This window comes from Monocercomonoides exilis (assembly GCF_001643675.1).
Source record: "Monocercomonoides exilis strain PA203 chromosome Unknown scaffold7-2047599, whole genome shotgun sequence".
Lineage (NCBI taxonomy): Eukaryota > Preaxostyla > Oxymonadida > Polymastigidae > Monocercomonoides > Monocercomonoides exilis.
In genome coordinates, this window is record NW_027150552.1 from 249090 (window position 1) to 371373 (window position 122284).

Consider the following 122284-nt stretch of genomic DNA (forward strand, 5'->3'; position numbering starts at 1 on the left):
CCTATTTATTTTCGTTATGGATATGTATTGGCAATGAAGAAAAGATAGAATTGTGTGCTATTGAATGTGTTTATAAAAATTTAGTTATTGTTTTTCTTGATCATGATATGTATTAAAATTTTTGTTTTATTTTATCTTTAATTTTTCGGGAGCTTATAAACATATATGAGTCTGAAAACAGATGCCTTAGTTCCAATTGCATCTCGTATATGTTTTCGGAAATTTTCTTTTCTAACTACACCTGGTATTTTACTTTATGTGAAAAAATGCCTTTCAGGGCTAATACTTACAGTTGGGATGAATACAGAAATATCTTTTTTGGGAAAGAAAAGAACCATTCATATTTATTCAGCTAATGTTGGAGATGAAGTTATAGAAAGAGGGCAGAAATTTAAGATAAATGAAACAACAGAAATATTGTTTTCTCAAGCGCAAGAGGAGAAACAAAAGCCTCAATCATCCCCAAAATCAGAAAATACTAAATTAAGTTCTATTTCTGGGCAAGAAAGGGTTATAAGTGTTATTAAGGAAACAATTTTGGCTTCTCTTACTGATCCACTATTTTTTGTAAAGTTTGGCTTAAAACCTCCCCGATCAATTCTTCTTTTTGGACCTCCAGGAACAGGGAAAACAATGATTGCTAGGGCAACAGCACTCGAAGCTGGAGCAAATTTAATATCTATATCAGGAACTGATTTTAGTTATGGAAGAGATGCGAAGGATGTTCTTCAAACTGCTTTTTTAACAGCATTATCAACGCAACCATCTCTAATATTTTTTGATGAATTGGATTTAATCTGTCCATCAACTGGTACATCTTTTGGATCCCAAAGTGGAGGAAGTGGAACGCAGGGTTTATCGCAAAAAATCGTCAACGAGCTTTGCTCTCAACTTGATTCTCTTTCGCCAACAGCTCGAGTAGCAATATTGGGGGCAACAAACAACGTGGATCGCATAGATTCTGCTCTTTTGCGTGGAGGAAGATTTGATCGTCAATTAGAGGTTGGTGTACCAACAGAGGCTGAAAGAAAAGAGATATTGTTTTCCTTAATGAAAGGAGAGGTAAAGCATGATACGCTAGAAAACAAACAGTGCAAAAACGAACCTGGATCCAAATCAGACGCTTGTTTACAGGTATCTCAAAGTGATCAGAGGTCGCCGTTTTCATTGAGTGATGAGCAGATTGCAATGGTGGCGGAACGGGCGCATGGCTTTGTCGCTGCAGATCTTTGCGCATTGTGTCAGGCAGCGTCGGTTTATGCCATTCACAGATTTCGAAGAGAGGAAAAAGCAAAGAAAGAGAAAGATTCCTGCTTATTTCATTCAACAGAAAGCAGCTCATCGTCATCAGCTCCCTTGACAATTCCTCGAGATACATCCTCTTTAGACGAAAATTCTTCAACTAATACTTCTTCATTAACACAGAAAATGGCTCATCTTACATTATCTCCGACTTCAGAAGATGTTTTCCCTTCTGTCACGTTGGACGATGTGTCACATGCATTTCAGAGCATTCGCCCATCGGCTATGAGAGACATCGCTGTGTCTGTTGAGCCTGTTCGTTGGAGTGACATCGGAGGCGAAGAAGACGTGAAAAAAAAAGTCAGAGAAGTTGTCGAATGGCCATTGCTGCATCCTGAAGCTTTTCAAAGGATGGGAATTAGAGCGCCTAGAGGAATCCTTTTGTTTGGGTGTGTTTTTTTTAATTAGAAAAATAATTGATAATGATATGTTTAAACACGGAATTAGTCCTCCTGGCTGCAGCAAGACAATGATGGCCAGAGCTGTTGCCACTGAAAGTGGAATGAACTTTCTGTCGGTGAAAGGACCAGAGCTGTTCTCAAAGTGGGTGGGAGAATCTGAGAAAGCTATCCACACACTGTTTAGTCGGGCTCGTACGCTGTCTCCTGCAGTGGTGTTCTTCGACGAGGTGGATGCCATTGCAGGAAAGCGGAAAGAAGGAGGAGGAGGGGTGACAGATAGAGTATTATCACAGCTTTTGATGGAAATGGATGGAGTGACGCCTCTTACTCGTGTTGTGGTTATGGCAGCCACAAACAGGCCAGATGTGCTGGATGCTGCGTTTCTTAGGCCTGGCCGAATTGATCGCATGGTGTTTGTTCCTCCGCCAGACGAGGAAGGGAGAGCAGCAATTTTCAAAAGCAGAACAAAAAGAATTATTAATGCTGATACAGAAGATGAAAAAGATGGAATTGAATCAAAAAATGTGGAATCGAATGAAAAGAAAGACGAAAATCATGGCAAATTTGACTGGGCAACAAAAGGCATCAAGAAAAAAGATAACAAAATTCCAATTGATGATGATGTAGATATAGAACAGCTGTCAAAGATGGTTTGTGCTTTATTTTTTTAGATTATGAATCACTTTTTTTAAAACATGCACATTTTAAACAAACAAAACATATATCCAAATGCTTTTCTCTTTCATACGTCTTAATGGAATAATCAACAAACATATCATTTTCATCCATATCACCATGTGGAAATTGCTAATTCAGACTGATTCTTTCTCCGGAGCAGAAGTGGTTGCACTTTGTAGAGAAGCATCGTTGTGTGCAATTCGCGAAGAGATGAATTCGCTAGAGACGCCCAGCAGTAATTGCGAACAGATTTCTGATTTACATCAACTTTCATCAGCTCAGGCTTTAATGCCTTTAGGTGCTACTAAAAAACAAGAAATGCGTGTTTGCATGAGACATTTTATTGGAGCACTGAAAACAATAGCACCACAAATCACAAAAGAGATGATGTCTTTTTATTATCGATTTATTGAAGATAACAAAGACAGAGCAAAATAAAAATAGGGAGGATATTTAATCCATGCATTTTATTTTATCTGTGCATCGATTTTTTTTGAAAAATTATGGCTTTTCAAATTGGAATAAAAAGCGGAAAAGCAAAATTTGTCAGGCTGAAAAACCTTTTCTTATCTAAACGAATATTCATATTTTTGATTTTTACTCGTCTGACATTGTTCCTTATGGTGGAAAATCCAACAGTTGATAACGTGAAATAGCATATGGCTGATCCTTTTCAAAATTTTCTTTTTTTCTTCTGATTCCTTTTTTTTCAAGTTTTTCTTCCTTTTCTTTCTCTTCAAATTCTTTTTTTTTTTTTTTTTTTTTTTTTTTTTAATTTCTTTCTTTTCATTTCTTTTTTCCACATCTTTTTCAAATTCTTTCTTTATTTCATCTGAAAACAATTTATCTTCATCAGCTTTCTATTCTTCTCCTTCTCTCCTTCTCTCCTTCTCTCCTTTCTCTCCTTTTTCTTCTTCTCCTTTTTTTTTTTTTTTTTTTTTTTTTTTGTTGTTGTTGTTGTTGTTGTATGTTCTCGAATGAATCCAATTTTGAACAAAACTTGAATGATTGGAAGCTTTTTGAAGGATTTTCAACTGTCTTTATGTTCATTAAGTGAGAGAAAACGAACCACATTTGGATGAAAACCTTTAATGACAATATGAAAATGAATCGTTAATAAATTTCCTCTGGAATTGTCACAACCGAAAAATTGATATGATTGAATCATTGAAGACCAAAAATTGAAATGTGTTTTTTTCGGTTCTGACAATATGCATGCTTTTGGATAATTAACCTCTTATATGCACAGAGATTCAGGTACGACGCAATAAAAATCATTTGTTAGTTGCAAAACACAACTCTTGTCTTATATTGGAATCAGTCGTTATTTTTCCACAACTATTTACAGCAGAATGTCCAATAAGCTTGTCAAACCGTTTTATTTGTATTCAAAACATATCGTTGCATTCAAATGAGGCTAGAAAGTCATTTCCAACAATTATTGAATATTGTTCAGCAGCTGAACCTTTGTTTCAAAACTGCGATGCATTTATGAAAAATAGTTATTTTTCATCATTCGATGTTAAATCTCCTTTTCCTCTTTTTGTGTCATCTTCAAGTGTAAAAAGCAGCATTGACCAATCCATTTTTAAAAACATATCTAATTCAAAAGAATTGTCAAACACCACATACGAAACTTCCAGTGTATCTTCAATAAGCTCTTGTGAATTCGCAAACGTTATTTCTCCATATGATGGGGGAATAATACATGGACTGAGAGGTCACAATTCCCAATGCATTTGCAACACTTCATTTTATTCAAATTTCCGATTGTCAAATGAGAATTTCAACAATAATCATTCAATGGCTAGTCAAAAAATCACTACAGGGGATATGATATGCAATGATTGTTGGTTTATAAATATCACAAATAGAGCTATTTATTTCTTATCTGAAGGAACGCTAAAGCTTTCAAGATGTGTTGGAAAGAATTGCTTTGTTCCAGAAGCTTCAGGCTCAATGGGTTTTACAAATGGAAAAGGTTCAGTAATAATTGAAGAATCAAATTTTTTCAATTGTTCCTGTCCTCATTCCGGTGGAGCATTCTGGACTCAGTGCAATTCTTTTTCCTGTTCTCAATCGAATTTCAGTGATGGGGAAGCTGGGCATCAGGCATTTGCACTCCATTTTGATAACACTAAAAATCCTGTTCAAATCAGTTGTTGCATATTCACAAATGGAAAACCGTTTTCTGAAACAAATACAGGAGGAGGTGCAGTAACTTTTATCACAAATTCAAGCTGTTTTATACGAGAAAGTTCTTTTTCGAGCATTATATCTCGTTCAATTTCATCAGCAGTTGCAATAAGAGGTTCAACAAAGTTTCAAAGCAAACTCTTTTTCTGCTTTTTTGAGAAAAATGTTGGTGATATTTCATCTGATGTTTGTGCAGATGCTGCAAGCAAAAATTATATCCCAAAAGCAAACGTCGTTTTTTGCTTGTCATTTTCAACTGGTCCAAAACCACGTGTGATGATCGGAACATCTGACTGCAGTACATGGATTCCTCAAGGATTCAACATTTTGAAAGTTGATGTTGTGCATGGAGAAAATAATAGAATGTGCGGTCATGGATCAAGTGATGGCCCTTATTCCACATGCAAAACAATCGAGTACACAATTCAGGTGGCTGATCACATCTCAGGATTAACCACTCGCGTGGATATCGCTGCTGGAGCGTACACTGAAGAAGGAATGAACGTTAATAATCTCACAATGAACTTTTGTGGAGCCAGCAAGGAGTCAACAAGCATCTCTTCATCGATAATTACTTTATTTCAGATATCAACTGGTTCTGCTTCGTTGAACAAATTGAAAATTGTCCGGAATTCTTCAGCATCAATCTCCACACAACTATTTTCAATAACACAGTCAAGCGGACGATTGAATGTCAGTGATTGCATAATTACTGCAGAAGCAACAAATCATAATCCATTCGCAACTTCTTTATTTTCATTTTCTTGTGGAGCAATGACATTTTCAGATGTAAAATTCAAATCGATGAAATTCATCTCTGTTTCTGCGATTGCCATTGATGCAAAATCTTCTGAGAATCTGGTATTCCGCTCAGTTGATTTCGTTTCAATTGTTCGAAATGAAGGAAATGGAGCTGTTTTTGAAAAAATAGTTCAAAGAAATGAAGTTGTGACATTTTATGGAATGAATGCGAGCAATTGCCAATGTTTAAAGGGAAGCGGTGGCTGTTCCTGGCTAAGTGTTGAAAGTGGAGGAGAGGTAATTATCGGGAAGAATAGTGAAATTACAATGTTTTCTGGATGCACAGCAACAGTCAATAACTCAATTGGAGGATTCGGAGGTGCGTTGTTTTTTGATACAAAAAGAGGAGGAACAAATTTTGTTATACAGAATTTAACTTTTGGTACAGGAGGAAATGAAAACAAAGCAGATTTGGGAGGAAAAAACATTTTCATTGATGCACAAAAAATGAGCTCAGTTGTCACATCAACAACATTTCATATTGTTTTGTCATCAGATAGCACAAAAAACACTGAGGCAATGGGGTTTGAAGAAGGATTCAGAGACATTCCGATTCCTTTAGCTCCATATTTGATGAGACCAAACGAGAAAGCACGCGTTGGCGGTTCTCAACAAAGAGATTTCAGTGCATGAGGCTTTTCATCATATCCATGTGAAACAATTAGCTATGCTGCCTCACTCAGATATTCTGGTGATCCGAAGACAATAATTTTGAACAGCGGATTTGTCTTCAAAGAATCAATGGAACTCAATGAAAATAATTGGACGATTGAATGTGGGATTATGGGGACTGAGATTAATATTCAAGGAAATGATCAAGTCCCTTCTGTTGGCATGATTCATGTGACAAAAACCACAAAGATGAGCAACATTTCGTTCTGTCTCCCTGCATCCTTGCCTTCCACCTCGACATTGATTGCATGCTCAGCAGAATCCCTCGAACTGAAAAACTGCGGAGCAAAGTTGAGCAACAGTGGAAACAGCGAATTGGAATATTGCTTTGTGAGAGCTTCTCATTCAACGTTGGTTCTGAATACATTCACCGTTAACACGCAACTGTCATTTGCCTCGAATAGCATGATAGTGTCGAGAAATGGCTGCAGTGTGAATCTGAATAACTGCTCCATTTCTGAAGTTGAAAAGTCAAATGGAAACGGAGGATTCTTTGAATCAGCAGGAAGAAATGAAGGAAACTATTCATGCAACATTATTGTTGATAACTGCACCATTTCCAGTTGCAAAGCTAGCGGCAACAATGCTTGTGGCGGAGGATTGTTTGTTGAGCTGAAAGAAAATGAGAAGCTCATTGTTAACGGTTCGACAACATTCGATGGATGCCTCACAGCTTGTGTGGAACACGATACAGGAAAGGGAGGAGCAGTGATGATATCAGTTAACGATGCATCTGCTTCATTCTCATTTGGAGAAAGAGTGCTCTTCTCTCAGAGCAAAGCAAACAATGCAACTTTCGGAAAAGATTTGTTCATTTCCTGCGGAACTGGAATTTTTCTAAAAGAGAAGACTAACTTCGAATCACTTCTGTTTTTTGACAGTTCCATGGAACCTGATGATCTGAATCAAATGAGTGGAACGGAAAATGGAGAAGATGAACCAAAAATTCCAATATTTGTATATTTTTGTTCATTGGTATCTTCTATTCAAACAGATGGAAATGGTGGAATAGATCATCCATTTTGTGGTTTTAAGGGATTTATGTGTAAATCAATTGATTACAGCTTTAAACACAGAATTAGTCCTTCAGTAAATGAAGTTGATGTTGATTCAACAAGCTTTATTAACAACGAGCTCATTGCGATGAATTGTCATTTCTGTTTAACATCGCAAACTTCAGGAGCATCTGTTTCATTTGATGATAAGGGTGACAATAACTGTGAAGCGCTCATTGTCTGCGAATTAAATTCAACAGTGGAGATATCAAATCTTGAGCTTTCATTGCCAGACATACTTCAGCAAAAGCACATTTCTATTCTCGAGAGCTCATCAATACTATCATTGCTTTCCATTTCGTTTGTTTCAATAAATGAGTCAATATCTCGACAATTTGGAATCTTTCGAGTGTTGGGCGGAAATTTTTCAATGTTAGACGCATTATTCAAAGGAATATTCTTATTTTTTGGAAGATCTGCGATTGAGATCTGCAACGAACAAGTCAGTAATCTCAACAATTGTTCGCTTATTGGAGTGAAGCAGTACAACGGGGATGGAGGTTGCATTTCTGTGAATTTGCAAATTCCAACACCAACATCAGTTTTTTTTGATAATTGTACTGTTTCAGGCGAATGTGCGGAAGGAAAAAATCTGAAAGGAGGAGGCATTTTTGCTTCACTGCAAAGCGGAGTTATAAGCATTCAGAATACGATGTTTGACGAGTGCAAGGTGCCTTCATCAGGAAGCGAAGCAAATGTAAAAGGTATTGGAGGAGGGTTATATTTTTATGCAATGGATGATGAAACAGAACTTTCTTTGAATAAAGTTATGTTTCATGGTTGTTCGGGGTGGAAAGGCGATTGCATGTTTGTGGACGGAAACAATTTGAGCTTCTTGATCAAAAAGGAAAGATTTTCATTTGAATGGGCAGAATTAGGTGAAAAGGATCTGATGGGCTTTGAACGAAGCACAACAAGCAGCAGTGTTGAACTTCTTCTTGGCGCATTTCTGACTCCGTTTGAAGGCAAAGGATTTGTGAGTGGGGATGGTGAAGGTCTTGATCATTCAGGCTGCGGGTTGAGAGCTTATCCATGCAGAACAGTGCCACATTTGCTGAAAAGGCGCTTCCAAGCAATCTCTTCAACAACAGCAGAAATTACTTTTTCAAGTTCTTATTCAATCAAAGATGCATTTGCAATTCAATCATATTCAGCTTGCTTTGAAAGTGAAATGGAAGGAATGGAAACTGTTATTGAAGAAGATGAAACTGGAGTTGCTGATGGACTGATTGAAACAAGAAATACAGTTTCATTCAGTTGCATAAAATTTTCCTTGCCTTCTCAATTCACTGTTGAGCGCAGTTGCTTGTTCCTATGTTATTCATCATAATAACACTTCAAAAGTGCTCTGCGCAGCTTAAAGGCGGAGTCGGAAAAGTTGAGTATAACTTCGTTAAAGTTATGAATGGAGAAGTGTTCGAGAAAACAATCTCCAACGCAAACAATTGAATTGAACTGTTTTGAAATTTCTAATTGAGAATATCAGAATATAATGAATTTGTATCAACTTTTCATCCTAATTCAATGAAACAGCTTCACTTCAGATCAAAAATGATTGAAATACTCAAAAAAAAAAAAAAAAAAAAAAAAAAAAAAAAAAAAAAAGAGAGAGAGAGAGATAAAGAAAAAGAGAATGAAAAAGAGAGAAGAATAGTTGATGTTTGTTTTGTTTTCCACTGAATAAAGATGTGAAGTTAAAATTAGAGATCCTAAATATTGGAATGATTTTTTAAAAATAATTGATCAAACATTTGAAGTGTTTTTTAAATAATAATTATGTTGAGAGCAAATAAATAATGTGATGCTACGAATTATATATTGAACAAAAAAAAAAAAAGGAAGAGAGAGAGAGAGAGAGAGAGAGAGAGAGAGAGAGAGAGAGAGAGAGAGAGAGAGAGAGATTAATGTTTGAAAAAGATAAAAAATATACCCATATTAAATTAGATTAATTGAAAAAATACTTATTACGGATTGAGAAAAGAATTAGATCTGAATAATATATAAAAGTGTTTTTGAATTTCTTCATATTTTCTTAAATAAAAAATGGTACGCCTTTGTGAAATAATTATCAAGTAACAACAATTTCATTTGTTTTATTATCATCAAAGGTTCAAGCTCAAAAAGCGCCGGCAAATCCAACAGTTGTGAAAAGCGACAAACCAAAAAAAGCTATTAAATCAAGATCATTAAGAGCTGGTCTTCAATTTCCTGTAGGTCGTATCCATCGTTTTTTGAAAGACAGCTTGTCTCACAGAGGAAGAGTTGGAGCAACTGCTGCTGTTTACTCTGCTGCTATACTCGTATGTTATTAAAAATTCTTGTTGGAATTCTATAAATCTTTATTGTTATTTTCAATTTTAGGAATACTTAACTGCAGAAGTTTTAGAATTAGCAGGAAATGCTTCAAAAGGACTTAAGGTGAAAAGAATCACACCAAGACATCTTTTGTTGGCCATCAGAGGAGATGAAGAGCTGGATCAATTAATAAAGGCGACAATCGCTGGTGGTGGTGTGATGCCTCACATCCACAAGGCTTTGATTGGGCCAAAGGCTACCAAAGAAGATGAACTTCATCAAGCCTAAATAAAAAATACATTTCATTGGCTTTGTTTTATTTATTTGTTTTTTTAATAAAATCGTTTTTTCAAAACGAAAAGTTAATTTGTGTTGAATATTAATTAAAAGAATAAAGCTTTCAATTTTTATTATTATTATTACAAAAACGTTTCTTTTCACACAAGAGAATGAAGAAAAATTGATGAGAATAAAAAAATTATCACCCCTTTATATATTTTTCGCATTAAAGAAAAAATGAGTGTTCTTCCTGGTGACTGGGATTGCCCTGTATGAACCACATTTGTCAAATAATACTTTGAAGGACTAGAAATGTGGGATTAATTTAAAATTTAACAAATGAACAATTTTTAGAAATGCAAGGCTCATAACTTTGCACGAAGAACCACGTGCTACAGCTGCGGGAAAGGAAAATCGGTTCAGGAGGTGGCAAGATCACACAATTCTTTATCACTTTCAGATAAAAGTGTTCAAGAAAGGCGAGGCATGCTATGTTTATACAGTGTTCATTTTTATTTGACAAACATCTTTTGAAAAAATTTTTTCAGGAGATTGGTATTGCAAAAGTTTGTTTCAATGAATATTCCAATATTGAAGAATAATACATCAAATCGAAACTTATAGGCTGTGGCTATTTAAATTTTGCTTCTCGAACAAATTGCCAAAATTGTTCTGATCCAATCGACAAAAATCAAGAACGCATTAAAGGAGACTCGCCAAGTGATTCGAAACGCATTCCTGTGGTAGAAATAAAAGAAGGTGATTGGATATGCACTAATTGTTCCACGCACAATTTTGCCAGAAGAAAAGAATGCTTCAAGTGTTCTGCTCCAAGATCATGAAAAGCTAATTATTAAGATCATAGAAAATGCAAATGAAAAAACGAATTTGATATTTTTTTGTAAAAAAAATAGAAAATAATGCATATTTCAATCTTTTTATTTGAACTTTTTTCTTAATTGGTACCAAAATTTTTTGAAATGAAAAAAAGTTTAAAACACGTCAATAAAAATAAAAATAAAAAATAAAAAATAAAAAATAAAAAATAAAAAATAAAAAATAAAAAATTAAAAATTAAAAATGAAAAATACTAAAAACAGACATTCTGATTCATACTAAAAATTAATGCTTCATTATAATTATTAAATAATTCTAATGAAATTAGTTTTTTATTGAATCTTTAATAAATTTCTCTTGATATGTGAGAAAATTTGGCTGACACTTTATGAAATCACACTTTTGTTCGAGTTTTGATCAAAAATTTGGTTTCAATGGGATTTAAATTAAAATGAGTTGAAATTGGGAACACTTTTTGCTTGATATTGCTATCGCAAAAAAAAAATTTTTTTTTCCAATTCTATTGAGATTAATTCTTTTATCAAAACTCGAACGAAAGCATGATTTCTAAAAGGATCGGCCATATGGACTTTCAAGATTTTTTTGCATAAAGCATGATAAAAATTGTTTCACTTATATCATTTTCAAACTGAAGCAGATTTCAAAATAAATTTGATTTTCATATCTGTAAACAAACATCATTGATATAATATCATTATGTTTTGAGACCTCAAACGTATTTCAAAAAATAATCCATTTATTTCAAATTTTTTGATCACAAAAAGTTCATCTATGATGCATAATTTTTAAATGAAAATGCCTGAAGTTGAAAATTTTGTCACATATGAATTTTTCAAAGTCAACATTTTTGTTGTTGTATTCAAGTTGAAAGTTTGTTGTTGGCATGCATTTCCAATCATTGAACAAACCATTTTCAACTTCCTGTTGATCAAAACACCCATATTTATGAAAAACAAAAGTGCAGGAAAAATCAAAATTTATTCCTGCATGCTGCCAATCATTCATCTTGTTGCAATTCTGAGCTTTTTCTTGAATGTCAATGCTTTTGAAGACAATTCTTTGAGAAATACAAATGATGAATCATCCTTTTTTGGATTCTCCAAAAACGATGAATATTCATTATCCAGTCAAAAATCGAATATTTCACAAAACAACAACAGCGAAGATCGATCCACTCATTTTCAAGAAGATGGAATATTGGAGTTTTCATGTTTGAAAACTTCGTTTTCATTGATGAACACTTCCATAACTTTCTCAAAGTTGCAGTTCCAAACAAGAGGAGATATAAATGTTGTTGATGGAACTTTATCCAACGTGATTGTTCTTGGGTGCATGATATTGTGCAACGATGAGAAAACAAATGGTCTATTCAGAATTGTTTATGGAAGAGCACTATTCAATAACATATCAATGAACACAAAATGCAAAAGCAATCAAATTCCACAATTATTGGTCTCTGAGCATTCAGCCAAAAAGAGATGGATTGGGAATGATTTTGTAGCAATCATGTTGTCATCTTCGATATTTAATGATCTTGTATTTGAAAAGGCTCCGATTATTGATTCCTCACATTCATCTTTTTTATCTATTGCCAAATGTGTCTTCTCGAACATTTCTTCCACTCAAAAGAAGAATCCATTTTGTTCAGAAACATCGGAGCTTCAGAATGGAAATAGGGTATTCGTCATTTCTGGATGTGAATTGCATGGTGTTGAAAACGTGTTTTATGGAGGAATAGGAGACAGAAATCAAGCATTGCATGTTTTCAACACAAGTGTGATGCATTGTGCCAGAACCATGAATTCAAGTTCAAGAGTGGAACTCAAAGAGGATTGGAGCTTTGAATACACCGAATTTGTCAATCAGCATGTTACTGATTATTCAGCAACAAATGATGGATTTAATACATGTGGAGGAGCAATTTTGTTCAATGGCCAGTCATCTTCGTTGAATGTTATGAGTTGCATTTTCATGGTTTGATTTGTTTTTTGTTTTTAATCAAAAAATATAAAAGTTCTTGAATTAAAATTTTTTTGTTTGTTTTTTCTCTTAAAAATTTTTTTATTTGAGTTCAGAATTGTTCCTGCAGCAGATGGGGAGGAGGAATTTGTGTTTTTAATTCTTTGAGTACAAGAATAGGGAACTGTTCATTCGATCATTGTATTGGAATAAGAAACAATGAAAATTCAGGCTCTCATGGAGGGACAATTTTCATCGATAAATCACAATGTTATGATATCGTCCATTCAATTGTTAAAAACGGATATACAACTGAGTTTGGAGGTGGTATTTTCTTAAATTATAGGAGTACATCCATATCAACTGAGTGCAATTTTGATACTCTTGAAAATGGATTTCCAGTCCTTTTATTCAACGTCACTTGTACAAATGAAACTTCAAAAACAAGTTATGGAGGAGCATTACACATTAGGAATTATCTTCCAACTTTTTTTATCATGAGTGAATGTGTCTTTCAGAATTGTTCTGTGAACTCTTCACGTGGAGGAGGTTTTTTCATTGATGTTAGTCCTCTTGAATTAAATTCAAAGTTTTGTTTCTATTGCTTCTTCTTCAATAATTCTGCCTCACAGGCATCAGATGCGTATTTTTATGATACTGATGGAAAGATAAAAGAAAGTCCATTTGTCGAATGTTATTCATTGACAAGTGGAGAGAGCAGATGTGTGAGCTCCTCACAAGGCACAAAGAATGATTGGCTGCCAAATGGATTTCTTGTGAGATATGTCATTCCAGATGGAGGAAACAACAATGCGCTCTGTGGGTTGATTGTTGAGGATGGTTGCAGCTCATTGAAATTCACATTGGAAGACACATTAACAAAGAGCAGATGCAGAATCATGCTGATCGAGGGAATATATGAGATGGCTGAATCAAATGGATTTGTTATATTTGGGAAGAGAATTTCTCTTCAAGGGAGAGGAAAGGATGAAACACAATTGAATCCAGTCCAGGTTGGAGCAGACAAAGTGTTTCTGAGTGTGGATGATGGGATATGCAAACTGTCATCTTTGAGCATTGTGTTTGACTCACATGAAAGTTCAAGATTGTTCCGACTGAGCTCCTCAAATTCTCAGTTATTTCTTCAAGAGCTTGCAATCAGCACCCCATTGAATCAGGAAGGTCATCCCTCAAAAGAATATTTGAACAGTTTGTTTGAGGTGAATTTTGCCAACTTTCGAATGACAGACTGCATTGTCGAGAATGTGTTGTCCAAGGCCAGTCTCTTTCAAGAAGCTTCTTCTGCTTCATTATTGGTATCGTCTTCATCTTCTTCTCTTCCAAACAATGATGAATCCTTTGTTGTCAATTCCAACTTTTCACATGTGACAAAAACAGAAGGAGATGGAGCAGTGATGTCAAAGACAATCAGTGAGGGAGAGTCATTTTGTCTGTGCAACACAACAATCGAGAACTGTGAGTGTTCGAGTGGGAGTGGAGGAGGGATCAGGATTGACATGGCATCATCCACCAGCACCTTCAGAATGGGATCTTCTTCGTTTCCAACCACACTCAACTCGTGTTCATGCAGCAAGTGTGGAGGAGGATTGTATCTTTGGCTGGGGGATGGAGCTGCAGACTTTGTGATTTCATCAGTGAGTTTTGTGGATTGTGAGGCAAGAGAGGGAGGGAGAAATCTCTTTGTGAACGGGAGCAACATGAATGGCGAGACAATCAATTTGGAGAAGATTTGTGTTTCACTGAATGGACTGGGATATGAAGAGTTGATGGGATTTGATAGAAGTCTGAGTGAGATGGGAATGTTTCCGTTGAATGTGTTTTTGGAGTCATTCCAACCGCCAGCACATGTTGGAGGAACTGAAGGAAACTGGGTTTTTGATTCGAATTTTTGTGGATTCAGCTTCTTCCCATGCCTGACAATAATGCATGCGACTCAGATCAGATTTGGCTCATCACAAAGGCAGATTGTTGTTGGAGAGGGATATGAGCTGGATGAGGAGATGATTATTGATGGACCAGTTTGGAACATCTCATGTGGGGAAAAGGGAATGGTTGTTGATGTGCATGCACCACAAACAGAGCTCTCCAATGAATGGCTGGTGAGTGTTTCCACTGAGTGTTCAATATACAACATCTGCTTCTCCCTTCCTTCTTCTCTCTCAGATGCCCACTCTTTCATCACACTCCCCACTTCCACTTCCTTTCTCACTCTCTCAAACTGTTCATCAATGAATTCAACATCTGATTCGGGGAGTGAGATTGGATTCTGCTTTGTGAGTGTGGTTGGAGGGGAGTTGAAGATGGAAATGTTTGAGACAAAAGGAGCAATGGTGTTTTCATCACATTCGTTGATTGAAGGGAAGGGGAGCAGTTTTGTTGTGAATTGTGTTGAGTGTGTTTTTGAGGGAATCACAAAAGAGAATGGAGATGGAGCTTGCATTTGTGTTTGTGCTGAGGATGAGACAAGTGCTCATGAATCAGAAAAGAATCAACTGATAATTGACAACTGCACATTGAATGGATGTTGGACAAAGGGGAACAGAGCCAAAGGGGGAGGAATGCATGTGTGTCTGAGAGGCAATGATGAAATGGTTGCGAATGGGTCATCGAAGTTTGAAGGGTGCTGTGCAGGAAAGAGAGATGAAGGAGAGAAGGATGGATGTGGAGGAGGAATATTTTTATCATTGGAGGATGAAGCAACTCAGTTTGTTCTCCTGGATATGAAGTTTGTGGGGTGCTGTGCCTGGAAAGGGAAGAATGTGTTTGTGAATGGGAGCTCTCTGGATGAGGTTGTGGATTCCGCGCATTTCTGCTGGGAGATGAGTGAGAAGGAGAAGTCATCGATGGATGAGTTGTGTGGGTGGGAGAGAAGCAGCACAGGAGTTGGGTTTGTGATTCCGCTTGTGGTGTATCTGTGGAGCAACTTCAGTGGGAGTGGGTTTGTCGATGGGGAGGAAGGAGGAGACTTCAGTGGATGTGGATATGCTGTTGCTCCATGCAGATCCATCTCCCATCTCATCTCCCTCAAATTCACCCCACTCCCTGGAAGTGCTTCCGATGATGAAGATGGATTGTCCATCTCAGTGTCTCACATTTCCTCGCTCACCTCATCCCTTTCGCTTTCATCTTCTGTTGAATCAGAACACATCTCAATGAAATTCATTGGGAAAGACAAAGAGTCAGGGATTTGTGTGGGCGATGATCCAGTTGGAAATGAAGAATGGATGATCCATTCGACCATCCATCTTTCATTTGAGGTTCTCTCCTTCCACATCCCAACAGCATTTGCCCATCATAGAACATTCATCAGATCCTCAACTTCCTCATCGCTTCTCGAAATGAAACACTGCTCTTTCACCCCTCAAAGTTCCAGTGAGCCTGTCTCATTCACTTTGTTGAGTGTTTCAGAGGGAAGCCTGTTGATTGACAATTGCACCTTGTCCTCGTTCTCAACCACTCACCCATTTCTCCTTGTTTCACTTCCTTCTCAGTCAATCACCCTTTCCAATATGACAGTCTCGAATGTCTCGACATCTTCGTGCTCTCTTGTGACATTCGAAAGAACACCATCTCATCTGCCTGTGAATTCATCTGCTCACAATGAAGTGTCAGACAAGCCTTGTTGCTCCCTCCAAATCCAGTCATCCTCATTTGCCAACAACACATGCTCCGGTGACAGTGCAACCATTCTTTGCCTTGGTCTGTTCGATGCTGTGGAGAGTGTTGTTGAGAAGTGCACATTTAGCCGGTGTGTGAGCGAGGCGAGTGAAAGGGGAGGGGCACTGATGATGTGTGCGAAGAGCGAGGAGTCATCGGTGGAGGTGAGGCAATGCTCATTCACACTCTGCAGGTGCTCGACTGTGGTTGGGAGAGGAGGCGGAATGATGTTTGATTGTGTGGATCCCTCATCACCAACACCTTCACCAACACCAGCACCAGATGGCCCATCTTTTCTCCCACTGAAGATTTCAGAGATCCGATTCACAATGAATGATGCACTGGTGGGGAAGGATATATTCATCAACTGCCAGTCGATCGAGCAGCAGATCAACGAAACACTCTTTGCCCTCGACTTCACCCAGGAGTCGCTCCAGTCGAACAAGTCCATCTGTGCGAGTGATGCTGACGAGCAGGATGTGGACTTGATCCCCTTGATTACCTTCTTGTATGCACCCCAGATCTTTGTGTCTCTCGATTCGGCAGACACTCGCCAGTGTGGATTGCCAACAAACCCCTGCCAGAGCATCTCATCTGCTGTTCACCACATCCAGCCTGGACTTGTTAACATCATTTTCATCAACACCTCGTCCACCTTCCTCGCAGAGACAACTGTGCATGGGCTGTCCATCCTGCCTTCAACAAAGCAGCAGGCAACAGTCCAGCTGAGCACAACCATTCCACACACAGGAGATGCCCAGAGTGTGGTTCTGTTTGAGGAGGATTGCACAGTTCGCAACTGCCTGATATCATTTGCCTCTTCGTTTGAGGCAGCACACTCAGCAGTATTCGCTGAAATGTCTGGATCGTTGGAAGTGTCTCAGTGCACATTCACAGCAGCCGATGCCTCGTTGGAGCTGGATTCACATGTGATGGCTGTTTGGGGAGGAGTTCTGAAGATGAGCGAGACATCATTCAGATGTCTGTCTTTTGCAAAACCCTTGCTTTTGTTTTCAGATGGATCAGAAATTGTGCTTTCCCAAATGACTCTGGACTTTCTCGCATCGACAGCTGATGTTGTGGCAGTTGGATTGAGTCCAAGAGTCTCGATTGAAAAAATGAACTGTTCCAACATCTCATTGAACAATGGCTGTCTGATCTCAACGAACAAAGAAGAGCTGAATGTGGGTGGAAATGGAAGAAGAAATGATGAAGATAAGGGAAGTTTCAAAATATCTGCAGCAGTTTTTGAGAACATTTCATCAAATGAGAATGATAACAACAACAGGAGCATCGTGAGAATTGAGAGGGGCAAGACAAATGCGAATCTGATCAACTGCTCATTTTCTAATTGTTTGCTTTCAACTGAGAAAGGAAGCCAGTTGTCTGTTTCAGACAGTTCAGATGTGTCTGTTGTGTCGTGTCTGTTTGATGGCAAAACAACAGATGATCCAGTCAGCCATCAGAAGAATAACACTTTTGGAGGAGATGAAGAAGAAAATGACAAAGAACTTAACCCATTGTGTGGTTGGAATGGATCAGTTGTGGATGTGAAGTCAAGCAATGTGACAATGAAAGATTCCACAATCTGCAACTCGAAGAAAGGAGGGATTTCATTATCAGGTGGAAGTGTGAAGATTGAGAAAGGAGAGTTCATGGACAACAATCCATCGATTCAGAATTATCCATCATCAAGAAGAAACATGTTGTGTGAAGGCTCTTCGCAACTGAATGTTGTGAGTTTGAAGGGAGGTGATGGAGTGAAAGATAATTCCTCGTTGTGGATATTGGATGGAGGATGTTCATTGGAAGGGATTGCCGGAGAAAGGGCATCTCCCTTTTTCATTCCGAAGGTGGAGAGTGTTTCATCGGAAAAGTCAGGGGAGAAGGTGAATCTTGTGTTCAGAGGATCACTTCTCCTCCCTTGCAATCTTTCATTCGAAACAGTTGCAGCAGAAGGAGACGAAGAGGTGGTTGAGAAGCATTTGTTTGATGAAAGAGACTTCATATCAGAAGAGGAGGTTCATATGTCTGTTCCTGTGGAAACAATTGAAGGGGTGGCAAGTGGAGCAGAAGTGAGAGTGTGCATTCTATTTGGAAAAGCTGATTCTCCATCCGCAACAGAATCATTCATTCTGAAAAACAAGAGTGTTTCAGAATTAAAAGGAGAAGAAAAAATTGTTGAAGGAGGAAAAGAAGGGAAATCTTCATGGGTGTTGATTGTAATTATTTCACTCATTGTTATTTTGTTGATTGTTCTCATCGGTTTTATTCTGTTTGTTGTTCGATGGAGAAAGGCAAAGAATGAAAACAAAGATTTGAGAGAGATTGTGAATGACACAGTGAAGAAGGATCCGAAAGCTTTTGAGATGGTGGCGATGGAGATGTCGCCGGAGGAGCAGTGGAGGAGAGCAGAGAGAGAGGCAGAGAAGAAGAATGAAGAGAGAGCAAAGAAGAGGGTATATGAGAATAATTTGGGACATTCAGAATCTTCGGAGCATCTTCTGTCTGAGAGTGGCTCCACTGAATATATTCTTGGAAGAGATTCAGATAAGATCCCTCAATGGATGCTGGAGAAGGTTGATGAGAAAGAGGAAGAGTCCAGAAAGAGAACGCCATCGCCATCGATTTCGTCCACTTCAACCACTGATTCAGATTCAACATTTGTTCGATCGGAAAGTCTGTGTCCAACAACCTCGTCCATGTCAAATCTGGTGGATGCAATAGCCTGTTCATCTGTGTTTGAAAAGCTGATTGTGGATCTGCGAGATTCGCTGTTCATGCTGCTTCATGGGAGGAATGAGAAGAAGGAGATGGCGATAGGAACTCTGAAGGAGAGAGAACACACCGCTGCACAGGTGTTGTTCTGGGTGGCGAATGGGGCACTCCACTCACTTGAGAATGAAGAAGACGAGCTGACCTCCCTTGCCAATCTGAGTCCTCACATTGTGTTGTTCTCAGAGCACATGATCATCTGCATTGCCAAGCATTCCGACTTCTCTTCAGATGATGATTCAGATTCCTCATCCATCTCCTCCGCCTCCTCCATCATCACATCTTCCTCTGACTTCTCATCTGCCAACAGGAATGGTCGAGGTTCACCACCACCTTCATCAGCCTTTGAGGATGAGGATGACAACAGGAAGGAGTGCTTGAGGTGGAAGGCGCCTGAGCTGCAGATGAACAAGAAGATGGGAGCAACAAAGGAGTCAGTTTCATTCTCGATTGGGATGATGCTGTGGGAGTGCCTGACCCTGCAGATTCCATTTGGAGAATATGAGGCAGTGGTGGCAGGGCAGAAGATAGTGAATGGGGAGAGGCCAGACATGAAGGGGGTTTCAGGGAACACATTTGAGGCAGTTGTGAAGAGCTGCGTGTCGGAGAGAGGATGCGAGCGTGTGGAGCTGTATGTGCTGAAGAGAGAGTTCATCCAGCACTTCCCTCCAGGCACAGTGATGGTGACGATGTCAGATGCGATTGGATACAACGAGTTGTCAGAGAATGAGGAATTGAGTGTGTCAGCGGAGGCAAGAAAGCTGGCCGAAAGCATGAACAAATGAAGAAGAAGAGAAGGAGTTTGTTGTTTAATAATGAAGGGGGTGATTGATTTTTTTTCAATCTGAAAATGAAATGAAGATTTTTTTATTCAAAAATGCATCATTTGTTTTCTGTTTGTGGCGTGCTTGCTACGACTTCAATTGGTTTTTTGATGCAATCTCATGTTTATTTAATTGTTTTTTTGAGGATGTGAAGCGAATTATTGGATTTCTATTAAATTATTATTCATGTTGAATTTTGAGTTATGAACACAAAACATTGTGATTTGAAATTTGATTGTTGAGAAAAGTGAATTCAAGTTTTGAAAAAAGGAATAGACCTATTTTCTATTGGAATGATCATATTTTTTTTTCCAAATAACATCATTACAAACAAAATAGAAATTGTTAATAAGTTCAGATAATGAATGAAAAATTCTATTTCCAAATGCAACATAGTCTTAAATACAATCATTGCAACAGCAGCATTTGAAAATGATTTCAAGATAAAAGATTCGTCGAATGACAATTCGATGAAGGAAATATCAACAAATCTTCGATTTATGAAAGAACATTATCAAAAAGAATTGCAATCACAGAATATCGAGCAAACACAAGTCTCCAATATGGTAAGTTTTTTTTTTTTTTTTTTTTTTTTTTTTTTTTTTTCAATCTCGTGGCACATGAACGAGATCTTCTTGATGAGGAAAACGTTTCCTCGCTGAACAACTCTATTCAATGGAACCAGCATGTGTGAAAGGTTCAAAAGAGAAATAATTGCAATGAACCTCTCAATGTGCAGAGTTCACAGATATTATCAATATATTTATCATGATTTGAATTATCACAATAATATCTGTCCAAAATGCAAAGTGAAAAAAAGCATTCTTTAAAGAACATCTTTCTGCAAAATAAATAAAAAATTGGGCATTGCTCTTTTGATTTGTTCATATTGCTGGCTGGGAATTCAAAACAAAACTAGTTCTTTTCTTCTTTCTGTTGATAAGGACACAGTCGGATTCTGGGGAAGTGTGATTCTGTAAGCTTGTTCACAAATGTGGAAGGAAAGACAGCAAGTAATTGGAGGCGAGGGAACAACAGTTGAAATTGATGAAGCAGTTTGGCGAAAACGGAAGTACATGAGAGGAAGAAAGAATAAGCAAGGATGGATTTTCGGAGGTGTGGAAAGATTAGAAAGTGATGAAGCGGGGAAACGGTTTATGGTTGTCGTTCCAAATAGAAAAAAGGAAACTTTGATTTTAATAATCCAGAAATACATTAAAGCAAGAATATTAATTATTTCCGATGAATGGCGTGCTAATTCTTCACTAGAAACAGTCAGATATAAGCATCAAGCTGTGTGCCACAAAAGTCGTTTCAGAGACCCAGAAACTAGTGCGTATACAAATACAATTGAAGGGTTATGGCAACATTTGCGATGCACTTTCCCTCGATATGGAACAAGGATCAGACTTATGCATGACTATCTTTCACTGTTTTTGGTGAAATCAACATTTAATTTAACGTTCATTCAATTAATAAAATATCTGTGCTTTGAAAAGGAAATTGAACCTGTTCAAATGGATGATAAAGAAGAAGAAGAAAAAGAAATCACAGATGAAAATGAGGAAATCTCAGATATGGGACATAATATTTCACCGAAGGCATTTTCAATGAAAAATTTTGCACTTTTCATAAACTGTTTGAGATCAAATAACACAAATAAAATAGATATATTTTTTGACATCAGTGAAATGTTTCAAAACTTTATGCTTTTATTTCTAAAATGACAGTTTTCAAATATGAAAATTAAACTTATTTTGAAATCTGAGAAAGCGAAATAAAGTTTTGAGCGAAGTAATTTTTCAATGCCTTGTGCAAAAAAAGCTTGAAAGTCCGTATTTTCCCCCATATGGATAATGTTGTCAATGAAAATATCAATGTTGAATCTAATGAAGATTTCGAAGCAGGAGATGGGTCGAGAGTCTCTGAATATTTGCCTTTAATATTATTTTCTTTTGAAAAATAAAATAATAATATTTTTGTCAAATTTTCTTAGCTTTTTTTAAATAATGAATCAGTCACTTTTTTGATGTTAATTTGAAAATGGTTATTTGTCATAATAATCTTTTTTTTTCATAATTTTCTCCATAAACACATTTCCGAAATTTGTCGTACTCATATTGCTTATATGCAATATGTCTTATTTTTTTCAGCAAAGTTTCAAAAAAAATTTGAATAAACCAATATGTTTGGATTATGCCACATAATGAATTGAAACTACATGAAAATAAACTATTTCCAAAAAAATAAATATTGATAACTATCTGATCATCAAAATTAGTATGAAAATGATCGGATGTGACTGAGTCACATCCAATTTGACTGCATCTTAATGGTATCAACTTATCTTATTGGATGTTGACAGATCTAATATCACTTGATGCAGTCAAATCAATCAAGTTCTAATATCGTATAGTATTTAAATTAGAAAACGAAAAAGTTGATCTTTTGTTTTTAACTTGTTTTATTTTATATTCATGAAATTTCCAAAGAAAACTTTTAATATGAAAAAGCATGCAATATTTCATTTTTGAAAAACGATCAATCATTCTTAAAACTTTTTCCTTTGTTTATATTTTTGTTATTTAATAATAATACGATGTGAGAAAACTGTCACAAAAAAAAAAGAAAGAAAGAAAGAAAAGAAAAAAAAAAAGAAAGAAAAAAATTCCTAAATTTTGAAAAATAACCAAAAATGTTAAAAAGAAAAGTTAAGAAACAATGCCAGCAAGGAAAACACTCGGTTTCAAAAGCTCGTGAAAGCAAGAGTTGAACATTGATCAAAAAATTTAACAAAAAAATTACAGATCTTTCTTTTGAAGAATAAAATAATTAAAAAACATTGCGCGTTCAACCATATAATAAATCATAATTTGTTTGGAAATAATTCTCGTTGAATTCAAGTTTCTATTTGCAGCGATGAAAGAAGAAATAATTAGGATCAAATAAAAACTGGGCCTTAACAAAAAAAATTGGTCACATTGTTTTGAATGACCAGAAACAACACTTTCCATTTCAATAATTTTTTTTTCGTCTTTGAAAATTCCAATTATCAATAACTTTTAAATTTGTTGTTTATATGTGAAAAAAAAAATGCAATCTTTGAATATATGATTATTAATCTTTCCATATTAAAAAAAGAACACAAACATTTTGAAATTTCTGATGTTATGCAAAAAAGTGCTTTATAAGTCAAAAACAGAGTGTGAATATTTCCAAAAACTCGAAAAACCAAAGTTATCAATGTTTTATATAAAATAATGATTCGCATTCGGAAATGTTGAATAAAACCTTAAAATTAAAAAATATTATGAAAATAAAACAAAATTATCATTGATATTTGCATTTTGAAAGCATTAAATATTTTGTATCTATTTGGTTTCAATTATTTAATCAAAAAATTTAAAAAATTTCAGAATAAAACAGAAAATGTTGGAATTTGACTTTCATCCAAAAACAATTAATATTTCTGTTGCTTGTAAGCTATTTCTATATTTTCTAATGCTTTCCCCACTTCCGAACTCTTCAAAATAATCTGTTTCCTTTTCTTTTTCACCAATCGCATCAAACTTCGAACTCAATTCTTTCATTTCTTCTTTTGTGTCAGCACTTTCACAAGTCTCTCTACCATTCCTCTGATCAGCACTCCATCTCACATCTTCAATTTGTTTCTGCTCTTTCTCCTGAAAAACATTTGCAATGAACGAAAAAACAAGCAAAAGCGATAAAAAGAAGCAAAGCAACTCCGCAAAATACAACAAAACAGCAACCATCCGGTTGCCATACCACGGTTTGTTTGGGTTGGTCTCTTTCATCTTCAGAACAGACTCAAAAGAAGCGAAAAGCTGTGAAAAGAACATGGAACACTTGCTTTTTTTGTGCTTTTCCTGCTTCATCTTCTCCCACTCTGATGATGTAGGATTCTTGCTTTCTCCGTCAATAGATGAAAAGTCAGCTGATTCACCTTCTTTTCCTTCTTCTCCCCTCCTCTTTTTCGTCAAAGCAGGCAACGGAGAAATGGAAGGCAAAGGCAAAGGCAAGGGTGAAGAATAAGGAGAGGGAGAAGGAGAAGGAGAATAGTTTAAAGCAGCTGAATAGGAAGCTGCTGCAGGGCGAGGCGGAGTTGTTGTGCTGTCGAGATGCGAAGTGAACGAAGACTGATAAACGAATGATGGACTGTTCTTGGGGTGGCTGGGCTTTATGCGACTTTCTTTGTTTGCAGGGCAATATTTCATTCCAATGACAGACGAGAAAGGAAAAGAAGTGCTCTCTGAATGTGAATGGTGTCGCAGTTCCATTGGAAGAGGAGAAAGAGAAAGAGAAGAAGAAGAAGAAGAAGATGGAGAAATAAGAGGTGTCAGCACAGAAGATGGCTGGGAAGCACACAGACAAGAAGATGGTAAATGGCTGAGTTCTGAATGTGAGAGTGTTGAAGAAGAAGAAGAAGAAGACGATGATGAAACAGATGAAGAATTGTTAGCATCGAAATGGTCGATGTATTTCTCTTTGAACATTGGTGAGTCGTAGAATGACCATCCCTTGTGCTTCGTCTCGCGTTCGTGCTCAGCCTCGTTCTCCATCTCGACACAAGAGAGAAAGCTTGAGTGTGTGTGAGTGTATGATAATTCTGAAGTGCTGTTAGAAGAAGAAGAGGAGGAGGAGGATGAAGAGGAAGAAGAGGAAGATGGAATAGAAGAAGCAGAAACAGAATGAGAAAGAGAAGGAAAAGAGAATGTGGAAGAAGAAGAAGATGATGATGAAGAGGAAGAAGCAGATGAAGCAGATGAAGTGTTGCAAGTGGGCAAAGAAGGCAGCGACTTGCGTGAGTGGAAGCTGAACTCTGCTTTGTTCTTCAGAATGGGCAGAGGGGCAGATGAGTCAGCATCAGAAGCAGACACATTCACAGAAGCATCATCAGATGAAGAGCAGGTCTGCTCTTCTTCTTTTTCTTTGACTGATGATTGAGAAGATGATGAAGATGAAGATGAAGATGGAATTGAAGATGCTGAAGAAGAAGAAGAAGAAGAAGATGTTGTTGATGGAAAAGAGGGAGAACACTTCAACATGCTATTCCCAGCATACACACCCCATGCAATCTCATTCCACATTCGATTGCGAGAAAGAAGCGAATCAGACGGCAAAGACGATGAAGAAGAGGCAGAAGAAGAAGATGATGACGAAGTTGTTTTTGTTGAAGAAGAAGAAGAATATGAATCCATTCCCATTGATCGATAAACAGACAAAGGAGAAGATGAGTCAAAACCTGTAACTTCGTTTAAGCTCAGCAGGAAATCAGCAGCATCTTTTTCTTCTGCTTCAGTCGTGTCTTTCCTCTTCCATATCTCCTGATGCCTCGCTTTCCTCTCCTCTCTCTTCGCCACCTCATTCTCTTCATCCTCTCCTCCTTCTCCTCCTCTTTTGCTTCCTCTTCTCTCTTCCTCCTCCTTCTGCTCTTTCCTCCTCTGCTCAGCTGGCTCTAAGACAAGCTGTGCAAATGCTGCTGCCAGCGAAGGCGTGCCACGCGCTACACGTAGAATAGACTGAATGTCCTGCGAAGACAAATGAGGGGTGGCTGTGGAGGAGGCATATGAGGAGGCATCAGATGGAGAAGAGAAGGAAGAAGAATAAGAAGAAGAGGAGGAGGAGGATGAAGGTATACAAAGTGGATTAGAACTAATTGAATATGGTGATGATGAATCTGAACTGTTTGTGTTGACGAAAGAAGGGTGTGTGTCCAAAGGCTGTTGAACTGTTGCTTTTGTGGTTCGTTTGGGACTCAGAGGAGGTTCTTCAAAGGAAAGAGAAGAAGGAGAAGAGGAAGAGGAAGAGGAAGAGGAAGAATCTGAAGAGAAAGGAGAAGGCGAATTAGAAGGAGAAAGATATGAATACACAGCGCCATCGTCCACTGGCTGTATTGTTGTGCTTCGTGTTGCTATTTGCGGCTGCGGTGTTTTAATAATCGTCTCACAAATATCAAATGTGCTGTTATCTTCTTCTTCTCTTTCTTCTTCTTTCCCCTTTCCAAAGCTTTCTTTCTTTTCCTTTGATTCTTCTATTTTTTGTTTCTTCTCATTCTTCTCATTCCTTTTCTTCTTCTTCTTCTGCAGAAGATGTGGATTTCTCTTCAAAAACTCCTTTGTTGAGGCAGAGTTTGTTGTGATGGAGAAAGAAAGAGATGCTGCTGATGATGAAAAGGAGGGGATGAACGAGCGAAGGAGAGGAGTAAATGAAGAAGAAGATGAAGAAGAAGAAGAAGAAGAAGAAGAAGAAGAAGAAGAAGAAGAAGAAGAAGAAGAAGAAGAAGAAGAAGAAGAAGAAGAAGAAGAAGAAGAAGAAGAAGAAGAAGAAGATGATGATGATGATGATGATGTAGAAATAAATGGAGATTTTGAAGAGCTTGTTTTGGATTTAATAGAAGGAGAAGGCATTGGATAAGATTGAGATGAAAGAGAAGAAGAAGATTTTGAGTCAACATAAGGAGAAGAAGGAAGAGGACGTGAAGGAGAAGATTGAATGAGAGAGGAATAGCAGGAAGAAGAAGAAGAGGATGAAAGAGAAGGAGAAAGAGAAGAGGAAAAGGAAGGGGAAAACAAAGGCGAAGATGAGAAAGATGTTAATGGAGAAGAATGAGGAGAAAAAGAGGAAGGTGAAGAAGGTGAAGGAGGAGGCTGGTAAAGTTTGTTCAGAAACATTTCAGATTGTTTTGGCTCAGAAGACATTGGATGGACAGTGAAGATGGGAATCTCAAAGGAGAACAAAGAATTAGAGGAAGAAGAAGATGAAAGAGAAGAAGAAGAAGCAAAAGAACGAATTGCTTGGAAGTTTGAAGATTTTGTTGTTGGAACAGGAATTGTGTTGAATGCCAGCGATGTTGAAGATGTTGCTTGTTGCTTATCTTCCGTTTTGATGTTGTTTGACTTCTTATTTTCTTCCTTCAATTTCTCCTTTTTCTCTTTGTCCTCATCTTTTGCCTTCTTTTCATCATTTTCATCTCCTTCTTTTGTTTTGTCTTTGTCTTTTCCCTTTTTCCCTTCTTTCTCTTTCTCTTTCTCTTTCTTTTCATTCTTCTTTTTATCCTTTGCTGTTCTGCTCATCCATCCAATCAGCCACGTCTTCCTCCCTTTTTTGTTTTTGCCTTCTTCTCCTTCTCCTTCTCCCTCTTCTTCTCCCTCTTCCTCTTCTTCCTCCTCCTCTTTTCTCCTCTTCTCTCTTTCCCTCTCCTTCTCCTGCTCTCTCTCGTTCCTCTCTCTCTTCACCTGCTCGTCAATCGCCCTCAAAAAGGGGGTGAATGATGTTGGATTGCTCGATGCTACTTTCGAAGGAGGAGTAATAGGAGTGACAGGTGTATTAGGTGTATTAGGAGTATTAGGTGTGTCTGGTGAAGTCAAAGGAAAAGACACAGAAGAGTCCAACGGCTCTGAGACACACTCAGAATTCTCCTCTTTCATTTCACTTATCTCGCTTCTGTCTGAATGTGGAAGAGAACCTTTCGCTTTCTCTCTTCTCTTCTGCTCCTTCTGGTTTTTCTTCCATTCCTTCTTCTCTTTCTTCTCTTTTTCTTTTTCCTTCTTGTTTTTCGCTGCTCGTAAACTCTTCTCAAACTGCCTTTTCTCCTTCTGCCTTTGCATCTCCCTCCACTTCTTCTCCATCTCCTTCCTCTCCTTCTCTCTCTCCTTCTCTGTCTTCCTCTTCTCTGCATACAAAACACTGCTTCCCTCGCGGTCTGAGGCAGTTGCTGGCAAAAACATGCAGTTTTTCAGCTTCTTCTTCTTCTTCGCCTCTTCCAAAGTGAACACAAAACACGACAGGCAGATGAGAGCGATGCCCAAATAGAACGAGAGAGGAAGAGGAGAGCAAAAAGAATGAGAAGAAGACAGAAGATCGGCTACAAGTGAATCCAAATAAGATGAATCGGAATCGACTGGAAAAGCTAAAGACGATAAAGAAGTGAGTGACGATGATAAAGAAGAAGAGGAGGAAGAAGAAGAAGATAATGATGATAACGATGATGATGATGATGATGATTCCGGTTGTGGAGGCAATGAAATCAAAGGTGCTGTGAATGAATAAGACTTCAGCACAGGCACAGATGAAGCGGTTGTGTTGCCAGAGCGAGCGAAAACGCTCACATTTGCCTGTTTTTGTGTCAAAAGAGAAGAATTCTGGAAGGCCTCAGAATAAAACGAGGATGTTGAATTGGCTGGCTCGTCTTCAGAATAAACAGATATTTGAAGAGGTGGCATTGCTGTGGCTGTCTCAGAAGACAGAGGAGGAGAATGAGAAGAGCGAAGATGCGAGAGTGTTTCTATGTTGCACAGGTGTCTGTGAGAGAGGAGGAGAAGGAAGAGAAGAGTGAGGAAGCTGCGCAGGACGGTAAGTGACTGCATCTGTGTGGCTGAAGTGTGCTTGAAGACATAAAGATAGAGTGTGGATGAGACAGTGTATGAGATGGCTGAGAGAAGGAGAGCACAAAGCAGAAGAAGATTGGATGAAATGAAAAAGGGCGAAGACGAATGAAATGAGGAGGAAATTGTACTTATATTTTTTTCACTCAAAACACTGCTGTCCACAGATAGCAGACTGGAAGAGCAGGCAGGTGGAGCAGAAGACAACTGACTTTGCTCAAAGTTGAGGTGGCTTGTGTTCGAGTATGCCGATGCAGTCGATGAGTGAATTGAAGGAAGGTGAGAGTTCTGCATTGTGAGATTCCTTGAATACAAGACATACAGTCCAATGCACATAACAACTAAGCAGCGCTTGATGTATGTCATGTACAATGTTGATATCCTGTTTGGTTTTATTTGCTTGAACGTAAAACGTAATAGCTTCCAAAAATACTTTGGTATCAAAAAAACAATGTTCGAAAGTTTCATAATAAAACTTGTGACAAATGGTCCATAGGCAGCATGATTAGTGCGATGTGTTGCTGAGCTTACATGCTCTGGAAGAGGATCATTTGCTGGTGCAGAATAGAGTGGTGCATCCATATCTATAACTGTGGGAGATATAAATGGTAAAGGAATACGATCATGACGGCTATCCAAAGACGGTGATATAAATGTTGCATTATCACTCAAGTCCTTTTCGTCATTTTGCTCACAAAATAATTTAGCAGCTGTTTGTTCCTGTTCCGATAAAATTTCAACAGATGTTAAAGGTTTTGCCCGATCATTGAACAAATTGAAAAAAGAAAAGGATCTGAAAAAATCAGGAATGTTAGTATTCTTGTGGTTAATTGCCAATTCCACGATAGAGTTTCTAATGATGTTTATCAAGAGCGATGCCAAGCAGAAAAACGATCCCTTTAAGGAAAAAATAAAATTTCCAAAAAATGTAACAAAAGCTCCAATAAACAAAACGGTTAGGCAAAATATTGAAATAAATGAATATTTTTCTCCAAAAAGAATCCATGAGAACAATGCTTGATTTAAAGGTGCTAAAGAACGAATCATTTGGAAAGTTGGAAATGTAAGAGTCTCAATTGAAATGTGAAGCAAAATAAATGTTGTCACATCGATTAGCCCAACAAATAATGATGCTGTAAATGCCTTTACATAAGATGCTTTCTGAAACGGTGTATTTGGCCAAAAACGAATAAGAATAAATAATGCCACAAATGACGAGCAAATTTGAAATATAGTTACAAATATCGGTGCCTTTAAAGTTTCTATTAAAAAGTTATTTAAAACAGCCACCGCAATATCAGCAATTAACCATAGAAAGAAAAAAACAGAATGAGAATTGCTGGATTGTTGACTCATTTATTTATGATGGTTTGGATCGAATTTTTGTCGGAAACAAATAAAAATCCACTTATCTTATTCGATGATAACAAAATGATTCCAGACAAATCGGTTTTTCACGGCCGTTCATAAAACACTAATTGAAGAACTTACAAAAAAAAATGGAAAAAAAAAAGTTATTGATTTGTGATTCTTTAATTTTTTGTTTTATAAATGGATTCAATGAAAAAATCAAAAATTTTTAAAAAGAAAGAAAGAAAATTGCCTTCTTTTATTGAAAAAATGGAAAAGTGTGACATAATGGGGAAGTTCTTTTTTATCGAAAAAGCAACTTTCAAAAACAATTTTTATTTTGTATTGTTTTCATAATGATTAATTGTTATTAAATATGAGTGAAAAACGTATTTGAATTTTGTAATTAACAATTTATCGAAATACTGTATTTTTTCGGTGCAATTAGAACCGGTAGAGCCTGAACAAGCGCAAAAACTCTCTCAATCTGTTTCACTTTTTGAAGAATCTTAGTTTTTGATAATATCATCTGAATCAGCTATATCTGATGTGATTTCTTCGGTGTCATCTTCTCGAATCCTTTGTGGCTCAAATTTACAAACTATTCCGACTTAATGGGTAATTCTTTTTAAAAAGTTGCGAATGAAAAATATCCTGGTTGTTTTCAAATGTTCATTATTTGATCATTTTTTTCTATTGAATTTCCTATCTCTATAATTTTGCAAACAAGAATATGCAATCCTATTCGATATGAGTATTAGTGCATTGTATGGAAATTTGATGGATTAACAATTAAAAACGATCTTGTTAAAATAATTTTTCTTTTTCCTGGGAATTCAATATTTGCGATATTTCAAAAAGAATAATCCATTCAGTGCCATAAATTTTGACTCCTGTTACGAAGGAGCTGCCGTATATCTTTGAGATCGGGTACGTCTCACAGCTGCTTGAAAGGATGTTGTCGAGGAATATGGAATCGAACAAACCGTTTCTTCTGACAGTCAAAATGCTGCGCGAAAAATGCACTGCCTTTACACTTTCTTCTCGCACGAACCGTCTCGAAATTGTCGGCCCGTTCAACGAAGCGCTTGCTGAAAGGAATGCGTTCTTAAAAGAACATAAGGACCAACCGTGGAGAGCCCCGCAAATGCCCATATGGGAAAATATCTCGGATTTGGACAATATTATTTGCCTTCCGCCAGAATTATGCACATATGGTAATTTTGGATACTCGCAGACGCAATGCCACTCTTCTGTCAATATGGATGAAGAAATTCCAGAGATTGAGAAGGAAGACGACACTGGAACGCATCTTCTCGGTATTCTGGATGACATCATTGAGGAGTCAGGATTGCGCGATCTGGTTGAGGCCATAATGTTGCGTCAGACTCTGCCTTTGTATTTGCTGCAGTCAAGGACAACTCCAAAACTTGAAAAAGCTGGTGGAAATATGTTTGGTGCATTTAACAGTCGTAACATTTACAGCACTCCTGTCGTTTTCGCCAGACCCTCCGATGTGACAAAACCATTCGGACAGAGCTCTTGCGGATATGCACAAGCATTCGCAACACAAGGATTTGGAGTTACTGTATCATCATTTGGCGCATTTTCTCCTTTTCTGACATAGAATCAGTTGACTGAATATGTTATTGGGAATTGATATTGAAAATTGTGCAAATGAATACGATGAGAATATGAACGCACTCAAATTGGATTTGTTCGTTGTATTTATTGTTTGAAAAGTGTTATTTTATTTTTTAACCATTGAAAGATAAATTGGTTTGAATAGCTAAAAGAAATGTCATTCATTTTGAACAATATTTTTTTGAAATATATATATATATATATTTTGATTGTTATTTTTAATCAAATTCTACTGTTCATACAGAAGAGAAATTGCAATTACTCCTTTTATGGATTTTTTTAAAGAAAAATTTTCTTTAATATAAAAATGAGATTAAAAACCGCAATTCTTTCTTTCTGAATAGATTTTTGGTTGGAGGCTTTGAATTCTTTCTATCTTTTCAAAATAGATGAATAAACTGAATTCTTTTGAAAATAGCATTATTGTGCAAAAAGAAAGACAAATAATACTCGAAGAAAGAAGGTGAAACAAAGAAAATAATAATGTGATTTTTATTTCCCACTGATGGAGATAAGATTTATCGAGTGGTTCAATTTATCTGCATAGAATTATTATTTGCAAATGAATTTTCAATTGTTCAAACAGCGATCACGGTGGAACGTTGTGCTTTGGAAATTGACTGAAAATCATCATCACAAAATCCAATTTCACGAACTGTTTCTGGTCAGGCAGGGGTTACTCATTTGGATTGCAATTAACCAAATTCAATCTGAACTTTTTTTGATAGCTTTGATGATGTCTGTTCAATGACAAGTTGGAGCGTGACTGGATGGTATTTTTGGATTAGTAGCACTCCAGAAAATGCACAATCCCTGTTTTCCAACTGCAATCATATCACAAATTCTGGTGGAAAATCTGCTTATTCTTTAAAACTTGGCGATCCACCAAGTGAGTGACCATATCAATGATTTCTCAGAGATTATCAATTATTAAACAATTAATTGACAACTTCATCAACACACGGAGGAGTCGAATTTTTTTCTGAAGCGTCATTTCTCTAGATGAACGGGCTCGAATTCATCGCTTTTTCCTTCTTTTGTGGCAATTCCATCAAAACTGGCAGAATGAATGATGTGTTCTTCAATGACATCAACATCATTCAATCACCTTTTCAGCAATGCTGCTCAACAATTCCAACAAAAGCAGTCTGGAATGAAGGAACAGTTTAAGACGCTGAGTGTGAGGGCTGACTCTTCCTTTTCTCTCCTTTTTTCCCCAGTGAAATGTCTTTCTCATTTCTGTTTGTTTTTCTTTTTTTCTTTTTTTCTCTTTGCTCCTCATTTTCATTTTTCTCTCAAATTTAGTATTTTTGATTTCTTCTGCATTTCATTATCTTGCCTTGTTTGTTATTTCTTTATTCAAATTAATCCTCTTCTTTCCAAACACTTTTCTTTGTTTTGATCTCTCTTTTTTCTCTTTTCCAATTCAACTTCCAACTCAAATTTCAAATCCAAACATCTTCTTCTTTTAATTCAAAAACCCTCTTCCATCTTCTCAATTCCATTTCCTTTCCAATTCTCCTCTCAAAGCATGCTCTTTATTCTCATTCTCTTTCTCTTTCGCCTCTTCTTTCATTCTTCTTCTTCTCATTTTTATTTGAGAATATTTCCTTCAGCTGCAAATTTTCTTCTTCTTCTTCATTTCATTCATGATCTCTGATGATGAAACAGATCATTAGGAAATCCAATCAGATGATGTGAATGAAGATGCGGAAGAAGAAGCTGTGTGAAATGTTATTGATATTTGAAGAAGAAGAAGAAGAAGATGGTAATAATGATGAATGAATTGAATGAGATGATTAATTGTTTAAGATTGTGAAAATGTGTGTCAATTATTATCAACTGATAAATTCATGAAATTCTAGCTTTCCATTTTTGTATCTTTTTCTTGCAAACAATTTCTCCTTATCCATCACGAGGTTAGCTCAATCATCCTCTTTCATCAACGAAAAATAGGAAATATGCGCCAATACCTTTTCATTCCACCTCTTCTTCTTTCACTTCCCTTCATTCTCTCAAATCATCTTTCCTCCAAAAGCTATTCTTCTTCAAATTTCAATGCAAGGAATCTTCATCAAACCTGATTTTCATCAAACCTCTTTCTCATTCCTTTCTGCTTTTCTTCCTCGTCAGATCTGAATATTCACTCTATCTTTCAAGGCACAGTATTAATAATTTCCGATAAAAATAAGCAAAAAAAAGCAATTCCAACCCGAATATTTTTTGTTTTTTATCTTTTCAATGATGAACTCGATAGAGAATGATTGTTTTTGTTAAATATAACTTTGATCATCAAACACTCTCGTTTATCCCTTCCTTTTTCAACTGCTTTGTGTAACATTTTCCAGCCATTAAGTTCAACAGATTTCCCACTTTCAAATGCATTGATTTCTGACTTTTTGAAAAAAAGGATCTCAATGGAAAATTTTTAATTTAAATGGGCTTTGCTCTAAATTGGAAATGCTTCAACAAAAAAATAACCCAGAGACGACCATCGTTCAATGCTTGCGTTCTGCAAAGCTATCAAAAATCATCAGTCTTCCTTCTCTGCTTTGTTGAAGTCGCAAAGATTTATAATTTTATTCTTTTTGTTCATCTCTTCCTTTGATCCATTCAGAAAAATATTCACAAAGACCATAACTCTCAGATATTAACAAATAGCTAATCAAAAAACAATATTCAATCACCATTAAACCATTCACACACTGATATCTCTATTTGAGAGCGCAAACTCAAAACTATCCAAACCTCATCACATTGAGCTTTAACAATTATCCTCTTCTTATTCCGCTTCAAAAAAGTTAAAAATATCATTTTATCCCTAACAATTGAACGGAAAAAAAATTGACAAATAATTTATCAAAGGATTACTCGATTATAACCTGAAAAATTGCGTTTATTATTTCCTCATCGATTTAAAAGATATCGTTTTCATTATTCACCTTCAAGGCAAAAAAGGATTTCATTTATCAACTTAGCTTTGTCAAATTTATCGCACAAATGTGAGAAGTGGATCATTATATTTGGGAATCCAAATGGGATCATCGTTTTCAAAAAAATTCTGTTTGAGCTTTAATAATGTTTAATATACAGCTTTTTGAAGATGAATTACTCAACAAGAACAAAGGGATTCGAATATCATTGAAAGGAAACGAGCAAATACAGAATTAAGGATTATCATTTTGATTCATGATTGAAATAATTGAAACAAAAAACAATCAAATAAGACAAAAGATATTTTTTGTAATTGAATAGAAACAATTGTCGAATTAATATAAAAAAGTCAACATTTTATTGTTATTTCTTTCAAATGAAAGTTTGTTGTTCACATGCGTGACCAATCAAAGCAACAAATCATTTTCAAAATCGTTCTGGTTATTAACACCCATATTTAAGAAAAACAAAAGTGCAGGAAAAATTGAAATTCATTCACGCATGCTGCCAATCATTCATCTTGTTGCAATTCTGAGCTTTTTCTTGAATATCAATGCTTTTGAAGACAACTCTTTATCTAATGCAAATGTTGAACCATTCCTTTTCAGATTATCAAAAAATGATGAATATTCATTATCCAGTCCAAAAGCGAATTATTCACAAAGCAACAACAGTGAAGATCGATCCACTCATTTTCGAGATGATAAAGTGTCAGAGTTTTCATGTTTGAAAACTTCATTTTCATTGATGAACACATCAATAACTTTCTCAAAGTTGCAGTTGCAAACAAGAGGAGACACAAATATTGTTGATGACACTTTATCCAATGTTGAAGTTCTCGGCTGTTTGATATTGTGTAACGATGAAAAGACAAATGGTCTGTTCAGAATTGTCCATGGAAGAGCACTGTTCAACAACATGTCATTGAACGCAAAAAGTCAAAACAACCAAATTCCACAATTAGTGGCTTCTGAACAATCGGCCAAAAAGAGATGGATTGGGGATGATTTTGAAGCAGTCATGCTGTCATCTTCAACATTTTCTGATTTGGTGTTTGAAAAGGCTCCGATTATTGAGTCCTCACATTCATCTTCTTTGTCCATTGACAAATGTGTCTTCTCGAACATTTCATCCACTCAAAAGAAGGATCCATTTTGTTCAGAAATTTCATCTCTTCAAAAAGGAAACGGAGCATTCATCATTTCTGGATGTGAATTACATGATGTTGAAAATGTGTTTTATGGAGGAATTGGAGACAGCAATCATGCTTTGAATGTTTTCAACACAAGTGTGATGCATTGTGCCAGAACAATGAATTCAAGTTCAAGAGTGGAACTGAATGACGATCGAAGCTTTGAATACACCGAATTTGTTGATCAGCATGTCACTGATTATTCATCAATAGACATAGGATTTCACACTTGTGGAGGAGCAATTTTGTTCAATGGCCCGTCATCTTCTTTGAAAGTTATGAGTTGCATTTTCACGGTTTGAATTGTTTTTGAATTATTATTATTGTTGTTGATAACTTTTCCTTTCTCTCTTTTTCAACCTTGAATTTAGAATTGTTCCTGCAGCAGATGGGGAGGGGGAATTTGCGTTGTTGATTCTTCAACCACAAGAATAGGGAATTGCACATTTGATCATTGCATTGGAAAAAGAAATAATAGAAATGCAGGTTCACATGGAGGAGCAATCTTTCATGGCCAATCACAATGTTTCGACATCACTCATTCAATTGCAAAAAACGGACATACAACTGGATATGGAGGTGCTGTTTTATTAGCTTTAGGAAGTCCTTCCATATCAACTGAATGCAATTTTAATACTCTTGAAAATGGATCACCTATCCTTTTATTTAATATCACTTACGAAAACGAAACGCTTGATAGCACATATGGAAGTGCTCTGTTGGTAGAAATCAATCCACCAACTTTTTTTATCATGAGTGAATGTGTCTTTCAGAATTGCTCTGCAAAGAATTCAAATGGAGGAGGAATTTGGATTAATGTCAGCCCACTTGAAATGAATACAAAGTTTTGTTTCTATTGCTTCTTCTTCAATAATTCTGCTTCACAGGCATCAGATGTTTATTTGAACGATCTTGATGAAAAGATAAAAGAAAGTCCGTTTGTTGAATGTTATTCATTGACAAGTGGAGAGAGCAGATGTGTGAGCTCCTCACAAGGAACAAAAAATGAGTGGCTTCCAAATGGATTTCTTGTGAGATATGTCATTCCAGATGGAGGAAACAACAATGCGCTCTGTGGGCTGACAGTTGAGGATGGCTGCAGCTCATTGAAATTCACATTGGAAGACACATTGACAAAGAGCAGATGCAGAATCATGCTGATCGAGGGAATTTATGAGACGGCTGAATCAAATGGATATGTTGTGTTTGGGAAGAGAATTTCTATTCAAGGGAGAGGAAAGGATCTGACTCAACTGAATCCAGTCCAGGTTGAAGCAGATCAAGTGTTTCTGAGTGTTGATGATGGAATATGCAAACTGTCATCTTTGAACATTGTGTTTGACTCACATGAAAGTTCAAGACTGTTCCGACTGAGCTCCTCAAATTCTCAATTATTTCTTCAAAAGCTTGTTATCAGCACCCCATTGAATCAGGAAGGCCTCCCCTCAAAAGAATATTTGAACAGTTTGTTTGAGGTGAATTTTGCCAACTTTCGAATGACTGATTGCATTGTCGAGAATGTGTTGTCCAAGGCCAGTCTCTTTCAAGAAACCTCTTCTGCTTCGTTATTGGTATCGTCTTCATCTTCTTCTCTTCCAAACAGTGATGAATCCTTTGTTGCCAATTCCAACTTTTCACATGTGACAAAAACAGAGGGAGATGGAGCAGTGTTGTCAAAGACAATCAGTGAGGGAGAGTCATTTTGTCTGTGGAACACAACAATCGAGAACTGTGAGTGTTCGAGTGGGAGTGGAGGAGGGATCAGGATTGAGATGACATCATCCACAAGCACCTTCAGAATGGGATCCTCCTCGCTTCCAACCACACTCGATTCATGTTCATGCAGCAAGTGTGGAGGAGGATTGTATCTTTGGCTGGAGGATGGAACAACAGACTTTGTGATTTCATCAGTGAGTTTTGTGAATTGTGAGGCAGGGGAGGGAGGGAGAAATCTCTTTGTGAATGGGAGCAACATGAATGGTGAAACAATCAATTTGGAGAAGATTCGTATTTCACTGAATGGGCTGGGATTTGAAGAGTTGATGGGTTTTGATAGAAGTCTGAACGAAATCGGATTGTTTCCGTTGAATGTGTTTTGGGAGCCATTCCAACCACCAGCACATGTTGGGGGAGCTGAAGTAAACTGGGTTTTTGATTCTTGTTTTTGTGGATTCAGCTTCTTCCCATGCCTGACAATAATGCATGCTGCTCAGCTCAGATATGGTTCATCACAAAGGAAGATTGTTGTTGGAGAGGGATATGAGCTGGATGAGGAGATGATGATGGATGAACCAGTTTGGAACATCTCATGTGAGCAAAAGGGAATGGCTGTTGATGTGCATGCACCACAAGCAGAGATCTCCAACCAATGGCTGGTGAGTGTTTCCACAGAATGCTCAATATACAACATCTGTTTCTCTCTTCCTTCTTCTCTCTCAAATGCCCACTCTTTCATCACACTCCCCACTTCCACTTCCTCTCTTACTCTCTCAAACTGCTCATCAATGAATTCAGCATCTGAGTCAGGGAGTGAGATTGGATTCTGCTTTGCGAGTGTGGTTGGAGGGGAGTTGAAGATGGAAATGTTTGAGACAAAAGGAGCAATGGTGTTTTCGTCACATTCGTTGATTGAAGGGAAGGGGAGCAGTTTTGTTGTGAATTGTGTTGAGAGTGTTTTTGAGGGAATCACAAAAGAGAATGGAGATGGAGCTTGTATTTGTGTTTGTGTTGAGGATGAGTCAAGTGCTCATGAGTCAGAAAAGAAACAACTGATAATTGACAACTGCACATTGAATGGATGCTGGGCAAAGGGAAGCAGAGCAAAAGGAGGAGGGTTGCATGTGTGTCTGAGAGGCAATGATGAAATGGTTGTGAATGGATCATCGAAATTTGATGGGTGCTGCGCAGGAAAGAGGGAAGAAGGAGAAGAGGATGGATGTGGAGGAGGAGTGTTTGTTCAAGTGGGAGATGCAGAGTGTTTGTTGAGCATTGAACAAGGAGTGCAGTTTTCGAATGAGAAGGCGAACATTGCGAGAGATGGGAAAGATGTGTTTGTCTGGTGTGGGAATGGAGTTCAGTTGGAATTCTTGATCAACACATCTTCATTCGGGTTCTTTGATCATTCAATTCTCCCATCAGATGGAACAAGGCTGAATGGATGTGAAAATGGAGAGGATGATCCTGTCATTCCTCTGCATGTGTATTTGTGCTCCATGCCAAGTCCAGTGATGGTTGATGGAAGAGAAGGAGTGGATCACACGAAGTGTGGATTTTCTTTGTTCTGTTGCCGATCGATTGATTTCTGTGCCAACAAGAGGGTTTCACAAGCAATCAATGAGATTGAAGTTGCATCATCTTCCTCAATCAACACACAAATCTCAGTGTCTTTGTTCCCTCTTCTTCTCTCATCATCTTCTTCCTCTTCAAAAGAAAGTGAAATAACTGTGAATGTGAGTGACACTGGAGAAGCAACACAAGATGGCTTGATTCGGTGCAGCAACAGTCTGTCCATTTCAGGACTCAGCTTTGTTCTTCCAAGAGCATTCCAGCAGAGCAGAAAGGCGTTTCTTCAATCTTCATCTGCACTCAGCCTTTCTATCTGTTCCATCTCCTTTGCTGAAGAACCAGATTCTGAGGGAATTACCATTTCTGTAATATTGGTGGAAAGGGGGGATCTGACGCTCAATGAATTCTCAATGAATTCAGAAGTTGAGTTTTCAGCATCATCTCCAATCTCAATAACCAATGGGGGAAACATCACAATCAAGAAATCGGAGATCCTTGGGATCAAACACTCAGGTGGTGATGGAGGATGGCTGAGTGTGACTGGGATGGATGAAGGAGCCAGGTGGATAACAGTTGATAATTGCACAGTGAATTCATCGTGTGTCCAGGGAAACAACCTCAAGGGAGGAGGAATGCTGATTGAGCTGGCAAAGGAATGTGAGTTGAAGTGCAACAACACAGAAATGACTGGTTGTGGAGTTCCTGAAGAAGAAACAGAAACAGAAAGAGAAAGAGAAAGAGAGGTCGGTGGGAGAGGACTTGGTGGGGGTGTGTTTCTATCATTGGAGGATGAAGCAACTCAGTTTGTTCTCCTGGATATGAAGTTTGTGGGGTGCTGTGCCTGGAAAGGGAAGAATGTGTTTGTGAATGGGAGCTCTCTGGATGAGGTTGTGGATTCCACGCATTTCTGCTGGGAGATGAGTGAGAAGGAGAAGTCATCGATGGATGAGATGTGTGGGTGGGAGAGAGGCAGCGCTGGAGTTGGGTTTGTGATTCCGCTTGTGGTGTATCTGTGGAGCAACTTCAGTGGGAGTGGGTTTGTCGATGGGGAGGAAGGAGGAGACTTCAGTGGATGTGGATATGCTGCTGCTCCATGCAGATCCATCTCCCATCTCATCTCCCTCAAATTCACCCCACTCCCTGGAAGTTCTTCTTCTTCTGATGATGATGATGGATTGTCCATCTCAGTGTCTCACATTTCCTCACTCACCTCATCCCTTTTCCTTTCATCTTCTGTTGAATCAGAACAAATCTCAATGAAATTCATTGGGAAAGACAATGAGCCAGGGATTGGTGTGGGTGATGATCCAGTTGGAAATGAAGAATGGACGATCCATTCGACCATCCATCTTTCATTTGAGGTTCTCTCCTTCCACATCCCAACAGCATTTGCCCACCACAGAACATTCATCAGATCTTCAACTTCCTCATCGCTTCTCCAAATGAAGCACTGCTCTTTCACCCCTCAAAGTTCAAGTGAGCCTGTCTCATTCACTTTGTTGAGTGTTTCAGAGGGAAGTCTGCTGATTGACAACTGTTCACTGTCCTCGTTCTCAACCACTTACCCATTTCTCCTTGTTTCACTTCCTTCTCAGTCAATCACCCTTTCCAACATGACAGTCTCGAATGTCTCGATATCTTCGTGCTCTCTAGTGACATTCGAAAGAACACCATCTCATCTGCCTGTGAATTCATCTGCTCACAATGAAGTGTCAGACAAGCCTTGTTGCTCCCTCCAAATCCTGTCATCCTCATTTGCCAACATCACATGCTCTGGTGACAGTGCAACCATTCTTTGCCTCGGAGTGTTCGATGCTGTGGAGAGTGTTGTTGAGAAGTGCACATTCAGCCGGTGTGTGAGCGAGGCGAGTGAAAGGGGAGGAGCACTGATGATGTGTGTGAAGAGCGAGGAGTCATTGGTGGAGGTGAGGCAATGCTCATTCACACTCTGCAAGTGCTCGACAGTGGTTGGGAGAGGAGGAGGAATGATGTTTGATTGTGTGGATCCCTCATTACCAGCACCAGCACAGGATGGCTCATTGTTTCTCCCACTGAAGATTTCAGAGATCCGATTCACAATGAATGATGCACTGGTGGGGAAGGATATATTCATCAACTGTCAGTCGATCGAGCAGCAGATCAACGAAACACTCTTTGCTCTCGACTTCACCCAGGAGTCGCTCCAGTCGAACAAGTCCATCTGTGCGAGTGATGCTGATGAGCAGGATGTGGACTTGATCCCCTTGATCACCTTCTTGTATGCACCCCAGATCTTTGTGTGTCTCGATTCGGCAGACACTCGCCAGTGTGGATTGCCAACAAACCCCTGCCAGAGCATCTCATCTGCTGTTCACCACATTCAGCAAGGATTGCTCAACACCATTTTCATCAACACCTCATCCACCTTCCTCTCAGAGACAACTGTGCATGGGCTGTCCATCCTGCCTTCAACAAAGCAGCAGGCAACAATCCAGCTGAGCATAACCATTCCACACACTGGAGATGCCCCAAGTGTGGTTCTGTTTGAGGAGGATTGCACAGTTCGCAACTGTTTAATATCATTTGCCTCTTCGTTTGAGTCAACACACTCAGCAGTATTCGCTGAATCATGTGGATCGTTGGAAGTGTCTCAATGCACATTCACAGCAGCCGATGCCTTGTTGGAGCTGGATTCACTTGTGATGGCTGTTTGGGGAGGAGTTCTGAAGATGAGCGAGACATCATTCAGCTGGCTGTCTTTTGCAAAACCCTTGCTTTTGTTTTCTGATGAATCAGAAATTGTGTTTTCACAATTGACTCTGGACTCTCTCGCATTGACAGCTGATGTTGTTGCAATTGGACAGAGTGCAACTGTCTCAATTGAAAAAATGAACTGTTCCAACATCTCATTGAACAAAGGCTGTCTGATATCAACGAACAAAGAAGAGCTGAACATGAATGGAAATGGAAGAAATAATGATGAAGGAAATGGAAGTCTCAGAATCTCTATTTCATCATTTGTGAATATTTCATCAAATGAGAACAACAATAACAATGAGAGTGTTGTGAGGATTGAGAGTGACAAATCAAATGTGAATCTGATTAATTGCTCATTTTCTTATTGTCTGCTTTCAACTGAGAAAGGAAGCCAGTTGTCTGTTTCAGAAAGTTCGAATGTGATTGTTGTTTCGTGTCTGTTTGATGGCAAAGCAACAGATGAGCCAATTAGCCATCAGAAGAATAACGATATGGGAGAAGATGAAGAAGAAAATGACAAAGAGCATAATCCGTTATGTGGTTGGAATGGATCAGTTGTGGATGTGAAGTCAAGCAATGTGACAATGAAGGACACCACAATCAGCACCTCGAAGAAAGGAGGGCTTTCATTGTTTGGTGGAAGTGTGGAGATTGAGAAAGGAGAATTCACGAACAACAATCCATCGATTCAGAATTATCCATCAGCAAGAAGGAACATCCTGTGTGAAGGCTCTTCAGAATTGAGTGTTGTGAGTTTGAAGGGAGGTGATGGAACATTGCCAAATATCTCGTTGTGGATATTGGATGGAGGATGTTCATTGGAAGGGATTGCAGGAGAAAGGGCATCTCCCTTTTTCATCCCGAAGGTGGAGAGTGTGTCATCTGAAAAGTCAGGGGAGAAGGTGAATCTTGTGTTCAGAGGATCACTTCTCCTCCCTTGCAATCTCTCATTCGAAACAGTTGCAGCAGAAGGAGATGAGGAAGTGGTTGAAAAGCATTTGTTTGATGAAAGAGGTTTCATTTCAGAAGAAGAGGTTCATGGATCTGTTCCTGTGGAAACAATTGAAGGGGTGGCAAGTGGAGCAGAAGTGAGAGTGTGCATTCTGTTTGGAAATCCTTCTTCACCATCATCAACTGAATCCTTCATTCTGAAGAACAAGAGTACCTCAGAATCAAAAGGAGATGAAAGAATTGTTGAAGGAGGAAAAGATGGAAAGTTGTCATGGATATTGATTGTTTGCATAGCAATTGTTGTTGCATTGTTAATTGTGTCAATTGTATTCATTGTTCGATGGAGAAAGCAAAAGAGAAGAACAAGGGAATTAGAAGAGATTGTGAATGACACAGTGAGGAAGGATCCGAAGGTATTTGAGATGGTGACAATGGAGATGTCACCTGAGGAGCAATGGAGGAGAGCAGAAAGGGAGGCAGAGAAGAAGAATGAAGAAAGGATCAAGAAGAGGGTGTATGAGAATAGCTTGGGGCATTCCGAGTCATCAGAGCATTTGTTGAGTGAGAGTGGTTCGACTGAATACATCTTGGGAAGAGATTCAGATAAGATTCCAGAATGGGCATTGGAAAAAGTTGATGAGAAGGAAGTCGAGGAAGAGACAAGAAAGAGATCGCCATCGCCATCCATCTCATCCACTTCAACAACTGATTCAGATTCAACATTTGTTCGAGGAGAGGATCTGTGTCCAACCACCTCATCCATGTCGAATTTGGTGGATGCAATTGCCTGTTCATCAGTGTTTGAAAAGCTGATTGTGGATCTGCGAGATTCGCTGTTCATGCTGCTTCATGGGAGGAATGAGAAGAAAGAGATGGCGATTGGCACTCTGAAGGAGAGAGAACACACAGCTGCCCAGGTGTTGTTCTGGGTGGCGAATGGGGCACTCCACTCATTTGAGAATGAAGAAGACGAGCTCTCCTCCCTTGCCAATCTGAGTCCTCACATTGTGTTGTTCTCGGAGCACATGATCATCTGCATTGCCAAGCATTCCGACTTCTCTTCAGATGATTCAGATTCCTCATCCATCTCCTCCGCCTCCACCATCATCACATCTTCCTCTGACTTCTCATCTGCCAACAGGAATGGTCGAGGCTCACCACCACCTTCATCAGCCTTTGAGGATGAGGATGACAACAGGAAGGAGTGCTTGAGGTGGAAGGCGCCTGAGCTGCAGATGAACAAGAAGATGGGAGCAACAGAAAAGTCGGTGGTGTTCTCGATTGGGATGATGCTGTGGGAGTGCCTGACCCTGCAGATCCCATTTGGGGAGTATGGGGCAGTGGTGGCAGGGCAGAAGATTGTGAATGGGGAGAGGCCAGACATGAAGGGGGTTTCAGGGAACACATTTGAGGCAGTTGTGAAGAGCTGCGTGTCGGAGAGAGGGTGCGAGCGTGTGGAGCTGAATGTGCTGAAGAGAGAGTTTATCCAGCGCTTTCCTCCCGGCACAGTGATGGTGACGATGTCCGATGCGATTGGATATAACGAGTTGTCAGAGGAAGAGGAGCTGAGTGTGTCAGCAGAGGCGAGAAAGCTGATTGAAAGCATGAACAAATGAGGAAGAAGAGATGGAGGAATTTCAAATTAAATATTGTGTGAAATGTACTTTTTTTTATCTGTGGATGAAATGTGGGTTTTTTTTCAAAAATGCATTATCTATGGTTTTCTGTTTGTGGCGTGCTTGCTACGATTTTATTTGGCTTTTTGATGCTATTTCATTTATATTTTATTGAATTTTTGTGGACAAGAATGTTGACTCTTAGATCTCTATTTTATTATTATTCATGTTGAATTTTTCGTTATGAGCGGAATTCATTGAGATTTGAAATTTGATTGTTGAGAAAAGTGAATTCAAGTTTTGGAAAAATGAATAAACCTATTTTCTATTGGAATGATCATTTTTTTTTTCCCAAATAACATCATCACAAACAAAATAGAAATTGTTAATAAGGTCAGAATATGAAAGAGAAATTCTATTTCCAAATACAACATTGCATTGAATGCAATCATTTCAACTGAAGCATTTGAAAATGGTTTCAAGATAAAAGATTTGTCGAATGACAATTCGATGAAGGAAATATCAACAAATCTTCGAATTAATGAAAGAATATTATCAAAAAGAATTGCAATCACAGAATATCGAGCAAATACAAGTCTCCAATAGGGTATGTTTTTTTTTTTTTTTTTTTTTTTTTTTTTTTTTTTTTTTTTTTTTTTTTTTTTTTTTTTTTTTTTATATTGTTTGGAGAATGAAAATACTTTATTCTTTAATAAGTGTTCCAATTTTAACATATAATCTATTTTCATTCTTTTTCTTTTTCTCGATTAATATCAACAAAACATATTTTTTTTCGTTTGTTCTGTTATAAAAAATTACGTTTTCCATTTGAATAATAAAGAAGTATTCTCATTTTTAAAATTTATCATCACAAATTTGAAAATTCAGTCTTTTGATTTATTTATTTAATTGCAATCAAATAGAAAATTTGACACTTTTGAAAAATTGACAAATTATCATAAAAACACTTTTTTCGAAGAAATGGAACGATACAAGCACTTTCAAGTTTTTTTTACACACAAATCATGAAAACATTGTTTTTCTTAAAACTAATGAAAGCTTTCTCAGAATTAAAAATGAAGGAAATTCTCAAATTTTATAATCAAATATCAATTGGATCATTAAATGCTGATTTTTGACTTTATTTGTTTTGGTCAAAATGAAACCATTTTGTTCATATTTTTTTATCACAAAAAGTTCTTCCATTGTGTGAAATTCTTTAATGAAAAAGTCTGAAGTGCCTCATTTTTCCTCACATGATCTTTATTCACTTTTAAATAAATGTTTGCTCATTTTTCTAAAAAAAAATAAAAGAAAATCAACTTTGTTAATTTCCTTCTTTTGCCAAATGAAGAGATAAAAATTTAATAAAAAATTATCTTAACAATTTTTGAGATTGTCGTTCGCATCGACCATTACATTTCATGTTATATTTGGGAGATTACTTTTGAAATCATATTTTTTCCTTCAAATAATTCGGTTGTATATTTTTAATATCACTAATAGAACACTGAAAGGAGAAAAGGATTATAAAAGACATCGTCGTTTTTAATTCAGAAAAAACAAATGTCAAAAAAAAATAGTTCTGATTATTTTTTGCATTTAAATACAAAATCTCTTCCCAGTGACAAGCAATCTTCGAAAAATCAACACTCCGAAAAAAGTTATGAATCAAAAATAATTATCTATTTATCTTCTTTTTGTTAATATTTTCAATCTTGAATAAAAGTCTTTTGACACCAAATAATTTTAGAAATAATTTCCAAAGTCGAATAATACACCAAAAATTATTCAAAGTCGGAAAATTTTCATTCAAAGTTGAAATAGTTCCAAACGAAATTGAAAAACTTTCAAGCAAAGTCGAAAGTTCGAAAAACTTCAAATTAAAAGAATAAAATAAAGCAAAGCAAAGTCAAAAATTCATTGTCATTGTTTAAATATCAATGATATTTGTTATTTAACGATTTTTCATCTTTTTTCCGATTTTTTTCTTTGGTTTCTTATGTCCAATCACAAAATTTTAAAAGAAGAGAGAAATACAGACACATTTTTATATTATTTCAATTGAAAGAATACTGCTTTTCAAAAGATTTGCCAAAATTTTATATTTGTATTTTTTCACAATTAATGAAAAATGATGTTTGCAATATTGGCTCTCTTAATTCGCGTTTTTAATATCAAAAAACTCATCTCTTATTGAAGGAAACAAATGTTCAAAGTAATGTTAAGATTTTATTTTTGAGTTTATTATGGTTTGAAATCATCAAAATTTGCAGAAAACAACAGCACAAACATTGCTGATAATAATCACAAAAACAAAGTTATAATAATTTTCTTTAATTGAATTCTCTTTATATAATATTTATTTTTCTATTTTAAAATTTCGATTTCGATTAAAAGTTTTTCGATTTCGTTTGGAACTTTTTCGATTTCGAATGAAAATTTTCGACTTTATTTAAAAGTTTTCCGTCTTTGTATAATTTTTGGTGCAAATGGTGAAAATCATCACAGACAAAATAAATCTCTCTCTCTCTCCCTCTTAATTTTATTTTTTTATTTATTAATTTGTATGCTTTTTTCCAATGAAAAATCAACATTTTGATCAAAAATATCGTTAACCTAGATGATGTGAGGAAAAAAAATATCCCTCACTTGTTTTCTAAAATCCTTCTATAAACAATTCATCAAACATTCTTCAAAGAATTTATAAATAATGAAATTGAAATTAACATTCAAACTCAATCACAAGAAACAAAAAGAAAATAACTTCAAATTCAAAAATTCAGTGAAAATTAAAGTACATCATCAGTGAACGAAATAAAGATTATATATCAATGAATCATTTGGATTTGAAGTCAGTTATAAGAAACATTTATAACTGGAAAAAAAAGCCCAAGTGCTTGACAAAGTTCTCATATTTTCCATCCAATCACATGAACTGTAAAGCAAACTGTTCGATTTTTCTTCGAAATCTTCTTCCTCAAACCATTCGTAAACCAACTTTGCGTACAATTGCTCAAGTCCCAAATTATTCTCCATCAACCAACAAAACTGATGTATCACCTGTCTTGAAATTTCATCATATTCAATGCAATTCCCCATAACTTGATGCAAAATCCATTTTAGTCTTCGAGATTCTATTTCAAGTTTAATCACTTCGAGACCTCTGAAAGCAAGAAATTTTAGCTCGGCCTTCATAATATGCAATTTTGCCCTGTTCGCTCCCTTTAAGGAGAACAGCTTTCGGATGGATGCGAATAAATTGCTTGAGCTTAAATACCATTTTCCCCAATGGCTTTGTGATGCTAAGTTCAACAAAAAATAAAAAAAATCGTTGAATAATGCGTTATTAAATTTCATCTCGAAACTACGCTTTTTAGCTGATTCATAAATTGGATAAAAATTTGTCGCTACTTCAACAATCTCCTCCAGTGTTTGCTTTAATCGTAAGCTATCTTCAACATCCACAGTATAGTTTGTATTGCATTTGTAAAGAAGAAGATATAAAAAAGTCGCTCTCCACTGTGTTTCCTTCAAAAGTGCTGAAATAGGCGCTTCTTTCGCTTTTTCTTGTGAAGGAAATGGGATTTTAAATGGGCAATCTGGATCAACTTTGACATTTACTCCAATTAGCTTCTCATTGCAAGCAATTAATAGAGGTTCTAATGCAGTTTTTATATTAATTGAACAAAGAACATCTTGAGGTACTAAAAGAATTAAAAAAAAAAAATCCAATATTTAAAAAATGGAAAGCTATCCAAAACAAACCATGAAGTGTCGTGATGCAATAATAAAAATGTAAGATATCTCGAATGTTGAATGGTTCATCCAATTTTCGTGAAAAAATTATAAGTTTGTCCATTAGAACTTCAGATAAAACTCTACAGTAATAATCGTCAAATTGCCTCCAAGAAAAGAGGCAGCCGATTGAAAGCGATAGCCAGTGTATAAACTCAAAGTTGTACTTTGAAGGTTCCTTTTTGTAGTCAAATACGCTTTTGAATAAACTCTCTAAAGCAGGCGTATCCATAAATAAAGAAGTTAGTTTATTTTGTGGAGTAGGCATGTCGTAATCAAGCATGTTTGCTACAATAACGTAAAAGCACTTGAGCAAATGGTTTTTTTTCTCCAAACATTTTTCTTTATCTTGAAGATACTCCAAAATAGGTTGAAAGTCCAGAATAGAAAAAGAAGATTTCTCGAGTAAAATGTCTTCCTGCATAATCTGCTTGAAGAATAATTCGATATCTTCATTATTTAACTGACATTTTCCATTTATAAATTCTTGTAGCGTTTCTTTTTTCCAAAAATTATTCAATTATTAAAAAATGCAGAACTCCATCAAAGCAAACTTATGATTTCCATTTCATTAACTAAATATCACTTTTGTAAATAAAATATCAAAACAGGCGAAAGATATACAAAGAGAAAGCCTACAGAATATAAAATTAAATTTCTAAGATAATTCACATTTACCATAACTTAAATATTTTCATAAAAAATTAGTTTTATTTTAGCTATTTGCAAAGCTAACAAATAATAATAAGGTTGCTGCAGTTATGGCTGCGCAAGGTAATATGTCAAAAGATCTATTTCAAACAGTTCGTGACATTTCGTTTGAAAAGGTGCTTGAACATATAAAAGCTGGCAACATACTCTCAATACGTGATGTAAAGCTAATAGTGCAAAATGCTACAAGTATTTTTTCTTCTGAAGAAAATTGCGTGAATGTAAAAGATGAAAATATTCGTATTATTGGAGATACACATGGTTTTTCCATTTTTGTTCATTTGTTTGTGGAAACGTTTCGTAATTTATTTTCTTTAATTTAAAAGGAACACTGAAAAACATTGATGACATTTTTTCAACTGAAATATTAAATCAATATTCTCAAGTATTTCTTGGGAATTATGTCAATCGTGGCGAAAATTCATGTGAATGGCTTTTACTTCTTTATACAGCAAAAATATGCTATTCTTCAAAGACTTATCTTCTTCGCGGAAATCACGAATGTGAATTGATGTGCAGACGTTTTGAATTTTATAAGGAGTGCACTCAGAAATACAATGAAGAGATTTTTCAACTTTTCTTGAGTTCTTTTCATGCACTTCCTCTTGCTGCTGTCGCAAGTGATGGGAGATTCTTTTGCGTTCATGGCGGATTATCTCCACGTATTGGAACGGTTTATTTTTTGAATTGAGAATATTATATCATATATTAATTTTTTATTTTGTTTACTTGCTACTTTCAATTTAGTTGGAAGAACTGTCAAAAATAAACAGACACACAGAAATTGAAAAAGATGATGCCATTGCTGATCTTCTTTGGAGTGATCCACTTCCTTTGAGCTCTCCAATGACAGCTGAAGAGAAAAATGTTTATTTTCTGCCAAATACAAAGCGTGGGATTGGCTTTTTCTTTGGGTTTGTTCTGCTTTTATTTTCTTCAATTGTATCTATTTGCTGGATTATATTCTCTATTTCTATTTGGGTATTTTAATTTGAATTCTACCTTTTTATTTAAAAAAAAATATCCAATCTGAATGCTCATTTTTAGGCCTAAAGCGATTGATGCCTTTCTCGGAAACAACCATTTCATCGCTCTTATCCGCTCTAACCAATACTCTCAGCGTGGTCTGCTGTTGGCACACACAAAAAGCGCAGGGTTTCCGTCTGTGGTGACAATTTTCTCATCGCCGAATTTTCTGGGGCTGATGAAGAACAGAGGATACATTGCAATTGTGAAGGACCAAGTGTTGAGCTTCACGAAAATGGTGAGTGCACAAGCAAATTCAAATACTTCCGCTCAAACACCATCAACTCAACAGTCTGCAACAGCAACAACAACAACAGCAGCAACAACAGCAGCAACAACAGCAGCAACAACAGCAGCAACAACAACAACATCATCATCATCATCATCTCAATCTTCATCTCAGATGCCTCCATCTAATTCCAATTTAGTGAGTGAAAGGACTCTTCCTCAGTCAAATGAGCAAGGCATTGCATCATTCATCGAAGCCAATTCACTCCACCGCCTTTTCCCTTTCGCAAAATCGCCTGTTGAATCTCTGCTCCGGCTGTATCTCCAAAACGTGCCTCAAAATGCACTTTCGTCTGGACAGCCTTCAGAAAACACACAACAAACAACGAAATCTTCGGAAGGGCAACAAAACACGTCTTCTGAAGCATCGCAGCAGACATACACAAATCCAAATGCACAAATAAGCCAGCCGAATGCTGCTAATGTTAACAATACTCCTTTTTCTCTGCCTCCACCGCCGCCTCCTCCACCTTCTTCTGTATCTGCTGCAAGTGCTGCTACTTCTAATGCTTCTTCTTCTGTTCCTTCTTCTTCTTCTGTTCCTTCTTCTTCTTCTTTATCTTCTTCTTCTTCTTTGGTTGATTCTCTTCCACCGTATTTGAAGTGGTTTCTGCAGATGGCAAGCACGTTTGAAGGAGTTGCAGCACTCGATGCAATCAATCAGAGATGGCCAGAAGGAATCAAAGAGGAAATGAAAAGCGAAGAGAAAGAAGAGAAAGAGAAAGAGAAAGAGAAGGAGAAGGAGAAGGAGAAAGAGAAAGAGAAAGAGAAAGAGAAGGAGAAGGAGAAGGAGAAAGATAAGGTGAAAGAAAAAGAAAAAGAAAAAGATGAGAAAGATAAAGAAGTGAAAGAAAAAGAGATAGAGAAAGAAAAGATGAAAGAAAATGAGAAAGAAAAGGAGAAGGAGAAAGAGAAGGAGAAAGAAGAAAAAGAAAGAAAAAGAAGGGAGGACGAGGAAGGAGAAATGAGAAGAAAAGAAAAGAAAGAAAGAAAAGAAAAGAAAAGAAAAGAAGAAAACGAAGACAAAGAAAAAGAAAAAGACAAAGACAAAGAAAAAGAAAAAGAAAAAGAAAAAGAAAAAGAAAAAGAAAAAAAGATCCAAAAAGAAGACGAAGAAGCGAATATTGAGAAAGAAGAAAAGCAATCAGAAGCACGCAACACAGAAAAGGATGTTGCAATCCCTCAAACAGAAGAAAGGGACAAGAAAGCTGAAGAATCGAATGAAACAAGTGAAAATGCGAAGAAGGACGATAAAGAGAACAAAGAAACACAAAGTCAGAAAACAATTCTGACAACTGTGGAAAACATGCCTGAAGCAGCGAATGATAAAAATGAGAATGAAAAAAAAGAGAAAGAAGAGAAAGAAGAACAAAAGGAAGCAGAAGAAAATTCGAATAATCAAAACAAAACGAATGAAACAGCAGAACATTCAAATGAAATGGCAAAAGAACCAGAAAATTTGAAGAAAGAATCAAACGAAAAGGACAGCAATGCTTCTTCAGCAGACGCAACATCAGAAATTGCACAGGAAGAAACAGAGAACAACAACACTTCCATTCCATCGACATCACCTGAGATTCATTCAGAGAATGAAACAGCTGAGCAAAAGGATTCCAATCAACAATCAACAGATGAAAGAGAACAAACATCAATGACAGCAACAGCCTCAGAAACGTCAATTACAACAACTGCAACATCTTCTTCTTCTCCTTCTCCTTCTTCTTCTTCTGAGCCATTTTCAAGTGACACTAAAGAAATTCCACAATCTTCAGATACTTTGAATCCAACAGAGCCATCAAATGTATCAGAGCCACAAGAATCCCTCTCTTCTTCAGAGTCATCCAGCAATGCTCCTTCAACTTCTCCTTCAACGCCATCAACTTCATCTTCCTCTCCATCAACTCCTCCTTCAACGCCATCAAGACAGCAGCCCACAACACCCACAACACCCTCTTCTCTCTCCTCCTCTCCTTTTCTGTCTCCCAAATTCTCCACTCCAAAATCTCTTCCTCAGCCACACAGAAGAAGCCGGCTGCTGCCAAGCAGAGAGACTGAGCCGTCGCCAGTGAGAGAGGCAGCGATGCAGATGAGGAAGCACAACTTGGCGATGAAAGTGCTGATTGCACAGAAGGAGAGAGAGAGGGAGATGGAGAAGAAGAAGGACGAGAAGGAGAAGGAGAAGGAGAAGGAGAAGGAGAAGGAGAAGACGAAGAAGAAGAGAAAGGAGGAGAAGGAGGAGAAAGAGAAAGAGGAGAAAGAGAGAAAAGAAGAGAAAGAAAAGGAAAAGGAAAAGGAAGAAGATGAAGGTGAAAGTGATTCCAAGGATGTTAAGGAGGAGAAAGAGGAAAAAGAAGAAAATAAAAAAGAAGAGGAACAAGATGACAACGATGAGAATGAAAGAAAAGAGGAAGAAAAAGATAAAAATGCTGCAGCTGAAGCACAAAATGAAGTTAACAAGACAAAAATATCTGAAAATTCGAAGGATTCTTCAACAAATAAAGAAAAAGAGCAAAGCTCATCTCTTTCTGAGAAAGAAAAAGAAGGCACAGCATCAACAGAAGTTACAAAAAGCAGAACCGAATCAGCAGAAAAACCAAATGAAAGTGAAGGCAAAGAAAAAAGAGAAGAAAAAGAAAAAGAAAAAGGAGAAGAAAAAGAAGGAGAAAAAGAAGAAGACCTGGATTCTGATGTGATTGTTGTTGGCAGCTTCTTTTCATCTGCCAAATATCTCCGAAAAAGCTCTCTGCAGAAACAAGGCGATTTGACACGTGGAAAAAGAAATCATTCAAAAGAGAAAGGAAAAACAGAATTGAAATCAAAGAAAAACGAGAAAAGAAGCAAAAATAGTGTTCCAATTGAAGAAGTTATTGAGGTTGTCAGTGATGATGAAGCAGCATCAGAACAGTCAGAAAATAAAGTGGAGAAGACAAAGGAACAAGAAACATTGAATAACAATGACATTTCTGTTGGATCTGAGAAGAGCGTGAATGAAGATGGAATGAAAGAAAAAGAAGAAGAGAATGAAAAAACAAAGCAAGCAATTGAAGAGAAAGATAAAATGGAAGTTATAGAGAAAGAAAAGAAGGAGAAGGAGAAAGAGAAAGAGAAAGAGAAAGAAAAGACTGAAGAAAAAGAAAGTGAAAAAGGAGAAGTTCAATCAAAAGCAAATGAATCTGAATCAAAAATAGAAGAGAGCAAAAAAGAAATAGAAAAAGAGGAAGAAAAAGAAAAGGGAAAAGGGAAAGAAAATGAAAAAGAAAAAGATGAAAATATAGCGAAGACTTCAGCAGAAACGAAAAATGAAAAGAAAGAACAAGACAAAAATGAAAGAGAAAAGGAAAAAGTTAAAAAAGAGAGAAAGAAAGAGAAAGAAAATGGAAAGAATAAGAAGAAGAGTGAGAGTAAAAGAAAGACAAAGAAAGAAGAAAAAGTTGAGAATAATGAAGATGATAGGAAAAAGGAAAAGGAAACGAAAAATGAACAAGAAAAGAAGGAAGGAAAAGAAGAAGCTGAAAAGAAAGAAGGAGAAAAGAAAGGTGATGTTGAAATGAAAGAAAGAAAGGAGCAGAAAAAGGAAGAGGAAGTTGAAAAGAAAGACGAGAAAATGGAAGAAGAGATGGAAGAGAAAGAAGAAGAAATAGAGAAGGAGAAGAATGAAAAAGAAGAAAAAGAAGTAAAAGAAAAGGAAGAAAAAGAAGAGAAGAAGAAAGAGGGAGATATGAAACCATCTGTAGAATCAAAGAAAAGCAAAAATGAAGTCAAAAGAAAAAGACCATCAACAAGAAAAAGTAAGAAGAAAGAAGAGAAAAATGAAAAGAAAGAGAAAGAGGAGGAAGTGAAGAATAATGAAATGAACAAAGAAGAAGAAGAAAGAGATGTTGAGGAGATGAAAGAGAAAGAGAAAGAGAAAGAGAAGGAAGAAAATGAAGAGAAAAAGAATAACGAAATAAATGAAAAAGAAAAGAATGCTGAGAAAGAGGAGGAACCGAAAGTGGAAGAAAAGGAAGAAGAAAAAAGAACTATTATGAAAGAAGTCGAAAAGAAAGACGAAACAATTCAAACTGAAACAAAATTTGTTCGTTTTCCTCTTCCTCTGCCAATTCCATCTTCATTTCTGGCTGACTCATTTTTGGATGATTTGTTCTCATTCGCTCATCCAACATCATTTGCTTCTTGTGCAAATGCAAAACATACCACTCATCAATTGAACAATGAAAACAAACAAAAAGGTTCTGCTATTAATCATTCTAAAGAAGAAGCAGCAGCAAAAGAAGCAGAAGAAAAAGAAGAAGAGAAAGAGAAAGAAAAAGAGAAAATCCCTGAAAAAACAGAAGAACCAAAGAAATCCAAAACTCATCCACTGTTTTCACCAACTTCGCCTCTTCTTCCGACACCTGCAGATGCCAAATCGAAGAGCACAAAGCAAAAAGATCCATTTGCCCCACCAGTGAGAGAAGTGAGACAGACACACTCAACTCACAAGAGAGAAACAGCATCGTCTGCAGACATTCACGATGCACCTCAGCCACTTGCTGTAATTTCATCATCATCATCATCATCTTCTTCTTCTTCTTCTTCTTCTCTCTCATCACCCTCTCCTTTCATTCCTCTCTCCTTCTGCTCTCCTTCCTCCTCTCGTTTGGTGTCTGTGCTGGCTGTCGTCACCGAATGCACCCTTCCAAAGCCAACACGCACAAAAGACGGACACTTCATGCAAATTGGCGAAGTCTCATCTTCCTCCAAGTCAAATTCTGACTTCCATAAATTGCTTTCATCTTCTTCATCTTCATCATCTTTCTCCTCTTCTTCAGCTTCTTCATCTTCTTCAATGCGATTCAACCTCCATCAGGATACCCAACAGTCGTGGAATCAGCTGTTCACTGAGCAGAAAAGAAACGATGACTGGTTTGTGACGCTCAGCATAACTGATCCATCCATCTGCCCTTCGCTTCTCCCTCAGCCTTCTGCTTCTGCTTCTGCTTCTGCTTCCTCTTCATCCCCCTCTTCTTCTCAAGTCTTCTCCTCTCAAAATCTCCAATTCTCCCAATCAATCACTCCAGGCCTTTCACAAGATCTTACTTCCACACAGCCATCCACAAATGTCTCTTCTCTTCCTCTTCTGTCGTCTCGCCGCCTTGTCGTGAACATGTTCTTCCAAAAGCACGAAATCCAGTTGATGAAGCAGCTGTCACCAGGAAGTGTTGTGTGCATACAGGACATGCGAATACAGAAGCACCGGAATGAAGTGCAAGGTGTCATCAACACGAAATGGAAGACATCAAAAGTGGCTGTGATTGACAAGGAGAAGATGGAGGATGAGTGGAGGAAGATGAGTCAGATGAAGCAAAAGACAGCCAATGAGGGAAAAGGCGATAAAAAGGATGAAAAGGGAGAAAGTGCATCTTCTTCTTCTTCCTTCTCCTCTTTTTCTTCTTCTTTGAATACTGCATCATCTCTCTTGCATTCACTATCAAATCCATCTCCTCTTCTGTTTGCATCACAAGCTGACTTGGAAGCAGTGCTTCGTGTTGTCCATCCACAATTCCCATCTTCTGCTGTTCCTCTGCTGCTGTCTCTGATCGCATTCGCTTCTTCTCTCCTTCCGCTTTGTTGTGTCAGACACGCTGCTTATTTGCATTCTGTCGAAGACACAAAGAAACTTGCATTGTATCTCTCACAAAACTTTTTGGAAGGCAAAAGAACAGAAAATGATTCGAAGGGAATGATGGCAATTGACAACAGGGAAGAAGAGAAAGCAAACGAAAAGACAACAAATGAAAATGAAGCCATTTCAACAGAAACAGTAAATGCAGAAGTTTCTTCAGAATCCAATCTCTTTTGGCGCAATGAAGGAACGTCCATTCAATCCATCAGAACTTCATCTGATCATTCATCTTCATTGCCATTTGCTGCTCCCTTTTCTTCTGCGTCGTATGCCTCTCTCTTCCCTTCACTCCCTCCTCCGCCTGTGTGTGTCGATGCAGCTGGCATTGTGGTTCGTGTGAGCTTCCCTTTCATCTGCCTCTTCGATCCAACCTCTCCCTTTGGACACGAACTGGCTGTTGTCGAACTTCCAACTTCTTCTCCTGTCGAAAGAGATTTCTCGTCTGCTGTTGCATCCTGTGCTGTCGAAGGAACATGCTTGAGACTTGTCAATCTTGAAGTGTCGCTGTCAAAGAAGTATCTTAACTCTTCTGTGAATGTGGAAGGTAAAAATAACAAAGAAACAAGAAAGTCAAATGAAGGAATGAAAATTGTGAATGAAAATCAAAGAAAAGCATTGTCACACACTTCAAAGAGCACGCGATTTGCAGCTTCTTCATCGTCTCTTCTCTTCTCTTCATCGTTATCTTCTTCTTCTTCTTCTTCTTCTTCTTCGCTTTCAAGTATTTCTCCAATGAGCCAAACTGAATTGGAGTCATCTTACAGAGAAGCCGTTTCTATTGCTCGACAGCGTATTATTGCATTGAGAATAAAATGTGCTCATCTTCAAAGAGAAAAAATAAAACAGACAAGAAAAAAAGGAAATGCACAAGAAATGGAAATTGAAGATGCAGATGAAATGAATAATTCGAAAAAAGAGAAGATTGAAAATAAATCCAAAGAAATGGAATCTGAAGAAAATATTGTTGAAACATCCAATCAACAGCAAGTGGAGCCAAATAAAGTTAAAGAATTATCCAATAAAAATAATGCAATCGTTAATTCGGTTGAAAAGGATTCATCATCATCAGTTCAAAATGACTCGATGGAAAAAGAAGAAAAGTCTGAAAGAAACGCCATTTGTCAGCAGACACAAACATCTGCAAGAGACATTCCATTCACAAAACTTGATCCAATTCAATTTCCTTCTTTGGAAGGCGCATCAAACAACCAGTTTGTCGATTCACTTCCGATTTTGCCAAAAGAAATCTCACAACAAATTGAATGTGATCCATTGTGTTATGATGTCATTGATCTTTCTTCTGTTTCTGCCTCTGCTTCTGCATCCTCATCATCATCATCTTCTTCTTCTTCCATTCTTCCACCAGTTCTTTACACTTTCTCTTTAACTGACTCGTCTGCTTCATTGATCAACCTCCGTACTCTTCTTCTCATTCTCTCTCATTCCCCTTCTGCTTCATCTGAGTTTCCAGTCAAAAAAGAAGAAGAAGCACAAGTATTTTCTGAGAAGCCATCTGAAGAACTCCAAAAAGAATTGTTTACACCTTTTTCTGCATCTTCCCTTTGGACAGAATCTGAAAGTGTTTCTCTTCCATCGTGTGAATATTCCCTTATGAATGTGTTTGAAGGAGAAGACGATGAGCTGTTTTCTGAGATTGAAGAAGAACATAAATCTTCTCCTGCTTCTTCGGAGCTTTTATCTTCTTGCAATGAAAAAGAAGGTAAAGCAGAAGAAGAAACAGTATCAGGTCCTGCTTCATCTTCCTCTTCCTCTGAATCCAATGAGAATGCTGATAAAAGTGCATCATCACAATCATCAACAACTTCCTCTGCTCTTCACGAAGAATCCCAAAACAATGAGCTGACACAACTTCCAGCTGACTATTTGACTGAGACTCAGATGGAAACACAGCTTCCGCCAAAGATTCCTTCTCCTCGGCCTTCTTTGAATGCGAAGTGGGAAGCAGCGATTCTTTCTGTGAAGAAGAGCATCCAACAAGAGCTGCCATACACATTCATTGAGCTCAATGATAAGGAGAAGGACAAAGAAAACACACAAGAGAATGAAGCATCTGAGGAGACGAAGAGCCAAGAGCAAGACAATGGAGCAATTGACAACAAAGAAATACACAAGAGATTGGAGTTGGCGATTGTGAAACACAATTTTGAGAGTATTTTTGATGGCAGCTTTGAGGAATTTGTGAACAATCTGAGATCGAAAAAAGACAACGACAAAAAGGAAGATCCTGAAAATGAATCGCAACAAGCTCAAACAAAGAAAAAGAAAAAGTTGAAGACTGGAGATGAAGCAGAGCAGAGCCAACATTCATCAGAAGACAAAGAAAAATCCTCATCTGACTCAACTTCCTTTGATTACAATGTTTTATCTCTTTCTTCCATCATTGAGACGCCTCAATTAAAGCGTGTATATCTCTCTCTTCTTCGATACTATCTATTCCCAATCACTTCAATTGTGCTTCCTGACACACTTCACTCTTCTGCTTCTGCCTCTTCATCAACAGAGCCTTCATCATCTTCATCTTCTCCTTCTTCTCCTTCTTCTCCTTCTTCTCCTTCTTCCTCTCCTTCTTCACAAGACTCCACAGCTTCTGCTGCTGAGATACTCACATTTCACATACCACTCACAAAACTGATGCCTTTCTCGCAATCGTTGCTGAGCCAGCCTGAAAGTGCCAGCATTTCTCAGACAAGCACAAAAGAGCAGGCAGCTGAACCAGCAGCGTTTGACAAGGAATCAACGATTGTCACCTCCCAGTCATCTGAGCCATATGTCCTCACACCCTCTGCTAATTCTGCCTTCAGCCTTCTTCCTCCTCTCCAGCGCTTGTCTTCACCTGCAGCCCCGCCTCTGTCTATGATTATGTCGCAGCCTCTTTCATACTCTCAGTCATCTCCTCCGTTTTCTGCTTTTTCTCCTCCAACTCCAGCCATTTCTCAGACACTTTCACAGCTGAATTCTGCATCTACGCTGTGCTTTGTGGTCAAAGCAGCCATTCAAGAAGTTCGACTCCATCATCTTCCCTCTGCTTCTGATCAGCCAATTAACAATTCGACTATTCCTTTTTGCTGTCTGCCGTTCTGCCTAAAATGCAATCAGCTCTGCCAATGGATAGATGCAGATGATGAAGTTGGGAAAGAAAACAATGAAAAGAATGAACACGAAAGAGAATCGGGTGAATCAAACGTGATCGTAAAAGCAAGTGCTGAACCACAAGTTCGAAGGAAAAGAGGAAGGCCACGAAAAACTGACAATAATTTAAGCGAAGCTTCAAAAGCGGATAAAAGAGATAATTCTTCTGATGCCTCGATGAAGCCAACAAAGAGAAGGAGGAGCCAAGTTATTGATTCATCAATAAAAACGACTTCATCATCTTCTTCATCTTCTTCATCATCTTTATCAACATCTGAAGAAGAGCTTTCTACAAAGAGAATGATGAATACCAATTCCTCTCCCCCAAACAGTCAAAACACAAAGAAATACAAACAATGCTTCAAATGTCCTTCTTGTAATTTGCAGTTCCATCCAACGTCGATGTCAGAAGAAGAGGAAAAGAATGTTAAATGGGAATGGAACGTATCATTTCTGTTGTATGATCCATATTCTATTGATCTGTTTCCTACGTCTGTGCAAAGTCATTCTTCGACTGTATCTTCTCAGGCAGAACCTGAAGCAAACTCATCACTAAATAATGAATTTTCGACTCTTCATTCATTGAAATGTTCTCTTTCTTCTGATTCTGCATCTCTTTTCTTTGGCGCACAGCCAACAAACCTCTTCACTTCAACAAGCACCGCCAATCGTGTTGCATTTTGCTTCCAGAAATTCCATGTCTTTGATTTTGGAGACGCTCTTCATTCTTCTTTGGACAGAGACAGCCGCAAAGCATCAGCACATTCTGGTGGCTGCAGCTGCAGGGCTTGTTTGGCCAGGCGCCCCAGGTCGCTCTTCGGCATCTGCCACTCAGACTCCTCTTATTCCATTATAAGCACCTCGGTTTCTATGAAATGAGGTTCCAATTTGTAAAAAAAAAAAATAAAGTTGTTTCGTTGTTTTCTGTTTATATTCCACAAATAGTATGAATCGTGAAGTCTTTCAGATTTTTTTTAATTTTTGGAGCAAAAACGACAGATATTTGAAACTTTATGGGATCTTTTTTCAATTTCTTTTTCTGATTGAAGTGAATCCCTAAACAAAAATGTTTTTATTTAAACATAGTAAAAATAATTAAAAATTTAAAATTCCACACAAAAATAGAAACGATGATACGAAGAAAAACAAATAATTTGTTCTCCGCAGAATGAAATAGCTCTCATAAAGAGAGAAAAAAGAAAAAGAAAAAGAAAAATCATCTTCGGTCATTTGTTCTCCTAATTACACTCTAAAGCTCAGCAATACGCATTGTTCTCGCAAATCTTATGTGCAAGTTTAATAATCTTTGATAATTGGTTTTTGGGAATGGTATGCTTAGCATCCTTTTCGGAGTCAAAAAATGCTCCCTAAGCAAACGAAGCAGCCCCTTACCAAAAGCCATTTATCAAAAAATATCAACACTTGATAAAATACATCGATAACTATTTCCTGCATTGAAGAAATCAATCTTTCTTTCAATCTATCGGAAGAAAAGATCTAACAATTGGTGAAATGTGTAGATTTCAGAGAGATGGAGTTAGCTTATGCAGGAAAACAGGCGTTTCGCAGAGCAAGTGATGAGACTGCGATGGCATCGACCTAGATGACGTTATAATCATGCAGGACTGTATTCAATTGGGTAATTTGATCCTGGTCCTGAAGTTATACTGCTTCCGAGTTAAATGGGAAGAATTGTATGAAGAATACTCGCGGAGCGAGTCTTGAGAAGAATGTGAAGTGTGACATGGAGAATATGTGATAAAACAATTGGTAAAAGTTGAGGGAGAGTTTGATGAATTTGAGAGATGTGAAGTTGGTGATAAAGTCATGCATCCTGATGAAGAAGGTATACACGAATATGCTACCTCTTTTCCAACTTCATCATCGTCCTCTGTCAGAACTTGTTCCAATGGCAACGGTGATTCCTCATTAAAAATGTCACTTCCATCAATGCTGGAACTACTTCCTTGATCATCCATTGATTCGTGCATGGAATCTGCTCCAAAAGCGCTTAAATCGCCAGGCGCACAACTTCCACTTTCGTCGCAATGAAGATTATATGATGGAATATCGCAGAAGTTTCCAGATTTCTGAGATGATTGTGATGAACCGCAATCCTCTTTTCTCAAAAACAGGCAGCTTCCTCGTTCAGAAGAATCATCAATCAATGATTGAGAAACATAGTCAGATTTCTCATCTTCTAAATTTTGCCCTTCTGATGAATCGCTTTTTTCGTCTTCGCATTCAGCCTCTTCTAAATAATCATCGTTGCTTATATTTTCTTCGTCCATACACTGCAGTTGGAACATATATAAGTGAATATAACACATATAAAAAATAATAGAATCGTTCCAATTCATGAACGAAAGTTGAAACCCAAATAAACAAAAATAAACTATTAATTTTGAACAGAATGCAAAAACACACTCCAGGAGAGGTTGTATAATTGGGTGTTGGAGGAGTATGATTAAGTTCAACCTGACCAGAAAGAGGTGAAGTTTCTGTGACTAACGATGAAAATTGAGGAGGCGAAGGATTTCGAAATTGAGGATGATCATCTGATGGCGAAGAAGGTGAAATCCTTGGTGGAGTCATTGCATTTTCAGGAGGATAGTATGAAACCAGAGGTGACAAAGGTGATGATAAAAGAATATCTTTGCAACTTTCACAATAAGATTGAATAGTTTGATCATCAGCTTTTCGATCTCTTGAAAAAGATAAGCAAAGAAATCCTTCTCTTGGAAAAATACTTGTAAGCGGCATAATATCTTCTTCAGAGAAGAAGAGTGTAAAATTTAATGCTGTCAAAATCTGAATTTCGTTATGATATATTCTAGCGGGCTCAAGATTCAATACTCGGGCAATATTTCCAGATTTTATTTGATCATCATGCAGAGCTTTACAAGAAATTAAAATGCATAGTATCATTAAATAAAATAGTTCCGAATCTTGAGTAATTGAAAGAACTGGTCCTGCAATCCTCATGTATCGATGAAGAATAATTAATGAAGTCAAAAATAATTCCTCATCCAATTTGAAGAAAGAAATCATATTTCCAAGGTGCGAATACATAACCGTTGGATCATATGATGGAAGAAGTGTTATCAGCAACATTGACGCACGTTGTGCAAGGACAGACATTGTTAATTGCGGAGAAAATAAATCACCTTGTTGTGGTTGGATAAAACGCTCATAAAAAAAATTGCGCGGAATCATCATCAAATTATCTCTTGGGACAGATACGGCTGGATTGGGCAAAATCAAATTTGGGGAATTAGTGGGCTCAAAGCGGACAAGGTCAGTTTGAGGGCTCTGATTGTGCCAGTGGAGCATCTTCGAAGAAAATGATTTCGTTGGATATGTTTGCACATATGTATTCGAAGCGAAAACAGTTTTTGAAGATGGATTACTGGTGATCATAAACAGCCTCAAAAATGTACCCTTCGCGCAAGAAGAACAATATAATGGTTTAAAATCCCACTATTTGATAAAATCTTAACTTTGTTAAGTCCGTTATTATTGATGAATGTTAACGTATGACTGGTGATGGATGAAATGCAATATTGGTTTTACAGATACTGCTAAAAAAATTTTTTTCGTTTATGTTTTTTATGGTTAAATGCCATAATTTAATTGTCAATAACTATTTGTATTTGATATGGCTTCATTAACATTCCTTGGAAATCCAGTAAAAACTAATGCCCAATTCCCAGCTGTTGGAACAGAGGCTCCAGAATTCACTCTCACAAGAAGCCATGACAATTCTCCTTTCAAAAGCACAGATCTTCTTGGACACGGGAAATTGACAGTCATTTCTGTTTTCCCTTCTGTTGACACACCAGTTTGCAGCAAGCAGACAAAAGAATTCGTAACAAGCAAATTTATCAAAGAACATGGAGTTCAGCTTATGAATATTTCAATGGATCTTCCATTTGCCCAGAACAGACATTCTGAATCATGCGGATTTACTGATCCAACAACAATGTACAGCGACCATATCAAAGCTGAATTCGGAACAAAATACGGAATGCTTTTGCCTGACATGCGTCTTCTGGCTCGTGGCGTGTTTGTTGTTGACAAAGCCGGAAAAATTGCATATGTTCAGGTGCCAACAGAAATTAGCCATGAAGTTGATTTCGCTGCATTATACGCAAAGTTGGAGGAGTTGGAAAAGCAATAAAAAGATCATTTGTAACATTTATCAGATTGACGTGGTTCGTTTGAAGTTAATACGTATCCAAAATCTTTTTTGTTGTTTGCAGCTTTGATACGTTGATTTTTTTTTTTTTTTTTTTTTTTTTTTCGAAGTGATTTCGTTACATATTTTTTGTTAAACAATAATCAACAATATAATCTGTAGTTATCTCATAATTATTTCTTTTTGATTTCTCGATCATTTAGCATATGTTGTAAAGTTGATAAAACAAAAAATACATAAAAAATTTTCAAATGAAAATCAAATTTACGAAATGAAATTAAGAGAAATAATTATAACAATAATCACCAGCCGTCTATTATATCTTCGTTCATATAATAATTCGTTCTAAGTTGTTTTTTTGAATGAGTTTTGCTCCTATTTGAAGCTGAATAAATATTACGTCCTGTTTGCTTATGTGTTTTGGATCTTTGCTCAAATGATTGCTCTTTGCTCGTGTATTTTTGACTTTCGGTTCTCGGCCCTTGTTCAGCACTCCTGTAATCTTCTGTGCCTTTCATCACTCTTCTCTCCATTTCCATCCTTCTTTCACTTTCCATTTCCTTTTCGATATCTCGCTCGCTTGTCATTTCCTCTTCATTCATCACTTCAGTCTCCCTCTCCCTCTGACTCTCTCTCTGTCTCTGTCTCTGTCTCCTCGCCATCCTCTGCTCCTCGTATTCCCTCTGCCTCTCCTTCTCCGCCTTCTTCCTTTCCCTCCTCTTGATCTCCATCATGTCAAGCACACGCTGTCCTTCCACTCCTCTCTGCGACCGAACTGTCACAACAAGCTCCTGCAGCCTCTTCGCCAGTTTGGAATCACTCTCCTTTCGCAGCTTCTTCGCAGGCGTTATTTTGTGCAGCGCACGTGTCGTGAGTGGAGACGCTTGTTTCGCCCTTCCTCTTTTGGTTCCTGTGGAAGAAGAAGAAGATGATGATGATGAAGGTCGTGTTCTCCTCCTCACTGAAGAGCGAGAAAATGCTGTCTTTGGCCTCTGTGAATTGGCATATCTCAGTCCTTCTTCTCTGTCGGCGTCTTGTTCAATCAGAAAGTGCCGCTGTGCCACTTCCAGTGCTTCTCCACCATCCACTCCATCACTTTCGCCTTCGCCAGGCAAAAGCAGTTTCCCACAGCTGACGCAATGCTGCGATGCTTCTCTGCTGCTGAATGGAGGGCTTTGAACAGAAGAGGATGCAAAGTTCAGGTCAGAAATGACAGCTGACGAGGAAGTGGAGAAAGAGGATGATGCGGAAGAAGAGGACGATGAGTCGACAGAAGTTCGTGAATTGATTGAAGAGAGTGAATGATGAGCAGACAGTTGGAGTTCTCCTGCTTTTTCGCTCTGAGGCATCATCGGGGCATAGCTGAGAAGGAGCATTGGAGGAGAAGAAGTGCGGCGATCTATTGAAGGCGTGTGATGATGAGAATGAGAATGATGATGATGACAGCAGGAATGATGCGAATGGCAATGATGTGGAGAATGGAAGTGATTATGATGCTTGTGATGATGATGATGATGATGTGGACAAAGCGAACGATGCTCATGCCTGAAGCTGTCAGATGATGAGCTGTCAGATGTTCTGTGCTTCTTTCTGTGGCGGGTTTTGGCTGACGTGACAGATGAAGATTGCGAAGAGCGTGTTGAAGTGGAAGAAGAAGAATTTGAAGAAGAATTTGAAGAAGAATTTGAAGAAGAGGTGGAAGAGGTAGAGGCAGAGGAAGAAGAAGAAGTGGAAGAAGAAGATGAAGATGAAGAATCATCATTTGATGATTCATCAGAACTTTTATCAGAACTGTCTTCTGTGCTCAAATCAGATGAATCTGATGGATTATCTTCGCTTTTAGTTGAAGATGTGCTCTTTGAAATGACACTTGAAGAATCTTCATCAGAATATTTTCTGGATTCCTCTTCTTTTTTGTGATCTTTCTTTTTCGTCTGTTTGCTTTCTTTTTCTTTCATTCCTTTTCTCTTCTCTCCTTCTGATTCTGACGAAGATTTTGCAGATTCTGTCTCGTGATGGATTGAGCTCTTCTCCTCAGAATCAACAGAATGAGAATTATTCTTTGAACTCGGGCTGAATTCTCTATTCTTAACTATTTCATTTGGCTCTTCATAGCTTTCTTTCATTTCTTTGAATGCATCTTTTGGGTTGTTATCCTTGTTTTTCATGAAATCTCCTTTTTTCATCGAGTAATTTGACCTGATGCGTTGTGCGCTGCGGCATGACGTTGAAGGGCGAATTCCGTAGCTGCTTTCCGGCCTTTGTGTTTTTCTCCCACTTGTTGTAGGACGACGCCTTTGGTTTATCTTTTGTAATTCATCCCAAGTTGTTGCTGTCACTGGCCTTTGTTTCATTGAGGAATAAGGCCTTGGGGCAGAATGCGGACGAGGAGGCAAAGTGCGCGATGTTGACGAACGTTGAGAAAAAGAGACAGAACGAGAAAGAATAATAGAATGCGCTTGAGGCTGAGAATCAGAATGCTGACGTGCAGAAGCCAATGGTGACGATGGTAAAGAAGATATTGAATGAGATTGAGGGTTGGAAATAGAAACTTGTGATATGTTGGAATCGGGAGGAATAGGTTCATTGTTGCTCACATCTCTAATGTTATCTTGAATGATTTGAGTGACTTTTTGCTCGAACGCATCAGGGGCATTATCATCTTGTTCGTCATCTGTTTGAATTAACGAATCAAGTTCATTATCGCTGTCCTCTGTTAAAAATTCATTTGCATCTGATTGTTCATCCTCAAAATTATCATCATCTGAAATTTTAAAATCTTCATTTGAATCATCTCCCTCATAAAAAGCACTCATATTATTGCTTAAAAGAAAAAACTTCTGCAATAAAAAAAAAGAAAATATGGAAACAGTTTTTTAAAATGCTTGAAATTATATCTCAATCGACAAATAGATAAAACAAACTTATTATATTCAAAGCCAAAAATTCGTTCAACCCCTAATACACTTTTCAATCATTGATCAAAAAGAAAAAAATGTCAATGGAAGAAGAGCCAGGGAAAGTAATGGAATTTCTTTTAAAGGTATGCTCTGTAACTTTTATGTTATAATTTTGAAATTGTTTCAAAAGGTTCTCGTTGTTGGAGACCAAGGAGTCGGAAAGACAAGTTTAGTCCAAAGATATGTGAATGGAATATTTGCTAGAGAGTATAAAGCAACTGTTGGCGTTGATTTTGCATATAGGCTGATTCAGGTCAGTCCAGATACCATTGTAAGATTACAACTGTGGGACATTGCAGGTCAAGAAAAATATGGACAACTTACTCGCGTTTGATGAAATTAAAAATGATAAGTGTTTTGTTATAAGCTTCTATTTATTTCTTTTTTAACATAGGTTTATTATAAAGAAGCTTTTGGAGCAATTATTGTTTATGACGTCTCGAGGCCAAGTACACTTGATAATGTTGTTGAATGGAAAAAAGACATCGATTCGAAAGTCAGACTTCCAGATCCGTATGAATCTCCAATACCTGTTATTCTTCTTGCAAATAAGGTTTGAGAAAGTTATTATATGAAAAGTTAAAATTTTGTTTGTTTTCTCATTCAAAAGTGTGATCTTGTCAAAAAGAAGCCTGACGCAACTAAAATGGACAAATTTTGCAGAGATAATACGATAGTGAAGTGGTTTGAGACGTCTGCACAGGATAATATTAATGTTGAAGAAGCAATTCACTTTTTGGTGAGGCTCATTTTGGAAACAGAGTGGCAGTCAGATACATCGAGTTCTGAAACCGATGGGCGTGTTGTTCAAATCACTGAAAATGATACTCCTCCTTCTAACTGTTCCTGCTAAGTACTTTACAATCTTTATGTTCTTTCTATAATATTATTTATTTAGCACTATTCTTCACTTCGAATTGCCAACTTTTTGAGAGATATGCGAATTTTTTTTTTCATTTGTGAAGTTGTAGTATTATGTTGTAAGTGAGAATCCATAATTTGCCATTTAATGCTACAATTTGTTCGTTTTTTTGCTTGTTTCTGTACTTTGTCCACACCGTCATCTGATTGCCATTTGAATTTACTATTTAAAGCTCAATCAACTTTGTATGTTTCATCATTGAAGATATTCACTCTCAAAAGCTTTCTAGTTTTCCTCTCTTTTAACAACTTTGATATGCTTTTAATATCTTTCATTAGTTAGAGAGTTCTTGCACAACAATCTCTTCATATAAATATTTTTTTTTTTTTTTCATGCGCTCTTTCCATTTCAAGAAGTTGTGGATGAAGAGTATTCATCCAAATATTTCTGTGTTTGAGTTATTCATTTTGTCTTCGTTTGTTGTGTTCTTTCATTTTATTTGATTTTTAAGCAGCACAGCTAAATGCAGAATGAGTGAAATTTTCTTTTTTAAACATCAATTCTCATCAAAAATAAAGAGAGAAAGAAAGAAAGAAAAATGAGAGCATGATTAAATATGATTTATGCATATTAAAAAGAGATTGTGTTTCATATTTATGAAGAAAATCAAAAGCAAAATGGCTGCAAAACAAAAAAAAACATGAGGAAGAAACTATTCATGTCACAGTGATAATGATAGCTGAGATAAAAGTTTGAATGGGGAATACATGAATCAAGATAACACTAATAAATGGAGAACAAAAGAATATTATTTGAATTATCTCAGAAAAAATAACATTAAATTTACATAAATAAAATAAAATAAAAATAAGGAAGAAAGTTGGATGGAATATGAATCATTCGAACAACGCAAAGGGAAAATTAGATAGAAAAAAGGTTTGATAAATTCGTTAAAAGCCGTCTGTTTTTGGTGAAAAGGTTGTTTACAAGTGAAAAAATGAATAATTGTAATGTCGTGTTAACTGAATAATATGTGTGCAAGTTGGTGAGCATATGTTGATAGTAGAATGTGATTGCAAAGAAGCATCTACATTAAGAAGTAATGAGAATAAGCAACAAAAAAGAATGTGGAAAATCTATATGGAAAATCCATAAAAACAGACTGTTCAATAGTGAAAGAAAATAAGATGCAAAAGGAGAAGTGAAAAACGAAGCAATGAACAAAAGAATTAATTGGGATTCGAAAAGGAAAGATTTGATAAGCAACATGCATAATTCAACTATTATGAATACAAGAACAGAAAGAAAGATGAAAAAGAAGATAAAAAAAGAAATACTGCAGAATTAAACTGGATGAGTTTAACTTATTGAGAAAGATGCGTTGGTGTAGTAGTACAACATCTGCTTTAACAGCAATCCATGCAACGTGACAATAAAAAGTGCATCTTGGATAAGTGTTTGGGTGTTATCAAATATCCACTAAATGATGAGGTTTCAAATAAGAAGAAAAAAGGAAATAAATAGAAAAGAATTGAAGAAAGAACAAAAACATACCCAATAAACGTAAAATAACTACTTATGCAAAATATAGTGGAGAAAAGAGAAGAAATGAAAAAAAGCAATAAAAGCTTCAAATATATCCATCATCAAAAGAACAGATTATCATCATTCAATTTGTAAATACTCAATTCCTCTGTCACAAATAATATTTGCCAAGCTTCAAGTATGTATTTCCTTTCTTTTTAATGAAATTTCAAAAAAGAATAGAAAATAATTCATAAAGCTCAGAAGAATCAAACAACAATGCAATTTATATGATTCAAAAAAATGTGCACCAATAGCAAGTATTATTATGATATATACAAAGCATTTCAAATTAGGTTTAAATAAATTAGGGGAAAAAAAAAACAAAATTTCACAATCAACATGTCAAAAAAATAAAATGTGTAAAATGAATAAGCAATAACATGTGAAGAAGAGAAGATGATGCATATTGAATCTTCGAAAGAATACATATTAAGCAATGAAAAGATGTGAAGAAACAAGTCCTTTGTTCGGTTATAGCAATCGTTAAACAATTGCCAAAGGATATCGAAAGGATCAATGAACAAACGCACAAAGAAATTGAAAAAGCAGCAAAAATCGATTCAAAGAAAAATAAAAACTGTCTGCACAAAATGACTCCAAGAAATAGAGCAATGTGCAAAACAAGTGTGAAATAAATGAAGCATAGTCAATGAATGTTCAATAACAATAATATTTGTTATAGAATTTGTAAGTACATGGATATAATCATTGTAAGCTTACATACAGACATTATGAAAGTTAATAGAAATTTTGGGGGGAAAAAAAATAAAATAATGGAATTCCAATATGAAAGTCACCTTCAACACCAAGCAAACAGCCATTTCCCTTCCATTGTCATTCCTGTTATACCACTACAAATGTGTCTGTCTGTGCTTTCCCAAAAGAGGAGAGCTGATCGGAGGCTTCATCGGAGATATTGGGGACTTTCTTCGTGTCGACTGAAATGTCCCCGAAGGTGAAGTTGGGGAGATATCAAAGACAGAAGAAGAGGAGGATGAGGAAGAGGAAGAAGAGGAGGAGGAGGAGGATGGAGCACCAACAGAAGAAAGAGAAGGAGAACTTCCAGGAAGCACAGGCAGTTTGACTTCTGCTGCTTGGTGTGGGCTGGTTATTCTGTTTGTGACTGTGCTTGTGATTGAAGAGGAACGCCCACGAGCATTCTGACTCTGTGTCTTCAGCTTAACACCAGAAGAAGAAGCAGAAGAGGAAGAGGAGGAGGAGGAGGAGGAGGAGGAGGAGGAAGAGGATGATGATGATGAATGAGGTGCAGCTGACGCATTTGATGTGCCTGTTGGAACGAGAGTGCTGAACTGTGATGTCAGAGGGACACAGTGAGTGATCGGGGCAATGCTGTTCAATGAGCTTCCTGTGTGTGCAACATTTGTATATCCAACTGTTGGTGAGGGAAAAGAGACAGACGATGATGAAGAAATAGAGGAAGATGATGATGATGAAGAAGAAGAAGAAGATGCAACGATTCCAGAGACAGAAGTGGCTGAGATGCTTTTCCTTGCAGCAGATTGAGCAGAGCGAACAGGTGCAAGAATTGTTGACTCCTTCCCCATTGTGGGTGAGTGTGGATGCAACACACCACTCCCACCACCACCAGCAGCAGTAGAAGAAGAAGCATTGATAGTTGATGAAGAAGAGGAGGAAGAAGAAGAAGATGATGATGATGATGATGATGATGACAAAGAGATCAATGGATTCACATAAGACGAGGCAAGAGATGTTGAGCTGTCAACCAGTGGGGGCAGATGAGCAGTCTTTTGAGGAATGTCCTTTGCGAGCGACGAAGACAGAGCAGACGAGCGAGGCGAGCTGGCAACGGCATTCCCGCCGAAGGAGACAGCACGTGAATGGGCAGCTGATCGGTCAGGCGAAGGGGAAGGGAAGTAATCAACAGCATTTGCAGCAAGAAGAGATGAGCCGGCTTCAGAGTTGGATCGTTCGTTTGGGAGAGCATTGGAGACAGCAGTCACTGGGGGTGCAAGTGGATACTCAACAGAGCTGCCGTGGTGGGTGTGGGAGATGAGAGAAGAAGAGGAAGAAGAAGAAGAAGAAGCAGGAGGATTGAGACAGCTGTTAGCGTTGTTGTGGAGAGAGGAGGAGGACAAGGGAGGTTTGTTTGGGGTGATGGGATGGAAGGGCGAATGAGGAGTGATCTTGTTCTCTGTTGTGTGTGTGTGTGTCTGATTGGAATGGGATGCTGATGATGTTGATGTTGATGTGTGTGGCTGGGCATTAGATGATGAAGAAGAGGATGAAGAAGAGGATGATGATGCTCCAACAGCAGATGTTGAACGGGCTGCACAAGAAGATCCAGAAGCAGCAGCAGCATTTGACGTTGATGTTAAAGAAGATGATGTTGTTGCAGGCGAATGAAGACGAGCAGAAGTCCCGTTGGATGAAGCAGAGCCGGGTGTGGTTGAGGAAGCAGCAGAAGTTGCATTGCTCGTGTGAGAAGACAGCGGATGAGCCGACTTCTGCTTGGGAGTGTGGAGTTCTTTGATCTTTCTGTAGTGCTCTGGGTGGAGTGCATACTCATTCGGAGTGAAGTTGAAGAGAGGGGGCATCGGCGTTCCGTCAGGCATCGTGTCGTTCTTCCCGTCGCGGAGGTCGGCAAAGAAAGGGTGGAGCATTGCTTCTCTCGCTGTGATGCGCTTCTGAGGGGAGAAACAGAGCATTTTGGAGACTAAGTCTATCGCCAGCTGGTCGGTGGCTGGATGAAAGAGCTGTTTTTGTTTTTTTTTTAATAAGAGGAAAATGAGTATGTTTGATTGAGGAGTGGAGAATAGGGACGAATGAAAAGGGTAAATAAATAAGCAAATAAATAATTAATTAATTATGAATTAGATGATCAATTGAAAAAAAAAAGTTAAATCAACAGAATAGTAATTTTTGAGTCAAACTTCATTTTGAATAAATATATTTGCAAAAAATTAAAACACTCAACTTTTTTCTTCTTTTTTTTTCTTTTTCTTTTTCTTCTTCTTCTTCAAACAAACCTTGGAGAATATCTTTGGCTTGACAGACGGGAGAGAGATGTCCATTGAAGAGGGCACCTTCATGTTGATCATCTGCTGAGGAGTGGGTGAGCCGAGGACTTTGATGATTTCGATCAGCTGGTCAACGTTGGTGTCGCCAGGAAAGATCGGAAAGCCCAACATCATCTCAGCCACCACACACCCAAACGACCAGATATCTGCAAAGGAACATTCGAGGATGATGATTAATATTGATTGCATTTTATTTTATTTTGTTGTTATTGTTATTGTATTCGTATGTTTAAATGTCAAAGAAGCGATAAACAGTTGGTGAGAGCAAAGAAGAATATATCAATACAAATGTATTTAAATATATAAGATGAGTAATATAATTAAATTACTGCAAATTTTGATAAAACAAGGCAAAAAGCAAACCAACTGCAGTATCATAATGAGTTGAGCCTAGCACGAGTTCAGGTGCCCTGTAATATCTGCTGCATATGTAAGACACAGACGCCTCTTCTGGCTTCAGAACTTTGGCGCTGAATAAAGACATGTGCACATCACAAACACATTTCTTGAATTGCTGGCATTTCTATACAAATCTTATTCAAACCTTCCGAAATCGCAAACTTTCACAACTCCTGTAGACGGATTAACAAGTATGTTTTCTTATTAAAAAATAATTTTTAAAAGCAATATTAAAATTATGTTCAAAGAAATGTAGCTTATGCAAAATCACACGAGGTTTGATGTCTCTGTGGCAAATTCCAAGTGAATGATAATATGCAGCTGCTCTCATTAATTGGTATGTGTATAACTGAAAATATAAGCATTAAATTGCAAATAATTATTTGTTCTTTTAAAATTCTAAACCTTGACAAAAAACGTAGGCATTGACTTTCGCTGTTTCACAAAAAACTGGCAAACACTATAAACAGTTTGTGGAATGTATTCCATAACAATATTCAGGTACGTCTTATCTGTCTAAAAAATTATTTTGAAATTTTATTTATTCAAATGATTTTCCGGAAATATTTTCTAGTAAAGTGCAAACTCTAGGATCTGCTTCGAAATAAAATGATTTCATTTTACAACAATTTGGATGGTCTAATAATCTTAAAACAGATAATTCCCGATTCTACTCGAAAAGCAATTAAATTAACATAAAATGTACATGTTTATTAGCACATTAAACCTTAAAATGTCTGTCTTGATGCACTCTTTTTACAGCAACAAGTTCGTTGGTTTCTTTCATAATTGCCTGCGTAACAACCCCAAAACTTCCGCTTCCAATACTTTTTTCTTGTATGAATCGCAACTGTGAGGGATTAAATTTTGATTCGGGTTCTTCATCATCTTATATTCACAAATTATTAACGAAAAATGTTGTAAAAGTTTCTCACAATTATTAAAAAGAGGCATACATCGATCAAGATTAGATAAAGCCTTTATGATTTGTTCAACATTATTTTTTGCGACCGGATCAATTTCTTGCTCGATATCAACTTCAAACGGTTCATTTGGAACAACAATGGCTAATGACATGATTGAAGGTGGCATTTTTGCTTTTAACGATGAAACTGATTGAACTTGTTGTTGAACTTGCTCGCTCATTCTGGATTACACTATTGTCACTTTTGGAACCAATTAAAAATGTTTGACAATCTGGAAATATTAACAAATATGGTTCATGGATCAAGAAATCTTTGCGAAATATAAATGTCGAAACCAAGCTGGTACGAGGATATAGAGGAACGATTGACTGTTCGAAATTATTTGCAGGCCGAGTTTATGGGTGAGCTTGCGGATTCCGGTTTGAATATCTTATATTTTTGCATATGTGATAAATTAAATATATAAAAGATTCTGCAACTGAAAATGCGTGGAAATATGCCGAAATGATCAAAAAATTGGAAAGGTTAGAGGAAGCATATGATGTTGCAGAAAGAGAACGGAGATCTTTAGCAGCTCGTGTAGATCTTTTGGAAAATGGACCGTTTGATATTATAGATTTTGATTTATTTTCACTTTTTTTGAAGTGATAATATTTATGATGCTCGCAAAGAAAGGGATGAATATAAAGAAAAAATATCTCATCTTGAGAAAGAACTCGGAACGGCAACAACAAAGCATTACATTGCACAGACATCTTTGAACAAACTCAAAGCTGATTATGATGCACTTCTGCTACAGTTTGTTAATAGTGTTGTTATTTTTTTTTTAATTCCTATTCCTCCAATTCTGTTTTTTTTAATTTTTTCAGATTCAATTTGCCCCAATTAACTTCAAAATCCTCCTTAACTTGATAAATTATTCAATAATTCCATGTTGCTCTTTCATTTTTCAATTTAGCATTTTTTAATGAAATTTATTGCGTGTTGTGAAATCAACTTATTCAATAAATATCATAAGTTACCGTTTACGGAAGCTCAGACCAAGTTTTACTGAATGTTTGTTTACAGTTTTTTGAGAGATCTGATTTTGTTTATCAATTCGTTTTTTGATCAATTTTTTTTTTCAAAGTTGCGCATTATGATTTTTTTTATTTTTTTTATTTTCAATTTTTGAGTTTTCGTTGGAATCAATGTTCTTTTTTGTTTAGGTTTTTTGTTGTTGTTGTTTTGTTTGTCTCTTTCTATCTGTCTGTCTGTCTGATTGATTGAAAAATCTACATGAATTAATCTGTGAAAAGACAATTTTCAATGGAAAATAAATTGTTTCATAAAGGCAATTATTTGAATGACAATTTTCTAGAAAACCACAATTCAAGTCGTGTGAATAAAAAACTTGTTTTTGAATTATAATTCAAAATTTTTTGTGAGCTCAAGTCAAAGAAATATAAAATACAAATTAAATTCACGAATTATCAAAAATTCATTTGAGTGTTTAATTATTTCTAAACGAACTTTCATCACTTTTGTAATCAAAATTTTTGTTGTAATTTTTATTTTTTGTTTAGTTTTATTTGTTTGAAATTATTTGTTTGAAAATATTTAATTGCAAGCTTTTATTTTTGATTATTCAGTGTGATTGATAAACACAAACATTTTCATAAACCCGGTTATTTTTTTTGTTCGTTGAAACAGAATAAATTCAACATTTAAATACAAAAAACAAACTTTAATATGTTTATTTTACAATTTTATGATAGTACAAGTATTTTTTGTTTTAATTTTTGTTTTTGATGAAGATCAAAGGAATTTCTAATTTATCTTCGATCATTTGTTTTGCTTATTTTTAACCAACTCTCTTTCTTTGTTTATTTTCAATTATAAGTTCAAGAAACATATCTAATGTTGTTTTTGTATTCGAAATGTTTCATGTTTTTATCTTTTTTACTGTTGTTTATTTCATTTCATCATTTTTAGAAAAAAAATATGAATACAATGAGTAAAAAATCCGGGACATGGAAAAAAACCCGGACTTTAAAAAAAAAAAAAAAAAAAAAGAACTATTAACTTCCATTAAAACATTAGCTTGTTCAAACAAAATATAGACCAATGAAACATTTGAAGTTGGAAGGTTTAAACTATTCAAAATATACAATATATTTCTTCTCTACAAGTGTTGTTCACTTGATAGAATGATTGGATAATAGTCTTTTTTTATTGTTGAAAATTCAAGATAAAATTTAGCAAATATATAGAAAAAAAATTATCATTCCATCACTTGAACTGCCTTTTGTTTGTTTGATTGAATAGCCTTTCAAACAATATTTTTTCCATTTTGATCATATTGATCATTCCCTTTTTTGAAATGGAAAAGAAATCAATTTCTTCGGAAGAGCTTCTTCGGATTGCTGCTCCAAGAGAATACCGCACAATCCATTCCAGATCGAGGAAAATTTTTGAAATCAAGAAAATATATCTATTGACAGTGAACGTTGCAGTCAAAGCAAAAGCAATAAAAAGGCAGGCTTGGTGCAGAGGCAAAACAGCTGAAAAGAAAAACAGAGATGTTGGAAAAGAAGGAAGACCATCTTTAATAAATTTTGAAAAACTGGAAAAAATAGAGAATCAGGTTTTGTCTTTGTTATCAGAAGGAGTTGTAGTTCGAATGAAGCACATACAGGAAATGGTTATCGTTTTGATTATATGAAAATTTTTTAATCTTTGTTTTTTTAGGCAATTAACATTTTTAATACGGAATCAACAAATGAAGAAGAAAACGAAAAACTCCATCCGATATTATCTCATTATTTAGTTCAAAGAAGCTCCATATTAAAGGAATCACTGGCAAGACTACTTGAAATTGACAAAATTCGGTCACAGAGCCCTGAAAGTGTGACTAATTGGTTTGAAGAAGTGAAAGAAATCGTAGAAGGAAACAATATCGAAGTTTCTTATATTTTTGATTTCGATGAATCTTTTGTTAAAATCGGAGAAAGTTCTGCGAAGTTGTTCACCTGTTTGAAGTACCACATCCCTTCTTCTCCTCCTGAGCCTCGAAAATCTTCAAACGCGACTTTATGAATTTGCATGTGCTCCGATGGTTCTCATCTTCCTCATTTATTGCATTTTTCAAAAAAGAAAATACCAGAAGAATTTTCTAATTTAAAATTTTTTGATGTTAACAATATTCCTGTACCTTCAGGATGGATAACCACTGAAATTTATGAAATCATCATGCTTCAAAATTGGATTACTCTCATTCATAAAAAAAAACCAATCGACATCTTCGAAAAAGGCTCTCCATCTTCTTGATTACCATACGAACCATACATGCTCAGATGTCATTCGTGAAGCAGAAAAAAGTGGAATCTTCATTAAAAAATTCCCTCCAAACATGACACATATCCAACAACCATGCGATAACGTAATTTTCTCCAGATTGAAAAGAACATTATTCAATAATTTCAATGTTCCAATCGATGATTCATCTTCTTCATATGGAAAGGCACTTGCTGAGGTCTTCCCAGAGGCAATCGCTGCAGCGACAGCTCCATCGGTTATCAAAACTGCTTTTCTGAATACAGGAATCTGGACACTATTAGCTTCTCAAGTTCCATCAAAAATAAGTGGATCACCGTCAAAATCTTCTTCCATAACTTCTTCAGATGAAGCAAAAAAGGAACTATTTGATTCTTTTACACTAAAACGGAAAATAAAAACATCAAGAAAGTATGAAATGGATATTATAAACGATGAAAAACATAGCATTGATGGATGCACACAAATAGAAGATAATTAATTCAATGACGAAGATCACCACACAAATTCTGACAGTAGAAATTCTACCAAAAGAATCATCAGAACAAGAAAGAAAAAAATTGACAGCAACTTTACATATGAAGATGACGAAGATTACGAAAAAGATGAATGGAAAAGAAAGCAAAAGGAAAGCGCAGAAGAGGCGACTCAACCTGAAAGCAAAAAATTTTTAATACAGCATGATGATAACGAATAGATGGAAATATTAATAAGTATATTTCATAATTCTTTTTGTTGAAAATCACATCCAATTTTTTGCCCAACTTTTTTGTATATAAAGCTGGAATTTAATTGTTTGTCTTGTATTGAATGTTTGATGTAATAATTTCTTTTATTCTTTATCACTGAATTCAGAAAAGACAAAGGATGGAAAAAACTGAGCATCTGATTGGAAGAAACTTCTGTTGCGTCTGTATCAACTTTCATTTTTTCAAAAAAAATATCACATCAACAATTTTGACAATTTGAGTAATACCATTACACATTAACGTCTATGAATTCGTTGAAAAAATACAAAAATTGTTTTTTAATACAATTCTCAATTCTAAAAAATCTCCAAATGTTCATTAATTTCTGAATAAAACATAAAACATATCGGTCAATTGAACATATTTGAATGAAACAAAATGCAGTTGCAATATTCAAACAGTCTGAGTTTTTTACCATGTCCCGGGTTTTTAACTCATAGTAAATGAATATTTTTGAATAAACATTGGTGACAAAATTTATAATTGTAAAACTTCAAAAAAAATTTTCTGTTTGAAATTGTCATTTTTTGTTTTCTTTTATATACGCCAAATTGTTGTATCTCCTTTCTGCACAATCCCAATAGGTGGACATAACCATAAATAGTAATTTTTTCGGCAATTATTTTCTTAAAAAAACCCCTAAAAATCAAAATAAGCCAAATGAAACAGCTTTATATTAACATGAACAAATATTCTTGTTCTTAAATTGCACTTTTATCAACTCAAACTCCAAGATATTTTCATTATAAAGATCACTTAATTGAAAAGCATCAAAAAATACTTAACAAAATAATTATAAGAGCTACATGCAACATGTAAAGCAGTTTATAAACAAATTATTAATACATCATTTTTTTGATTTTCATAGAAAAATATATTTATTGAGGGTTCTGTCCACCTATTGGGAAAGAACCCTCCTTTCAATGTGAGTTTTTCATGAATTTAATTACAAATTTCTTTTTTTTATCTATTATCATGATTATTTGCTTTTTATTATAAATAAATCAACAAAGAAACATTTCCTTTGAAGAAAAGACACACCGAATAAGTTATGATTTCATAAGCACTCGCCCATGTTTGAAATGCAAAACAATATGATACATGCAATGGAAATTGTTTAACAATTCATCGGTATTCTTAATTATTTGTCAATAATATTAAATTCAAACAAAACTGAGCTTATTTGTCACTTTCAAAAAAAAGATGCGTGCTTTTAAAGCAACAACATTTCTCAAAGTTTCAACAGGCGCAATCTTAACATTTTCATTTTTAATTAATTGTGGATTTCCATAAAAATTGAATAAAGATTTGGTTAAATTAAATTTTAAAAATTTTCTAATTTTTTGTCAAAAATGATAAAATGCAAAAAGCACATGAAAATTTTTGAAAAAATGAAAAACATTTAGATTTTTAAAAGGTCAATATGTATGTTTCATGTCATTGCACCTAAAAACTGACAGAAAAAGAGAGTTAGTTAAAAAGGTGTAAAACAAATAATCAAAAATAAATTAGTTCGCAATGGAGCGAATCAACAAACGCAAGGAGCAGGTTTGCTCCTCGATAATGAGTATTAATAAAATTTATGGGTGGTTTTAGATCAAACTTCGCCTACAATTTAACTTCTCTTCATACCATTGTCCGCAATTTAAATGACGCAAGATACTGCTTGAGTACCAAATAGCGACGGCGAAGACAGAAGAAATGATTTGATTTACAGGCTTTCAAGGGTAGAAGATATGATTGAAGAAATTACAAGAAGCCAAACACCAGCAATGCAGTCGGGAGCTATGGAGTTGCTGCCAACGAGGAAAGTGAAGAGGGAACGAGCTAGGAGAAGAAGCAGATCGAGATCGAGCGAGTCGGAGTCGGATGTTAACTTCTGTGATCTGATCGCGAAGCGGAAACAAGGAAAGCGGGAGAGATTGCGTCGTTTAGTTAGCCGCACGAGGAGACGGGAATATGAAGAGGATAGCGACTGGGATTCTGAACAGCTGGGAGCGCTGGAAGAGAAAGAAGGAACAGAAGATTTTACAAGATTTTTTCCCAGGGAGTGGTTGACACCCCGGAGGCAAGCGAGCGAGTTGAGGAAATTCATGGAGTTCCGTAAGGTCTGATCAATCAGAATAAATAAGGACATCTTAAACACATTTATTCCAGTTAGCGAAAAGGGTATATTTTTCGGACAAACAGACTTTGGTTTGAACGCGCTGGCAGGCACAGCCATAACAGCGAAGTGTAGAAGAGACTCACCAGAAGCGAGCTAAGAAATTGAACTCCTCCTGCCGGACCTGGATTTGGGCTTTGAAGCAGCAAAAGCAATTGCATCACATTCAGTGAAGGAATTGGAGAAGGCGCACCTCACGGAAGAGGAGAAGGAACGACCGAGAGGATTGTTTTGCGCCCATGCGTTGATCACCGACTGTGTCAGTCGTATAAACCTTTTGAAGGTTGAACCCCAGGCGAACTGGGTGAGCGCGAAAGGGTTTCTCGAAGTTGGACTGACCAAGGACGTGCCAGAGAATCTGAGAAAGTTAGTTGAGAGCTCCAGTTTTTTTTAAACAGAGGGAAATGCAACAGGATACTGTGCATCTCCCGATTCCTCAGCAGTGTTCAGACTCATCTCGACCAGGAGTGTGTTCCTAATAAGGAACAGTACGGGCAGGAATTCCCAGGGCTTTGCATACAGACAGCTCCAAAAACGTGGCTTCGATGGGAGTTTCACAGATTTCAGTGGAAAGAAGAGAACGCGCCAGTTTCAGGCACAGTTTGTTCCAACCATCACAGGAAGGCCAGACCTTATCACTGGACCATTTCCCCCAGCTCCCTCAAGGATACCAGAGGGACAGCTGTGTAATCAACAATCGGAGCCAACAAGAAGTTGTGAGAGTGGAGAGAGAAGAGAGAGACATGCTTTGCTGCGAGACAAAGATAAACAGAAGATTAACGAGTTTCGAAGAACCAGCGATTCGACAAGAAGAATCTCACAATCGAGAGATGGATAAAAAAATAAAGTCCGCGTGATATCTTGAGAATATCGGAAATGCGATTGCCACACTAGATCGCGAGAAGACAATAGGATAAGAAACCTCGGAAGATCGCGATATAAAAATTCGGAAAGAGAGAACAGAAGAATACTCCGTATATCTCCACAAGACAGGACAAAAGAGCGATCGAAGATTCGAGAAGGAAGAAATGAAGGGAGCCTTGAGAGCATCTGGGACTTTTACCGGGTTCCCAGTTGGGAGCGCCCTGGAGGTGAGCTCGAAGACAGCTATTGCAGAAACTCTCAAAGGGGAAGAGGATACACAGATGCAGCCTGGCAACAAGAAGCTAGGAGTGAACAGGAGTACAGCGAGTGGATCACTGAAGGAGCCATTTCCGAGGAGACTGGTGAACAGGCTGAGCTAGTGGAAGAAAATTGGGGGAGACAAGTTAGTGAGCCGTGAAATAAGAGCTCGATGGAAAAGTTCCCAGTCCCTAATTTCACTCGAGAAGAGAAGAAACAGACAAGAGTTTTGGTTAACAACAGAGATGATGAACAATTATTTATCCCTCTTGGAGGAGGAATTGAAGGACGGAGGAGTGAAGCCCATACTGGAGTCGGAGGTGAAGTGGCTCAACCCGACATTCATGGTGATAAAGTAAGACGGTAATTGGAGAAAGATACTTGATTGCAGGACGCGAAACGAAGAAGGATTGGGAAAACACTTCAAGATGGATTCCCAGGAGATAGTGGTGGAACTCCTGGAGGAGAACGATTGGATGACCACTCTGGACATATCGAGTGCTTATCAACATGTCAAAGTGGACGAGCAATTCAGTCCCTATCTGTGCTTCAGCTTTCAAAGTCAATGCTACGCTTACGTTGGGATGCCCTTTGGAGCAAAAGACGCGCCCAGAGTTTTTACGAAGATAATGAGACGGGCGGAGTCATATATCAGGAAACAGTGGAAGGAAAAGCTTGTAATATATCTGGACTACATTCTCCTCATGCACCTAGACAGTGATGTGTTAAGATTGATCTCACAGAAGATAGCCCAGTTCCTGAGGAATCTGGGCTGGATACTGTCGGAGGAAAAACTGAAGTTGGAACCCGCAAGGAGCGTGGAGTTTCTGGGATGGTTGTGGAACTCAGAGGAGATGGAAGTAACGCTCCAAGAAAGGAAGAGAGTGCTGCTCCTGGAGGATGTGCGAACCTGGATAATACTGGCAAAGAAGAGAAAGAGACAGAAGATGAGAGACCTGGCAGCACTCCTCGGGAGGCTGAATTTTGTGAGGTTACAACACCCACCAGCGAGCTTGTGGATGAAACGCATGCAACATGTGCTGAGGCAGGCGATAGGCCGCGGTGGCTGGAAGGGAACTGTGATAGCCAACGCAATGATTCTGGGAGAATGATCACACTGGAGAAAGAAACAACAAGAAAACAGGCCAAGGAGTCTGAAGAGAAGGAACAGACCGGCGGTACTAACGACGGACGCTTCAGAGCTAGGATGGGGTGCAGTATTAACAATACTGAGGGAGAACGATGAGGAGAAGATATATGTCCACGGGAATTGGACCCTCCAGGAGAGTGCGTTAGCGATAAACGAAAAGGAGTCCAGAGCAGTGTTGAGGACACCAGAAAGAAAGGGAGCATGGCTGGAACAACAAAAGATAGACCATATTCGTCTGAGGACAGACAACATGTCCACGAGATGGACAATACAGAAGAAGAGGGGAGCGCCATCGCTCATTCCAACACTGAGAGCATTGGAGAAGAAACTGAACAGCCAGGGCATAACAATATAGACGGAACATCTCCCTGTAGAACAGAACACGGAAGCAGATGCACTCAGCCGGATGGCGAAAAAGCCGGATTATGCACTGAAGGGTAAGAAAGTCGCAGAGATAGTACAAACAATCGCACCGAGAATACCAGATACAATTTTAGAACAGATTGCGCTGGTGCCCTGCGGAAGTACTTGAGACTATCCTCTCTGAGAAGGAGGAGAGAGAGAGAAACACTAGAAGACGACATAGTGCTAGTCCATCCGTTCCTGAGAAATATTGGACGGGTGTTAAAAGTGAAGATGAAGGAAGCCCAGAGGGAACTAACGATTCTGATTCTGCCAGCCTGGCAGGGGCAGACCTGGACCCCGTGACTGCAGCCTGGGCATACAACAAAGACCCTGGGGACCTTTCAGGAGTGCATGACACTAGGAGCGAAGATGAGAAGGGAAGGCTGGATGTTACCCCTAGGAGAGGTGATATGCGTCACACTGGAGAGGAAAATATCCCAGGAAGGGATTTCTTCCTCACATGGGGAGAATACGTTGGAGCAAGAGATATAGCAGCAGCAATACTAAGAAACCAAAAGGGCGAAAGAGACACATGGAGATCGCTGCGAAGATTTAAGCAATTTCTTGATAGAGAGAGCATGGATGATACTGACCCCCTCACGACTAAAGATGCCAAATGGATCATGGCAGAGTTAGCCGAAAAGCTTTCAAATACTAACCTGTCTGGTAAAGTGATTTATCAGACGGTAAGAAAAGAACTCAATTTTATTAATTTTTTTGTGAGACGAAAATTGATGTGAAGGATATTGATATATTTTAAAACTTACGTGGGAGAGAAGCCGAGAAAGGGAAAGTGATACAAATCAATGTGGGACTTAACAATCATCACGAAATGAGCTGAAAGCACCTTCAACGTAAAAGATATACGGACACTCCAGAGGAGAGCCCTCATCTTCACTATGATTTTCGGTGCTTAAAGTCCAGCAGAGCTGGAGAGAATGAGAAGCGATACAACTTTATTTACGGACGAGTTTGTCCAGACACAAGTGCAAACACAAATATCAGGGGGAGAGGCTGTTAAGGTTGTCATAAATATACATCCAAACCCACGAATAGATGCTATTGCAGTGCTCCAACGTTGGATGGACTATACTAAGACGACTTTTAAAGATGAACATGCGTTGTACGATATAGAAGGGAATAGAGCCGCCAACCTTCAGAAGATTAAAGAAGAACTAACGGCTATTTTGAGAGAGAACGAAACACCTGAAACTTTCACTGCGTGCTCTATAAGACACGCAGTGATTACACATTTAGCAAGACAAGAAAAAGCAGACTGGAAGGTGATCAATGCAAATGCGAGATGTGCGCCGGGTTCGAGAGTGGCTCAGGAGTATTACACCGTGCTACCAGTTCAAGACACGAGATGGATCCTGGAGACAATCGGTGGATCAGTACTCCAGAGGGGAGAAGATTCAAGTCAGATAAGAGTGGAGATACGAAGGAAGGGATGCTGGAGAAAGTAGATGCAGAGATGAAATATCACACCGATGAATTACCCTAATCGGGATCTGAAGAAGGGAAGAAACTTACGAGAAAGCGATCAAGAGGAAGAAAGAAGCTGCCGAATGGAGAAGTGAGAAGAGGTGAAATGGCTCAGTCACGAAACTCAGCATCCCGACAACCGAGTCGCCAGAAGACACCCTCCATAATCCCCAAAAGCATTTGTGAGCTGACTGGAGTGAGGGACGCAATTCCGCTGAAGAGGAGGGGAAAAGATCGGAAGAGGCGTAGCGGAAGAAGTTTTGGACAGATAGGTAATGACACTGAAGAGGCAAGGGCCAAATCTATGTCGCCTCAAAGATATCCCAAGAGGGAGCGGCTTTAGAGCAGGAGGTCCGCACCACTGCACGCACGCTCTCAACTCATCCGCCGCACTCGAGCGTGTTAGAAAAGGGGTTTTAGATCACACATACAGAGATAAAAGGGGTTTAGAGACTCATTATCGAGGAGCAAACCTGCTCCTTGCGTTTGTTGATTCGCTCTATTGCGAATTAATAAAAACGCAGTGAGACAGGTTTGCTCCGAGATAATAAGAATGCGGATGGAGAGACGATAGGCGGAGTGGTGCGAGGTGGAGCCAGAAGTGTGGAGGGAGATGGCTAGAAAAAAGGGCGAGATATTGAAAGAGAGAAAAGGAGATCAAACGCCCGAAGTGATTAGTGTACGCCGAGAGCCTGGAAAGATACAAATAGAACGAACAAACAAGTTTAATCAAAAAGCTTTCTCCTCAACATGATTACGATAGTGTTTAACACAGAAGAGTCAGGTCGGTCCATACAGTGCACGATGATAGGGTTTGCTCTGCTGGATCAACATAAGAGCGGGAGGCAAAGCATATCACACGCAGTTTTCTTTTCCACGCCTCGCGAAAGCGAGAGTGATTTTTCTTTCTGCTCCAAGAATACTCGCCTCACCGGATCCCTGCACGGCCTGCAGGTGAGAGCTCCGAGGGGCAATGTCCCCTGCCCTCTGGTCTTCGTGACCAAGGCGAAAAGGTGCAGTCGGTGGTGAAGTGAAGCGGACAATGCATTATTTTATTTCTTAATTTTAATGTTATTGTTTTGTATTTTTATCTCGCCCTTTTTTCCACGTTATTTGGGATAGAACGAAGTTTTTCACTCAAACCACCCATAAATTATATTAATACTCATTATCTCGGAGCAAACCTGTCTCACTGCGTTTTTATAAAAAAATTTTTTGAGATTTTCATCAAAAATAAAAATTGAAACAAAAAATTTTTTGTTTGAACGCAAAATTGGACAATAATCCTGGCTCAATTTGCTTTTTCTGGACTTTAAAAACAACCCTGGATCATTTTTCAAAAAATGGGATTATTCGCAATTTTGACACAAGAAAGGAGATCAGAACCGAGTTTAACTGAAATTGATATTTTGCATTTGTCACGGAAATGATAACTCAAAACTTCTTTTAATCAATATATTTTTTCACCACAATTTTCATCAAACTTGCCAATTCTTTTCTCATCAAGAAAGACACTTTTTGTTCATTTTTTATAAAAAAACTTTAATATAATTTTTCTACAAAAAAAATCATTTCGAACTCCATATTTTTTGTTTTCAATTCATTGAAACGCGTTCAAAACGAAAAACACAACACGAGCAATAATTTAATAGAAATCGATGAGTTCGCATTCTCATCCACAAAAAAACAATTCAGTGAACAAGAAATTGCATCAAAAAGCCAATTGAAGTCGTAGCAAGCACGCCACAAACAGAAAACACCAAATGATGCATTTTTGGATCATAAAAATACTCAATTAATTCACAGAATAACGAAAAAACCAATCCCTCTCTCTTTCATTTTCAAATTTCTCCTTCTCTTCTTCTTCATTTGTTCATGCTTTCAATCAGCTTTCTTGCCTCAGCTGACACACTCAACTCCTCATCCTCTGACAACTCGTTGTATCCAATCGCATCGGACATCGTAACGATCACTGTGCCTGGAGGGAAGTGCTGGATGAACTCTCTTTTCAGCACATTCAGCTCCACACGCTCGCACCCTCTCTCCGACACGCAGCTCTTCACAACTGCCTCAAATGTGTTCCCTGAAACCCCCTTCATGTCTGGCCTCTCCCCATTCACTATCTTCTGTCCAGCCACCACTGCCTCGTATTCTCCAAATGGGATCTGCAGGGTCAGGCACTCCCACAGCATCATCCCAATCGAGAATGAAACTGACTCCTTTGTTGCCCCCATCTTCTTGTTCATCTGCAGCTCGGGTGCCTTCCACCTCAGACACTCCTTCCTGTTGTCATCCTCATCCTCAAAGGCTGATGAAGGTGGTGGTGAACCTCGACCATTCCTGTTGGCAGTTGAGAAGTCAGAGGAAGATGTGATGATGGTGGAGGCGGAGGAGATGGATGAGGAATCTGAATCATCTGAAGAGAAGTCGGAATGCTTGGCAATGCAGATCACCATGTGCTCTGAGAACAGCACAATGTGCGGACTCAGATTGGCAAGGGAGGTCAGCTCGTCTTCTTCATTCTCAAGTGAGTGAAGTGCCCCATTCGCCACCCAGAACAAGACCTGGGCAGCTGTGTGTTCTCTCTCCTGCAGAGTGCCAATCGCCATTTCTTTCTTCTCATTCCTTCCGTGCAACAGCATGAACAGCGAATCCCTCAAGTCCACAATCAGCTTTTCAAACACTGATGAACAGGCTATTGCATCCACCAGATTCGACATCGATGAGGTGGTTGGACACAGACTCTCTGGTCGAACAAATGTTGAATCTGAATCAGTGGTTGAAGTGGATGAAATCGATGGCGATGGCGTTCTCTTTCTGGACTCTTCCTCTTTCTCATCAACCTTCTCCAGCATCCATTCTGGGATCTTGTCTGAATCCCTTCCAAGGATGTATTCAGTTGAGCCACTCTCAGAAAGAAGATGCTCTGATGACTCTGAATGTCCCAAGCTATTCTCATACACCCTCTTCTTTATCCTCTCTTCATTTTTCTTCTCAGCCTCCCTCTCTGCTCTCCTCCACTGCTCCTCAGGTGACATCTCCATCGTTACCATCTCAAATGCTTTTGGATCCTTCTTCACTGTGTCATTCACAATCTCCTCCAATTCCCTTGATCTTCTCTTTTGCTTTCTCCATCGAACAACAAATAGAATAAATCCTATGAGAACTATCAAAAACAAAGCAGCCAGAACAACAACAATGATTGGCCATATTGATTTCCCTTCTTTTCCTCCTTCAACAATTCTTTCATCCCCTTTTGATTCTGGGACACTCCTGTTCTTCAGAATGAATGATTCAGTTGCTGAATGTGAAGTTAGATTACCAAACAGAATGCACACTCTCACTTCTGCTCCACTTGCCGCTCCTTCAATTGTTTCCGCAGGAACAGACCCATGAACCTCATCTTCTGAAATGAAACCTCTTTCATCAAACAAATGCTTCTCAACCACCTCTTCATCTCCTTCTGCTGCAACTGTTTCGAATGAGAGATTGCAAGGGAGGAGCAGTGATCCTCTGAACACAAGATTCACCTTCTCCCCTGACTTTTCAGCTGACACACTCTCCACCTTCGGGATGAAAAAGGGAGATGCCCTTTCTCCTGCAATCCCTTCCAATGAGCATCCTCCATCCAATATCCAAAGTGAGGAATTATCTTTCACTCCATCACCCCCCTTCAAACTCACAACATTCATTTGTGAAGAGCCTTCACACAGGATGTTCCTTCTTGCTGATGGATAATTCTGAATCGATGGATTGTTTCCCTCAAATTTTCCTTCAGATATCTCAACACTTCCACCTGACAATGAAAGTCCTCCTTTCTTCGAGTTGCTGATTGTGGTGTCTTTCATTGTCACATTGCTTGATTTCACACCCACAACCGATCCATTCCAACCACACAATGGGTTATTCCCTTTGTCATTTTCTTCTTTATCTTCTCCCAAATCGTTATTCTTCTGATGGATGACTGGCTCATCCATTGCTTTGCCATCAAACAAACAGGAAACAACAGACACATCTGAACTGTCTAAAACAGACAACTGGCTTCCTTTCTCAGCTGAAAGCATACAATAAGAAAATGAGCAGTTGATCAGATTCACATTTGTCTTGCTCCTCTCAATTCTCACAATGCTCCTGTTGTTATTGTTGTTCTCATTTGATGAAATATTCTCAAAAACTGCTGCAGATATTCTGAGACTCCCCATTTCTTCATCATTATTTCTTCCATTTCCATTCATATTCAGCTCTTCCTTGTTCGTTGAGATCAGACAGCCATTGCTCAATGAGATGTTGGAACAGTTCATTTTTTCAATTGAGGCAGTTACACTCACTCCAATTGCAACAACATCTGCTGTCGATGTGAGAGACTCCAGAGTCATTTGGGAAAGCACAATTTCAGATTCATCTGAAAACAAAAGCAAGGGTTTTGCAAAAGACAGCCAGCTGAATGATGTCTCACTCATCTTCAGAACTCCTCCCCAAACAGCCATCACATGCGAATCCAGCTCCAACAAGGCATCGGCTGCTGTGAATGTGCACTGAAACACTTCCAACGATCCATGAGATTCAGCGAATACTGCTGAGTGTGCTGCCTCAAACGAAGAGGCAAATGATATCAGGCAGTTGCGAAGTGTGCAATCCTCCTCAAACAGAACCACACTCTGGGCACCTCCAGTGTGGGGAATGGTTGTGCTCAGCTGGATTGTTGCCTGCTGCTTTGTTGAAGGCAGGATGGACAGCCCATGCACAGTTGTCTCTGAGAGGAAGGTGGATGAGGTGTTGATGAAAATGATGTTGAGCAGTCCTGGCTGGATGTGGTGAACAGCAGATGAGATGCTCTGGCAGGGGTTTGTTGGCAATCCACACTGGCGAGTGTCTGCCGAATCGAGACACACAAAGATCTGGGGTGCATACAAGAATGTGATCAAGGGGATCAAGTCCACATCCTGCTCATCAGCATCACTCGCACAGATGGACTGGTTCGACTGGAGCGACTCCTGGGTGAAGTCGAGGGCAAAGAGTGTTTCGTTGATCTGCTGCTCGATCGACTGGCAGTTGATGAATATATCCTTCCCCACCAGCGCATCATTCATTGTGAATCGGATCTCTGAAATCTTCAGTGGGAGAAGCAATGAGCCATCTGGTGCTGGTGTTTGTGCTTGTGATAAGGGATCCACACAATCAAACATCATTCCGCCTCCTCTCCCAACCACTGTCGAGCACCTGCAGAGTGTGAATGAGCATTGCCTCACCTCCACCGATGATTCCTCGATCTTCATACACATCATCAGTGCCCCTCCCCTTTCACTCGCCTCGCTCACACACCGGCTGAATGTGCACTTCTCAACAACACTCTCCACAGCATCGAACACTCCGAGGCAAAGAATGGTTGCACTGTCACCAGAGCATGTGTTGTTGGCAAATGAGGATGACAGGATTTGGAGGGAGCAACAAGACTTGTCTGGCACTTCATTGTGAGCAGATGAATTCACAGGTGGATGAGATGGTGTTCTTTCGAATGACACAAGAGAGCACGAAGATGTCGAGACATTCGAGACTGTCATGTTGGAAAGGGTGATTGACTGAGAAGGAAGTGAAACAAGGAGAAATGGGTGAGTGGATGAGAACGAGGACAAGGTGCAATTGTCGATCAACAAGCTTCCCTCTGAAACACTCAACAGTGTGAATGAAACAAGCTCACTGGAACTTTGAGAAGCGAAGGAGCAGTGCTTCATTTGGAGAAGCGATGAGGAAGTTGAGGATCTGATGAATGTTCTGTGATGGGCAAATGCTGTTGGGATGTGGAAGGAGAGAACCTCAAATGAAAGATGGATAGTCGAATGGATCATCCATTCTTCATTTCCAACCGAATCATCGCCCACACCAATCCCTGACTCATTGTCTTTTCCAACGAATTTCATTGAGATGTGTTCTGATTCAACAGAAGATGAAAGGGAAAGGGATGAGGAGAGTGAGGAAATGTGAGACACCGAGATGGACAATCCATCTTCATCATCATCAGAAGAACTTCCAGGGAGTGGGGTGAATCTGAGGGAGATGAGATGGGAGATAGATCTGTATGGAGAAACAGCATATCCACATCCACTGAAGTCTCCTCCTTCCTCCCCATCAACAAACCCACTCCCACTGAAGTTGCTCCACAGATACACCACAAGCGGAATCACAAACCCAACCCCTGTGCTGCCCCTCTCCCACCCACACAGCTCATCCATCGATGACTTTTCCTTCTCACTCATCTCCCAGCAGAAATGCGTGGAATCCACAACCTCATCCAGAGAGCTCCCATTCACAAACACATTCTTCCCTTTCCAGGCACAGCACCCCACAAACTTCATATCCAGGAGAACAAACTGAGTTGCATCATTCTCCAATGATAGAAACATTCCTCCTCCACATCCATCCTCTTCTCCTTCTTCCCTCTTTCCTGCACAGCACCCTTCAAACTTCGATGATCCATTCACAACCATTTCATCATTGCCTCTCAGACACACATGCAACCCTCCCCCTTTTGCTCTGCTTCCCTTTGCCCAACATCCATTCAATGTGCAGTTGTCAATTATCAGCTTTTTCTTTTCTGATTCATGGGCATTTGACTCATCCCCAGCACAAACACAAACACAAGCTCCATCTCCATTTTCTTTTGTGATTCCCTCAAAAACACACTCAACACAATTCAATACAAAACTGCTCCCCTTCCCTTCAATCAACGAATGGGCTGAAAACATCATTGCTCCTTTTGTCTCAAACATTTCCATCTTCAACTCCCCTCCAACCACACTCACAAAGCAGAATCCAATCTCACTCCCTGACTCAGATGATGAATTCATTGATGAGCAGTTCGAAAGAGTGAGAGAGGAAGTGGAAGCGGGGAGTATGATGAAAGAGTGGGCATCTGAGAGAGAAGAAGGAAGGGAGAAGCAGATGTTGTATATTGAGCATTCTGTGGAAACACTCACCAGCCATTGGTTGGAGATCTCTGCTTGTGGTGCATGCACATCAACAGCCATTCCCTTTTCCTCACATGAGATGTTCCAAACTGGTCCGTCCATCATCATCTCCTCATCCAGCTCATATCCCTCTCCAACAACAATCTGCCTTTGTGATGAGCCAAATCTGAGCTGAGCTGCATGCATTATTGTCTGACATGGGAAATCGCTGAATCCACAAAAACAAGAATCAAAAACCCAGTTTCCTTCAGTTCCTCCAACATGTGCTGGTGGTTGGAATGACTCCAAAAATACATTCAACGGAAACATTCCCATTTCACTCCGAATTCTATCAAAGCCCATCAACTCTTCAAATCCCAGCCTATTCAGTGAAACACAAATCTTCTCCAAATTGATTGTCTCGCCATTCATGTTGCTCCCATTCACAAAGATATCTCTTCCTCCCTCTCCTGCCTCACAATCCACAAAACTCACTGATGAAATCACAAATTCTGCTGCCCTATCCCCCAGCCAAAGATACAATCCTCCTCCACACTTGCTGCACGAACACGAGTTGAGTGTGGTTGGAAGCGAGGAAGATCCCATTCTGAAGGTGCTGGTTGATGATTTCATGTCAACTCTGATCCCTCCTCCACTCCCACTCGAACACTCACAGTTCTCGATTGTTGTGTTCCACAGACAAAATGACTCTCCCTCACTGATTGTCTTTGACACCACTGCTCCATCTCCTTCTGTTTTTGTCACATGTGAAAAGTTGGAATTGGCAACAAAGGATTCATCACTGTTTAGAAGAGAAGAAGATGAAGACAGCAACAACAATGAAGCAGAAGAGGTTTCTTGAAAGAGACTGGCCTTGGACAACACATTCTCGACAATACAATCAGTCATTCGAAAGTTGGCAAAATTCACCTCAAACAAACTGTTCAAACATTCTTTTGAGGGGAGGCCTTCCTGATTCAATGGGGTGCTGATGACAAGCTCTTGGAGAAATAATTGAGAATTTGAGGAGCTCAGTCGGATCAATCTTGAACTTTCATGTGAGTCAAACACAATGCTCAAAGATGACAGTTTGCATATTCCATCATCCACACTCAGAAACACTTTGTCTGCTCCAACCTGGACTGGACTCAGTTGAGTCAGATCCTTTCCTCTCCCTTGAATAGAAATTCTCTTCCCAAACACAACATATCCATTTAATTCGACCATTTCATATATTCCCTCGATCAGCATGATTCTGCATCTGCTCTTTGTTAATTCATTTTCAAGTGTGAATTTCAACGAATTGCAACCATCCTCAACTGTCAACCCACAGAGCGCATTGTTGTTTCCTCCATCTGGAATGACATATCTCACAAGAAATCCATTTGGCATCCACTCATTCTTTGTTCCTTGTGAGGAACTCACACATCGACTCTCACCATTTGATAATGAATAACATTCAACAAATGGGCTTTCTTTTATCTTTTCATCAGGATCGTGAAAATAGACATCTGATGCCCGTGGCGCAGAATTGTTGAAGAAGAAGCAATAGTAACAAAATTTGGGATTCATTTCAAAAGAGCTTGTGTTCATCCAAATTCCTCCTCCATATGAAGTATTTGCAGAACAATTTTGAAATATGCATTCACTCATAATGAAAAAGTTTGGAGCATTTTTATCAATACCTAGTCCACCTCCAAAATTGTTTTCAGCAGTTTCATTGACAAAAGAAATATTCATTAAAAGGATTGGTGATCCATTTTCAAGAGAATTAAAATTGCATTCAGTTGATGTTGAAGTTCCTCTGAAATTTAAGTAAAATGCACCTCCATACCATGATGTGTGTCCATTTTTTGCAATCGAATGGACAATATCATAACATTGTGATTTATCGACAAAGATTGAACCTCCATGAGAGCCTGAATTTTCATTGTTTCTTTTTCCAATGCAATGATCGAATGTGCAGTTCCCAATTCTTGTGCTCAAAGAATCAAAAACGCAAATTCCTCCTCCCCATCTGCTGCAGGAACAATTCTGAATTTTAAAAAAAAAACAAAAATAAAAGAGAAAAAATAAAAATAAAAAATAAAAAATATCAATAACATTATTATTTTATGATTGAAAACAAAAAAGGAATCAAACCAAGAAAATGCAACTCATGACATTCAACGAAGACAAAGGTCCATTGAACAAGATGGCTCCTCCACAAGTGTGAAATCCCTCATCTATTGCGGAATAATCAGTGACATGCTGATCAACAAATTCTGTGTATTCAAAGCTCCAATCCTCTTTGAGTTCCACTCTCGAGCCATTGTTCATTGTTCTGGCACAATGCATCACACTTGTGTTGAAAATATTCAAAGCATGATTGCTGTCTCCAATTCCTCCATAAAACACGTTTTCAACACCATGCAATTCACATCCAGAAATGATGAATGCTCCGTTTCCTTTTTGAAGCTCTGATGTTTCTGAACATAATGGATCCTTCTTTTGAGTGGAAGAAATGTTCGAGAAGGCACATTTGGCAATGTTCAAAGAAGATGAATGTGAGGATTCAATAATCGGAGCCTTTTCAAATACAAGATCATTAAATGCTGAAGATGACAATGAGATTGCTTCAAAATCATTCCCAATCCATCTCTTTTTGGATAAATGCTCAGAAACAACCAATTGTGGCATTCGATTGCTTTGACATTTTGTGTTCAATGATATGTTGTTGAACAGTACACTTCCATGGGCAATTCTGAACAGACCATTTGTTTTCTCATCATTGCACAATATCTCACATCCAAGAACAATCACATTGGATAAAGTGCCATCAACAATACTTGTTTCTCCTCTTGTTTGGAACTGCAACTTTGAGAATGTTATGGAAGTGTTCATCAATGAAAACGAAGTTTTCAAACAAGAAAAGTCCAATATTCTATCATCTCGATAATAAGTGTATCGATCTTCAATGTTGTTGTTATGTGAAATACTCGATTTTTGATTGGAAAATGAATATTCATTATTTTTGGAGAATCCGAAAAGAAATGATTCTCCATTTGTATTTCTCAAAGAATTGTCTTCAAAAGCATTGATATTCAAGTGAAAACTCAGAATTGCAACAAGATGAATGATTGGCAGCATGCAGGAATAAATTTTGATTTTTCCTGCGCTTTTGTTTTTCATAAATATGGGTGTCAATGATCGTCACGAAATTGAAAATGATTTGTTCAATGATTGGCTAATGATGTTTATTACACACTTTCAACTGAAAGATAACGGAAAGATTGCACATATGCGGACCCTTTTGATCATAGAACCATAATAATATTCATAGGGTTTAAATGAATTCTTTTTCTGTTTTTGTAGTTGTTTTAGGGTTAGGGTTATCATAAAAATCTTCTTTAAAAAGTTGTTTTAGGTTGTAGGGTTGCGTCTCGAATCTTCTTTTTAGGGTTTTGATGAGAAAAGTGAGTTTTTTAATAGAACAAATTTTTAGGGTTAGGGATATAGATAAAAGAATAAGTGAAAATAGAACCCTTTGGGGTGCAGAAATAGCACAACAGGTTAGGGTGTTGGAACGGGAAGAGAAGGATGCGGGTTCGATTCCTTCCGCATTCTTCTTTTTTTTGCAAAAATTTTCAAAAATTATGAGGTCCGCATATGTGCATTCTTGCCAAGATAACAACAAAAAATGTTGATATTGATATACTAATTCGAAAATTATTTCGATTCAGTTACAAACGAATTTCATTAGAATTATTTGATTGTTTTTTGTTGCAATTATTTCAATCATGAATCAAAATGAATACTCACAAGGTTTTTTTTTGAGTGTTTCTCTTCAGTGATATTTGAATCTCCTTGTTCTTGTTGAGTAATTCATCTTCAAAAAGCTGCATATTAAATATTATTAAAGCTCAAACAGTATTTTTTTGAAAACGATGATCCCATTTGGATTCCCAAATATAATGATCCACTTCTCACATTCGTGCGATAAATTTGACAGAGATGATTCAATGAATGTCATCCTTTTAGGAATTGAAGATGAAAAATGAAAACGATATCTTTCAAATCGATGAGGAAATAATAAATGCAATTTTTCAGGTCATAATAGAGTAATTCCTTTGATAATTCATTTGCCAATTTTTTCCAGTTCAATTGTCATGCAAGTGTGAATTTGTTATTTTTTTATCAAGTGGAATAAGAAGAAGATAATTGTTAAAGCTCAAAATGATGACGTCTGGATTGTTTTGAGTTTGAACTCTAAAATAGAGATATAGGTGTGTGAATGGTTGAATGATGATTGAATATTGTTTGTTTGATTTGCAATTTTTGAATTTCTGAAGACTGATAACCTTTGTGAATATTGTTCTGAATGGATCGAATGCAGCAATGAACAAAACAAATTAAATTGATATTCTTTTCAACTTTGGGAAAATGGTGAGAGAAGACAGATGATCTTTGAAGATCAGAAAGAATGGAAGAATTGGAAAAGAGAGGTTTGACGACTTCGCAAAATTTGATAACTGATCAAAGAGATCATTTTTTCCAAAAACTCTGAAATTAACGCATTTAGATGCGAGAAGCGCGTCCGAAGGAATGACCTTAGAATCCACTGCAAAACTGTTGAAAACGGAAAGAATTAAGAAAGAATCACGGAAATTAAAAAACTGAAATTAGAACAGTTAACAAATACTTTGATCATTCAAGCCACGCTCAACTTTTCCTGCTCCAGATTTCTTCACTTCTAAATATGTTATTTTGATATGCATGCATTTCATAACATCTACGATTAGAATATATGTGAAATCCACTCTCATGTGATTTCTGATTTAAACGAGTCTCAGAAAACGAACCGATGAAGGAAAGTGATTTAGAGGAAATTCTTATTTGAAGGAAAATTCTATGAAGCAGCAGAATTAACAGCAGATATGTGATTATTGATCCATCAAAAGTGTTTTTGAAGCAATTTTTTCTATTTTGTGTTTGTGCTTTCTCTTCAAATATCTTCGACTTTGCCTTCATTTGCACATAAATTCGCTATTTCTCTGCACATTCAATATTATTTGCCAATGTTCTTCACCTTCTTCAGAAGCCTCATCGCATTGTGTGTGCTCTTTCAGGGCATCTTTGATGGCTAACAATTCACTTCCTTGAAGCCAAGAATGCTTTCCACATATTCATTGTCAGCTGTATGCCTATCGATAAACATGAATAAATCGACATTCCAATCGCCGAATGCTTCTGTTCTATCATGTCCAACAGCCGAGTTGTCTTTCTGAGTGATGCTTCTCATGAAGGCGAACAAGTGTTCTTTCACAGAAGCGACAAATGAATCGCAGATGAAATACACATCTCTTCCGACACTGGCCTTGTTGGCTGAAAACACAATATTGGTGATAAAAAAGGAGGATTCTGACACTTGTGAGCCATGATTGTACTCAATCATGAGAGCACCGCCTCTTCCTCCAGAATTTGTATCCTCGCTCACAGAGCAGCTGGAGAAATTTGTGTTCCTCACCGAAAACGAGTTGGCAGGGGCAGATGAGGCGAATGAGATGCATCCGCCATTTGTGGCAGTCTGTTGGCTCAACTGTTCTGAGTTGATGTTTGTGATGGTGCAGTTGGTGATGGCGAGGGAGAGGGCAGGGGAGGTGGCAGAGGAGAGGAAACAACTGGCGGGTGAGGCTATGGAGGTAATATCGGTGATGCTGGAGGAGTTGAGGGCAAGGGAGCTAGCAGTGAGGAAGAAGAGGGGTGTGGAGATTGATTTTAACGCAGAACCGTAAATTGTTGTTATGTGGAGTTTAAGGGAGAAGATGAGAGGATTGATCTTTTTATTGTCAGAAAAATAATTATTGGCTTTAAGTTGCTTCAGTCATCATTTCGTCAAAACGTAATTTTCAAACAGAAAAACAAAAGACGAGCGAATACGAGCCAACATGGATATTTCTAGGCTGAAGCTTACAAGCTTGACTGCTGAGGATTTGAAGAATAATGATTTGTCATTAACTTTCACATTTCTGAATGTTTTGCAAAGCTGTCTCCTTTTTGTTCTTGGTAATTTTCGCTTTTTGTTCACATATGTAATTGACAATTAGAAACAAAAAGAATTCTTTTCTAATTAAAGATAAACAATGAATAAAATTCATTCTTCGAAAATAAATTTTATAATTAAGGTTGCCTTTGATTCTTAATTTTTTTATCACTGTTGAAAAAGAAGTGCTTTTGTTTTGAAAATGAAGTATCAAATAAAAAATAAAAAATAAATAAATAAATAAAATAAACAACATTTTAAACAATGCAGATATTTAACTTTAGCACAACATGTATAAAAGAATTGCTTTCTTATTAAAAAACACAATGCAATGAATCTTCTCAACTTAATTTTACAATTTCTTTTTTGTCAAATGTAGAATTATTACATTAACGAAGTTGAATCAAGCTTTTGTTTTCAAATGTCATTGCAACATGCTTTGCTTTTTTCTTAGAGATCAGTGACAGACAATGTATGCTTAAGAGCAATGTTTATGTGTGTTTTGATTGGGTTCAAAGAGGAAAGAACGTTGTTTCATCAGGCTTTATAGGTGCAGCAGGTTTAAGCGCGCTTTGTTTCAGAAGAGTTTCTGCTGAATTTTCCGGATTTATCAATTGAGGCTTTGAAACAGACTGACGCTGAGGTGAAAGCACAGAAGCAGATGCAGGAGAGCTTGGCCTTGCTGCAGAGCCAGAGGCATTTCCTGAAGGAAGGCTGGGCGAGTGGCAGAGCGTCTGCGAACGGGATGTCGATCCAGGCGATGACACAGCCTTGCTCGCAGTCGCATGCTGTGGCTGCTGATGCAAATAGACTGAATGTGTTTGAATTTTTGGGGCAGCACGCTTTGCCAATCCAGGCGAGGCAGCAAAAGAGGGCTGGGAAGCATCAGAAGAATTCCTTCGCGATGAAGACAGAGATGCCCTGTCTGTGTGTGCTGCTGATCCGCCGAGTGGCTGCTGGCTCTGCAGGAACGACGCCTTTGTGGACGGAGGAACAGCAGAGGAAGGTCTGCTGAGTGTTCTTGGCGAGACAAAAGTGCGAGAGGACGAAAGAGGAGAATGAGCACTGCTTTGCCTGCTGCTGCGAGGAGAGCGCGATGCAGCCAGCGACTCCACAGCTTCGATGTTGTTGAGGATGACCGTGTCTGCATTTGGGACAGCAGGATGCACCTGAGTGGAGGAAGGGGGCATTGCAGAGGAGAGGATGTACGAAGGAGAAGCATTCAGCGCAGTTTCTGTGGAAAAGGGGGAAGAGAGCGTGAATGGCGATGAAAGAGGTTCTGAAGAAGAAGAAGAAGAAGCAGGATTTGAGGAAGAAGCTGCAGCTGCTTTTGAAGAAAGCGGAGATGTTTGCTGTTTTGGAGAATTTCGAACATTCTCAGAAGCATCTGTGTCAACTTCTGTTGGATTGAATGTTCCTTGTTTGAAGTTCTCCTCTTCTTTTTCTTTTGCCTGCATTCTTGCCTTCTCTCTTTGCTTATGCTCAGAAGACGCAATGATGTGCTGGAATTTGTGCTCTGACGGAGAGAGATGGTGCATCCTGTGCTCTTCTGGTGCTTTTTCCTTCTTCAGCAGCACCGTCGGAACAGAAACAATGGAAGACTTTGGAGGCGAAGGACTTCGTGATTTGCTCTCTCCATTTCGTGAGGGAGACGGCGACATGTGGAAAGAGGGTATGTCAAACGGCTTTCGCTCTTTGACAGCAGAAAGCGAAGGAGCAGAAACAGACGATGGAGGCAAGTCAGATGGCTTCCCCTTTTGCCCATTAATTTCACTCAGCTCTCTTCTCAACGCTGCTTCTTCTTCATGCATCATTCTGCGTGTTCGTCTGATTGTGTCTACAAGTCTGGTGCCCTCTCGTCTCCTTGTTGGCACACGCTGCTCTCTTGCATTTGCTTCACCCACAGCGTTTCCCTTTGAATCTGCTGCCTGTCCAAACTGAATGCTGCTCTTTTTAGGCACAACAAGCGATGGATTTGGTGTGAGTGTCGGATGGAATCTATCGCGGAGTAGAGAAGACAAAGAAGTTGATGACGAAGAATAACTAGGCAACGATGTTCTGCTAATATCTGGAGATCGCAAAGAAGGCATCGCAGCTTCCGGGACATTCAATCTTTCTAATTCTGAGTCTGGAACCATAATTTCGTAAATCCCTGGCTCTGATGGAGGAACACGGAAATACCGCTGCAGAACGGGATCGCTGGAAGAAATGGGGCAAAAAGTAACATTAAACAGACTGGGGCTGATGAAGCTTATCTGAGAACGTGAATTACCAAATCTCACATCTTGTTGTTCACTATGTAACGACTTGCAGGAAGATCGAAGCAGAGAAATAGAAGACGGGTCAGGTGGAACACTGACATTCGGCGTGGGCGATGGCTGAATAGAAGGAGACGATTCTTGCTGCTCAGTCTGAATGGCAGATGCAACTGACTCTGCTGAAATCGAACGGAGCAAAGAATCGCTCAATGAGACAGGCAGAGTTTGTGTCTCTGTGAGTGTGATGTCAGATGCCATGATGGTCTTCGGTGTTGCTGCCAGCGAATTCCCAGCGCCTTCACCTGGATTAAAATACTCATCATCGTTTTCTTCTTTAACAGAAGCATTAACTTCTTCTTCTTCTATTTCTATTTCAATTTCTCCTTCTTCTCCTTCTCCTTTGCCTTCGCCTTCTTCTTCTTCAATTGGAGCACAATGAGGAAGTGGCGAAGACAGAAACCACAGGCCATTTGGCATTTTTAGGAGAAGGATGGTTGAACATGGTACATTCGATGCCACTTTCAGAGCAGACGATGCAAGCGGAGAACGAGAGGGAGGAGGATTAAAAGAAGGCAGTGAGGATGCTGTTGAATACAAATCAGATGTCGAAGGAGTCATGTCAAAAGTAATAACTCTCTGTGCTTTTCTCGAACTGCCTGGAATGAGCTTTGGCGGCAAAGGTGCTGCAGAAAGCGGAGCGAATGAGTCGTTTCTGGCGTCTTTGAACGAAGCAGTCTCAATTTCTGAGCGAGGCAGCGTCGAGAAAGTGGAGCAAAGCGAGGTGCTTGATGCAGACAGAGGCACAGCTGCAGATGGGAACACGGCTGTGGTGTGGATGCGTGTTGGGGAGAGCATCGGAAAGAAAGAGGGGTTCTTAGTCAGATGCGGAGAAACCGGCTGCTCTGTGTCGCGCACACGCTCTGTCAGCCAGTAGGTCGTGCTGATCTCTTTGCTCTTGTTGGCTGCTGAGCATTCGAGTGCAGCCATCGACGTTGGCGCTTTCAGTGAACGAGGCTGAAGGGAAGACAGATGAGACAGAGAAAGAGGACTGATGGAAGGTGGTGTGGCATCAAGTTGACTCTGTTTGGATTGTGCGGAGGATGAAGAATAAAGAGAAGCTGTTGATTGATCTCCAGCAGAGCCACCAAGATTGGATGCATAAGAGCCCTCAGACATTCCCTCTGCAGCCTTCAAAATGCTTCTTTCTTTGGTCATCTCACTTCCTTTCCTATTCTCTCCTCCTCCTTCTCCTTCTCCTTCGTTTTCATTGAAGGCGCCTTCCATTTTGTTCTCCCGAGTAGAAGAAAGTGGAGAAATAGAAGTTTCTTTCAGACTCAATCGGTCACAAATCTCTTTTGCTCGGAAGGTGTCTACAGATTGCTCATCAGACGCTGAGAATGAATCAAAAGGAGCATCAGAAGAACGAGAAGAAGGATGACGAACAAAAGAAGAAGAAGAAGAAGATGATGATGATGACATAGTTGGAGAAGAATTAAGACTCCTTTGAGACATGTTCTGTTTATTGATGGAAGAAGAAGACATTTGAGGCATCTCAGTTGGTGTTTGAGGAGGATGAGGAGAAGAGGACGGATCCATAAATGGAGACTGAGCAAGCGAGGGCGAAGGGGAAGAAGAAGACAATGAAGAAGAAGAAGAGGAGGAGGAGGAGGGTTGAGCAGTGTTGATGTCAGAGGCACGTGAATTGGCAGCAGATAGTTGTGAAGAGATTGATGAGGCAGAAGGTGTACGCTGAAGAATGGACGAGGAAGAAGAGCGACGCGAAAGCGGTTTGAGAATTCTGTTTCCTCTTTCGTCTCTCGAACGTGCTGAAAGTACTCTCTCGCTTCCTTTGTGCTCGTCAGAACTTCCTTTGAATTGCTGCAGCTGCTCCTTCAAAGACGATACTTTCGCCTTCAAAATTGTGATTTCCTCTTCTTTTTTCTGCCTCTCAGCAAACGGAAAAGCCGAGTTCTCGTCTCGTTCCCTCATTTCCTTCAGCTCTTTTTCTCGCATCTGCACCCACTCTTTCTCTCGCTGCTCGGCCCGCTCTGAAATCTGCTGGCATCTTTCCGTCATCGTCTTCAGCGCCTCTTCGCATTCTTCCTTTTCGTGCACCACTTTCGCTTTGTCTCTTTCCACCTCTCCTCTGAGCGACCGCTCCTTCCTTATCTCATCCTCACGCGCCTGCACAACCTTCGCCATCTCTTCTTGTTTGGCTTTTGCTCCTTTCGCTGCTGCCTCGTCCAGCTGCTGTGGTACAAGTGACAGCTGCAGTTGAAGTCTCGTGTTCTCAGCGCTTATTTCCAGCATCTTCTTGTGCCGCTCCTCCAAAATGAACATCCTCTCATTCATTTGTGTGCGCTCCACATTCCAATCACCCAGTTTTTGTGAGTGTGATTCTTCCTGCAGCTGGATGATCTGCTTCAGCTCAGCCATTTCGCTCTTCATCTCCTCCACAAGACGATGCTGCGCCATCAGCACTTTTGCAATCTCCATCGAGAAAAAGGGGTTATGCGAGGAGGACAAAGAAGAACTGCTGGCGGTGGCAGACATTGGCAAGGAAGAGAGGCCGTATGGAGAGGAAGACGGGGAAGGTGGTGCAAATGCAAGCTGGGATTGAGCATCCACAAGTGAAGAAGGGGATAAAGAGGGAAGGCTTTGTGGAGATTCGGTTGAAAGAGAGGGGGAGGCAGGCACAACTTGACTGAGTTCGGCTGCTGTGCTGTCTGTTTTGATCGTTGGGATAGTCAGCGATGGTTTTAAAAAAGATGGAAGATTCGAATTTTCTGCGCTTTTATTCGAAAATTCTCGATTTTTCACAGAAGAAGAAGAAGATGATGATGATGAAGGTGAAAATGAAGAAAGATTGAATTCGCTGCTTGCAGAATTAGAGACAGGAGAGATAGAAAGCGTCATTTCTTTCTGTGAAGATTCTAAAAATGATCTGTTTCTCTCTCCGTTTCTGTTTGATGCATTCATTCTGCTTCTTCCCAATGAACTTGAGTATTGCTTCATCGCAGTGTTGAAAAAAGAAGAAAACTCAGCTTTTTGCTGTGAATAGCCAGAAACAATGTTCGACAAGAAAGACATGCTGCTATTTGCCTCTTCGCCAAGCTCTGGATCCAATTCAATTGAAGATGCAAGTTTTGCTGAAGTGAACAGTTTTGCAGTATTTCAATTGTTTTTTTTTTTTTTTATCATGCAAACAAAAATAAAATAAATATCATCAAAAAATCTGTTTTATCACAAAATGCAAGTAACAAGCATACATCCAGACAATTGAAAAGTTCTTTCTTTTACATTGTTATCAACGATCTCATCCTTTTCATCCTCATTGCTTTCATTCTCGCTTTTTTCTTTGTCAGTCTGCTTTTCCTCTGTAATTTGTCCTTTTTCTTCTTTGTCGTCCTTTTCAGAAAGTTGAGCACCAGTTGAAAACGTTTCTGGCTTCATATTGTCTACTCGCTGATCTTGTTGAACTAACCATTCCTTCAATTCCCTTTCAACCTGAGCTCGTTTTTGTGTATCTTTATCATGCTCTCGCAAGACAGTACTAACAATGGAATATCCCAAATCAAGATCTTCTTTTTCATGCATAACATTATATATTTCTTGTTCAGTAACTTTTGACAGAGTGTTCAAGCTTCCACAAATTTTCCAATGATTTTCTATATCATCTTTATAATGCTCTCTGCAGCAATAACAACCAACATTACATCCAGGACAGATATAGACCTTAGCAATAAATTAAATGAAGAAATAATAAACGGTTAGCAATGAAATAAAAATAATTCATTGTTTTTTTTGAAATTATTGATAGAAAAATATTCATACTTTCGGTAAATATTCCAGATTTGGTACTGTTTTAGATTTATATTTGCTCCTTCCTGGGCCAGATCGAAAAGTTGATGACTGCTCTTCTAAGTTGAGTACATTTTCACAACATGACTCACAAAAGCCCTGAGGCACAAAAGAAACGCACATGCGCAAAAAATCCCACCTCATGCTATCAGTCATATCAATGTACGCCAATATTCCTTCTTGAATTGATTTAATTTGTTTTGTAATTGTTTCAGCTGCTGTTTGAGCTGCTTTGGTTGATTTACTCATGCATCTCTGTAAACGATATTTATGCGTTGCCAGCAGGGTAAATGCAAATGAAGGAGGTGTAATACCAACTATATCTGTTGGAGTTACAAGGTTTCCCCTGGTGGTCATTACGCAAAGTTTACAAAGTTCTTTGCTTTAATTAAAATTTGAAAAATAATTATCGAAATAAATTAATAATGCATTAAAGTGATCTTCAAACAACGATAATTAATTTTTTTTCCGTTCATTAGTTCTTTAATGGCGGATACAGACGAGAACCTTTTGTCAACAGTACAACTCGATGACACTATCGCAATTACACGAGAATATAAATCGCTTCTTATAAAAGCTTTTCATACAGATTTTGCTCATCTTCATCCGTTTAACCCAGTTTATATTGCCGGATTTGACAAATATGGACGAAGAATAGTTGTATTAAATGCACATAATATCAACACTAGAGCCTCTAAAGATGACTTGCTTCTTTATTTTTTATTAAAAGTCAATCGAATTGTTTGATTGCTTATTGTTTTGTTTAAAAACAATACTTTCATTAAAATATAAAATCTTTACATCAAATTTATTTTTTCAGGTAAAACGCCCTTATGTTGTTGTTCTTACTTGCTATTATCAAAGGAAAGGCTTTGATCTCTCAACTCGAACTTTTGTATCGATGTATCGTAAACTTCCTCAACCAGTTTGCTTTAGATATATTTTTTGACTTGAAATTCTTTAATAAATTGTGTTTAGTACCAAGATAATCTGAAAATGTTTCTTATAGTTGGACCATCTCGCTCAATGCGCTTTATCTTATATTTCGTAAAGCTATTTTCAGGCGATTTTGCAAAAAAGGCAAAGTACCTTACAAACATTACAGAACTAGATAAATATCTGGATCCTATACAGATTCAACTTCCTGCCGTTCTCTATCGTTCTGCAAATCCAAAGGAAGAATATCCAATTGTATCAATTAGCACACCTTTACTTGTTCTTACACAGTCAGAAGTGGTTGGACTCGGAGTTGCAGATGCGCTTCCATTTGTTGCGATGAACATGTCTGGATGGCTGATTCAGAATAGAGCGTTGAAGAATATATCTCTTTTCCTCTCAGAATTTGACTATACAGCATTCGAAAGAATCATCGAGCTTGTTGCTTTTGGTGTGATTGAATTTTTTTTTCCCCTTTCAAATTAAACATGATTATTTTCCTTTTTTAAAAATTGATTTCATTTTATTTTAAAAATGTTATCTCTTCTGTGTGAATATTTTCAATGCACATTTATTCTACCAGATCCTCTCTTCCACTTTCCAAGGGATATTCCTTCATTCATTCCTTTTGCTGTGCTGTGCTCGTTCATAAAGAACATCCCCACATCACTCGCAGGCTCAGCAGCTGCCTTCGAATGCATCGAAGTTGGGCGCCTGGCAAACAAGGCGTTGCATCTCGAAGAAGAAAAAATTAAGCAGAAATTAGTTCAAAAGAAAGAAGAAGAGCAAAGTATTGGAACTGATTCTAGTTCTGTTGGCAGTTTTGATCACGATACAGAAGCATCAGCACCAGACTCACCTTCTCTCTCTTCTCCGCCTTCAAGTCCTCGCTTTCTCAACCAATCTTCTTCTTCTCCTTCTTCTTCTCCCTCAGCTGATTGTGAATACGATCTTTTCATTGAGATGCTGCAGCGGTCGCTGTGCAATGCCATTCTGTCGATTCCACCTGCCCATCTGAACACATTTCAGCTGGTCATTCTTCTCATCAGAGCAGCCGTCAGATGGCAGTCGTGGATCATCGAGGGAAAAAGAGAAGAGAATAAAAAGAAACAGAAAAAGGAGGAAAATGGCGAAAGTGCATCAATTGTCAATAAAAGTGATGTAAAAACCAAACATTCAAGAGAAGATGCTTCTTCATCGGATTCTCATTCAACAGAAGCAGCAAACACTTCAAACGACAAGGCAAAAGCCATCAAAACCACAACACGATATGAAGGAGTGATTCTTGAGTCATACAATTCATTTCCTTCTGCTTCTTCTTCATCTTCTTCATCTTCCTCCTCTTCTTCCTCTCAGAAATTCACTTCTTTTTCCTCTTCAGGCAAATCCTCTTCCCGCCCACCTGTTGTCCTCCCTCCAACTAATTATCCTCTGCTCTTCCCACTCAAATCTGTCCATTCTTCCTTCCTTCAGATCCACACGCCAGCTTCTGTCTTGAAATGCCCTCTCCTTCCTGTCTCTTTGTCTTCTTCTCCTTCATCATCTTCCTCTTCCTCTTCCTCTTTCTCCTCCTCTGCAACATTCACTGAATCAACCCATTCAAAGCCAACAGACCCATTCGCCTATCTTTCCGAGGTTAATCTCGCCTCTTCCTCTCTTTCCTCCTCTTGTTTCTTCACTTCGCTCTATTCCTCTCTCCTCTTCGCCGTCTGCTCCTGTTTCGTGCACATCGTGTTTCCAACCTCTGTCTCCCTCCATTCTTCTCTCACTCTTCTCCAGCAGAAAGAAGAAGAGCTGCGTTCTCTCCGTCTGCGCCAGGGCATCGAAACTATCCCCAAAATGAGCTCTCTCTCAGCTGTCTCCATGTCACCCGTGATAACAGCCACTGACCCTTCCTCTTTGTCTTCTTCTGACCCATCGTTCCCTGTCTTCCTCCAGATCAAGGACTCTTCTGAATGCGAAGTCACCGCAGAAGAAGATAACGATGTTGTTGGCTCTCCTTTTGTGTTGGCACTTTTGAGAGCGTTTCTTTCGATGCCTCCGCTTTCGACGCTGAATCCAGTGCCTTCTCCGTCTTCTCTTTCGCTTTACCTTTCCTTTGCACTTGCACTAACGGCATTGTGGTGGAATGAGATCAGAGCGATGATCACAGGGGAGTCTATTGACAGCAAGGAAGAGAATGCTGTGGAGAATGAGAAGAAAAAGAAGAAGGGGAGAAGGAGAATGGAAGTGAGCGATGATGAGGATGAGGAGTCGGAAGAAGAAGAAGAGGAGGAGGAGGAGAAAGAGGAGAAGGAAGAAGAAGAAGAGCAATCAGAAAATAAATCAATTTCAACAACAAAATCATCAAAAACAAAAACCAAAACAATAAAACGAAAGAAGATAAAAACGCAGCGCATAACGGCATTAACACCACCATTTGAGGATGAAGACGATGAAGCATTCAAAAAGAACAGGAATGAAAGGAAAGAAAGAGTTAGCAGTTGGATGAAGAAGATGAGAGGGAGAGCGAATTCGCAGTCAATGAAAGAGCAAAATGGAATGATGGATAAGAAAGGGAATACAAAGGACAGCAGAAGAGGTTATTCAGAATTGGCTGAAATTGTTGGAAGTCAAACGTATTTGTGGCTGAAAAACACGAAAGTGCAGAAAAGAGAGATGGTATGCAAATGAATTGGAAATAGAAAATGAATAAATAAATAAATTAATAAATTAATAAATAAATAAATAAATATTTTTGTGAGAAAATTGATTTGATATGATTGATAATAAAAGTGTTTCATATTTAAAAATTTTTCTTTCGATGTTTTTAATTAATGTATTTATTTTATTCATCTCCTTTTATTCCTTTTCTAATTAATTAAAAACAACTCAGGGCAACCTCTTTCCCCACAGACTGCTTCTGTCTTCTCTTCCTTTCTGTTCCACACACATTTCTCTTCTTTATTCCCTCCGCCGCCCTGTTTCTTCTCTTCCGCTCCATCTTCGCTTCTCATTTGCCTTCAGCCGCACAACAGAAGAGACAGAAATGGATATACTCAATAGAAATAATATGATTTCTTCTTCTTCTGATTCTTCTGATTCTTCTGATTCTTCATCTTCTTCTTCTGATTCTTCATCATCATCAAAGGAAAATGCATCAAATGAACAACAGAAAGAACAAGAGAAGAGCGAAGAAACAAAAGATATAAGGAATTCGTCAAATGACAAAAAGACAAAATCAGAAAAACAAAACAAATCAGATGAAAAATTGAATGATGAATCAAATGAAGCTAATCAAAAGGCAAAGCAATCACAAACATCTCATTCATCTGACAAGAATCAGACAAATGATGAAACATCTGAACAACAAAGAAATGCTTCTGATAAAACACAAAGTGGAACTGATTATGATGATAACGGTGACAAATCTCTCATTTCACAAACATCTTCTGGAAACTCCAACACTTCACAGTCTGAATCCCAACCAAACACATCGAATATTCCTTCATCATCATCTTCTTCTTCTTCCTCCTCCTCCTCCTCTTCTTCCTCTTCTCTTGATACTCCTCCCTCTGACTCTTCTATTTCTCCCTTCTTTCTTCTTGCTGTTGAGCACATCTCTTTCCTCAACACGATGCCTCTTCCACTCGCACGCGACGATTCTCTCGCAAATTCTGCTTCTTCTTCCTCTTCAATTAAAGGAGCAGAAAGCACATCAGACAAACAGGAAGAAGAAGAAGAAGAAGAAAGTGATGGCAAAGAACAGAACAAGAAGAATGGAAAAGATGCTAATGATAACAGTAATGAAACAAACAAAAACAAAAACAAAAACAAAAACAAAACCACATCCAAAGCAAATGACAAAGAGAGTGAAGACAATGACAATGATCTCGACCAATCTTCAAATGCCAAGCGAGCGAGGGAGGAGGAAGAGAGTTTGGAGGAGCAATGGATTGAGTATTTCCAGCAGAAGACACAGCAGCAGAAGATGCTGCGGAATGGCTCACTCTGTGTACTGCCTCAGAAGAGCATAAGTGCAGCACAATTGAAGAAGGAGTTGTCAGGGGGAGATAAAAGGGAGGAGGAAGGAGAGAGAAAGAACAGGAAGGGGGAGGGAATGGAAGGAATGGAAGGATGTGTGAAGGAAGGGAATGAGATGAAAGAGAATGAAAAAGATGAAAATAAAAATAAAAATAAAAATATTTTAAATAATTTAAATAATGAAGAATCAATGAAAGAAAGGGGAATGCAAAGTGCTTGTTTGATGTTTGGAAGCCAAGGATTTGTGCAACAGACATGTGAAATTGAAGATGCTTCTCTGAAAGCGATGAAAAAAGAGAGTTTTGAAGAAAGTGCAAAAGATGAGGAAGAGGAGAAAAAGAAACAAGAAGAGGAAGAAAGATTAAAGAGGGAAGAAGAAGAGAGGAAGAAGAAGGAAGAGGAAGAGAGATTGAGAAAGGAAGAAGAGGAAAGGAAAAGGAAAGAAGACGAAGAAGAAAGAAAGAAAAAGGAAGAAGACGAAGAAAAGGCAAGGAAAGAAGAAGAAAGAAGAAAGAAAGAAGAAGAGGAGCGGAAGAAGAAGGAAGAAGAAGAACGGTTGAAAAAAGAGGAGGAGGAAAGAAAAAGAAAGGAGAAGGAGGAAGAAGAAGAAAGAATCAAAAAGGAAGGGGAAGAAAGAAAACGCAAGGAAGAGGAGGAACGCATCAGAAAAGAAGAAGAGGAGAGAAAACGAAAAGAGGAAGAAGAGAGGAAGAAGAGAGAAGAGGAAGAAGAACGATTAAAACGAGAAGAAGAAGAGCGTTTAAGAAGAGAAGAGGAGGAGAGGAAAAAGAAAGAGGAAGAAGAGAGAAAACGAAAAGAAGAGGAAGAAGAACGAATAAGAAAAGAAGAAGAACGAAAGAAGAAAGAGGAAGAAGAAAGGAAAAGGAAGGAAGAAGAAGAGAAAGAGAGATTGAGAAAAGAAGAGGAAGAACGAAAGAAAAAAGAGGAAGAAGAGAGAAAGAGGAAGGAAGAGGAAGAGAAGAAGAGAAGAGAAGAAGAGGAGCGATTGAAAAAGGAAGAAGAAGAAAGAAGAAGGCGAGAGGAGGAGGAAAAGAAAAGAAAAGAAGAAGAGGAGAGGAAGAGAAAAGAGGAAGAAGAAAGGTTGAAAAGGGAAGAAGAGAAGAAGAAGAGGGAAGAAGAAGAACGTTTAAGAAAAGAAGAAGAGGAAAGGAAGAGAAAGGAAGAGGAAGAGAGGAAGAGGAAGGAGGAAGAGAGAAAGAAGAAGGAAGAGGAAGAGAAGAAGAGAAGAGAAGAAGAGGAGAGGAAGAAGAAAGAGGAGGAAGAGAGAAAGAGGAAAGAAGAAGAAGAAAGAAAACGAAAGGAGGAAGAAGAGAGGAAGAAGAAAGAGGAAGAGGAAAGAATAAAGAGAGAAGAAGAAGAAGAGCGACTTAGAAAAGAGGAAGAGGAACGAAAGAGAAAAGAGGAAGAAGAAAGGAAAAGAAAGGAAGAAGAAGAAAGGTTGAGAAAGGAAGAGGAAGAGAGGAAGAGAAAAGAAGAGGAGGAAAGAAAGCGCAAAGAAGAAGAAGAGCGTTTAAGAAGAGAAGAGGAGGAGAGAAAAAGAAAGGAAGAAGAAGAGAAGAAGAGAAAAGAAGAAGAAGAAAGATTGAAAAAGGAGGAAGAAGAAAGGATCAGACGAGAAGAGGAGGAAAGATTGAGAAGAGAGGAAGAAGAGAGGAAGAAGAAAGAAGAAGAAGAAAGAAGAAGGAAAGAAGAGGAAGAAAGGAAACGGAAAGAGGAAGAAGAGAGAAAGAGGAAAGAAGAAGAAGAGAGAAAACGAAAAGAAGAGGAAGAAGAAAGAAAACGCAAAGAAGAAGAGGAAAGGTTGAAAAGAGAAGAGGAAGAAAGGAAAAGGAAGGAGGAAGAAGAGAGGAAACGAAAGGAAGAAGAAGAACGGTTGAGAAAAGAGGAAGAAGAGAGAAAAAGGAAGGAGGAAGAAGAGAAAGAGAGAAAGAGGAAAGAAGAGGAGGAGAGGAAAAGGAAAGAAGAGGAAGAAAAATTAAAGCGGGAAGAGGAGGAAAGGAAGAAGAAAGAAGAAGAAGAAAGAATCAAAAAGGAAGAGGAAGAGAGGAAAAGGAAGGAGGAAGAAGAACGAAAGAAGAAAGAGGAGGAAGAAAGAAAGAGAAAGGAGGAAGAGGAAAGGAAACAGAAAGAGGAGGAAGAAAGGAAGAGAAAGGAAGAAGAAGAGAAAGAGAGAAAGAGGAAAGAAGAAGAGGAGCGAAAGAGAAAAGAAGAGGAAGAGAGGAAAAGGAAGGAGGAAGAGGAACGTATCAGAAAAGAAGAAGAGGAGAGAAAACGAAAAGAGGAAGAAGAGAGGAAGAAGAAAGAGGAAGAAGAGAGGAAGAGAAAAGAAGAGGAGGAAAGAAAGCGCAAAGAAGAAGAAGAGCGTTTAAGAAGAGAAGAGGAGGAGAGGAAAAAGAAAGAGGAAGAAGAAAGGAAGAGAAAGGAGGAAGAAGAGAGAAAACGAAAAGAAGAGGAAAGGAAGAAAAAGGAAGAAGAGGAGAGGAAGAGGAAGGAAGAGGAAGAGAGAAAGCGTAAAGAGGAGGAAGAAAGATTGAGAAAAGAGGAAGAAGAGAGGAAACGAAAGGAGGAAGAGGAAAGAAAAAGAAAAGAAGAGGAAGAGAGGAGGAAGAGAGAGGAAGAAGAGAGACTTAGAAAAGAAGAGGAAGAGATAAAGAAGAAGGAAGAGGAAGAGAGAAAGAGGAAAGAAGAAGAGGAGAGAAAACGAAAGGAAGAGGAAAGGAAAAAGAAAGAGGAAGAAGAGAAGAAGAAGAGGGAGGAAGAACGAAAGAAGAAAGAGGAAGAAGAAAGAAAGCGCAAAGAAGAAGAGGAAAAGAAAAGAAAAGAGGAAGAAGAACGATTGAGGATTTTTGAAGAAGAAAAGAAGAGGAAAGAGGAAGAAGAAAGGAAGAAGAAAGAGGAAGAAGAAAGAAAGAGAAGAGAGGAAGAGAAGAGGAAGAAGAAAGAGGAAGAAGAAAGAAAAAGGAAAGAAGAAGAAGAAAATAAAAAGAAAGAAGAAGCCGAAAGGAAGAAGAAAGAAGAAGAAGAGCGAATAAAAAAAGAAAAAGAGGAAGAAGAGCAAAAGCTTGCCGAAAGCAAACAAGCAGCCGAAGCAATGGAAGAGGCAAAGAAGAAGGCTGCGATGTTTATAGCGAAGCAGATGCGGATGAGGAGGTTCCAGAAGATAGCGAAAGGAGTGGTGGAGTTTACAGAGCAGCAGAAGAAGGAGTTTGCAGAGCACGAGCTGAAGATGCGGATAGAGGCGAATAAGATGGAGATGGCGGTGGAGCAGACGACGGTGCTGTCGCAGTTTGAGAAGGAGGAAGAGTATTCGTTTGATTAAAAGGAAGGAGGGGAGGGGAGGAAAGAGAAGGGAAGAGAAAGAGAAGGAGAAAGAGAGTGAAAAAAACAAAGTCAAAACAATCTTTAATAATTTGAAAGAATGTTAGCTGATTGTTCTTTGTTCGCTGTTATTTTGCTGCCATTTTGAATGATCTGCTTGTAACGATATAATTTGAATAGTTAGTAATTAATATGAAATTTGTATTAACTTAAGCATTAAATGGCACTTTCATTGAAACTTTGCAATCAAACCTAAAAGCTCAAACATACTTTTGAAACTAGCAAAAGCACTTTGGCATCCGCTGGAGCAATCTTTTCAGTTATTTTGTATCAATTTCATTATTTTCAGTTATTTTATTGCAGAACTATATCCAAATTTGTTGTGTCATTCCTTTTTTCTTTGGCCTTCTTTTTTTTGACTTTATTTTTGAGCTCTTCTGTTATATTTGTTTTTAAAGCATCGTTTATAATTTTTTCTTTTCTTCTAATTCTTTATTCATCTGTCCGATTTTCTTTAATCTTCGACAATAGTGTTGCAAGTATTTTATTTATTAATGACTGTATTTTTGTTTTTGCAGATTCATTTGTTTTGGAGTTAAGCGTACATGCCACACTTTATTCTCATTTGAATCATCTAACAGCTTTACAATATTTTTTCTTGTCGAATATTCATTTGTCTTCTGAATTTTTTAATTTTTAATGTTGCTTTGTAATTTCATTAATCTTTCTCTTCTGTGTTAATCTTCAAAAGATTCTTTGTTAATGTTCTCAATCTATCCTCTTTTTCTCTTGTATTTAATTTTTTTCCATGAAAAGTGTAAATGTTTTTAGTTTGTTTAACGAGTGCATCCTTTCTTGTTTCTTTTTCAACTGACCATTTCAAGAAGAAAAATAATGTTTTTGCAAATTCAATTTTTTTGAAAAAAAAACTTCAAAAGAAATTACAAGATTAAAATAATTAATTCTTCACAAAAGCTGAATGCATTTGAATTCAATGAGAGTATTTATTCTTATTTTTTCTTCAGCACATCCATCAAAAAGTCAAAGAATGATGTGATTGAGGTGACAGAAGGATTCGACAAATCAGTCCCGAGCATCTCGAAATGTGAGTGGAATGTGTAGATGAAGTGGAGAATGTTCTTTGCTGGCTGCGATGTTGGCGCGGCAGGTGCTGCCTGGCGAGACGCAGACACAGAAAGTGGGAGGAGGCACACAGGAGTGGCGAGAGAGGAGAGAATGGACATGACATGTGAATAGAATGAGAGCGAAAAGGGAGGCTCGACACACTCCAGAAGTGTCTCCAGATAGCACGCAGCAACACCATCCATCTCTTGCACATTCACCAAAGAGAAGCTCTCCTTCATCTTCTGCTTCTCCATCGCAGACGTCGAGAACGCCGACTTGTTCCTCGACGAGTACGAAAAGGCCAGCAACGACGACAGCCCTGCTGGCTGCTGCGACATGTACACAGGAATCGACGCAAGCCAAGCGCTTTTCTGTGAATCTTCTCTGTGAAAGATCTCCTCCATCAGCTCCATCCCTTCGACAGCACAGCCATTCATCATCACATACACAACTGTTTCTATTGCATTCCTCACTCGCGCTGATGGCTGTTTCAGAACTTGTCTTATTTTGTACGAGGTATTAGATGATGGTGAGGAGGAGGAAGAGGATGGATCTGTTGTAGATAATGAAGATGACGATGACGAAGACGATGATGAAGAAGACGAAGATAAACCTGCTCCTTTCACACTTTGTTCTTTCAGCCTTTCCTTCTCATCTTCTGTCCAGATGTTGAAGAGGAGGCAATGCAATGATGCTCTGAGCATGGCAAGTGCATACAGACGTTGAGTGGGATGTCTTGCAGCGATGAGTGAAATGATACCCAGCAGCCCATCCCAATCAACAGACTGGTCAAGCCAAAGGCGAAAATACGACGGTGGAGTCTGCAGCGAAGAGGCAGGAAGACGGAAGAAGCGAATGGGTGAAGTGGGGTGTGGGCTGAAAAAGCACAGAGACGAAGGAAACGGCGAGGCAGCGGCAGAAGAAGAGGCGAAAGTGGACTGTGAATTCAGATAAGAAGTAGATGCAGAGTTACTTCCTGAATCGCTGAACAGCAGAAAAGCGATCCATTGGAGCAAACAGGCAGAGGCAGTAGATGACTCCATGGCGTGTGTCATGACTGCGTGTTTTCCTGTTGTTGAGAGGGCATTCATAATGTTCGTGCCTCGTGAGTGCTTCAGCACAAACTCATACACTGCCTCAATGTGGCACGCTTCCTCTTCAACTTGGCTGATGGTTATATCTTGGCATTCTTTTGCTTCTCCTTTTGCTTCTCCTTTTTCTTCAATGTCCATCTTGTTTTCATCTTTGGCACGAGTCCCAAGTGTACAATATGCAATAAGGAAAAACGGAGATCGTGCTTCAATTTTGCCTTCGTTTGTTTTGGGTTTAATTCCTTTCATGTCAATTTCTGTATTGCGCTCATTCGATATCTTTTCATTAAGATTCCCACTTTTTTCGCTGCTGCCTTCTGATTTACGTGTGCCTTCATCAGAAAATGCAGCAAGTGAAATCGGTTTGGTGCTGGAGGAAAATAAATCATTGACAAGAAGTTCGAATATTCCGAGTTTGTGGAACAGAGAAGGAGGTGGAATGAGTTTTTCTGTCTTTTCGGGTGCTGCTGCAGCTGTGGTATTTTGAAGTGAAGCTGAAGAATATGAAGCGAAGAAGGAAGGTAGAGATTGTTCTGAAGTGAGTTTTCCTGTTTGTGCATCGTTTTCTGTTTCTCCATTCAACTTATCACGGATAAGAGAAGCAATCTGGTGGATTTCTTTAGCCCTGGGTACTCCTGATTTTAAAATCGAGAGCACTGGATCAACAAAGTCTTTGAACTTTCCAATTCCAGAAAGCAACACATTGAAAGCGATTCTGCTACTCTGCACGCCTGTTTCTTTTGATAATTTCTCATCTGTCGTTAGATGAGAATCAATTGTATGATAAATAACTGCTGTTGCAGGAAGCAATTGCTCGTACTTCTCTGTGAGCATGGAAAGAAACGTCAAACAGAAAAGATATGTCGCCTCTGAGAAGCACCATAAAGATAAATTTCTTGAATCAATGAGATCATTTAAATTTGCCTTTGTAGAAGAAGTTATTGCAGAAGAAATTACACTCACTGTTTGCAATATAGTTGAAACCAATAATTCTATGCGAGGTTGAGTCTGTATGTCTGATGTTTTTGAAGTAAATTGAAGAATTGTACTTGCGAATTCTCCAACTGAAGCTAATTCTGGAGATACATCCGTATGTAACGCAGATATCTTTTTAAGAAGAGTTTCATAACGAGGATTTGTTGCCAATTCTAAGAAAAATGGAGGAAGTTCCTTTAAAAAGGAAAATTAAATATTTAAAGAAAAAAACAAAATATTTGAGAAAAAAGTTTCCGAATGAGTACCTGATTAGAAGCTATTCCAGCAAGTTTTGAAGCATCAAAGGACTTTTCTAAATCTTGCAGAAAAAAGGATTCCAAAAGATCTTTAACTTCTAAATCAGTTGTTCCAATTCCCTTGAACCACATAAACACTTGAGAAAGATCTTCGTTCGTTGCATCTCCTGTATGTTCAATTTCATCTGATTCGATCATTGTCATTAATTCGTCGAATTCACAAAGAAATATTCGACTTTAAAAAAATTCTGATCTCTTCCACAAGTAGTTTTGCTCAATCAGGAAAACTTTATCCAAAAAAAAAAAGGTGCTTTATTCTTTTTATAAAAATACGCTAATTTTTATCGCCATTCAAAACGAAAAAAATGATGAACAGAGATAATTGACATGACAAAGTCATTTCCATGAAAATTTATAAAAAAACATATCGAAACAACATAAATACAAATAAAAATAAATAATAAAGATTTTATAAGCCTCATTCAACTTATACATCAAAAAAGAATGATCATAAATTACTTCAAAAATATTGAAAGTAATTTCAAACAACTGAAAAAATAAAAAAATAAGCATAAAGGTATCTGTAGCTAACCACAAATAATACGCTTATCCAACCATTTTGGGTATTATGTGCCTCAATAAGTTTATTAAACTGTCAGATGACTTATGTCCCACTTCCACAATCTCTTCATGGCAAGGATGTGCATCAGCTTCAGCAATGTCTGTCATTATGCTGAATGCCAGGCACTTCATTCCGCAATGTCTCGCAACAATAACTTCTGGAACTGTTGACATTCCTACGCAATCTGCGCCAATCACTCTCATCATATGGATTTCAGCACCTGTTTCGAACGAAGGTCCAGAGTAGGCAAAATATACTCCTTCCCGAAGTTTTAATCCAAGCTCTTCACCCTTCTTTTTTGCCAACTCACGAAGAGAAGCATCATAACAATTCGACATATCAGGGAATCGAGTTGAAAATGGGGGAAAAAGATCGACGTTTGGGCCAATCAATGGATTTGTCCCCATGAAATTTAGATGATCTGTCAAAACAACAATATCACCCAGTGTCCAAGTCTTTTGCAAACATCCTGCAGCATTTGTCAAAATTAATGTTTTCACTCCAAGCATTGCCAACACTCTGATTGGATACGTTGCTCTCTGCATAGTATGACCTTCATAAAAATGAAATCTCCCCTTCAAGCATATTGTTGGAACTCCCGAAACATATCCGCAGATAAGTTCTCCAGAATGGCCAGGAACGGTGCAAGTTGGAAAGTGTGGAATTTCAGAATACGGGATGATAATTGGTTTTGGGCTTGCATCTAAATGATCCCCCATTTCATTTGATCCTGTTCCAAGTTGCATCCCTAAGCATTTCATTGAAAATATTAATTTCAGATGTGAACAAACACTCAAACATACCAACAATTGGAGAAAAGTCACCAACTTTTTCCCGAATATATTTTGCTGTCTCCTGAATTTGTTCAACTGTTGGAACTATTTAAAAATTGCAAGCAAATGATTATAGAATTAACTTTAAAATATAAAAGTTTAAATTCTCTTACTTTCAGTGCACATGTTTTGTGTTATGATCTAATTCCATTTTTTACAGCTGATAATCAGAAAGATGATTTAAGAATTGTCTTCATTATATGAATACTTCAAAAATTTTGTGAAAGTAGTTAAACTTAACAAAACAACTTCAGGTATCCTCAAAATTGAAGAGATCCCATAAGCCACTTCATTCATATTTTAAAGATGTTGTTCAATGCCTCTTCTTTTTGTTTTCCATTTGCATAATTTTTTGCTTCGACTGGGGCTATCATTATCAATTAATAGATTAAATAAAAAATGAAAGTGTGTTTATTTCTAACTGTTTTGTAATCAGTATGAATCAAAGACAGAATTCCATTGTATTTCTTTTTTTCAGAATGTCTTTGCTGAGAAAAATAGATGCGTAAACTCTATCTTGTTTGAAACTGCAAATGAAGAGGAAATTTTTGAATTTCGCACAAACTTCAGACTCTCTTCAATGTTTTGATGTATCCTCATAACCAACCGCTACACAATTGGGCTGTACCACTTCCTTTGCATGGTTATCGTGTTTTATAAAACATAATGTGTAAATGAAAATGAGATTATGGATTTCTTTTGAAAGTATTTATCTTCAGCTCATTCATTGCCTTCGTTCATTCAGTTTCTGTGAAGCTCATTCTCGTGTGATAATATAAATTTACCAATAACAATAATATCATCAAAAGAAAATGTTCATTATGAAATTATGTAAAGGTGGAAAAAAGGAATAAACAGATTTAATTGAATGAAGAACTCAGAATGAGTTTTGTTTCACATAAATGCATCCCTTTGAGTAGAAAAATAACTTTCCACTACATACGGGTGCAGTAATCAAATGATGTCGGTTTATATAATCATAATTCTTCATCAAAAAATTGAAGCTCAAATGAAAACAACCGTTTTCAATGATCATTACGAACATACTCTCAATTTCATTTTTTTTCCCCTGTGTTTGTGGCTCCTATCCTTTCAAAAGATTGTTTTGGAAAATACGCGCTCTTGTCTTCACGTCCATTGTTGTTGTGACAATGTCATTAATTTATGATGGTGTTGAATGTGAAAACGAAGGAAATTGACAACTTGCCCTTGATGTTTGTTATTTTTCGGTTGGTTCAGAAATAATATATTGTTTATATTTTTTCTTCGCAAACTGAAGCGTTGATCATTCATTTAATTCTGTTCATGTTCTTCCTGATGAAAGTTAAGTCATGTTTTATGCTTTGAGTTGATTCTGAAGAATTTATCACCTTCCAATTAATTTTATTTATACAATTTTTATAAATTGGTTTATGAAGAGTATTTCTATTGAACACCGAAACGTTATGCTTAATATTGTGCATTTCTTTAATAATTGCAATGTTCAAAAATTATCAAACATATGTGTAGTTTTCTTTTGAATATTGATCAATATGACCCATTTTTCTTGTTTTCAGTCACATTGGGTTTTGATGAAATTAATTCGGAAACAAATGTATATAAATGCTTTAAAAAGAAATGAGAAATGTTGCAGCTGAATTAAAAAGTACATTCGCAGCGAAATAGTCAATGCCCATATTATTATTTTTTTATAACCCTTTTGAAAGTTCGGTTTTTTTGAAGTTTGAAAAGATATATAAAGTTGTTTGAAAGCAATAAATCGAAAATAAAGAGGGATAAACAAAATGATGAAGTGAAATTTATCGTTAATTGAACTAATAACAAAAAAAATGTTGAAAAAAGAAAAACACCAAATTACTTGTCTTGAAGAATTTTACACATTCAACAAAGTGAACTAAAATCGTTAATAATTAAGTTACATTTAAGTGAAATTAAAACTATGAATTGAATAAACTCTAAAAATGCATTTTGAGAATTTCGTTAAAATTGAAAAAAAAACTACTCTAAATAATTGAATACTTTCAAAATGAAAAAGGAAAATGAACTCTACCGAAAGCTAAAAAATTAAAATATTCAAACACATATGAAAATTTTTTTAAAAAAATTCCATCTTAAACAAAAAAAAATAAAAACTTTAGAATTCATGAAGTTCTAAAAGACAAAAAGATAAAATAATGAAGGAAAACTAAAGTTAGGAAGAATAAATCTGTTATTAGAAATAGAGAAATGCTATATTCAATGAAACACAAATTATTACATTGCTTTCTAGTCCTCGAAGAATGGGTCTTGCATATCTGATGGAATGTCAATTGATTTTGTGGTTGTGCCATAGTCATAAATTGTATACGTAAGCGTCTTGTTATCAGCCCTTTTCGTTGTAACACAAATAAACTCTGAGTTAATCGAACTTAGCAAGCTCTGTTTTTCTCTGCGTTCGGCAGACGTCATTTTTTTCTTTCTTTTCCTTCGTAGTAATATTAATAGTATTGCGATTCCAACGCAAACAATTGCAGCTGTCGCAACAACTGAGACAATTGTTGCAATTAAGTCTATTTTTTCTGGCTCTTTTCCTTCTGTCAAGCACAACGGAATTGTCATCGCATCTGCTTTTAATGCGTGTTCGTCTGAAAACTTCAGCGCAACATAAACATTTGCTCCGCTTCGCTGTTCAACAGCATCCTTCGGAAAATATGCAGAAATCGCCTTTTCGTGGTTGCTTGTCAGCTCAGTGCTCGATGAAATCTCGATTAACTCTTTTGTTGCTTTGCCTCCATTTGTCTGATTAATCAGCAACACCATCGCAAGATAGCAGTTCAAAAGATATTTCCCTGTTATCGTCACTACAAATCCTTCACCATTTCTGACTTTTGACACATTCTCAGGCAGAGGCGTAAACAGACTCGATATCACAGCACCTGGAAATCCAAGAAGAGAACAGTCATTACTTTCAATCCAGAAGTTGTCTGGCATTTCTTCATCACTTTTAACTTCATGCTGGCCATAATGATTAAGTTGTCTGTTTTCTCCTCTTTGAACGTCAAATTCAGAATTAGCAGAACTTCCATCGCTGCTTACAAGCTCAATAACACCTTTCCCTTCTTTCTTTGATCCCTTTCTGTGGCAAATGATGTTGTGTGCAACACTCGGAAATTCAGTCAATCCGGCTGAATTCTCTTTCAGCGATGCGACATCAATCAACAAATAGCTGTTTTCTGCATAAATTGCACCAGCAAGCCTTGTTCTGAATGTTGTGTTTCGCACATACGCTGTACAGTCGCAAAAGCTTATGAAAGAACAATTCCATTGACATACAGCATATTCAGTGCGTTCCTGCGCTTCTTCTGCTGAAGAAGGAGCATTCATGAATAAAAAGTTGCATCCTCGTATTTCTACACAGCTGCGTCCATTCGCAGTTAAAAAGAGGCTATTTCCAGGCATCTGTGAACTGAGTGAGATGTTTGTGGAAATGAATTGCAGAGGAATATGAAGTGGGGTTGATGAGTCAGCAGCACTTTGTGAAGTGTTTGGTGAAAGAGAAGAAGAAGAATTAGCCTGAGGAATTTGGTTCAAATTTGAGGAAGATTTTGATAAAGAAAAAGAAGAGGATTCAAAAATGTGTTGGTTTTCATTGTTTGCACTGATGTTCTGTCCTTTTATAGAAAACGCTATCAGAGAGTTTCGTTCAGGTACTGTTATGTTGCTCAAAATGCAAAGATTCAGCCGCACATTCACTTTGCTTTCATCATCCAGCTCGGAACAGTCAATGAAAAAGGAGTAGCTTCCAAACAAAACTTTATCTATGCTCATCAAAGAACACAAGAGAGTTCCAGTCTGTATTTTAAACACAGTTGGCATGGTTGCCCATTCATTGACTGATGAGATGTGGCAGTTCTCAACAGAAAAGTTGCTCTCATCGTTGATGAAAAAAAGGCAATTCACAGGCAAGTCACTGCCTATCTTCACTTTGGTGTTGCAAAGCATGCACATTCCTTTGATTGTAACATGAAAATTTATCTTATCGCAGTCTTTTCTCGTCTCATCCAATTGTTTTATTGTTTCTTTTTCGCTCGCTTCCTGTTTGCTGCTTTCGAGTAACAGACAGGCATCGTCTGTGTCTCCATCAACTAAAAGCGAATTCCACGTTACAAAATTATAAACAGCCGGCATGCCAATAATGTGAAGAGTGAACTGTTTGCCATCATTTTCTTCTCGGCTGGCTCGTAAATTCGGAGCAAATGATAAGAGGTGTAAAGATTTATGTTGTTCTATCTGTTTTGTTGTAAATGGAACAGAAATCAGATGAGTTATTGCATAATTAACTGTGTGGCATGGACTATCTTCCTTTCCACAATAAAAGATATCCCATCCGACTGCTTGATTTACCACTCTGCCCTTTGCATACATTGAAAAATCATCTGGTGAGAGTGAAGAAGAAGGCAAAGAAGAGGAAGAAATATGTTTGTTTTGACACTTCTTTGTCGAATCTTCCAATCCGCTAACAAAAATTTCAGTATTTCTGTATGTTATAAATTCCAGATAATCAACGATTTTTCCATCTTCGATACTTTCTGCTGCGATAGAGTTTTGTTCAACCCAAAATGAATGCTGAAAGTTGATTCCAAATTTCTTTGATTCTTCTGCGTTTGTAAAGCTTGGACATCGAAAGAAGATGTCAAGCCCTTTATCCGCCTGGTTCTTGAACATTGAAACTTCCTGAAATATAAAAGGAAATGCCTGCGAATGAAATTCCAAATAGATTGCTCCTCCTTTTGTTTTATCGAAATAAACATCTGAGTCTATTTTATTATTGCTGAATGTGCAATTTTTGAACAAAAGCTCTGAACTCTTTTCTTCTTCCTTATCATCTTCAGCAGCTACTGAAGAAACAGTTTTATCTCGATTTTTCCCGCTCCAATAAATGCAACCACCGCAAAACTCATAATCATCTGTGCAAGAGAACGAAGTGAATGAAGAGTTACAAATTTCCAGTTTCTGTTGCGCACTTCCTTTACATTGTAAAATGCGCCCCGTTGGCAAATTCTCTGCTCCATTTTCCACGAATCCTTTGGAATCCGTTAAATTATTGCTGATTAATCTTGAGAAATTTGAGATCAAGATGTTTTTTATGTCACTCCTGTCCTTGCTTGTTGATTCTGAACTCATATGTCCAAAAATGCATATCAAATCCACTTTATTTCTCACATTTTCGATTATCAAATTATTTAAATGAAGAAGATTTGTTTCGAGAGAAAGACTGAATAAATGATCCGAAAATATAGAATTCTCCCCTTTAATAATCACATCAGAAATCATTAAACCTCCGTTAATAACGTTAAAGAGTTTATAGTTTATAGACTCTTCTTCTTTCATTGGAGAGAATGAGATCGTCACTTTCTTCCACAAAGTTACTCCTTTTGTAATTGTAACAGCATTCTCTGTCCTATTTGTCATTGCGCACAATACAAAATCTATTTTCGTGAATGAGACGCTGCCATTTAAATTGATCACTTCTTTCCAATTATCGCTGTATTTCATGTTCACCTCGACTTTCCCAATAATTCCCACCTTACTCGTGGAAGTGATAATCCCTTCATTCAAAGAAATAGGCTGTGTGAGTAATGCCAGGTCGATAACAATCAGTTTGTTTGGTGACTGAAGATGAGTCCAGCCGTAAGTCAAAGATCGGCAAGGGAGATCATACGTTCCACAACGAGTGAAATCTGTTCCGCGCGAAGATGAGACATAAATTTCTATGTTATAATAAATTTGTAGTAATTCTGCTATGCTCATCCCGTTTTTATAATTCAACTCATCAAAGCAGCCGATTTGTGTTGCGTCAATTGATTGATCAACAAAGCTGAATATTGCTTGGAAGTTGATATCCAGTAAAGACTTTGAAAGCAATATCATGTCGCAATACTTTTTGGCAACGTTATTACTAAACAATAAATTGTCAAAAATGACTGGTGAACCTGGAAAAATTTTGCATTTCAATGCACCTGCAAAGTTAACGGCTGTGCACGATTTGAAAGAGCAGTTTGTGACTACAAGTCCGGAATGCTCCTGAAAAGAAACTGACATAAAGCCACCAGAATCTGATTGAGAAGTAATTAAGCTTGCCGTTACATTCCTTAATGTTATCGATCTTGGATTGAGGTAAGTTGAAGAGATAAAGACTGAAAAATCTAAATATGTACTGATATTTTGAAAAACACTGTTAATAACACTAATGGTCGGAGAAGTGTACTTTTCAACAATAGAGCTCACTGTTCCTCTTGGAATATTAGAAAAATCGCAATCAGTAATTAAGAGAGACGAATCTTTTGTCAAATGAAAAATATAGAAGCCTCTATCTTCCTCGAAAATATCAGGTTTTCTATTTGAACCTTCACTTTCTTGAAGGTTGTGTAATACGTTCCTTTCTTCATCGTACTTAAAAGTTACATGATCCATCGTAATTGACGAAGGGCCATGGACTTCTGAAGAGTAAAAGATTGAACGATATGAGTTTGATTTCTCTTTTGCATATAAAATAGTTAGATTTCTTATTGAAAATGAACTATTTGTTACATGAAATAAAGAATCGATATAAATAATATTATTTTGCACGTGGAGAACCATCGTCCCTCCTCCGTTTCCACAAACCTCCAATTCCATGAATTTAATTGTACACATTGAAGTTACAAAAGTTGTTGCATCAGAAGAAATCAATAATTTTACACTCTCGTTTGGTGAAATATGCTCCAGAGCTTGATTGATTGTTTGGCATGGAATCTGCGCTGTCGAACCGCATGCAACTCTAAATTGAGCTGAGGAATCCAAGACAATAGCTCTTTGGGCAACTTCAAATGATTTTAGAAGACGAAGATTCTTATCTGGCTCGCTGAGTTTCTTCTGAACAACGGAATTATCATTATGTTTTGACGTTTTGCACAACGAGAAGAACTTTAATCCATCATCATAATCGGATTCACTCTCAATATAAACATCACTTCCAAAATCATCTGCACCATTAATAGAAAAATAACTCGCATGCACACAACAAGGATTTTCTCCAACAAATTGTCTATTTGCCTCCAATAAATGCGTATCT

General features: G+C 37.9%; 25 protein-coding genes across 25 annotated transcripts in view; 17 read left to right on the forward strand and 8 right to left on the reverse strand.

The window, feature by feature from the left end:
* MONOS_751 (uncharacterized protein) overlaps positions 1–48 on the forward strand; it is a gene marked incomplete at both ends in the record, with an annotated part of 4350 nt that extends 4302 nt beyond the window's left edge. The window contains one exon of the mRNA XM_067877842.1: positions 1–48. This exon is cut by the window's left edge and continues 2804 nt beyond it. Coding sequence (XP_067733254.1) covers positions 1–48 — 48 coding nt within the window.
* Positions 49–165: 117 nt separating this feature from the next.
* On the forward strand, positions 166–2831 carry MONOS_750 (putative ATPase family associated with various cellular activities (AAA); the record flags this gene model as incomplete). The annotated part of the gene is made up of 3 exons (XM_067877831.1): positions 166–1691; positions 1750–2353; positions 2520–2831. 3 exons carry the CDS (start codon positions 166–168, stop codon positions 2817–2819), a joined length of 2430 nt encoding a protein of 809 aa, XP_067733255.1. The 3' UTR covers positions 2820–2831.
* Positions 2832–4853: 2022 nt separating this feature from the next.
* Positions 4854–6011, forward strand: MONOS_749 (uncharacterized protein; the record flags this gene model as incomplete). Its single annotated transcript, XM_067877819.1, has 1 exon — positions 4854–6011. One exon carries the CDS (start codon positions 4854–4856, stop codon positions 6009–6011), a length of 1158 nt encoding a protein of 385 aa, XP_067733256.1.
* A 150-nt stretch (positions 6012–6161) lies between these two features.
* On the forward strand, positions 6162–8724 carry MONOS_748 (uncharacterized protein; the record flags this gene model as incomplete). The annotated part of the gene is made up of 1 exon (XM_067877808.1): positions 6162–8724. The coding sequence occupies one exon, from the start codon at positions 6162–6164 to the stop codon at positions 8433–8435; it is 2274 nt and encodes a 757-aa protein (XP_067733257.1). The 3' UTR covers positions 8436–8724.
* A 398-nt stretch (positions 8725–9122) lies between these two features.
* MONOS_747 (Histone H2A) lies at positions 9123–9878 on the forward strand. Its single transcript, XM_067877797.1, has 3 exons — positions 9123–9151; positions 9214–9405; positions 9467–9878. Exons 1-3 carry the CDS (start codon positions 9149–9151, stop codon positions 9686–9688), a joined length of 417 nt encoding a protein of 138 aa, XP_067733258.1. The 5' UTR covers positions 9123–9148; the 3' UTR covers positions 9689–9878.
* A 3123-nt stretch (positions 9879–13001) lies between these two features.
* MONOS_746 (uncharacterized protein) lies at positions 13002–20129 on the forward strand (the record flags this gene model as incomplete). Its single annotated transcript, XM_067877786.1, has 2 exons — positions 13002–13045; positions 13206–20129. The coding sequence occupies 2 exons, from the start codon at positions 13002–13004 to the stop codon at positions 19732–19734; spliced, it is 6573 nt and encodes a 2190-aa protein (XP_067733259.1). The 3' UTR covers positions 19735–20129.
* A 2745-nt stretch (positions 20130–22874) lies between these two features.
* On the reverse strand, positions 22875–29525 carry MONOS_745 (uncharacterized protein). The gene has a single exon (XM_067877775.1). The coding sequence runs from the start codon at positions 29223–29225 to the stop codon at positions 23220–23222; it is 6006 nt and encodes a 2001-aa protein (XP_067733260.1). The 5' UTR covers positions 29226–29525; the 3' UTR covers positions 22875–23219.
* An 818-nt stretch (positions 29526–30343) lies between these two features.
* On the forward strand, positions 30344–31498 carry MONOS_744 (uncharacterized protein). Its single transcript, XM_067877764.1, has one exon. It carries the CDS (start codon positions 30484–30486, stop codon positions 31153–31155), a length of 672 nt encoding a protein of 223 aa, XP_067733261.1. The 5' UTR covers positions 30344–30483; the 3' UTR covers positions 31156–31498.
* A 3355-nt stretch (positions 31499–34853) lies between these two features.
* On the forward strand, positions 34854–44220 carry MONOS_743 (uncharacterized protein; the record flags this gene model as incomplete). The annotated part of the gene is made up of 2 exons (XM_067877753.1): positions 34854–35594; positions 35670–44220. 2 exons carry the CDS (start codon positions 34854–34856, stop codon positions 43884–43886), a joined length of 8958 nt encoding a protein of 2985 aa, XP_067733262.1. The 3' UTR covers positions 43887–44220.
* Positions 44221–48370: 4150 nt separating this feature from the next.
* Positions 48371–59427, forward strand: MONOS_742 (putative Calcineurin-like phosphoesterase). Its single transcript, XM_067877742.1, has 4 exons — positions 48371–48656; positions 48722–49068; positions 49143–49309; positions 49443–59427. Exons 1-4 carry the CDS (start codon positions 48446–48448, stop codon positions 59401–59403), a joined length of 10686 nt encoding a protein of 3561 aa, XP_067733263.1. The 5' UTR covers positions 48371–48445; the 3' UTR covers positions 59404–59427.
* A 28-nt stretch (positions 59428–59455) lies between these two features.
* MONOS_741 (uncharacterized protein) lies at positions 59456–61949 on the reverse strand. Its single transcript, XM_067877731.1, has 2 exons — positions 60952–61949; positions 59456–60818 (listed from the first exon to the last, which is right to left on the reverse strand). Exons 1-2 carry the CDS (start codon positions 61942–61944, stop codon positions 60156–60158), a joined length of 1656 nt encoding a protein of 551 aa, XP_067733264.1. The 5' UTR covers positions 61945–61949; the 3' UTR covers positions 59456–60155.
* Positions 61950–62150: 201 nt separating this feature from the next.
* MONOS_740 (Peroxiredoxin) lies at positions 62151–62895 on the forward strand. The gene has a single exon (XM_067877720.1). The coding sequence runs from the start codon at positions 62183–62185 to the stop codon at positions 62702–62704; it is 522 nt and encodes a 173-aa protein (XP_067733265.1). The 5' UTR covers positions 62151–62182; the 3' UTR covers positions 62705–62895.
* Positions 62896–62898: 3 nt separating this feature from the next.
* MONOS_739 (uncharacterized protein) lies at positions 62899–65586 on the reverse strand. The gene has a single exon (XM_067877709.1). It carries the CDS (start codon positions 65536–65538, stop codon positions 63025–63027), a length of 2514 nt encoding a protein of 837 aa, XP_067733266.1. The 5' UTR covers positions 65539–65586; the 3' UTR covers positions 62899–63024.
* A 101-nt stretch (positions 65587–65687) lies between these two features.
* Positions 65688–67078, forward strand: MONOS_738 (Rab32A4). Its single transcript, XM_067877698.1, has 4 exons — positions 65688–65765; positions 65813–66010; positions 66077–66235; positions 66293–67078. Exons 1-4 carry the CDS (start codon positions 65718–65720, stop codon positions 66533–66535), a joined length of 648 nt encoding a protein of 215 aa, XP_067733267.1. The 5' UTR covers positions 65688–65717; the 3' UTR covers positions 66536–67078.
* A 1904-nt stretch (positions 67079–68982) lies between these two features.
* Positions 68983–72735, reverse strand: MONOS_737 (putative glycogen synthase kinase 3; the record flags this gene model as incomplete). Its single annotated transcript, XM_067877688.1, has 9 exons — positions 68983–70866; positions 71140–71336; positions 71554–71660; positions 71735–71789; positions 71863–71938; positions 71995–72105; positions 72176–72259; positions 72317–72477; positions 72546–72735. The coding sequence occupies 9 exons, from the start codon at positions 72733–72735 to the stop codon at positions 68983–68985; spliced, it is 2865 nt and encodes a 954-aa protein (XP_067733268.1).
* Positions 72736–72811: 76 nt separating this feature from the next.
* MONOS_736 (uncharacterized protein) lies at positions 72812–74196 on the forward strand. The gene is made up of 4 exons (XM_067877677.1): positions 72812–72934; positions 72985–73117; positions 73161–73313; positions 73385–74196. The coding sequence occupies exons 1-4, from the start codon at positions 72841–72843 to the stop codon at positions 73425–73427; spliced, it is 423 nt and encodes a 140-aa protein (XP_067733269.1). The 5' UTR covers positions 72812–72840; the 3' UTR covers positions 73428–74196.
* A 4119-nt stretch (positions 74197–78315) lies between these two features.
* MONOS_735 (uncharacterized protein) lies at positions 78316–78693 on the forward strand (the record flags this gene model as incomplete). The annotated part of the gene is made up of 1 exon (XM_067877666.1): positions 78316–78693. The coding sequence occupies one exon, from the start codon at positions 78316–78318 to the stop codon at positions 78691–78693; it is 378 nt and encodes a 125-aa protein (XP_067733270.1).
* A 1600-nt stretch (positions 78694–80293) lies between these two features.
* Positions 80294–82886, forward strand: MONOS_734 (uncharacterized protein; the record flags this gene model as incomplete). The annotated part of the gene is made up of 5 exons (XM_067877655.1): positions 80294–80479; positions 80596–81082; positions 81149–81452; positions 81518–82081; positions 82340–82886. The coding sequence occupies 5 exons, from the start codon at positions 80294–80296 to the stop codon at positions 82884–82886; spliced, it is 2088 nt and encodes a 695-aa protein (XP_067733271.1).
* Positions 82887–83180: 294 nt separating this feature from the next.
* MONOS_733 (uncharacterized protein) lies at positions 83181–83526 on the forward strand (the record flags this gene model as incomplete). The annotated part of the gene is made up of 2 exons (XM_067877644.1): positions 83181–83389; positions 83430–83526. 2 exons carry the CDS (start codon positions 83181–83183, stop codon positions 83524–83526), a joined length of 306 nt encoding a protein of 101 aa, XP_067733272.1.
* A 1244-nt stretch (positions 83527–84770) lies between these two features.
* Positions 84771–92732, reverse strand: MONOS_732 (uncharacterized protein; the record flags this gene model as incomplete). Its single annotated transcript, XM_067877634.1, has 2 exons — positions 84771–91883; positions 91992–92732. The coding sequence occupies 2 exons, from the start codon at positions 92730–92732 to the stop codon at positions 84771–84773; spliced, it is 7854 nt and encodes a 2617-aa protein (XP_067733273.1).
* A 2549-nt stretch (positions 92733–95281) lies between these two features.
* On the forward strand, positions 95282–95623 carry MONOS_731 (uncharacterized protein; the record flags this gene model as incomplete). Its single annotated transcript, XM_067877623.1, has 1 exon — positions 95282–95623. One exon carries the CDS (start codon positions 95282–95284, stop codon positions 95621–95623), a length of 342 nt encoding a protein of 113 aa, XP_067733274.1.
* Positions 95624–96383: 760 nt separating this feature from the next.
* Positions 96384–102347, reverse strand: MONOS_730 (uncharacterized protein; the record flags this gene model as incomplete). The annotated part of the gene is made up of 3 exons (XM_067877613.1): positions 96384–101278; positions 101399–101864; positions 101964–102347. 3 exons carry the CDS (start codon positions 102345–102347, stop codon positions 96384–96386), a joined length of 5745 nt encoding a protein of 1914 aa, XP_067733275.1.
* A 129-nt stretch (positions 102348–102476) lies between these two features.
* Positions 102477–111195, forward strand: MONOS_729 (putative Signal recognition particle receptor FtsY; the record flags this gene model as incomplete). The annotated part of the gene is made up of 5 exons (XM_067877601.1): positions 102477–102731; positions 102811–102915; positions 102969–103377; positions 103510–105587; positions 105802–111195. 5 exons carry the CDS (start codon positions 102477–102479, stop codon positions 110287–110289), a joined length of 7335 nt encoding a protein of 2444 aa, XP_067733276.1. The 3' UTR covers positions 110290–111195.
* A 2842-nt stretch (positions 111196–114037) lies between these two features.
* On the reverse strand, positions 114038–115342 carry MONOS_728 (purine nucleoside phosphorylase). The gene is made up of 3 exons (XM_067877591.1): positions 115305–115342; positions 115162–115236; positions 114038–115106 (listed from the first exon to the last, which is right to left on the reverse strand). Exons 1-3 carry the CDS (start codon positions 115315–115317, stop codon positions 114343–114345), a joined length of 852 nt encoding a protein of 283 aa, XP_067733277.1. The 5' UTR covers positions 115318–115342; the 3' UTR covers positions 114038–114342.
* Positions 115343–117456: 2114 nt separating this feature from the next.
* MONOS_727 (uncharacterized protein) lies at positions 117457–119895 on the reverse strand (the record flags this gene model as incomplete). Its single annotated transcript, XM_067877582.1, has 1 exon — positions 117457–119895. One exon carries the CDS (start codon positions 119893–119895, stop codon positions 117457–117459), a length of 2439 nt encoding a protein of 812 aa, XP_067733278.1.
* Positions 119896–122284: the final 2389 nt, after the last annotated feature.

What these genes read in the sequence shown, in the direction of transcription:
- MONOS_747 (XM_067877797.1), top strand. An exon ending in TTTACTCTGCTGCTATACTC is followed by an intron (nt 9,406 to 9,466) that starts GTATGTTATTAA and finishes TTTCAATTTTAG; the next exon opens with GAATACTTAACTGCAGAAGT.
- MONOS_745 (XM_067877775.1), bottom strand. Translation starts at nt 29,225, where the DNA reads ATGATTCGTTCTTTAGCACCTTTAAATCAAGCATTGTTCTCATGGATT.
- MONOS_744 (XM_067877764.1), top strand. Translation starts at nt 30,484, where the DNA reads ATGTTGTCGAGGAATATGGAATCGAACAAACCGTTTCTTCTGACAGTC.
- MONOS_742 (XM_067877742.1), top strand. Translation starts at nt 48,446, where the DNA reads ATGGCTGCGCAAGGTAATATGTCAAAAGATCTATTTCAAACAGTTCGT. An exon ending in TATTATTGGAGATACACATG is followed by an intron (nt 48,657 to 48,721) that starts GTTTTTCCATTT and finishes TTAATTTAAAAG; the next exon opens with GAACACTGAAAAACATTGAT. An exon ending in TATCTCCACGTATTGGAACG is followed by an intron (nt 49,069 to 49,142) that starts GTTTATTTTTTG and finishes CTTTCAATTTAG; the next exon opens with TTGGAAGAACTGTCAAAAAT.
- MONOS_741 (XM_067877731.1), bottom strand. Translation starts at nt 61,944, where the DNA reads ATGATCACCAGTAATCCATCTTCAAAAACTGTTTTCGCTTCGAATACA. An exon ending in ATTATACAACCTCTCCTGGA is followed by an intron (nt 60,819 to 60,951) that starts GTGTGTTTTTGC and finishes TTCCAACTGCAG; the next exon opens with TGTATGGACGAAGAAAATAT.
- MONOS_740 (XM_067877720.1), top strand. Translation starts at nt 62,183, where the DNA reads ATGGCTTCATTAACATTCCTTGGAAATCCAGTAAAAACTAATGCCCAA.
- MONOS_739 (XM_067877709.1), bottom strand. Translation starts at nt 65,538, where the DNA reads ATGAGTGCTTTTTATGAGGGAGATGATTCAAATGAAGATTTTAAAATT.
- MONOS_738 (XM_067877698.1), top strand. Translation starts at nt 65,718, where the DNA reads ATGTCAATGGAAGAAGAGCCAGGGAAAGTAATGGAATTTCTTTTAAAG. An exon ending in TAATGGAATTTCTTTTAAAG is followed by an intron (nt 65,766 to 65,812) that starts GTATGCTCTGTA and finishes TTGTTTCAAAAG; the next exon opens with GTTCTCGTTGTTGGAGACCA. An exon ending in TTATTCTTCTTGCAAATAAG is followed by an intron (nt 66,236 to 66,292) that starts GTTTGAGAAAGT and finishes CTCATTCAAAAG; the next exon opens with TGTGATCTTGTCAAAAAGAA.
- MONOS_736 (XM_067877677.1), top strand. Translation starts at nt 72,841, where the DNA reads ATGTCGAAACCAAGCTGGTACGAGGATATAGAGGAACGATTGACTGTT. An exon ending in GATCTTTTGGAAAATGGACC is followed by an intron (nt 73,118 to 73,160) that starts GTTTGATATTAT and finishes CTTTTTTTGAAG; the next exon opens with TGATAATATTTATGATGCTC. An exon ending in TATGATGCACTTCTGCTACA is followed by an intron (nt 73,314 to 73,384) that starts GTTTGTTAATAG and finishes TAATTTTTTCAG; the next exon opens with ATTCAATTTGCCCCAATTAA.
- MONOS_728 (XM_067877591.1), bottom strand. An exon ending in TGACTTTTCTCCAATTGTTG is followed by an intron (nt 115,107 to 115,161) that starts GTATGTTTGAGT and finishes TGAAATGCTTAG; the next exon opens with GGATGCAACTTGGAACAGGA.